At 39.4% G+C, this 144179-nt stretch overlaps 1 protein-coding gene across 1 annotated transcript; it reads right to left on the bottom strand.

Moving 5' to 3' along the window:
- Positions 1–72062: 72062 nt before the first annotated feature.
- On the bottom strand, positions 72063–143866 carry TMEM245 (transmembrane protein 245). Its single transcript, XM_065752432.1, has 18 exons — positions 143285–143866; positions 136313–136430; positions 135357–135458; positions 134304–134411; positions 129659–129871; positions 125896–126065; positions 121762–121785; positions 115517–115621; positions 114153–114235; positions 111858–111948; positions 111007–111105; positions 109065–109196; positions 103887–104009; positions 96124–96269; positions 79091–79191; positions 77239–77413; positions 73700–73894; positions 72063–72761 (listed from the first exon to the last, which is right to left on the bottom strand). Exons 1-18 carry the CDS (start codon positions 143864–143866, stop codon positions 72716–72718), a joined length of 2613 nt encoding a protein of 870 aa, XP_065608504.1. The 3' UTR covers positions 72063–72715.
- Between the last annotated feature and the right edge of the window lie 313 nt (positions 143867–144179).

Raw genomic sequence — 144179 nt, 5'->3', positions numbered from 1 at the left:
TTTCAGAATAAGAAGTTGCAAGCCCGACACCCATTTGTTTATCTGCCCCAATGCACATCCCTCCTAACCACATTTTCTCTGAACACTTTCAACTCAGTCGTAAGTAGTATTTCCACATTTTTTCAGAATGCTTTACTCAAACACCGTATTCCAGAAGCATCATAAAAGAAGAAATCAAAGTGTTGCTATTTTTTTTCCCTACAAGTATGATGATGTTTAGAGAATGAAATCCAGAGAACACCACTACCATCCTTTAGATGCCTCTGGGTCCTGTAGTCATCAATTACCTTGCTGGAGCGTGAGCAGAGAGCCATCCTCAAGTTTTCTTGCTGGGAAAATAATCATACTATTTGTGTCTATTTATATATATATGGCAGATGCAAAGACTGAAGTTCTTCTTTAACTGCTCCAAAGATCATCTAAGGTAATAAGGAAGGGGAACAGCATCTATGAATTTACAGTAAAAGAACGTTAAGAGAGTGAATTATTCTTTATGTTAAGAAGTGGATAGACTATGAAGAGCTGCCTCTAAGTCATGAGCAGGTTGAGATCGTGCACATTAAAATTAGAGACAAGACCAATAACAGGCAACTGATGGTTGGGATCCACTACAGGCCACCTGACTTGATCAAGGAGAACCTGTTGATAAGCTTTCCTACTACAGTTGCAAGAGGTGACACTCTCACAGGCTCTTATCTCGACCACCCAGATACCTGCTGGGAAAACAACGCAGCAAGATGCATGCGATCCAGAATTCCATTGACATAAACTTTCCGGTTCAGTTTTTGGACAGACCCACCAGAGGTGAAGCCTTGTTGGACCTAGTGCTGGTCAATGTAAAGTATTAAAGATTAAGGTTGCTGCCTAGGCCACAGCGACCACGCCCTGGGCATTATCTTGAGGAATGCAGGCCTGGAAAAGAGTAGAGGGAGTTTTAGGTTACATGTTAGTACTGGCACAGATAGCCCAGAGAAACTGTGAACGCTCTATCTCTGGAGTCATTCAAAGACAGATAGGATGGGGCCATGGGCAGCCTGATCTAGTGGGAGGCAATCCTGTCCACGGCAGAAAGTTGGGACTAGATGGCCTTTAAGATTCTCTCCAACCTAAGACATTCTATGGTTCAATGACTCTTTTTGAGGGAAGGTATGGCTGCAGGTTACACTTTTTGTGAAGATCACATCCCTAAGTTGAGAGCAACTTCAGAAACAACCAGAAGCTATGCAATGCATGACAGTTGCACACTGAAGGCCCAGAGTATTTGTTTTTTTCCATTCACTGTTTTGGAAGAAAGACTCATCTCATGCTGTAAAGACAAGCCCTAACAATCTGAAACATAACATACTGAACAGATATGCCACCTTTCCGCAGGACAGACACATTCAAAGAAGCAAAGAGGGTTACAGATGTTTGCTTACTGCAACTTTTCCTTCATCTAGCTACAATATAGTCAACCTGCTAATTGATATTCCTGACAGAATATGAAATAAACAAATTTGATAAAAACCTCAGTTTGTCAGTATTTTGTCACATTCGAGACTTCCTGGCATTAGTTACTGTCTGTATATCCTGAGGCACCAACAGATGTATGGTCCGATAAAAGCTGTTTCCTCGATTTCATGTCAAAGAATACCAATGTAGGCTTTTTATTCTGCACTGCATTCACAAGTGTTTTTTAAAGAAACTGCACATAATGAATTCCAGCTCCCCTTGCCCAGAAGGTATATAAACTCCCCCACCCACCTCCCATCTCTCCCAACCTACATAATCCTGGAAGAGTGGCTGCAAGGACATTTTCCTTTGATGCCATTTTTTTTTCTGTCAAAGATACTGGAAGAATCCAGCAATTTCTTAGCTCCACAAGGAGATAGTGTGAGAAGGAATTAGTCCAAGATAGACAGCTAGTGCTTAAGCTAGTGCAAAGTTGCTGCACTGAATAGCACTCCGAAGTCAGTTACGCTTAGTACACATGTACTTCAAACACTGAAGAACATCAGGATGAGCTCCAATACAGGAGGAAAAAAATCCATTTGGATGTAAATGCCACTGAAACAGTTGGCATTACAAAAACCCAGATAACAAGCAACCCACAAGAGCACAGCAAAAATTCACTAGTTGCCACACAAAATTAGAACTGCAACCAAATTCACTCCAGCTCAATAGCAGATTTCCTCAGGACCACCTTGAGATGCTAAGCAGTCAAGATAGGCATCCAGCAGTGTTTATGCCTCTGAGCGCTACAACTTCAGAATACAGATTCCCTCACTGCAGACAAAATTCAGAAGGTTCTGTGAGAGGTAGAATTCGAATGTTTAAGATGATTTCTTCATATATGTGACTCAAATTGTGATGTTCTGCCACCACTATTGACCTGTTAAAGCACAGAATACTTCAGTTTCTAACTAGGTTGCCCCTCTAGGGCACATGACAAAAGAGTGAAAAACAAATATCACAACTTTATGTCTAAACCTTACACAGAACTCATCTGAAATACTTTTCAATCCTCTGCTTTCAAATTCTCTCTGCTTTCTCAGCTCCCAGGGACACCTCTTTTATTGTATGTTGTGAACATAACAGCACTGAGCCATTTTATTATAATAAGCTCATTTTGTAACCAACCACAACAGCAACAACTGTTCATTCCAGAGTCGGCACAGAAATGCCGCACCCAGGAGGCATGCTGAGCACTGGCACTTAGCTACCTAAATCAAAAGCAATAATAAGACAAAGTATGTGTTGGAAAGATGCCAGAAATGCATATCCCATGATTCCGGGAGGCCCAGGATTGCAACAAACCTTACAACCCATGACTGTAACAATAAATGAGACAGGTCTTTACTCAAAATGTGCGCAGGAACTGTTTACGACAAAGGCATCTGTGAACCTTTCATACGCACTACTCAATATCTTTATTGTATGGCATAATTTCAACTTAAGGTACAATATAAAAAGTGTTTGCTCAAAATAACAGAAAAGCCATAAAACATGAAAGGACAAAAGCAAGCAAAATAAAATTACTGAAAAAGAACATGAAGAGTGCCTTGTAAGTAAACAAAATTAGCAATACGTAATTTCCTAGCTACACCAGAAGTTGGAAGCCAGCAGTGACTCCGGTAGGACTACTCAGTAACTGTTATAAAATATAAAGGATCAAGCCACAGCCAAGAAGCTCAATGGTCAGAACTACAGAAGGTATTCACACACCCTACACTTTCATCGCAACAAAGTAATCCAGCTCCTCTGACCTATGTAAAGCAAATACACAAATTATTAGACTGAATAGTCAAATAGAAGTTTCAAGATCAGTATAATGCCTCATACAAACAATGCCATTACAACTACAGAAGTTCTCCTCAGTGTCTTGCACAGCTGTGACTGAGGACATAATAACAGAACAAGGGGCCTCATTCTTTTCTTTCCAAGGAGATTTTTGCAGGCAGAAAAGGTGACTGATTATGTTTGGCAGTGCACATCTCTGTTAGGTTAGCACATAACCCACAGCACAGGGAACACAGGGAATGCTTACAGAGCTGCAAGTTTTCTTAGCCCTCTTTCAGAAAGCCATTACAATCCTTTCTACTATTCTCTGAAACACAGTTAATATAGCAATAAGAAAACTATCATAAAACCATAGGATAGAATACCTCAGCCTTAAGGGTTGAATTACATCTCAGCATTTTTATTTAGAAAGAAAAACAACACTGAGTCAAACCAAAGTTACACCATGGTTTCTGTAATGAGATTTCCTTAGCTATCAAAGCCATGAAGCAAAGGTCATCATGCTGATACTTCACAAAAGCCTGCAGCATTTAAGGCATTTTGAATACTATAAAAATACATCTGCATTTGTGAAAAAGTCTCCCCCAAAGCTCCTAATGACGTTGTCCACACGAGGTGGTCACTGCACAAATCTTAAAGATGTGGAAAGGTCAAAGCAAATAAAATACATTGGAGAGCTGAGCCCAGGGGCACTCTCTGAAATGTAGTTTCAATCCATCAATATGTACTTTTTCTGTACTACTACCCATATTATCACTAGCCCTTTTTCACTATAAACCTGTTGTTCAGAATTGTTCAAAAAATGCCACTGTACTGGTCTTCTGTGTCAGTTACCCAAGAGTGATTTATCAAAGCGTTCAGCTGATCAGGTCATCATCCAAATGGCACATAATAAATCAGAGCACTTAACACTGCTGTTACAATAGGCACGAGAATGCTGGTTTTGACAAATATGAAAGTTACCAAGCATTTACATAACAGTCCTGTTTTCAGTTACTTGCATCTTCGTCCAGCTGCCCACGATGAAGCTTCCATGCTAGTCAGTTCTGCACCAAATTTTAACAGTAAATTGCAGCCAAAACAACTCACCTGTTGAAAGAGCTGGCTTTTGTACAGTATGTTTTGTATCTGTTAGGAAGAATTATGAGAACACAGGCTGAGAAGCTAGCACGCGTGTTTTTGAGAAGCCTTCTTCACCTTCAGTGAAGAGGATAGTCTGTGCTTAAGGCTGCGATTCCAGCTTCACAGAACACATCCCTAGATTAGGTCAAGAGTACAGCTTCTGAAGTACTGTTAGTACTACTGTTCATTGGACATTATAAGCACAGAATGAGTACCTCCAGGAAGCAAATTATATACCCAAACAAACCTACAACAGCAGAAGTAACATCGCTAGGAAGCTTTTTTAATCATGTGCTTCAGCTAAAAGTGTTTAAGTCTACTAGCAGCACTGCCCAGGCACACATGCATTCCTTTCCCAATTGCACCAACATCAAATCTGCCATCCCTCATGCAACTACATGTGATGGTGATTGTGGATACCTCAGCTGCCATTAAAAACAAGCAAACATGAGGATGAGATGCAAAAAGGAGCCAACCTCATTCCTCTAGAAAAAGCTGTAGCCTAGATATTTAAAAATATTAAAACCATCTTAACATGCTGAATAGCCTCAAACAGCTTCCACACCAGCATATCAAGAAAAGCCAGTGAACTGTGGCAGGTCCAAATGATTAATGCCTGAAGACAGAACTAAACACAGGTTCTGACACTAAACAACATTCACGCTGTCATTCAGGTGCTTAGAGAGCTGGTTACAAAAAGCCCTCTCTGCTTAAAATAAACAAACATTAACACAAAAGATGTGCAACCAGGGAAACATACTCCAAATACACTGGACAAACAATTTGTTACACTTAAGGAAGGCAGAAACATGCAATAGCTTAAAGAGCATCTTAAATAATGGCAGCTGAGAGGGTGCAGAGACTTGGAAGGCAGTGAGTCCAACACCAGTGGAAAGGCAGATTCCCAAAATAATAATTAAAACAAAAAACAAAAAAAACAACAGAGCGCCACAGCAGATCCTAGCTCCTAAAGTTGACTTTAAATAAGGAATTTTGACCAAAAATCTTCTCCCATCCATTCTCTCTATGGAAAACACGAGCGAGCTCATGTTTTGGAACAATTAAATGTGCTTTTCCACATCTAGTAAGAGCACAGTTAATTTACAGCAAAAGAGCTAAGAGAAAATTCTATACCAGCAGTGAACATGCTTTGGGATTTTCTTCTCCCAGGAAAAGAAAAACAACAGAAAATAAATCTTCAGCATCTTTTTTGCCTGAAACCATTTTGAGTCATATTCTCTGTAGAACACTGTGCATGTCTTAAACAGGCAGTGCTTTTTTTGTTGGCTTGACTCTCAGCAACTGCTGAGCTGTTGCTCAAGCTCGTTTCTTTTCACTCACCAGAAACATGGAGAAACCTATACCAAAGATAGTACTCCACAAGAACCCACTACCTAACCATAACTGTGTCAACAAGTCAGCAAGCACAAACAGTTATTTAAATACCAAGTACTGCAATTCACACAGGTCTATACTTCATCTACATAAAAAAATATTAAGCTTCGTTCTACTTATTGTGATGTATTTCTAATAGTTAGAGGATAACTTATGGGCATATAGCAGAGTAGCACAGTTCGACATGTACCTCAAGTCTCAGACATTTATCAGAACTATATCCCAACAATTTAATTTCAACATCCATTTTGAGTTACGTATGTGGGTATGCACCAAAAAAAACCACTCCCCTCCAACAAACACCACAAAGGATTTCTCCAAGCTATGAAGCCAGGAGAACTGCATTAGCACATAATTTGTTTCTAAAATCATATGGGTTTCATCATAACCATCATCCCTAACTAAAAATAGTAATTACAAATTGTTACCACTTATTTTCCTGTGAACGCATTAATATCTAACAGACTAATTTGTCTTAAGAATTAATATTGCTATCAGGACCTGTTTGTGGGATCATCTTGGACAGTCAACACTTCCGATGTTCTTGTTGATGTTCCAGTCAAAAGCACTTTAGAAAATGATGCTGCAATTAAACTTTAAGAAAAAGATACTTTCAAGGTAAAATTGCATGTTTGAATAGGTAGTGAAGCATCTAGCAGCAGCTATCCAACAAGCACCATCCTGAGTTTCACAGTTCTTCAATTATTTTATGCCAGACTCTTCCCCACTCCACTGGAATCATGCTCGAAGTTCAACAACTAGGCTATCTTGAACTACAACAGCTAACTTCCAACTGAAGAAATAAAAAAAAGTGACATTACACAGCATTGCCTTTCTACAGAGTACAGTAGCAGCATTTGGAAACTATTTACATGTCTAAAAGGATATCAGGCTGTCTCTGGCACAAAAAGATAGTCTTACCTACACTTTCAGCCAAGCATTATTTTGGGACTGCAGACTTATATTTTTAGTACTAAAGACATGAGTGTTAATTCACACTAAGAAAACAGCCATCTCATTATAGAGTATTCCTCCCAGTACATAAAGTTTTTCCAAGCATCTGGAGGGATAAGCTTATTTTTCCCATTTATTATGTTTCTCACAGCAGAGATTTTCAACCTAGTTTGAAAAAGAAACAGATCTTACAGACTGCCCTGTGCAAGCAGGAGATAAATAACTCTTCTATTATTCCTTAATATGGAACTAAAGAATAAACAATGACTCCAAAGGAAAAAAAAAAATCAATTTGTAAAAAGACAGCATCTCCCATTAACTGTTCTATTAGCATCACCTGCCCCAGGGTATCTTCCACTACAGTTTTTTTTTTAATAAGTTCTTCCTGTAAAAGGAAAATGTCCTGCAAAGGCGACAAAAGTCATGAAATAAAAACATCTTTATTAAATTCCACAGCAGAGGCAAAGTAATTCTCTGTGAATTTAGATGTATTGAGGGACATGGTTTAGTGGGAGAGTATAGGTGATAGGTGGACAGTTGGACAGGATGATCTTGGAAGTCTTTTCCAACTGTGGTGATTCTATGAAAATCAAATGCTGATTAAGAAAACTATCAGCAACCTGATCATGACAGAATAGATTACCCACAAGGGAGAAGTAAATCCTGCATTCTTTCTCAAGCTTTTTCAGATAGCCTTCTGCAGAAAATATTTATTACAACTGAATTCAAAGTCTTATATTAACTGAACATTAAGGCAGGACTTCATATTCCAGAGCTGCAAAAACTAAGGTTAACACTATAAACTATTTCTTTGAACGCATACATTACAAGGCAGAATAACCATATGACACTGTAGGAAAACACATCATCGTTGGTTCTATAGAAATAGAAAACAGCTTCCCCTAGACCTAGGCTAATGTTGCAGTCAGCAATCCCAAGTGTCTGTCAACTCCTGTCATTCTGCCATGCCTCAGTAATGCCAGCTATGGAGTTCAGCTCTTGCTTTCTAGATTCTCAAACAGATGTACAGATAATGGCATTCATTTTCTCCTAGCTTCTAGTCTGACACACTCACTTTACCTTTTGTGCTTTGACATTTTACCCCTGTAATCTCCATCTGTTCCTCCCCTAGCTCAGCTATCTAAGCCTGTCCTCTTTCTCACTAGGCTGAGAAGCATCTCTGTTTTATTAATGTATACACCTAACTTAAATGCTCCTCAACACCTGTCTGCCTTTTTCAGCTCCTAAATTAAACAACTCTTGACTAACAGTATGTTTCCTCTGCCAGAAGTTGCACCTTGTCTAATAAGTATTTGTCTGAATTTGAAAGAAGCAGCACCCTGAAGCTTTGTCATTTGAAACCAATGCAGTTATGTTTTAAAATTACAAGTATTCATACATTATTTCTGCTGCTGTTTGTATCTTCAACCCCAAGTAGTATTTTAAGAAGAAAAAAGATACTTTAGAGTTCAGCATAAAACAGGTATAGTGATTTCAAGCTGAGTTCATAATGCAAAGAGTAATTGTCAATTAAAACTAAAGGGCTTGGAAAATCATCAGTCCTAACAAGAATAAAATTCTGATCAAACAAGTTTAGATAAGATGTACTAAGTTGGCATTAGGTCATCTCTTCATTGATTTCTATCTTTGGAAGTGTCCCATTATATAAATCCATCTCTACAAACTATATACACTTTTTCCTCCCTGCTTTTCCATTTTGAAGCAGGTCCTACTGAAGCATCAAGCTGTTAAATGCTTCTGTATCATATATTATAAGTTGGATAGCTCTCTGAAACAAGAAAAATCAGAGGAAACTTGGTAAAGAAGCTAGTAATGCAGGGAGCAATAACATTTCCACGTACAGTCATAAGTAACAGCAGTGAAAGACATAGGGCAAAAAGCTGAATTCCAAACGTGCAAGACACTTCCCACTAAATACAATGTCAAAGCATAAAAAAAATTGTACTGAAGTGCTAAGCACAGAAGCAGCAAATACTTCCTTAATGACTTAATAGAAATGTGTTATTGTATTGTCAGTGACAAAAATTGGGAATTTACTGTTTAGTGAATAAAAAAATTGTGAACTGCATGTGATTATTTTTACAACTGACAAATGGGTTGGAAAAGGGGACTATTCACTCATCCCACAAAAGACTAATGGACAAGCAAAAATAAAATGGTTCTGAAGTCATTCCTAACAGAAGAAAACACTATGAAAAAGCTACAGAAATTGCAATCACTGATGAGAATAATTCAGATATTTCATAGAAATACATGAAAACTCAGACTAACATCAAACAGAAAGTCAGGCAAGAGTTTTATAAGAGCTTGAAAAGCCCTGTCCAATAGAGACAAATCATCTGCAACCACTTACATTATAGTCAAGCAATCACAGAACGGCTTAAGTTGGAAGGGACAGTAAGGCCCATCCAGTCCCAGCCCCCTGCCACAGGCAGGGCTACCCCCCCACCAGCTCAGGCTGCCCGGGGCCCCATCCAACATGGCCTTGAGCACCTCCACCAGCTTCTCTGGGCAGCCGTGCCAGGGCCTCACCACCCTCTGAGTAAAGAGTTCCCTCCTAACATCCAATTTAAATCCTCCCTCCTTTAGGTTAACACAGTAACAGAACAAGGGAGGAACTATCTGCCCAGGATTTTCCTGGCCGGCAAACACTGCTACTTTTTCTTCATCTGTACTCAGCACTCTCACACACTCAGTGATATCACCCTAGGTGCTAGCAGATATCTCCTGGAAAATCATCTTAAGGTAAACAAATACTTGTCTTGCTTGTACACCGTGCCTGGGTGTTTGATATCAGCAGTAAAAGAAACATAACCGTATAGCAGCACTTCCAAATGCGGTATGCTAATTTCAAGCAGAAGGTCTGAGGGACAATTAGAAGTTGCAACATTTTTAATCAGTCCTTTTCAAAAATTGACTAAACATTAATATCCCTTGATCTTCACTATCCTTTGGGTTTTGCAACCTTAGGTCTTAAACAGCGCAGCCTATAATATGCTCATACCCCTCCATTAAATGCAGAAAGTCCTGGATACAAGGCTCTCAAATATACTTGAAATGTCCCATGAGCTACAAAAAAAGAAAAACCTCCATGCAGATGCCATAACCTGCCTCCCTCTAACAAGCTCCCAGCACATTAATTCACTGTGGCCAAGCTATAACAGTGGAAGTCAATGAGGTTTCCAAAGCAAGACAAACTTTTCCCACAGAACTGCATAAGATATGGGAGGAGCTGACAGAGCATCCTTCCCAAACTGTAGCAGAGACTGGAGGTGGCAAAGAGCTCTTAAGGAAAATTGTAGCTACAAGGTAAATGCAACTGAATATCCCTAGCTGTTAGAGCAGGTGAGACAGCAGAAGATGAGATGACAACACAGAGGTGGTACATACTTTTAGATGAAAATGCCTAATAAAACAAAATACTCATTTTCCTGTTGTTGTATTACCACAGGAACCAGTGCGTGGACAAGTATTTGCTTCTAACAGCCACCTCTTTGGTAGAAAATCCTAGGACTCAAAGTATATTAACTTCCATTATTAAACTAATCAGCAACTCCAGAATCACTTTGACCTCTTAAGCACGATGGGCTTCTGCACATTTAAACAGATCTGTGGACAAAGATAAATAAATACCTTTTAGCCTGTAATCCTCAATATACTCAGGAGGGTCAGCCAGACATTTGGAATTGTGAATCCACAGTGCCCCAGAACACCAGCCATCTTTAAAAAAATACTGGCAGGTACAAAATAAAACACTTTTAAAAGAGAGCCATAACTTCTCATTATATAACACTCCCGTGGTCCTCAGCTGAATAAGTACTCTGAATGTTAGGCATTATTATATATGACCTGTGTAGATGTTGCTCTTGTATTAATTATGCTACACTAGTAGTACAGATATCTGCATTAATAGCAACTCAGAGACCATGAAAATTAATCAGTTCACTGCTTTATCAAAGGCAATTAGCTCTGCTGAGAGGCAAAGATATTAGCTCAGAGCAATGCTGTGCTAACAACATCATATAGCTTTCAAGACCTGATGCGTTATCTCTGCAGAGAACAGCAAAGAGCTGTGTGAATGTATAAACACACCCAGGAAGTACTGTACAGTACCACAGCATTTAGGCAGACATTCTGAGGATACTTATGACTGTAACTCCCTTCAAACCAACCACCTGTGCAAAGACACTGAGAAGAAGAACAGAGCTTGCTGTAGACTGAAGAAATGGTAAGGAGCTACCAGCAGATAGACTTTAAGGGAATAATGTTTTGTTCAGCCTTAATTTTCCCTTAAAGTCCTTACATGCCTATATACACACACGCCGTCCAATGCTCAGATCGATAAATACTTAAACCCAGTTCACAGATAACAGCTGCCTATTATTGGAAAACTTCTCAGCTTTTCTCTGTACTCCATCAATTAAGAGAAAGATATGAATATGTAATTTTCTCCTCCCTTCACCTATTGGTCAATAGAATAATAGAATCCTCAGTGTTGGAAAAGACATCACCCAGTCCAACTGTCCACCTGGCACCAATACGTTCCACTAAACCATGTTCCACAGTACAACCTCTAGATGTTTCTTGAACACCTCCAGGGATGGTGACTGCATCACCTCCCTGGGCAGCCTGTTCCAGCACCTGACCACTCCCTCGGCGAAGTGTTTCTGAAGACCAACCTGAATCTCCCCAGCACAACTCAAGACCATTCCCTCTAGTACTACTGCTAGTTATGCAGAAGAAAATACTGACTCCCACCTCTTCACAACCCCCCTTCAGGCCATTGTAGAGAGCAAGAACATCACCTGTGAGCCTCCTCTTCTCCAGACTGAACAATCTCAGTTCCCTCAGCCACTTCCCATAAGACCTGCATTCCATAACTGTCACAGCTTCGTTACCCTTCTCTGGACACGCTCCAAGGTGTCAGTGTCTTTCTTGTAGTGAGAAACTCAAAACTGAGCACAGTACTCATGGTGTGGCCTCTCCAGGGCTGAGTACAGAGGAGCACTTCTCTGCTCCTGCTGGCAGCACTTTCAATATTTAGCATTCAAAGACCTAAACTACCTGGATCTATTTCTTCTAACTGTGATTGCTAGACTGTATTAATGATGAGGCCTTTTACTGACTTACTGTAGCTTTAAATAAATAAAACAAAACAGAATGAATGTACTGCACAGGAATCTGCCCAGAACAGAAGCTGGGATTCAAAACAAATCTAGAACACTTTTTAAGAGATGGAAAGACAAACGGACAGGAAAGCGTAAAAACCAAGTCTAAGAAGTCATTGCTTATTAACTAACTGCTAATTCTTATTTCAAAAGCAAAAAAAAGTTGACATCTACTCCACAATAAAAAAATATCAGACAGTAGGCTATTTCCCTTAGCCTTGTTTTTTTGTTTATTTGTTTTCGTTTTTTAATTAAACCAGAAATACAAGAAAAGAGCATTTCCTTCAGTCCTCATTCTGCATTCTCCACAGGCCAGAGTGCCAGTTGGCATTGCCTGTTGGGTCAGCAGAAGGGAGCTACAAGCATTTCTCAGACTTCAGTAAGGCAAACGTGATTTGATGCCATATGTTGATCCCAAAACAGCTTTCTGACTTCAGTATTAAATATCTTCTCATAGCCTCAAATTTCAATGATAAAAATGTTGGGTGACCCAGAGCTTTAAATAAACAATCTATCACTCTGATATGTATATCCATGCATACATGTGACTGAATACCTTGACTCACCACTGTGCTCGTTTCTTTTCCTTTACCTCCAGCTGCTCTGTGATGCTCTTTTGAACTTTATGCATCCTCTTGTTTCTGAAAGTGGAACAAGTGCCCTTGGAAATAAAACCCAAAGACAAAACTTGGCAACTTTATGCAGTGTTGCAGATTTCTTTAAATAATATGTAAAGAAGGAAGGAATGTCAGTCACTTTTGTATTTCTAAAGGCATCACCTAAAGACCCAAAGCCTCAAGCAGGAGCCAGGAATCATTCTCCCCTTAATTGTTCACTCTGATTATGGCCAAGTAACTTCTGTAGCTTGAAAGAAGAAGGGAAAAAAAAAGGAAAGCTTCTTCCTCACAGAAGCACAGAGAACACTCTTGCTACTGCTCCAATTATGTTCACACTCATACTGACTCACCAAGAACCTCTGGTATTAACTACTCTGTATTTAAATGGGAACACACCACATATCTCCTAAAATTTGTTATTCATCTGCACCGGTTCAAAAACCTCTGCTCCAGATACAAAGCATGCAACTACCCTGATCCATATCACACCAGACACGACAGCTGACACTGTTCATTCCAGAGGTTTCTGCCTACACAGATCTTTTACCTTTGATTACAAGAATCTGGTTGAATATTTTATTTTATTCAGACTCAGAAACATCTTCAGCTGCTCCCATAAAAGCGACCTGGCCTGTATTAGAAATAGTGTAGCCAGCAGGAGCAGGGAGGTGATCATCCCCCTGTACTCAGCTCTGGTACGGCCGCACCTCGAGTACTGTGTTCAGTTTTGGGCCCCTCACTACAAGAAGGACATTGAGGCCCTGGAGCGTGTTCAGAGAAGGGCAACAAAACTGGTGAGGGGCCTGGAGCACAAGTCTTATGAGGAGCGGCTGAGGGAGCTGGGATTGTTTAGTCTGGAGAAGAGGAGGCTCAGAGGAGACCTTATAGCACTCTACCACTTCCTGAAGGGGGGTTGTGGTGAGGAGGGGGTGGGCCTCTTCTCCCTGATAAGTAATGACAGGACGAGAGGGAATGGCCACAAGTTGCGCCAGGGAAGATTTAGATTAGACCTCAGGAAGCATTTCTTTTCTGAAAGAGTGGTCAGGCACTGGAATGGCCTGCCTAGGGAGGTGGTTGAGGCACCATCCCTAGCGCTGTTCAAGAAGCGTTTAGATGAGGTGCTAAAGGACTTAATTTAGTAGTTGGGTAGAGATAGTGATAGGAGGATGGTTGGACTAGATGATCTTATAGGTCCTTTCCAACCTTATGAACTTATGAACTTAACAATTTATTCGACTGCATCTGTCAGCCATACAGTACTAGAACTACCATATTTCCACATCCAGCCTTGCATTCACATCTGCTGGAAACAGCTGGCTGAACTGAAATCCATGGCTTGGTTTCTGAAGACCACCTAAGGAGTTTTCAAATCCACTCAAGAGAGCTATGAGCATGTGCGTGCACACAGAGGAGTAGTGGTTATGATGATTAACATCTGTCCCACTGCCTGTTGTAAGATTTCCACCATTGTCATTCCCACTGCCACTATCCCAGCTGACAAACCAGTGGAAGATTCCTTCATCAGAGCCTTCCAGCATAACCTCTGCAGATCAGATATACACAGGAGTACATAAACATCCTCACACCAAGACCTTATACACATAAGACTCAGATGCAAAATTACATGCTTTTAATATAATGCAAGCAAGCCATCTCCTATGCCAGGAACACCAATGCAAGTGCTGCAGCTTGCTATAGCAAGTTTTTTGTTAGTTACTGAATACAAGGCATATTACATAAAGATTTTAAGATTAAACACTGAGAATATTTTCAGATCCCTTCCACTCAATTAGTTGAAAAGCAAATAAAGAAGCTGCAGTGCTGTGGCACACCATGAGACACTGAACCCTGCTAGGAAGCTCAACCAGTGATCGCACGACACTAATATTACCTTGAAAATTGATTCTGAAACAGCAATGCTGCACTAGCAATGCTAGTGCCACTTCTGTCAAGAAGTAAGGAAGGAATTCCAAACCCAGATTGTCTTACCTACCAGGTTTCAGAAAGCTCGGCACATGTAGTAATAGATTACATGGAACAAGAAAGATATATGATAAGTTACCTTGTTTTGGGAGGGAAAGAAGGAATTTATTTATTTTAAATAAAATTCTTTTAATCCTTCTGAGAGTTGACTCATCACACAATAGAAGAGCACAGAGGGCCTGAGATCTAAGCCAATGGATCCTTTGACCTCCAGCAGAGGATCTATTAAGACTAGAAGAAAAAGCTAAAGAGTCTCCTGATGCTGATAGTAAATGACTTGAACACTAATTAATCCCTTTAAAAAAATAAAAAAAATCAATAGAGATGCAAAATACAGCAGCTATTCTAGGAAATAGCACTACATTTACAGATAGTATGTACTTGTGCTTTAAGAAACATCCCACAGCCTAGGAAGAAGTCAGGAGTACAGTAAGATACTTCACTACTAAGACAAAAGCATAAACACTGGTCCTAAAGACATGAAGATCTTCAAACCCTGCTTCACTTGTGGAGCTGGGCTCCAGCTGCTATGAGACTATCTTCAGGCAATTGACTGCTTTTCTGCACCAGTGACCAAGGGATAAGTAATCTCAACTTCAGTTAAACTCGTGGTACTGGCAAGACCCATGTTCCCAGGATAGCAACTCATTCCCAACTTCCTGAACCTCATAATTCTGCTGTATAAGCTTAGGGGAACTCAAGCCATAGTGCTGCCCTAGAGACTTGAGAATGGCACATATGAGGAAGAATGACAAATACCTATGCCCTAGCCTACCAAAGTTACAAAGCTATTCTTCAGTCAGCACACAAACAACAGCAGTTTGACTTTCCATTACATCTAGCCAACAGGCAGGGAGCCTTAGAACCAGATCCATATTGCTCTTGGGATGCTACAGGTACACTCCAGATTAGAAATGCATTATCTGCACATGCACTGGACCACCACTCAGCTTGCATCCCATATGCAGATAGGCATGTGCATGGCTCCAAACAACACCTTCTCAATAGTGCTTGGTTGAAGTTGTGCAAAGTTACAGCTTCTCTATTTGTACATTCATAAGAAGTTTTTATCTCCTCCTTAGAGGAATCAAAGATTGCCAGCCCTCATACTAGTAAATAACTTCTCAAAAACATGACCCAGGTATGTCTCAATGTTCAAAATAAAAAGGCAAATAAGACGAACTTGATGTTATTAAAGTTGTCTGATTTTTAGTGTGGTGTATTGTGAATATGTTTTCTGTATACTGTGTTAATTGAGATTTCCAACATAATAATAATCAACTCTTTATCACTTCCAGAGACAGCAACAATCCCCATGCCGACCTCAAAAAAGACAGCTTGCATCACAAATACATATATTGTTTTAGGATACACTGGCGATTATATCATTCCAGTGATGCTGCATGGCATTCTTGAGGCAGGAAGTATTTTCTCCTTTACTAGGTACCACCAGAAATTTTCCACAAGAAGAGTCCACTAGCACAGTCATAGTTCCTTCAACACTGTACAACATATACCATTAAACACTCTGTCACCATTTCTGCACATGAATAAGATTAAAGTAAGCAGTTCCTCTGGTCCCTCCATCCTCACATCATCCTTTCATTTCCCTGTGACCCTCCATTTTTCCCAATCAAATGATAAGTTCCCAGAGAAGGTTTTTTTTTTTTAGGTGGCCTAAATATCAAGCAGAACACGAGTAGAAAAATCATATGATAAGCAGTTATACTATCTGCAAATTTCCTATTTTATAGAGGAATGTGCTGAAATGCATCTAGTAATATAAGTTAGAGGCTCTGACTAGCAAAAAACAATGGAATCAGCATTTTAGCTTGTTGGTGAGTGTTGTTTTTACTTTCTTTTTGCAGTTTTCAACCTATTTCTAAGAGGAAACTCTACCAACTGGGGACAAGCTACATATCAAAATTAGCAAATATTATAACAAACAGCTCTGAGTACATCTGACTACTTAACAATGCCTATTTGCCAGTGGGCAGACAGGAAGAAGTAGAGGATAAATGATAGCTTATTTGCTGCTTCCTTATCTTTCTCATCCTTCCTTATCTTTCTCTGTGCGTGTTGAGGACTGCTCAGCAACTGCCCCAGACATAACGCTGCTGTGATTCCATGAATCTCACAAACGAGGACGTGCAGACAGTGTTGCATAGCAGCAGTGTCAGAGCTCCATTCTCCTCTCTCCCACAGAGGATGAACACATCAATCCTCTAACCTACTTTGCTTTTGCTGGTCTAGCAGCTTGTCAGTTGGTGTGCTCCCAGCAGGCATTACAGCAGCACAGGACTTGTTGAATAACCAGAGAATAATAGGGAAAAAAAGGCTGGGAACTCACCCAACCCTCCTACCCCTGCCTCAGGGAAGACCAGCTAGATATAAACCACTCATGACAAGATATGTCTTACCTGTTCTCATCAGTCTCCAATAGCAGATTCATGGCTTCCCCAGGCAACTAATCCAGCACTGAGCTATCTTTCTGGGTATTTTTTCCCACCTAAGCCTAGAGAAATCTCTCATGCTAGAGTGATCCCTTTCTCCTTTTCTCTCCCTGTCCACCACAGTTATAGAGGAAAAGAACAGGCTGCTTTCTTCTCACATTCCAGTCTTCTCCACACTAAACTGAACAAAACCTCTCAAGTATTCCTTGCTGGTTATGTTCTGGACTCTCCACATTCTTATTTGGGCTCAGGGACCCAAAAAGGTCAGCATGCTGCACAGAAGTCTTACCAGTGCTGATTTGTGAGGTTATTATTCATGCATTTAAGAAAAGAGGTAGAAAACTTAAGTTGTACCAGAGGAGATACAGGATGGATATTAGGAACAATTTATTCTCAGAAAAAGCAGTGAGGCAGTGGTACAGGCTGCCCATGGAAGGGGTGGAATCACCATCTCTTGGAGGTATTCAAGATCTGTGTGGATGTAGCATCGAGGCATATAATTAGTGGACATGGTGGGAGTGCATTGACAGTTGAACATGGTGACTTCAGAGGTCTTTTCCAATCTTAATGATTCAATGATTCATAAGGTGCATCCTATCCCTCCTATCCACATGCTTAGAGACTGAAGTAGCAGAGCTTAAAGCTACAAAAAAAAATCTGATTTAAGTAGGTTTGGGATAACTTAGAACCACCAAATATATTATTTTTCCTCAGCAGCTATAAATACAGCCATCATGCTGAGCATATTAATCCAGCATTCCAGTCTGATCCCTCCCTACACTGATGGATGAATTTCTGATGCCTCAGTTGACACTTATGTAAATGGACAACACAGATTTGTTGTGTAAGCTCAGTGCCAAGCCCCACACTATTACCAGCTCTTCTCAAGATGGTAAAAATATGGTCAAGCTGTATATGAGCAGCTCCCAGTTTCCATAGCTCTCCCAAAACACATGCCACACTGCAGGACAACTCAGTCAAGCAGCAAGGAGACCAATTACACACAGTGCACTTATCAGGATTATTTGCAAGGGTAACTGCTGTTACGCATTACCAGCAAAAGAAGGCAAAGAAGCCATAATGTTAATCAAGATCTATGTTTTGTCTGAGTATTTACTGGATGAGATGCACAACATTTGCCTGTTAGGCAAATTTGCCTCCTGTAATCTTAAGGGTAACTACAATTTTTTAAAACATTTGCACACCTGTGAAACTACTGTACACACAGCTACTTAAGTTAGCTACTCAAAGGAAAAAAGAAGTGAAAGGCTGAACAATAAAGGGAGATGAAAAACCTCCTATATTAAAGATTACTTAACATTTTCTATCATCATCAGGATGCCCCAAGTCCCTCTCCACAGAGCTCGCTCTCAATGAGTAGTTCTTCCATTTTGTACTCATATGTGGGATTGCCTCAACCCAAGCACACCAGTCACATGGATGGAGTCAGGCTCTTCCAGCAGTGCCCAGTGGCAGGCAACGGGCATAGCTCACAACACAGAGTTGCATATTAAAGTGAGAAAAAACTACTTTGAGAGTAACTGAGCCCTAGAACAGATTACCCAGAGAGATGGTGGAATCTCCTTCTCCGGAAGGACACAAGACCTGTCTGGACCCTTTCCTGCACAGCCTACTGTGGGGAACTTGCTTTAGTAGAGGGATAGACTTGATCTCCAGAGGTGCCTTTCAATCCCTATAGTTCTGTGATTATATCTCTGCACAGAATTATACATAAACACAAGTATCTGAATATGTGAATGTAAACATATAGGCAGATACACATACGCAACATACTTAAATTTTAAGTGGACAAAAGCCAGAAATAAAAAGTCAGGGATAGAAACAGAGGAGATCAGCTCTCTAACAGAGTCAGTACTGTCATAACATAATAAATATCAGGCCACAGCTAACACTGATAACCAAGGGGTTATCAGTAAGCCACTGTAACGTGTAAACTCTCGTCATACCAAGCAGTCCAACCCCAACATCAAATCCCAAGCAAAGGGCACCGCATGAGCTTTAGCAAAACTTCCTGATTTCTTCCTGTTGGCAGTGGGAATAGCTGAAGAGCAAAGTCCCCAACAGGAGGAGCTGAGCAGGAAGCAGAGCCTGCAGCCCACTGCTTCCTGCAGTGAGCAAGCTTAAAGAACTTGCACAGAAACAGCTCATAGCTCTTCCAGCAGCTGCTGCTGCTTATACAGCAATTAAAGAAGAATTCTAGGGATAAAAATAGGGAAAGAACATTCTCAGGCAATGAAAGAAACACTGCAGCAAGGACACTGTTCTGTTCAGTCACAACCAGCCAGAACAGGCCAGCATAAACAACACAGAACGGATTTTCAGATACAGGATTTGAAAATGGACCTTCCAATTTTCAGCTAGTCTCAATTCACTGTTGTATGGCAACAGCATACATCAGCTATTTGCTTTGAAGAGACAAACAGACAGTATTTAAGATAAGAGACTTAGAGCATAGGGAAGTTCTGTACCTAAAAGCATTAAAGCATGTGGCCAAACTGAGATATAACAGAACCAAACTGGATGCAGATTTAAATTTTAAATTTTTATGTTGTAATCCTGCCCAACTCTAGGTAAACATTTTTACAAGTGAAACTCTTGAAAGAGGTTTTCAGAACCTTCATGAAGCAATAAGACATAGGGTGCAGTTTAATGAGGATCTAAGCAATAAAATGAAAGATTATCAACACCAAGAAAAGACTCACACTTGATTTTAACTGCAGCATGATGAACAAGCTTTCAAAACTCAGTCATTCAAAGGCTAATTGTCTCATTTGACTCAACAAAAGATATCTCAAAGCTCTCAAAAATACTAAGCTGCTTAAGTAGGTCTTCCAACAACTTTTATGTAATGGAAAAGTGCTTTGTACTTTTCAGTCAACACAGTATTTTCAGCTCTGAAACAAGGAAAATTAAAAATTGAAAAAATAAATGGTAAATACTAATACACATTTTGCACGCCAATTTCATCCCTTGAACTTCACCACTGACCACTACAGAAGTGACAGACATTGTTCTGTTTTTAAGACAGCTGTGTGAATGAAGAGAAACTAGGGCAGAAGGGGGGAAAAAGAAAGACTAATAATACTGTTATAACACAGGCCAAGTTTTAGTTCCAATTACATTCCAGAAGATGTTTCTCAGTAACTGAAAAGAACTATGGCCTTTTTAAGGTCAGTTCTCCTCCTCTAGAATTAATCCTAATTTCCATCCTGTGAAAAACCATCAGGAAGAAAGTCATTTCCAAACACTTAAGTATATTTATTACTCTCATTTCCACACTAATTATGTAGATTAAGGACTAGATAAAGCAATTTGGTACATATTCTAAGATGAGTGCTGTTATTTGCAACCTACTTCAACTGGAAGATTTATACTGGCATCTTGCCTGCAAACTGCAGCAAATTTGTACACAACAACAACAAAAAACAGGAAATGGTTTGCTGTCACCTTTCTAGGGCAAGGGCACAGCTTATAGAAGGCCCCCGCCCCAGTGCACATGCCCTAAGATCCAAGTTTGCATGCAAACCTGTGGGCCAGGCCTGGCCTGCCAAATATGTGAGAACCTCCAAGTTCATCCAACACAGTAAATGCTCACAGCAAATGAGCAAGGAGTTTGACTGCTGCAAGAGGTGGGACTTGGTGGGCTGACAAGGGAATTAGACGTTGCACTATAATTGAAGCAGCAAAGATCTCAGAACCATCATTATTACTGCAGATGGAGAGGAAATGAAGTGATTTGGTTTATGCCTGTGGGAAAACAATAATTAACCAGTGCAGTACAGGGAAAAAAAGTGGAAAGATCAAATTCAGTTTAGGTGAGATTTACTACTTAGGGTAATTACCGTTTCAAGAGCTGAATTCCTGTACAACGAAGCATTCGAAGGAACCTAATGGAGAACTGAGAAAGAAGTTCACATTTCTCCTCTAGAATGATGCAAGAGAAGCGACACACAAAAATAAAGCAAACAGTGAAATATCTTGTACACCAACAGCTTCTGCCTTAGAAACTATGAGTTTTTGCCAGTTATGCAGTTAGCATAATACCCTCAAAAGTCAGCAAATAGCTAAATAATTCATGTTAGCATAAGCAATTGCCTCTGTGTCATTGAGAAGGTTACACAATTGCAAGGAGGCAGGATGGACACCTTGAATACACATTGTGATTGCAAGAATCAAGCTAAAACAAATCAGGGAAATGGAAAGCCACTTCAAAGCTAAACCTCAGAGGAAGTGTTCCTGGAAAAAAATAAAATAAAATTCTACCATACATCATGGCAATACAGCCAAGGAAAAAGCAACCAAAGGTCTACAATTTGTTTGTTCCTGTATGTAGTTGGAGAGAAAAAAAATATTGCACATTTAACACACAGTTCACTTTGAGAATAATCATTTGAGAAAGTGTTAATCAGATCTCTTTCTAGGCACATGCAAGCTATCTAACATGTCATGCTCAATTAACACATTCTAAAAGCCAGGAAGCTCAATAGCAGCTGCACTATTTTAAATCTGCAACCCTTCCCCTCCTTCACCTTACAGCATTTCAAAGTTGTGCCAGTGTTGAGTACACAAAAACACAGTGACCATCAGCAGCAGCTTTCTACAAGCAACTGAAAAACAAACAGACTGACAGATTTTAAAGTCTGAAAGGGACCATTACCATCCACTGGCCTTACCATGTGCACCTTCATGTGATAAAAACCAAGATGGTTCAGGGTATTAAATAATCCCTAATTTGAAGGCATGACTGTGGAGGAATTACATTCCGCTATAATTAAAGAAGCAGATATCTGGAGAATTTATTGCATCACAAATAAAAGCTACACTAAACTGAAAATAAAACAACAGATGGTACGTAGGACATTAAGAAAGCTGCCTCCTTCAACTAATGGATTTCACTGGAGATTATCAAAATAAGTGGAGCAGAGAGCGTGTCAGCACGTCAGAAACTAGTAATAAATCCAGAGTAAAGACTGACAGTAGGAACCCTGCTTCAACACAACCTCAGCTGAATGAGTGCAATCTTTCATGCATGAAAGAAAAAAAATATAACAAATGATCTAAAACAGAAACTGACAGTAAACCCATTTCCCACCATAATCCAAACAGTGTTTAAAAACAAGAGAAGTAAAAGGAAGGAGAAATCAGTTGAGAAAGTGAAATCTACACTGGTCCCCATTTGGCCACAAACACTACATGCATGCTCCAGATCCTCCCCCCCCCCCATGCAACCTGCATGATGATGATTTGCTGTTATCTAGAAGCAAACCTCCATTTACAGGGTATCCACTTGGCAGGCCAAAGACCTCCATCTACAAGTCAACTAGTTTGGGTCCCATTATTAGTGGGAAAATCTTCTGCCAATAAAGTCAAAATGTTGAAAATAGAAACAGAACACAAAAACAAGCACCAAATTAAATCCAACTAAAACCACATTAGTAGTAATCCCTGAGCATTTCACATTGTGTATGACAGTCATTCACTTGCTGAAGTACATCTCACAACCTCGCATGTCTTCACTACTCCTCTTCGTACCTCAAAAGATCATATCATCATACCCATGTCCATGCCTGTGCGTAGCTTATCCTGGGTAGCAACTGCTGAACTGCTAACCAACTCAGAAGGGAACTGTTCACATCAAATAGTACCTTTTCCTTAGATAACCTTCACTCACAGCAAATGTGGAAATAAATCTCTGCTTAGAAGAGCCAAAATTCACAGAGAGGAATGAATAATCCAATAGATTCACATCCTTACATTCTCCTGAAAGCAAACCTCTGGCTGAACATTAGCAGGAGGATGAGGTGGTGTTTAGCAGTGCACAAGCATAGTGACACTGCACTTCAAGGACTGTTTTGTATTGCTAAGTTGAAACTCATTTCCTACCTTGCATGTAAGTTGCCCAGTTTCTGTAACCTGAGCCTTGTTAAAGGAGCAGGTTAGGTTTTGTCCCTGCTGCCAAAGCAGAAGGATTTCAATGCAACATATTTTTCATTCCTGGCATTTCAGGGAGGTTAGAAAGACTTTTAATGTTCATCAAGGAATGATGAATGACATTACTCAGAGGCAGCACAGTGATATAAATTGGCCCAATCTATGATCTAGAAGCCAGACTGTTTCAAATTAGAAATTGTGATTGTTCATATCACAGCTGTGAATGTCTTACAAGCAGGGAATTACACTCCTCTCAGCTATTTCTGATCCCATCCTTGCTGGGAGGTAATGGTGAACTTCCTTAGCAACAAGTAACTGCACCTGGGGAGTATTTCAGCTCTTCCTGAGGCACAAAGAGGAATTCACTCAATCTCACCCAGGCAGCTAAAAGGCGCATAAGCTATTTCCAAGCTTCTCTTTACAGCAAAAGGAGACAGGAAAAACAAAACAAAAAAAACCTACACCATAAAACTTCCAAGAACTATCACTGAATCACATTACATTCAATTTTATTACATTACATTAGTGATGACACCACCCAGAAACAGTCTGTAAAGATTTCTTCTTGCAAATGCTGCCACTTCAGAGAACCTCAGAGGTTACCAAAGCATTTCTTCCAACTTCACTTCAAGGATTCCACTATTATGACAGCAGCCAGTTGTTCAAAGCAAGTTCTACTTAATTTATCATGCTGTAATTAATCAGATCATGTGTGTGTGCACACATGCGTGTGAAGCACATCACAGTCCCACAGACCAAGAGAATGAGGAAAATAGTGTTTTCATCTGAAAGCACTTAAACAACTTGATACTTTTAAATAGAAACTTGAACAGTTAAGGAAACTGCCCTTTAATTCCTATCACTGGATTACATACTCCTACTCACTAGGTGACAAGTCCAAGCATATTCTTGTATCAAAGGTAAAAAATTATGCCAGTGGAGGTTTAGGTTGGATATTAGGAACATTGTTTGCTCTGTAAGAATGGTAATGCATTGGAACAAACTGCCTAGGGAGGTGGCAGAGATACCGTCCCTGGAGGTGCTCAAGAACAGGGTAGGTGTGGCATGGAGGGACATGGTCTGAGTGGTCACAGGTATGGGTTGTTGGTTGGACTAGATGACCTTAGTGGTCTTTCCAACCTTAGTGATTTTAACCATCAGTATTATGTGCAATTCCTTTGAAATGTTTATTCTGCTATTGTTCCTCCACAACACATTCACTGTTCACTTTACTAGATCTTAACAGTGCAGTCTCCTTCCTGAGCCAACCTCTAACTGTGAGGTGGAAAAATAAATCACAGACTAAATATCTTGGATTTCAGAGAAGCAAAGCAGAATACTTTGTTACCAGAGACCTTTGAGAACAAAACATATTTAATTCTGCCACAATCTTCTTGAGACTAAGCAGGCTCCAGACAACTTCTGCTACGATTTCTCCACTTAAACTTTACTTTATCTGTACCACTCCCATTCTTCAGCTAAAGAAGTTAAGAATCAAACTTTCGTGATGCTTTGCAGGTATTTTTTAAACCACACTCCCTACTAGCTTCCATATTCTGGCAACTACATGAGAATTACTTCTCACTTCATGCCAAGAGAGGGCTGAAAAACGTAGCTTAAAGGTTATGCATTTGTGAATATACACCAAAAAAACCCCACAAACCTACAGAAGTTGGTTACAGATTATGACAAGCATTAAGTAAAAACAATAAAATGAATTATCCAAAAGTCATACCAGATAGATGTACGAAGTCCCCAGAGCAACCAGCTCTGTTTCATTCTGTTCTATAAAAATCTGTCCCAGGTCTGGGACCTGAACCCTGCTAATTGGGAAAATTTGAAGTCTCAGTTAAGAAACCAACAGAAAGAATAGCCTAAAACATGGCATGTTTCAGAGGCAACGCCTTGAAGAAATTATTATAGCTCTGTTCTTTCCCCTGCACTTACAGATCATTTAAGAAGTTGCAATTCAAGCTATTATACCACCCACTGGCATAGTTCTACAACACAATGAGGACTATACACAACAGTTTTGCTTACAGGCACCTCAACCGATTTATAATTGCTACTTCAAACAGCATGTAGCAGGACAGCACAGCTATTATGGCTGTATCTTTGAAAAGTTAAAAAAATATATTGTGGAATCAATCAGGCATAGCGTCGTGAAGGTGTCACACTAGAACCAAACGTTTCCCAGTTATAAGAATCGGTTGGAACTGACTGATGAAAAATGTTTATTTCACAGATTCCCCACTCCTTTCCCTGTCTATTTTTGCTTCTCCACAAGCTGCAGTAAGACTTCAAGGAAACAAAAACACTCAAACCTACCACAGCCACCAGCAACTGAACGTTCACTATACTGATTCAGGACAACTTCTGTTCTGACAGTGCTATGTTTAAGCAGCTAAACACACAAGTGTGAAAGCAGCTTTGTCCTCTCAGATCTTCCTCTCTGTAATAGTGATCAGCAAGCACTGCCTGCACAAATAGTTCTCATAGTCACTACCTGTTCAGCCTAGAGAAGAGAAGGCTCTGGGAAGACCTGATAGTGGTCTTCCAGTATGTAAAGGGGGGCTCTAAGAAAGAAGGTGACAGTCTCCTTAGTGGTGTGTGTTCCGATTGCACAAGGGGAAGTGGTTTCAAACAGAAGGAGTGATTTAGTTTGAACATAAGGAAGTTCTTTATAAGGGTCTCTCCTGTTGGAGAGATTGATAAACAGGGATTATTGCAGTAAAGGAATTAAGTTCTAACATACCAGTGTAATTGCAAAAAACCCAAGCTACATTCGAATATTCATCTCTGGTCTGATAAAAAACACATTTAGGGATTATGGTTTTCAAAACTAGTTTACTATATTCTGCATATCTCTTGATGTTGCAGCAAAGTTGACAGAATACCAGCTCTGTAAGCCCTAAAACTTTACAGCATTTAAGCAGCAGGCTTACACCGGGAATGTCTATTTGTTGTAACAATTTTGACAATAACTGCAAACAGCTACTGAAACCGGTCAACTGATTCCCCAATACACAACATCAATATCCTTTCATAAACCCAAACAAAGTCAGGGGATTAGGTATGAGGAAATGCAATTCAATCTTCTGCCACCACTTTATTAAACAGCTTCAAAAATGAACAGTGGAACATGGCAAACAAAAACAATTAACCAGTCCACTGTTTCTGAAAAATGAAGTGTTAGTGGAGACACTGCTCACAGCACTTTCAGGTTTTTTTTTTCCTCAGTACAAGTACTAACATCACATAAGGATGGTGAGGGTAAAGCATTCTGCATGCTACTGCACAAAGCAAAAACAGATTTCCTCAAATCACGCAACATATTTGAGCTAGACAAAGTCTAGCACAACCACTAAAGGAGGGAGAGGGAACACAAGCATATCTTTGAAGGAGATGAATCACACCCTGAAAGCTGTCTTTTATTACCATTTGGTATAAGAAGAGATGTGACTGAACAGCTCCAGCTTATGTGTTTAACTTCGAAAATCATCTTTCTCTACCTTGGCAAATGAACATACAATGGAACGATATATCTCTTCTCACAGTATCCGTGCTTTGTTCTGCTTCTCACTCACACTTCAAATAATTTTACGTAGGATCCATCTGTCTCTGTTATAAGATTCCCAGGTTAACCAAAAGTTAAGCACGTGACCAATTAAAAACTTGCATATATCATTTAAGCTGTTCACCTTTAGGTCCTTCATAGAGAGGGAGGAAAAAAATATTCAAGCAGTGTATTTCTTAAAACAAAGGCTGTCATAATACAAAAATGAAAATTCATCACAGGCCCAAGAATCAAAGATCAATTTGCTAGATACTGCTTGGTTCTGGCACGTAGGAAGTAGAAGTCCTAGCCAGACACGCAGAGAAGTGGATGTGAATTGTGATGCAGGCATATTTTCTTCCTTCATGAAGGACGTAAACACTGAAATATTTAATAGACTGTGGGAAAACCTAACACTAAAAGTAATGGATGTTGGCACCAGGAATCCTCCCTGGCTATAGAAGGTTAAATAAAACTGAATTTGGCTCAGTAGTAGGTGTGAATCATGACTGAGAAAGGCCAGAGAGCAACATATCAGGTTAAATGGAGTGGGGGATTTACACAGCTCCAGTACAGGTGAGGCAGCTAGAACAGCTGGAAATTATCAGTAAAATTCTCAAAAGCACTTTTGAGCAGACACAGGTTCTTCAGTTACTTGCATGCTTCCATGGCCTCAGTATGAAGCAGCAGTTTTAGATAGACAGGAGGAGCACAACACAAAGATGTTCCATATCAGGCATAACGCAGGTGACACAAAGTACAATTCGTTTTTTCTGTAGATTAGGCAGATTTTTTAGGAGACACTCTTAAGGAATTGCTGCTGGACCTGAATTAACCCAGTGCTAGAAAGTTTCCAATCACTGAGATAGTTTACCCTCTTTGAATCTTCCAAAAATAAACTGCAGCAACTCATTCTAATGCATTCATCTGACATATCAAAGAGAAGAGGAGCCCTAGAGAATTTTAAATTGAGTAAGTGTGAAGTTACACAAGCCAGGGAAATAAAGCAGAGAATCCCCTCCTAGAACTTGGAAAACCTCTACAAAACAGAAGTGATTGCTGAATATTGGGAGCAAGACCAAGACAGCAACTAAGCCTGTGGTGTCTCACTGTCTACCCAAGGGACAGAAACACTTCAGCACAGCAGGATTTCTGTGGGCTGAGCAACAATGGGGTGCTTGCAGAGGTACAGTAATAGCTATGAGCAAGCGTACCTCAACTGGTCATAACCAGATTCTTGGAGTGCTGGCAGAAGACTGGTGTTGATGGAAAGGATCTGGAAGTTGAGACAGCAAAGTCATATACATTGGCAGTCAGAGGGCTAGATCTGATAGCCGGGTGCAAACAGATTGGAGGTTGGCTTCCAAAGCAGGGATGCAAGCAGGATGCAGTTTGAGAAGGGACTCGGAGCAATTCCAGATCACAGTGCTGCACAACATGCTGCTCTTATACTATGCTTCCAGAGGCCTCTCCTCCACACAGTCACGTATTCATCAGCCATAGACCATCTTACAACAGAATTAGCAAACCTGTGATTACAGTCACATGAAAATTCACTCCCACCACCATCTGCTATTTGATTTTTAGTCAAAACAGGGAGATAATTCTGCACACAGTAACATCACTGACACCATTCTTATAAGGGAGACCAATGCAGTGTGGGGAGCAGTAGTAGTCTGCTGCTCTCAGGAAAGGTGAGCCAAGGGTGACCTCAGTGCAGGCAGTAACCTTGTCAAGCCAGGCAGCAGGCCCAAAGCATCTCAGTACAATAGGCAGACCCAGATACTAGCAACAGGTTCCACCAAAAAGGCCCCAGCACAGCCAAAGAGCAAACCAAGCACACTACCTGTTTGTCTCATCTTCGGCTGGGCTGCCAAACTAGCTGTACCTTCAACATAGCTCAGAAGAGAAGTGACTTAGCTTGAGCACATCAGGTGAAGCTCCTGAGTGGAGGCCCCAGTTGGGGCTGGTTAAGGCAATTAATACCTTGTGGTACCTGAGGGCCCTGACAAGGACTTCTGCAACAAGACAAGTTCTGGCTTAATATTTGGCTTCGTTTCTCACTAACCAGTTCTATTTTTGTTAGAAATAAATTAATTCCTTTTCACTCAAGATGAGTGTTTTCCCTATGAAAGTGATCTTCCTATCTTTACTTTAGCCCACAAGTTTTCCCATCCTATCTTCTCCCCTTGTTCTGTTGAGAAGGAGAAGGGAGCAGTGGGGCAGGCATTTGGCTGCTAAACAAGGCAGGCCTACCGCAGCACCAAAAAAATCAGCCACATAACCACCCCCAAATGCTCTCAAATTTACCAGCCCTCTTCCCCCAGTCCTACAGTTTGTACAAAGGAAAGCTAAAGAGAGTTAGTTTATAGATAATGGTAATCAAAACCATGATTCTTACTTCCCATTCCCTTGGAAAATGGAAATTAAGTGAAACAAATGCAATTAATATTTCAGTAAGAATAAATAGTTAATATAATTTAATGAATATATTAATTAGAATAAAATGAGACAATAGAATACTATCTGCTAGCAAACATCTTTCCTCTCAATCTGGAGTTCCATCCTGCAAATAAGATACACCCACTAAGGAAAAAAAAAAGGAAAAGAAAACTGAGCTAGAAACACTGTTCTGAAAAAGGAGAATAAAAGGTGTTGCAGTGTGCTACCTTTAAATCGCACTCTTTTCAGAAACAGTAAACCAGCAAATAGGAGAGATGAGGTCTGAACTGAGCCTGAATAGATTCAAATAACAATAATTATTTTTTTACTTCAAGAGAAACCTTAATCACTTGCTAAGCATGGCTAAATGGGGGAAGTTTCCAGGCACTCTGGGCCGCAGCACAGAGTAGAACAATCAATCTGTTAAGCCCTCACTGAGTTCAGTTTCTTCCTCTTCTAAGAGGAACTGAAACAAACAGAATAGTCCAAAGCACAGAGTTTAGAAATTTTTTTTTTGCCAGCTGAAGGTCTCAATCACTACAGTAAGTCTCTGTCTCATTTTAATCAAAGACTCTTGCATTCTTAGCCGTACACTAAGAAAGCAGCATGATTCAGGCTGGAAAAACAGCTTCCACTCAGCACTTACTCGGGTATGGTAGATTGGAAAGAACAGTTGAAATCCCTTCAGGCTGCAGAAGGAATTTATCCTGGTCTCACACACTCTCAGTATGTGTTCGAGCCAATTAGGCTGTAATACAAAAGATATGTATAGGTAGACTGTCACACTACTCCCACTGCTTTAAAAAGGATGTGGTTAAACCTGCTTCTTGTGAACGATTCTCTGTAAGCAAGCATTAGCTGAAATCTATTTAATCTGATTAAGCTCCTGGAAGTTGGAAGGATGAATGCACACTTTCTGAACCCTTACGACACTCAGGGGACATCAGTGCTAACAGACCCAGTTTGGGGAGAGCAAAGTTCAAATACAACTCCAAGTCCTTGAAACTGCAACATCAATAGGGAACTACACACATGGAATGATGCTTGAACTAGTTCTGATGGACTGCGCTTCCTTTTGAAAAGGAATTGACCTTCATAATTAATGCTTCTCTACCGAATGATCCAGGCCAATTTTCAAGCTGAAAAACACAGTTTCACTTCTTTGTGTGGTTTATTAACCAACCTCATTCACAGTTTTACTCAAGTATGGTGATTGTTTATCAGCTTTCTTATCTGTCATGTACTCATCTTTCTCCTAGACAGTTTGACTTCTACCATTCTTTTAAAGAAAATACAGAGTCCTCAGTCAGAAATTAAATTACACCATGTGAGCATTCACGATAAGCTGTACTCCCACCTGCATGCAAGAAATCCCAGGGTTAAACAAACAGCTCTGAAAGAAAAGAAGCAACAATGAAAACTTGGCAAGGCCAAAAAATAAATCAGATACTTCAGCAGCAGGACTGACCCCATCCTTTCTCTAAACATCTGTAAGTTGCTGCTAAGCTAGCACTCTTTCCTCTTAATTACATCCTATTAACCAGGCTTGAAAAAGTCTAATTGCAGGTAGATCTGTCTCTCCACTTAAGGGAGCCCCACATTTTTAAGTACTCCCTATTTCAGAAGAATCAATCACAGCTCTGACACTGAGCAATAAGGGCCTTGTCTGCAGGGCCTTAGTGATGCCAGTAAAGGCAGCAGGCTCAGGACTCCAAAGTAACTCCAGTCCCCTCATGTCATCCTCTACTTTAAGCCTTTAAGTTACACTTCAGCTTGTCATCCACAAAAAAACACCTTCTTTAGGGTCCCAGGCTTTCAGGTATGCAGAACCATCATTGACTTCCAACTGAGTACCCCTAAATTGAGGAAGAGGTGCACTTTTTGGTATGCCCAGCAGACAGAACAGGACAGTACATCTAATGTGTTTAATGGCTTAGAAAGAAAACATCCCATACTTCAGCCGAGGGCAAGTGAGGAGAGCCCTCCTCTTCGGTACGTACAGAAATGACAGAGTTGTACCAACCTCATTTTCTGAGTGAAATAAAGTTTCAGCAGGACCGTACCCAACTCTACCAGAATCCTGAAGGGGATCTGGTGCATCCACTCTGTTTCTAAGGCTGCTCCTTCAAGTCCATGTTCATCCAGGATTCCCACTTGCCCTTGCCCATATTCACAACTAAGTCTCAAGCCATGTTACTGGTGAACTAAACTTTCCTTTTCTTGATCAGAACAGAGATGCACGAATGTTTCTATCTTTGCATTTCCATGCGAGTGTAATCAGCTTCTCATCAGTTCACAAAGTTGTATATGGAAATGAAGATAGAAACACCTGGAGATCCTGGGTAACACAAGACACAGAAAAACATGGTGCAGGCACTGTAGTGTTAGTACATATGTCAGCAAGTTTACCAGCCTGAGCTATATGACAAATTCTCTCTCAGATCTAGACAATCCAGGGCTGTCTGTGCCATAGACTAATTCAGCTCTCCAGTTTCTAGCAAGATTTTCAGCTTATACATGGTACCAGAAGAGGCCCTAAGCTAAAATGCCAATCAAACAGCCCACTCAAAGAGAACGAAGAGCTGCCTTAAGTGTTGGTAGGGAAGCAGCTCTGGTAACTGAACAGTTAACCTGAACAGTAACTAACTAACTAAAATTTGGGGTGACACCAACATGGCTGAAGATGAGTATCTCCAATTTTTCCTTTTTTACCCTGAGCTTCATATTAAAAAAAAAAATCACCATTTGAGCAGTGTTCAGCAGAAATCAGTCTCTGTCTTTAATTAAAATTTAACAAAATACATTCCTCATGCTGTTTGGCTGTGCTTCCCAAAACAGTCTCATTATCCTTCCTAATGAAGTAAACAGCACAGCTACAATTTTTAGGAACAACTGAATATTTTTGTTTTTTATCACTGAGCATGCCTTCACATTCATTTCCTAGGTTGGAATCAATGCCTGCACCAGGAAGACAACACAACATTCCTGTAATAAGGTTAGTTATGCCTGTGATTAATTACTTTCAGCACTTAACGACTTTCAGCATGAGGTTTCTTTTCCTCCTGCTTCACTGCCTGAAAAATTTGAAATTTTTTCTTGTTCACCTTATGTCAGAAATCACCAGTTTGGTTCTTAATTAAAGCATTCAATTTTTAAGCTGATTTTGTTCCTTGTTAAGGTGGCACAGGAGACTGCTGGACTGTTACTGTACCTTTATATTCTTTACATCTTACACCTTCTAAAAAAGAACTTTCTCATTGCAGACCTTTATACTGGGACATTTTTGTAGTAGGGGTGGTTTCCTCATTTTATCACTTGCTCGTTTACTTATTCCAAGTATGTTGGCTAATCTGCTACCTGACATAACTCAATCCTCTATTCCAATCACTTCAAAAAAGATTCCAAGCAGACTATTCAATAAGCATGACATGACTGAAAAATAAAAAATGAAATTTTCATGAACTAGTTATACTCTATGGCTACCTCTGCTGTATTATCTCCAGTTCTGATTTCATCAGAAAAATCTGTTGCTTTCATCTCTCTATTAGTTAACGATATATGTAATAAAAAAATAGATATAATGTATTACTATATAAAGAAGATGAAAAAAATCTGATTGCTGAACAGACAAGAAGCTGTCCAAGACAAGAAGCAGCACAGCCAGTTGTGAGAAATGGCAATGACATAGGGAAGGGGACTTCACATCGATCAGTGTTTATGAGACAAACGAGAGTTAATTCCTCACTTTTCACTGTACTGGCTCTTTTAAATCAGCACAAATGAATCGCTCAATAGTCCCTGTCCTAGCCCATGACTTAAGAGTCACTGCTTGGCTTCTAGCTACCCTTAAGAACGCAAGGGACTAAAACACTGCTTGCCAAAATTCAAACAGACGGGCATCATCTCACAAATCATTTCCTTTTTGCAATCAGCAGCCTCAGAAGATGTAGCACACAGACAACCCTGACCTGCTTATCACACAGACAGCTGATTTTCATCTTTCAGAGATGTTATGATGATCTACCAGATTACAATCTGGCATGGAACCGGAATGCGAAGCTTTACACCTACGCAGCAACACAGGTTGCAATAGAATCACTAGGAAGAATAAAAGCATGCAGAAATAAAAAAGGAAAACTTGCTCCCAGGACTATCTGAATTTCTTACAAATATCTAGCTATCATTAGAAGATATAAACATGATTACTCAACACAAAAGCAGAAGGGCTCAATACAAAACAAGAGAAAAAATTTCTGTTAGATACATTGGCTCTTTAGAGAGCAGAGCCAATGAAAAAATATACATGAAATGAGTGAGAGTTCATTAAATGCCTGAGACAGGCAAGTCATCAAGTCCGTACTACGTTTCTGAGGTTTCGTGTATAAGGTGGAAAAAAATCTCAGTTAAAATAAAGTACTGCCAGGGCCTTTTGCCAAATACAACAAACAGTGAAGGCAACAGCGGGAAAATCACTTCGCAACAACAGGATATGTGCAAAATGTCCAGGGCATGGTACCAAAAGTGCTATATGTGACCAGGAAAACCACAGGAAGTAAAACAATCTACCTTGCTAGATGATGTTAAATATCAGCCTTGGCAGAAAGCGAGGGAGAATGGTTATCACTTACGGACACAAGAAATCACCTGACACCGGCTTTCCCCCAGTACAGAGACTCTACATTGCCTAGGGACACTACCTAGCCTTGTGTGTTTCTCCATTTATTCACACTGGTAATCCACAGCAAGCTGGCAAAAATGTTGCTTAAGGCATCAAAAAAGATTAGGATTAAAGGGATCCAATATGCATGCCAAGTCCAAACCACCAGTGCTTTTTCTAGAATAGGTGAGGGACCACGCTGAGGAGCACTGAAGGTAGTGAGAAAGTAGAAATATACAACATCACTTTGTTGATACAACAACAGTGATGTGATGAACTTACTTAAAACACTTATTTGAATGCTCATACAAGAACAAAACCAGCTACATCAAGAAAGTCAGAGAGAGGAAAGAAACAATTTGAAGACTTCTGCCATTCACAAACATGATGGAGTAAAGCTATGGAAAACACAGCAATTATAGCAGAGTTGCAAAGTCCAAGAATGCAACAAATTAGGATATGCTCAAATGCAGAAGCCATAGACGCACAAACAAAGGAAAATATCTGCTTACTCTTAGAAGGCCTCAAATAGGTAAGGATCTCCAAGAAAACATTCTTGCCTTCACTGCCAACCCTTAAATGAGGTCTGGGAAGGGGTGGATCCTGGCTCCACCCCTTCCATCACTCAGGTGCATTGTATGCATTGCATGCACCTGAGCTCCCCTGGGTTGGCCCTGCCTTCCCACCAGGTGTTCAATCACTGTTTCAGGCCATGGCTTAGCATTTCCACTAAACGTGAAAAAATTCAGTTTGAATTAACTAGGTGTTTCACCCAGAGTATGTTTTCTCCATGTTTCTGACAATATAGAAATGTGTACCATCTGATCCTACAGCCGTACACTGACTGGGACAGTTCACCAGCAGTTTGGGGATGCAACAGTGTACATTCATTTTTTTTGCTAGACTGTTTTTTGTCCTCTTGGGTTTCTGAACCACGAAACACTACTTAGAAGGCAAGGATGGCAAAATGTTTTTCAAAAGCTCCTGCTGAATATGGGAAGTAATTTTGGCAGGATGAGGGGGAGAAGTAGCTCATTCTGAGCTCAGTTTCTGCAGCAACTTCAAGAAATCACACTGCAGACGAAACCTGGCTCAGAATAATCCTTGTTTTCCCTCACAGTATGGTTTTATGGTTTCTATGTTACTGACACCCTGAAGTCAGTAAGGCTGTCAGAGATGAGCTGTTAATGTGTTAAAAACTAGGCTAGTACTGTATCTGCTAAACAACAGAATTTGAAATACACATTTGACTTGTCCAGCTGTAATACTATTGTTGGAATCTTTCTCCACATTGCTGCAAAGCCCAGGGAGCACTAAGACATTGGTGAAATACCTCCGATTTTACTAATACTTGCATTCAGAGGGGAGAGGTCACTCCATAATGATAAAAATGAGCTATCACCTAGGAAGCCAGCTATGCTAGAATTAAATTAGAATTCATGCTCATCCTCTCTGGAACAATCTGATGGCTTTTCTTCTCCTTCATTAGTAGAGAGAGGCTGAGAATGTAAGTATGCAACAGTAAAATTTAAACAAATCTGAAGAAGAAGGAGGGTGATAAATAGAAGTAACCATTATGAAAAATGACTGCAAGGAAAATGCCAGCATATAGTCCTTTCACTCTTACATATTACCCTGAAGGAAAACAATACAAAAATTAATGTTGAAAGAATCTGCAGTTACAGAAGGAAAAAAAAAGTGTCTTTTGGAGTAGTTGCTTCTGCACCTAAGGGAGACCTGGGAAAATAACAGTAGACTTCTTCCCATATAAATCACTTACTTAGAAACCAGCACAAGGTGCCTAGATAGCAGCCACAACAATATTTAGATTCCACCTCTCTTTTTAATGAGAGCTTTTCCACAGGAAACAAAGACACATTTCTGAATTAGGTTTTACTGTGAACTTGAGACATCTCTAATCCCTTTCATTGTATAACAGGCTGCTTACAAGGAATAAAAAAGATTGCTTGAAAATGGAGAAAAAAAGAACAGTCTGCAAGCAGATCTGAACATAAAACGTTGAAGTCCAACAAGAAACATAATAAATTCTTGAGAGTCTATGAAGGAGTCAGTGCACCTGGTGTCCTCAAGCCCTGCTCCTTGATACTGACAGGGTGCTCAGATGCTGCTGGCTCCTGTACGGTCTTCTGACATTTGTAAGTCTCAAGGTCAGCTATGGGGTTCTCACAGAGCTGTTAGAATTTGGCACGGAGCTTGCTAAGCACTGCACCAAAGGCCATCCGTCAGCTGTCTTATCAGCAAATGGGTCACAGAGGCTTCTCATTTTGGAAAGAATAGAATAAAAGTGAATTTAAAATGTGATCTGCCACAAGGCTTTCAAGGAAACATTTCTGATCTGCAAATCGGAACTAGGATAGGCCTTAAGAGGGCTTCTCCTGCTCTACTTGTTCCCTGTACCTGTAATGTAACATTGGCATGTTCCCATCCGTAACTAATTTTCAACAGCAGCGGTCCAGGTTAACTAAAAGGTGACCTTCTAAGGGTTATTTGCATACACACTTCAGGTGTGAGTATGTGTCATTTTCCCACTGGAAGAATGGCTACTTCCTTCAAAAATACCACGGATAGGGTGAACTGAAACATCTACTGTAAGAGTTGAATAGCAATATTTATATATATATGTACATTTTTAACATAAACGTGGATATCAGTGTTGTGGTGTCATTTAATAGCTACAGCCTTTTCAACTTCATAGTCCTTCCTGGACAAGGAACAGGATCATTGTCTGTATTTCACATGCAAAGAGTTATAGATAAGCATTTGCCCAAGGTCATGCACAAAGCCTGTGTCAGAGCTGAGAACTGAACTCTGGGCACAAAAATATCTTTTGTCCATTGAGAGAAAACTCAGAACATTCCTTTTTCTAACTCTCAGTGAAAAACAGGTGTTTCGCTGATGTAGATTTGATAGCCCAGTCTATGCCAGGAATTACAATAAGATTCGGATCCAAGCCAGGACAAATCATGTTCTGCCTCCGGTTGTCAAGGTAACAGCAGCCCGGGGTGTTCTAGCTACAGAGAAGCTCAGTAGCTCCAAATCTCTCCCTTCAGGAAGCGCTTCTACGCTGCTTTATGGCCACTCTGACATACCGACTAATCCTGCTGTGAAGAGACTAGATATGCTCAATTTGCCAAAGAATGGCAGTGTTGCTTGAAAATAATTCACAGAACTTACAACACAGCTCAAATACCTGGCATGCTGAAGCCAGGAGTTATGCATCCATTTGAGCGGCAACACAAAGGACTGCAGTTCTTGGCCAAAATAGCCCTTGGCAAGGCCCTGGGTCCCTTATATGTATGCAATGCCGTGGAAGGTTTGTGGAGCTGACAGAAAAACTTATGTTTTAAGGCTAGTCCTCTCTCAAGTCAAGAGGGATCAGAAACAGATTTCTTTAGAGTATCATTCAGAGGTGAAGGCAGACTAATGAAATGGAGGAATCAAACAGCAGGTAATGGCACCAGGATACCAACAACTGCCATTGCCTGCAGTGACAGTACAGTTCTAATACTGTTACCAAATCTTTCAGTACTTTGAAACTGGGCTCTGTAGCCCTGGTGTACTTTAAAGTTTTACTTACCTAAAAGACATGGGACAATTTGTTACAGTAGGAGACCTTCAGGTAAGGGTGAGGTCATAAGTTGGTAGAAGGACCACATCACTAGGTGGTGACTGAGGCACTTGCTGGAGCCTCCATGGCTTTCTGTTGCACCTGGATCTCTCTGGTGCTAGTGCTACCTGCTCTGACACATACTTCAACATAGCTGCTCAGGAGAACAAGCAGCAGCAAGCACAGATCTGGGCCACAGCACTGTGCTCACGTGGCAGCAGGATGAAACAAGACCAGGGCCGACTGTGGGATGACACAGAACTTGCCCCATCCAAACTATATGGGGCATCAATACCACTGACTGGACAGTTGGCACCCATACAGTAAGACAGGATGCAGTGGTTCTCAAGGTACATTATTCCTCTGAAGGGAGTATTGTTGTTTCTTTTGGATGTTTTTTTGTTGTTGGACTTCGTTGTTGCTTTGTTTCTTTTTATTTCCTTCCAGCACAAGCAGCATTTAAGAAAAACACAAATCAAAAAACATCTTTCAGTTCCTTTTACACTTACTGTCAAGATAGAGTCAGTCCTCTGAGAATATGGGTTTTCACATAGTCCAGGAAAATGTCTCTGTATTCTGTTTATTTTGAAAAGAAATGATTTTTTTTCTATCAGGTTTATTATTTGTACAACCTATTTATGTAAGATGTTAACAATGGGTGAGATTTAAGCTGACAATGTCTCCTTAAGTTAAGACTAGTTAATTCTACAGTCTAATAAACCTAAACATTCCTGTAAATATATAAACTTCTCCTTTACATCTGGACTATCTTAACGTTGCTCTCTTTGAGAGAAGGTCATCAGGTCCCTTTACAAAGATGATACAGGAATGGAGAACCATCCAAAAGCTGGACCACACTCTGAATCTCACTACTATGATGGAAAGGAACTGGCTTTCCAGTCAGCATAGTACAAATATACGTACATATGTCTCTTACTCTGTTGCGAGAACAATGGCACTAATATTAGTAATAAAATTCTTAAAATGCAGATACTGCAGGAGGTCAACAGACAGGCAAGCCTAAGAAACATGGCTTACAATATACGGTGAGGACATGACCAATTAGGCTAAAACAAAGCAATTAAAATCAGCCTGAAGAGAAACTTTCTCTTTCATAAAGGAGAATACCTTTCTGCAGCTTTAATGTTAACGAATTCTTCTAGTTGACTTCCATCATCACTAGCAATGACATTCATCTTTCTTTCACAGATATTTTGAAGGGAATCAGTGCCACTTTTCACAGAGAAAGAAATGGAAAGATTGGTCATGTGAGGCCAGCATCAATGTGTAAAGATAACCCAAGCACCTAGTGACCTCGCTCAGAGCTCTGTCTGCCCGGTGCACCCCATGCAAGAAAAAAGGGAGCCAGAATTAGTCAGAGGGGCCATCATCATTCTCTGTATTCTGTCTCAGTGAGCAGAAAAGCTACCTTGCCTATTACTTCTTGCCAGGTAAATTTTGAGATACTATCTTTTGTTGTTTAGGCATGAATTGTTCAGGTGACAGTGCCCTTTGGCTGAGTCCTAGTGTTTTTGCATTCAGAACTTCCATTCCAGTCTAAATCTTTCACACAGCTGCCTACATCAGATTGAGAGGCCTATTTTAACTTTCCAAAATAAGAATTCACATCCTTTAAAAACATTTAGATTATTTGCACTGCCAAGGTCTTTCTCTGCCTCCTTGACACCTCTTCCTGCATTGGGTGGTAAGATGAAATTCCCCACTCTTTTGAAAGGACTGGAAACAGTTATAATATACAAGGAGAGGAAGGGGAGTTGCTTCTTGCGGCTCTAAAGGAGCGTTCTCCAAATGTCTGTAATTTGTCCTCAGAACTGTCCTTGCTCTTTGCTTCCAGTCCCCTCTGGCTTTAGCAGAGCTTTGCTGGAGAGCCTCCAGTCATTTACAGGAACAAAAAGTTTAAAAATAAAATAGGAGCTTTGATCAAGTAAGAAGTTCAGTGAGGAAGGAAAAAGGGAAACACAAGCAATGACAACTCAGGCAGAAAGCGAGGCAAAAAGCAGGTTCATTATGAGCTGACAGACATTTCTATGCCTGTTTGCAAAGCCAAAACCCTCCCTGGTGCTCTTTCTACTCCCAAAATGTCCTGCACTAGCAGTGAAAAATATGTTTTATTTTCACCTCTGGCTCTCCTCCAAGTGTATGTATTCTTTGCTTTTTCAATTGCAAAATATTTTTGGGTGGGTTTTTTTCTTTCTTTTTCCAGGAGCTTTCAACTGTACTGAACTGTTTTTCTGCACAGATTCACATCAGAAGAGAAGTATCAATTCTTCAATTTCCGTTTACTGTCACCCAGTTCTCTCTCTCTCTCTCTCTCTGGCCATACATTTACTTATGTGTTCTACTGCAGTAGCCATACCAGCTGCTGCTAATGGAGAGACACTTTATTATTTTTCTATTATTGAGGAGATAAGTAGGCTGATGTGAAAAGTCAAGAGTGCCAGCCTCAGCAAGTTGGGTTGTTTTTTTTTGGGGGGATGCACCCAACTTTGCATATTTTGGGTGACATACAATTGTAAAACCTCTCCTAGATTCTGATCATTTACCTTTGTGAAAAAGAAAACGTCTACTCCATACATGTGGTCTGCATCATTCAAGGCATCCAAATATATCAGTGCTCAGGGTATGCCCTAAAATATACACAGAGCAAAGACCACAGTGGCTCTGGAGAGAGCTCTTCATCCAGCAGTCTGGGTATTCATAAAGCCTTCAGTGTGCGGGGACTGCTTGAGCCAAAAAATCTGCAAATGAGCTCCAATCACCCCATTTTGAGCTGTTCACTAAATTCATAAAAAGTAACTCTGTAAAACCACTGCTACATCAATGGCAAGTAGAACTGTACAGGAGGAAGATTTCCCTCTAGAACTTACAGAACTACAAGGCTGGTGTGACTAATTCTTTTGTTTGATAAACTTTCAGGTCGTGTTTCACTACTGAAAGGAAAGAAAAGCACAAATAATCCAAAACAAACACAAGGGCCTGAAAAGGACCCAGGGAGGATGCCCTTTTTTCAGGTTCAAATATATGATTTGACCTGTGGTGATTGTGGGAAAGCAAAATTGTGGAAAAAATATCAATGAAAGCAAATGCAGATGGTGGAAACATAGGTGTTCTTGAGCAATACTATTTCCATTTTGACAATTACCTTGAGAGCAAACTCTTTTTTATACATATGCCAGTTAAAGCAAGAGAAACTACATGTCTGCTTGCTATTATGTATTTTACAAAAATGTTCAGCAAAATGTTTTTTTTTACTGTGGAACTACAATCAAGTGACATAGTTTAATGCTCTTTAAAAATTACTGCATATGTATGTATATACGGATGAAGAAATCTGTTACATCTGTAGAGTTATGTTTTATAAAACCAGAAATGACTACCAGATCATTTACTTTAATCTGCAATGCCATAAAAGTCTGTCAAGCCTGCTTCAACCTGGCAGCTTACATTTTGCTATGGCACACCTTCCAGCAAGGCATCACAGTCTTTACCTGCAAACTTCAAGAATCTGTCAGCTTATCCCAATAGCAAATCACTCTCCCTGTTTAAAACACATGCACTGTTTCTCTTATGAGTTTATCTAGCTTTTGGTTCCAGCCTTTGCTTCTTGTTATGCTTCCCTCTGTAAGATAAAAGGGCCTTTTTCAGAATCCATCATTTTCTTCCTGTAAAGTCACCTGTGAACTTCACTCACCTGGTTACCTCTCTGCAGTAAAACTAAGTAAATTGAGTTCTGGAAGTCTCCCATTGGAAGATGTATACTTCTGGTTTTTGCTCTTGTTTGGAAACCCTTTTTCTATGTTTTCAACATCGTTCTTAAGTGTACACAGGAGAATCATGTACACCATAACAAACATCTGAGTAATGTTCCATATGTCAACTAACTCCCATTTACCTTACAAGTCACAAAACCAAGGCACTTAACTTGGATTAGCCCAAAGAGCAAGTACTTGCATCAGGATATGAGTACATGAATATTTTGCCCACAGGCTTAATTTTCATGCCTTGTATATGGCTAAAACTCATGACTCTGTTACAGCAGCAACCAGGTAATCTGGTACAAAAATTCTTTCCAGCATTTGATGGCTTTGTGTAATGGACAGTAGCAAAGGAGTGAGGGAACTAGAGTGCATGACTTTCTTCCTTGCTAAGCTTCCAACAGAAAAGTGCTGTTATTAGTGAGAGACCAGTTACAGTGGGCTGAAGTTCAGAATCAGATTAAAAAGAGCAGCTGCTCATTCCAACGTCCAGTGGGTTACTCACTCACAGCCTTCCCCCTCGAGCACTGCAGTTCCCCAGCACTGCCACCTTCCTACCATTCAGAGCAGCAAGAAACACACTATCCCTTCACTTTCATCCTCAGACCTTGCCAGTGTTACTCATCTCTATCAACAGACAACTTCAACATGCAATGGGAACAGACAATTTTCAAGTAGACTTCAGTGTCACTGATTCAAATCTCACCCTTACCTGGATTTACATGCAGTACAGATAAAGTCTTCTGAATTAAAAACAAAACAGACAAAGAAACATCTTAAGCTTGACTTCAAACTCAAATGTCAGAAAAATTTCAAGTTTAAGCAATGAAACAGTCAATGGGAAAACCCTGAATTTTCCACTATATATAAAAGTAAGGTAGCCACAAAATGTCTCACTGACTGCCATCATAACATTCAAGTTTAAGGATATAAGGGAAATGTATCGATACCAGTGGGTTGTATGCAATCCTTTTTACTGCCTGCATGTGCCCACCTAAGATGTGGTTATATTCACATACTATTTCTATTCAGATCTGGTGGCTTTCACAGAAAACTGGAGAGCTGCTGAAGGACACTCTCAAAAGTGAGAGGCATCACCAAGTTCCTGCACAGTGACACTTAGAGGCTTTCAGATGTTGCTGCTTTATGCTGCACTTCAGAATCCTCAGGCAATCACCTCAGAAAACCACACTGCAAATAACAGTGCTCTACTGCTGGAACAGCCAGTATGTCCACTCACAACAATGTTGCTCTCTAGTTATAGAAATACCATACTGAACCAAAATCTGTTGGCAGCTAAGAACCTGCATGCCATTTACAACACATTAAGTCCTCAAGCTGAGCAACTCTTAACTCAGTTTTTTAAAAGCTTGACCAAGATTTCATTCCATAGCCTACAAAACAAGAATGTACATAGGCATTAGTTTCTCACTACCTTCTTGCTACAGGCACTCACATCTTGCATTGGTCTTGTTGGCTGCCTTCCAGGAATTGCTCCTACTGCATAACAACCATACAACTCCATGGAGGGTTGATATTCAATTTTCTTTCAGCCCACTCTGTTGGATTCTTTACTCACAGCTATGCTAATTGCTGTGCAAAATCTGGAACGGCTCTCTGCTTCCCTGGATGTCTACCCCCTGCATCTCTCCTGAGTACACACACAGAATGTGGCTGAATCCTGCAATTTAGAAAAGGTTATAAAATGGGTTGTGGTTTGGGGATCTTTTGTACATTTGGTCTTGGTTTTGTAGAAGTGCGCGTAGCAGTGGTGTGAAAGACATTTGTAGCATTGTTAGCTTCCTCTTCCCTTTAAAGTCACAGGGTAATAGCAAAGAACTTCAGGAGTTCACTACCTGTAACCCAGGGATGGGAAGAGCACTGTGGCACCATGACACAATTCATCATATGGGTGAAGAACTCAAGGCAATTCAACCCTCTGTCAAATATGACAAATATTTCCTCATAGGAATTCAGAGAGGAAGAGAAAGCACGGAGTAAAAAAAAAATTGTCACTGAAACATGCTGATGAGCCTCTAAGAATCAGAAGAGCAGTTAAAAAGGTAATGTCCTAACAGTAATGATGTGCTAGAATGCCTCACTTTCAGTTGCAAGTTTCCTATTAAGACGTCTCTCCGGGATGTTCTGGCTTCATTGGTACTTGTCTACTGTCTGGATTTGGTATCATTTCTACATGTCTAAAGGGCTCAGAAATCATAATGTTTGGTGGAAGAAAGCAACACTTTTCAGAAATGTGTTTTAAACTGTCTTCCCAAATCACTGCTTACAGCTTACGGAGGAAGCCACATCCTCTTGCCCAGCTTACACTGCAGACATATGAAGATCTCTGCTATGAGAATGTCTATAAAGACATATATCTCTATAAAGACATTCTCATGGAATTTACATGAATAAGAGCTTACATCACATTCTCCAGTAGTGTCTCGCTGATTTTTCCACTCTGCTGAGATGTTTTACAGAAACACTCCAAGTGTACTTGGAACAGAAAAGACTTCTGTCTCACAGGTTTTACCATATTTCTTTTGTAACATGCCAAGTGCTCTGTGTGTAGATGCAGCACTAGATACCACACTACACCTTTCCAAGAGAAGCTGCTGTTTATGACACTGATGCTGGTTACCAGAATCTCTGTCACTTTGAGCCAAGTTATGAGAGATCTGCCCTCTACAAGTCCTCACACATCAGCAGGAAAACGTTTTTTGTTACCGTGATTAAGTTAGCTCAATAGATAGAAACCATGGACAGCTACCCCAGGAAAAAAGTGCCATGATCTCCTACAAATACAGGCTATGATTATTCAAGTCAGTTCACAACTGAACGAGGAAAGCAAGCTTTCCTCTTGAATTTGCAGTTCTTGACTGCATAATTTCCATGTTCTTCAAGAAGTTACTGTTTTTGTCCCAAAGGCACAGCTAATCAGCTCAAAATCAACAGTTAGTGTTTGAACTGTTGGCCAGGATTAAATTCTATTTCTGCTTAGGCCATGGGGTGTCATGTGGGTGCAATATATTTTCTGTCTCCTAGATTAGCTCATCATTGCACTTTTCAGTAATTAGCAGACTAAGCGGAACAGGCCAGGCCTACGTAGATCATGGAGATTAATCTAATTACAGCTACTAAGAAAATTCCTTAAACTTTCCTCTCTCAAGAGGGTATGATTGTGCAGTTATGTATGGGAGTTGCTTACTCCAGTTAACCTTCCACAGAGTTATCAAGAAGAGATCTCTTGCCAGTATTACATCCGCACTGTTCTTTAAAGAGGGGTGGATCACCGCACTTGTGAGCATTATGGTTAGTGCAAGATGGATATTCTGATCTGTGTACATTTTTCACCTTTATACAGACCTACACAGTAACTAGATGCCATATCATCCCAGCAGTATTATTTGGAAACTGTGGTTAGAGAAGTCATAAATAGTTCTAGAGGGCCCCCTAAGCGGCTTTGGAGAAGTTCCTATGAGACCTAATCAACCAGAAACAAAACAGAAAGTTTGTTTGCCTGACTCCTCCAATAACAGTTATCACTATACTACCCAAACTTAAGAAGGCAAAGACAGGAACTGGCATAATGAACTGCCCACTGTAGGAGAATATCAGGTTTGAGGCCATGTAAAGTGTAAGTTCATGGGACCTGACATAGATTCACAGAACCATAGGATGGCTTGGGTCGGAAGGGACACTACGATCATCTAGCTCCAACTCCCTGCCTTGGACAGGACTGCCACTCTCCAGATCAGGCTTCCCAGGGCCCCATCCTACTCAGCCTTGAACACCTCCAGGAACGTGGCACACTCAACTTCTCTGGGCAGCCTGTTCCTGTGCCTTATCCCAGGAACAGAGATGCATCCAAGGATCCTAAGGGAGATAGCAGATTAAGTTGCTAAGTCGCATCAATCTGTTGAAGTTCCAACTAACTGGAAACAGGGAAGTTTAAGCCCTCATTTTTTAAAATCAGAAGAAGGAAGATTCAGGGAACTACATGCCAGTCAGTCTCACCTCTGCACCAGGCAAGATCGTGGAACAGATTGTTCTGGAAATTATGCTAAACCACACAGAAAACAAAAAAGGTTATTGGTGATAGCCAACAACGTGGCTTCACTAGGCGCAAATTGTGTCTGAAAAAGTTGACAGTCTGTGACAGGGTCTTTGAGGCTTGCACTGGCGGATAAGGGAATAGCAACAGATGTCATCTACCTGGACTTGAGCAAAGCGTTTGATGCTGATCTGGAAGACATCCTTGTCTTCAAATTGAAGACAAAAGGACTTGACAGAAGGACCACCTGGTGGATAAAGAACTGTCTGGATGGTGGCACTCTGAGAACTGCAGCCAAAGGCATGATGTCCAGGTGGAAATCAGTGATAACTGGCATTCCTTAGGGGTCAGTATTGCCACCAGCATTACTTAACAGCTCTCTTTGTGTGTGAATAGCAACAACACCAAACTAAGTAGCGCATTTGGCCCACTGGGGCAAAGGGATGACAACCAGAGGGACCTTGACAGGATTGAGATGTGGGCGCATATGAACCTAACAACACAGCCAAGTGCAAGGCCCTGCACCTTATTTGGGGCAAACCCAAACATGAATACAGGCAGGAAATGAATGGAACAGCCTTGCAGAGAAGGATTTATGGGGTTCTGGTAGATGAAAAGCTGGATATGAGCCAACAGTGTGTACTTGTAGCCCAGAAGACCAGAAGTATCCTGGGTTGTGTTCAAAGAAGCACGGAGGTGGAGATACTCCCCATCTACTTTGCTTTCATGTGACCCTACCTGGGGTACTGTGTTTAGCTTTGAGGCTTGCATCATTAGAAAGACCTGGAACTTTTGGAATGTGTCCAAAGGAAGGTAATCACAATGCTAAAGCATCTTTCTTATAAATAAAGTCTGAGAAATTTGGGGTTCTTCAGCCTAGAGGAGGCTTTGGGGAGACCTTGTTGCAGTATTTCTGTACTTAAATTAGGCCTGTAGGAAAGCAGGAGAGGGACTCTTGTCAGGGATTGCACTGACAGGTCAAAGGGTAATTGTTTTCAACTAAGAGAGAGTATAGTTAGATTAGATATTAAGGAGAATTTTTTTTACTCAAATGGTGGTGAGACACTGGGGCAGGTTGCCAAGATAACTTGTTGATGCCCCTTCCCTGGTGTCTCAAGGCTAGGTTGGTTGGGGATATGAGTAACCTGGCCATGGCAGGGGTTGATCTTTAAGATTCCTTTCAAGCCAAAATATTCCATGATACTATGATACGGCAATCATAAAATACATTGCCTGGTAAAGGTAAGCATGGGTATGGCAGGTTCACTTTTCTGTAAATTCACTGCAAATAGCCAGAGCCATATCTTTATTTTTTCTCATAGGATCAATAGGAGACATATCTCAGCACTGCAAATATATTCATCCTTCTCTCCAGAAAGTCAGATGTTATTAGGAAAAAAAATTTCAAGAACTGTCACTGTTTTGCCCAATTATTTTTCATCATCCTTAACCATGAGTTAGACTATCTGCTATCTTATCAGTGATCTTTATTCAGACTGAAGTATTCTAAGGACTCCAGGAATATATGATTGTTGTTTTGTATTGAGTTCGTCTTTTATCATTTAAGCGATACAGTATCTTGAAAACAGAGAAGTTCTATTTCGACTTAGAGGTACCATTTGCTTAGAAATGTTGCAACATGTCAAATACATTTCTGGCTGCTCTCAGGTGGACATGATTTAGAAGTAAAATTAGGTTTACTCTCTCACTTCCCTTCTTCAACTAAACATAAGTACACAAGAAAAATTAACATATTTCAATGACTGGTTGGCAAGTGGTTTGCTAAGAGTTGTAATTTAACTGCAAAAGCTCAAAATTAACTCAAATTCACACACAATAATTGAGAAAGTAAACAGTATTGATTTTAGCTCAGTATCTTCTTTCCATCAAGGGCGGAGAGAATCGAGTCTTGAAACTTTCTGACTGAATCAATTTAGTGGAACTAGCCTTGGAAGACCTCTTTTCCATCATGATCATATCGTGTTAGTGGGAAAAAAACAAAGCATAGTATAGAAGATGGCCATGTAACATACGTATTTTCATCACAAATACATATATCGCTCATGTGTGCACTTTTTTTAATAGTCACATAGTTAATTCAATCTATCTGTCAGTCCTCTTCAGAAGCGTGACACAAATATCTCTAGGAGTAGCGCAAAAGTATTGGCAGAAACTGTTCCACAGAACTGATGTCTCACATGTGAAATCTGCAAGTCTCAAGAACAATCTCTTTAATCCAAATACATACCTCTAAATACAGGAGGCGATAATTTATATCTAATTGTGCCCTTGGGAGAAGGCTAGTAGTGTCACAGAACATTATTTTTATGGCAACCAAGGCTTACAGGAAAGTATGTGAGCAATTTTCTTTTTTAAAAATGAAAAGGATTTGATCACTAAGGAAAATTACAAATCTTTCAAGCTGAACTTCTCAGAAGCAAATCAAAACAAATGGACCCTGATCTTCCCAAAGCTTTTGTTTAAATAAAATCCTTCTCTAATCCTAATCCAAAAAAATCTGCAAATTAATGTTTAAACAGCTTCTGAGTTATCCACTATATAAAAAACAAAAAAAGGTAAATCTGATAAAGGTGGCACGGAAGAGGAATTATTTGGAATTTCTGAAAACTTTACATAATGATCCTCAGAGAAGGTTTATTTGGAAAAGTCAGTCAAACTTCTTGTTAGCTCATCAAGAACCAAAAACTGAAAAGTAACAGAAGCCAAAGAGATGAACAGCCAACTTCTTCAAGTTGAGCAAAAATCAATGGCAGGTCACACCAGGATGTTTGCAGAGACAAGCAGCAGCTCATAAGCTTATTAGCCAATCACAAAGAACATTAAATCAAACTTCCAGACAACATCAGTCTTTTGTTCCTAGTTGTTATAAATTACAAGAAGTTTTGAGAAAATAAAAAGCACAGACTATATTAGGGAATCAAGCAGCAAAATGGCAAAAAAAGATATATATTTTTATCATTCTTTTTGGTTGTGTTTTGTTGTTGCTGTTGCTGATTTCATTTAAAGTAATTTGAGCATCATAAAAAAAATCAGCACTATCCTCACATGTGCCTAGATTTTTATTTTTTTATTTATTTTTTATTTGTTTTAGTATCTCCAAGATGAGACTATGATGACAATGGTAAGAGGATCTCAGTGGGAAGGTTCTGTGGCAGTAGATGAAGACATCAGCCTGGAAACAACCGGATAGCTCCAGGTGGACAAGTGCAGAACCAATGCAGTGACAGAACCAATGACATAAGCAATGAAAGGGATGCCACAAAATGTACCTATAGGCTTGGTAATAGTGAACTGTTCTTCACTGGAACAGTGAGACAAACATTCTATTAAATAGCACAGGGGGACAAATACTGTTTTTAACACTTCTGCACTTACTGGATTAGAACATAAAGAGGGGCAGTGAATGAAGAAATGAAAGCCTGACGAATTCTCTCAGCAGAAAGAGAAGCCTCAGACAGAGCATGACACAAGTCTGAATAGCAGTACCTCACCGGTATCTGCCTTACGAGCTGCTGGCATTTCATTCAACAGGAAATAAGGATGGGTTGCGAGAAACATGTCAGGGTTCTACAGATAGTCAAGCCAGAGACCAGCAAGACAAAGGCAAATCACTACAATCTGGAGTCCTCTGAGCTGCCACCAAGTCAGGCAAGTAACATTGAACATGACTTGGAAAGGAAGCAGCAGTTACACAAATGAACAAGACAACTGAACCACCCTGCAGAGGTATCATCAAAAATGCCTGGTGAATCAGGTGACAACAGCCCTAAGACTCAGAGAGGTCACAAACAGCAACAGTCAGATCTCCTGAACATGTAAACAAAGAGGAGCAATGCTGCAGTCGCAGGAAAACCTACATGGGACACAGAGAAGCGTGTGAGTCATACACAGATTGTAGTACACTGATTAAGTTGAGGACTTGCACTGTTGCTTGTTAAATCCCATTAGTATCACTGTTTGCTTGGGAAGAGAATTCACAGGGCAGTGCTTAAAGATCCTCTTTGAAGTGACCTGGAAGACGCTATTATATTATGCATATTACCCCAGATGTATGTAGGTTGCTCCAAAAGCAATGCCTCCTGTTTACTTCCATGGAAACTACAACAGACATAAAGAGCACAATAATACTGATTGACAGAGCAAATTCTCAGCTACAGAACACTGGTTTTCAACACAGCCACCACCTTTAGCTCTGCATTTTCACCAGCGATGAAGAAAATACATATACCTCACATCAAATGCTATTTTCTCAGACTGCCCCTCTGCTGCTATTTGTCACATGATAACAAAATATAACAGAATATTAGCAGTAAGGTTCAGCTTCTACTGCCATACTACCAATATCCACCTCTGATGCTGTGGACCAACATAATAAAACAGGAGGCATTACTTTCACAGCAGCCCTCTTAGATCAAACATGTGAAAGGCAAAAGTAGATGGAATTATGTATCTGTAAAAACAGAGGAGATGCTCATCACCTAACAGTCACCTAAATTCTCCAGGTTCAACCAGTCATTGTTACATACATGCTCAGTATTTACATAGTGTCTTACCAAAAACTGAAGGAGATTTATATGTTAGCAGGGATTCAGGCTACCTCTATACCTGTGGAAAAGTCAGAACCAATACTCATTTCATTTTCCACCCTCACACGTAGATGCTTTTTCATCAGTGGGACACAGGGAATTCCCAAGCTAGCTAAGTATCATTATTCTCATTTTCCAGATGAAAACAAACAAACCCTACACACAAAATTATTTCACCAGCATCGCATAAAAAGGCAATGGCAGAAATGGAAATTAAATTCAGGTTGGAGGAATCATAGGAAAACAACACTGTGGCTACAGAGCTATATGCCACACTGCCAACTTAAGTGCTTTAAATCATCATCAAACAAGTGTTGAATGGTTCCCCATCCCATGCACCATAAAGTTGGATTCCGCTTACAACTGCCATTACCCAGGTTTCCTAGATCCCTTAAAATGTACTTCCAAACTTTTTTTCTCCAGCTGCTGATGTTTTCTAAGAAACAACCACTGCAACACAGCAACCACAAGAATGGGTAGCAATACCTTCCATAGTAACAGAAGAAACACAATTGCTTTGGTTGGATCTTTCATTATTGTTTTTTAGCTTGGATCTGTTCTATTCTGTTTCCATGACTGTCTGTATTTCTGTCAACTCTATTACAGGGATTTGTATCTATCAGATATTTTTCATTTTAAGGTCACACATTCAATCTGTTTCTGTGAACTCAAAGAGCAGTTCAAAAACTGTCAAAGGACTCACCCGTTCTGAGCTGCTGCTGCTGCTGCCTTTGAAAAGGTGTATCAAGACACATTTCATAACATTCCTCAAGGCATCCAAGCCCTCCCCTTGCTCAGAAGTGGAAGGCTCAGGCACTGACCACTCTCTGCTGCAAGCTACAATCTTGCAGGCAAGGACTAACCCAAACTCCCACCTCCTCCCTACTCCGTTAGCACATCTTATACATTCTGAGTTGTAGGATACAGTAGCTTTTTGATGGGTCTAAAGCATCTGCCTTTCTCTCCCCAGCAGCAAGGTAGCTGCACTCTTCCCTTACTGAAATATCACAGTTCATGACTATTTTTGCTTGGGGCTCAGTATCTCCTGTAGTCTATAACTAAGAAAACCTTTTAATCTACCACATAAAACAGAGAACTGCAAAATACAAGGTTGTTTTTTTTTTAGTAAGGTGTGTTCTAGGTAATTGTCAGGTTATGCTGTTCCCTAAGATATAAAGCAGCTGCTTTCCTAACAACGGCACTTACAATTATCCCAGACACAGTCTGTAAACTATTCATGCTCAACTCTATTTTTATTTAAAGTTCTTGGACATTTCTTCTTTCCCTCTCTCTTTAAACCACAGAGATATATCCTCCCCTCTTCCCTGAGGAATTCAGACACCTTACATTCAGAAAGCTTACCTTAACCATCTTGAAACTTGCTGCATACAAAACCTAAATTTCACTTTACTTATATATCTGTATATCACATGCATTTAAAATATATTTATTATGAAGAATATAAAGCACTTGTACAAATTTTGCCTCAGAAGATAACTCACAAAATTATCTGGTATGACATTTTTCCATTTATACCTCCTCAATTTGTCTCTTGCCCTGCATCTGCCTCCTTTCCGATCCCCACACCTGTTCACCTTCTCTCCCATCTGCCTCATGAGCTCAAAATAATCACATACTGTCTCCTGCCACTGCTGCCAACATATCACTTCATCCTTTGAATTCCCTTATCTAACTGCTTTTGCAACATGCCCAGCATTAGCTGCTCCTTCAAGGCTCTCGAGCTGCACTGGATCAAAACTCACATCCCAGAAATCTTCTTACCCTCCACTGCATTCAGATGTTGCTCACCTCTTTCAGCTGTGACTCCATATCTCCCTGCTGCACTCTCGTGCAGTGCTCCTACTAAACTCCAGTCCATCTTCTCTCAGATCCTACATACTCAGGCTCTTCAGTCATTTCGATCTGAGTAGGTGAGATCACCACACCTGAACACACAATCTGTTTGGAATGCAAAGCAAAGCGAAAACATATCAAACACCACAGCACACATGTTCAAGTGTAAATGACAGCCAAAGAACAACACAGGAGAATGAGCTGAAGAAATCCTTCTGCATTTTCCTCTGTCCCTACTATACAGACAAGTCTAAATGAATGTGAATGTTAAGCTGAGAAGCCACTCCCCTTCATCAGAAAACCTGTTACTGATCACAGTCCTGGGCCCAAAACTGCACACAGCTTTTAAAGTGTGGCCTCACCAGGGCTGAGTACAGAGAGACATCTCCCTGCTCCTGCTGGCTGTGCTATTCCTGACACAAGCCAGGACGCCATTGGCCTTCTCGGCCACCTGGGCACACTGCTGGCTCACGTTCAGCCAGTCAACAACTATCACCCCAGATCCTTTCTCCCCACACAGCTTTCCAACTGCTCTGCCCCAAGCCTGTCACACTGCATGGGGTCACTGTGGCCAAAATGCAGGACTCGTCACTTGGCCTTCAAGCTCATATGCTTGGATTCAGCCCATTGATCCAGCTTGCCCAGATCCCTCTGTAGGAGTCCCTAAGTCACTCTGCAGTGACTCCCTAAGAGTCACCCTTAGAGAAGCATTTGCATACTGCAGGAGAGGCTTATGGTGCCTCTTACTGAAACACTTCAGGTGCTGCAGCATAAGAAATTAGAAACACAGCTGATGATACAATTTGCTTTCTGGTTAAACATTCTCTTTCTTCACAGTTGCTTCATGCTCAGCTACTTCTCTTTGCCTTAAGTTCTTTTATCAAGTGCTTCCATACGGAAATATTTTTATTATCCAAATCAATATCCACTGCAGTGGATTTAGGAATTTTAAAAGCCTTGGTGTTTGCTATTAATATCAGCTTGGGTTGCTTAATGCATGAGTTTCCAATGGTGATTCACTTGCAAGAGTCTGTGTGCCCTGGCTGGTGAATTTGTTTTCCATTCATTGCCAGTTTCTAGTAGGCCATGCATTTTGGCAAAGAATTGTCTTACTAGTAACAAGAGTGTGTGCCTGAAAGCGCTGGGCTTCTTCTACCCACCCTATACCATGGGCCTGCTGTCTGCTTTTAAGATACTAAAGTGCCTCAGCCACACAGCTGCTTTGATCACCACCAACCATTCAGATGTATAATAACAAAGTCACAAACACATCGCACGAAGTAAGTGTCACATTTTCAAATTAAGAAACACCTCATCAGACTTTTACGACAGTGTATGCTTCTTTGTAAGCTTCTGTTCCTCTAACAAACTGGATTTGTGCCTGATTTCTCAAAAACCACACAGTTTTACCTAAAACATTACAACTGCTCCCAATATTAGTACAGCTATCAACTCTGCACACTTCTACTGTTAAGACACAAAACACACACTACTAAAACTGAAAGTATACGTCAAGTTCTTCCACCTTGTCTCCTAAACTCCAAGGCACAGAAGCAGTCTGGAGGACAGGGCAGTGTGTCAGCATTTTAGTGTTAGAGAAGTTGAGATTCATATGGCTCCAGGAACTGAGACTTAGATCACTAAATGTCATAAAAAAGGAATTGAATTGCAGACGTTGTCAGCATTAACGCGCATTACAGACATACAGACAAGATTTAGATGCATTTCTCCCTGATCGTTTCAAAAGTAAATGTCAGTACGTTAACAGCTAGATGCCTTCTTGCTTTCTCTCCCTTTACCCCTCCTTCCCTCTCTCAATGGACAAAGCACAGCCAGATTTCTGAAATTTCACAGAATCACAGAATTGCAGGGGTTGGAAGGGACCTCTAGAGATTATCAAGTCCAACCCCCAGATATGATGGATTTTGACTGGTATCTGTTTTTAATCTTCTCAAATTCACGTTGCTTTTAAGTGATGACTGAACTACTCAATTCCATCCTTACAAAAATTTCTGTTTGACAATTATTTTCATTGAAGAAACCAAAGTTCTAAAAGCCAAATAATCTGATAATCCATCCCTTATGAAACACTCAAACTGTGGAATATATTCACTGTAGATAGAGAATGCAGACTTTCAAACTCAGCTAAAATTTTCAGAATTTAGTATTATTATGTTTCATAGTTTAAATAATTTCTTCTCATGTTACTTAAATCTTTATTCCATATTTAAACTTTATTGAACAATTTAAAGTCAAATATGTAATTAGGCACAATCCACCAACATCTATTACATTAATTTTTTTATTCAACTAAAAGATTAGGCACAATGTATTGATAGCCTTAGCTATGTTCTGCATTTGTATTAAATTGACCTGTAAAGAAAAAAAAACCTCAAAAACTTCTCATGAAAGACATACTGAGCAGTGATTTGCTTTTCTTCCAGAGTACCTCATAAAAAGTCCATTTAATCCATTCACAAAAGGGTACTATGAAATGCTTTGGGATAATGTTTCTTCCCACGCTCCCTCTCAGTACCAGGATGGCACAATTCTTTAGAGCAGGAGGGAAGCTGAGAGAAGTCTATTTGTGTACCTGAAGAGCTACTGCACTTCATGGGCTCAGGACCACGGTTTGTTAGCTTTATTTCCCTCATGAGCACGATTTGTCTTGAGAAATCAATACCAACTCCATCTACCATGCTCCTTGAATTAGAACATCAGTGCAGTCAGCATTTACATAGCAGCTAGCCAGCACAGTAACTTTTAACATCAGGCAATAATTAGTATTTCATCTCTAACCAAAAACTTTTTAAATTCATTAATTGCACCTTGGATTCCACCCTCTCCTCGAAACTGCTGAAAGCTGCTGACCCTCGTTTGGAAATACAGTAAGTTTGGTTGTAAAGCAATGCTGCTAAATTATTGTGAAAGGATCACTTATATCACTGCAAGATGACAGGCAGCTTTGGGCTCAACAGCTTGTGTTAAGGAACTCAAAGCAGCTGAGGGAAAAGAGACCTCAGACTTATATGTGTTATAATAGTTTTCAAAACTTACAGCAGTAGAAAAAAAAATAAAGCAAGAGAATACAGACCACAGGAAATACTAGCATTTTATCCTCTCTCCACCAGCCCCATTGTATAATATCTAATGAATATCTAATTTATGAATCAGCCATGAAATTTTCTCAAAGAATTAACACTGAAAATCTCAACACAAATTTCATTATAGAGACGCACCATCAACAACTTGAAACCAGGAACAAAACATTTTCCTTTAAATGCATTGATGTACTTCCTTACTTCAGAACTCTTCTAAATACAAATTCAGGTTACGTAGTGAATAGATGAAGAGAAAATAAAAACAACCCCTTCAACTGCAAAAAAAAAAAAAAACCCAAAACCAACAGCCCACAAAAGTGATCGTAAACGTATCATGAAAACCAAGGGTGATTTTTTTAATGAAGGAGGAAAAAAAAAATATGGAGCGCCTGTGAGACCATTTCCCCCTGCAGAGAAAGAGCAGAGCTGAAGTAGTTCCACTGTGGCAACCTTCATTCCTACACTGTAAAACATCCAGAGCCCTCATTACAGTGATTCAGAGAAAAGATTACAAATAGGCAGTTGCATGCACCAGCTTTATTCACCAAAATGGAAAAATTGGCAGACGTTGGATCAACATAAAGATGCAATTACCACTTCAGATTTTTCAGCTACAGATGAAGAAATGATTGCACACCCCACAGTGCTTGCAGAGACAAAAACACAATACCTCCAAAACTCACTGGACATTGCCCTTCAGCTCTTTGCTCATCCAATAAAGATGACTTTATTATTTTGGATAAATATCCTTTATATTAAAAACAAACAAAAATGTTTTCTTATTCATTTCACTGCAAAGAATGCATACATCATCAAAACCTTGTTGTCCTTAAGTCTTTAGCTGTAGTGTAAGAAGGCAACTGGAAACCAAGACAAAATAATATATGTCACATTGGTTCCCACTTCTCCTGCACCTCAGAGCTAAAATACAGGCTGAATTCCATCCTTCCTGCAAGCATTACTGAAATCTCAAGGTGATCACAGACTTACATGGTAGCAACTCCGAGTCTCTCCTACTACACAATTTCTAAGCAGCGCTGCCTCCTGGCTTCACAGGGCACGCTGCAAGTATGATTTAGAAAAGTGAGAATGACTTCTAAAACACAGCAAAGTAAACCCAGTGGTTTCTTAACTTTTCCTCTTTTCTGCTGTTTAAACAAGGGTTATGATGGAAAGTTACAGCATACAATATTTATACCTCTGTGCTTTACCACGCGTGCAAAAAATTCCCTATCTTTTCCAGAGGTGACACCTTAGGGCTCAGACATGCAACCAAGTTACACAGATGAGATGAGCACTAAAAATTGCTGGTGGGCACGCTCTAATAGTAGGGTGCAAGTTTAAGGCCACTCTGCTGAAGCAGCCTTTATTAAATCAACATCCTTTGCATTTGCCCTAGGCTAAGAGTACACAGAGAGACATGCCTCAGTTTTGACAGTGTGACTGTCAGACAACTGCTTGCTAACTGGAGTCAGAGGTTGAGGAAAAAGGCAAATATCTACAAACCTTCCACTCCCCCTGAGCAAAGCCATCCAAAGGTTAGTAGTTGTAGACCACTCAAAAAGACTTCTTCCTATACTGTATCAGCTACTAAAGCAGCTCATGTCTTCTGTCCTTTGGGTCTCTTCCATTCTTTTGGCCAAAGACAATTAAGACGGTATAAGAGAAAGCAGTAACAAGTTACAGAAACATCTGAAAATCCAATGAAAATGTGAACAGTTCTGTCTGACCCATTTTAAGCAAAAGACATAGATTAGATTTTCATAATAAGATATTTACAAAGTCCAGAAATAAAAAATGAATCAAATGCATGCCAGCTCTGTTAGATGCTGAAGTAAAGCTTTCAAGTGACCTTTACTTTTAAATGTTAATTATTATGCGTCAGACAACCTATTCTTGCAAGTTCTCAATTTCTAGTGAGATCAAACAAATCGATATAGATACTTTCCCCAAGAAATAACAGCCTCACTTCACAACCAGATCACATAGTGAATACTGAAATAATCCACTGGAAGAAGTAGTATATCCACTAATGTTGGTTTAGGAGTTAACAAATAATTGCACCTGATTAGCACACTGCTCCCAGAATGAAATTGTTTGCTCACACTGAAGATCATTAGATTATTATTATTTATCAAGTGTCAATGAAATATAACTGTAATAGATGCATACAGTATACACGTGTCCCAAGGGATTTATGGTACCCTTCAGAAAGATAATATTTTATCACAGTACAGTGAGTAATCAGACAAACTCAGTGCAAATCAGAGATTTTTCTTGGAGTCACTATTTGTTCTAATGAGGCAGAGAGACCAGTTTCACAAAGCTTGCTTCTCCTCAACTGAAAGAATTACCTTTATTTTCCAAGGTCATCAGCGGACCCCTATTTTACAAAAGCTTTTAGGATAAAGAAGGATGTTAAATATATAGGAGAGTTGAAAACTCCTAGCTTGTTTAAACTAATACAATAGCATATTTAAATCCACTCCTTCTTCCAAATCATCTGATTTACAGCTAAAGATAGGATTTGTCGCAATGTCTTTATATTAAAATACATCAAGGTCTATTTGTTGCTTTGCTGGTATAGTGCATTTTTGATTCCAAGATGTTGGTTTCCCTGGCAGCACCGTTCTGTTCAGGAAAAACATACTGCACACCAAGGGTAGCCTTTGGTTAAGATTATCAGCAAGTGGTTGTATTGGCTGGTAGTGCATGTTAAACACAGTTCTTAAGAGAATTCTTATGACATCACCTTCGTATGTTTTAATTTGTTGAAACTGCACATACTTCTCAAATATGCACTTCTGTAAACTAATGATGTTCATGCAAAATAACACTTGTTAGTACTAACCTTCACACTAGTCATAACCCGAGCCTACTTGTGCTCACAAATCCATCACATAACTATTCATATTTAATTTCTAATTTATTTTATTTTAGCACAGTTTTCCCAAACACTTATTTTAGTCACTATTCCAGACTGCTTTGAAAAGAAAGGTAGTCTTGAATGGATCTTTGGGTCCTTAATAGGCAGGCATTCCTCCTTTCCTTTCACCACATTCCAGAATACCACATTTAACTCTTCCTTTACGTGATGACACAGTATAATCCTAGTCAAAATTAGTAAGGTGTATATAGAAAGCTTAGAGTCTTGAAATTGCTACAAAGTTTGCTTTAGACTGTTTTTAAAGATGAAACTGTATTCACTCCTGCAGTCAACAGCCTCTACAGCAGCATCTGATAAAACTGCCTGAGCTGGCATCAGTACTGTTCCCTAGGCTTACAAAAACAGTTGTCTGATGGCATCATCATAAAGACACACAAAGAGCAACAGATCCAAAATAATCCTTAAGATCTTCCTTACCAGGAAGGATTTTTCAGAGAAGAATCAATGTCTGTTTTGACTTTCTGCTTTCTGAAACAAGAATACCACTAAGCAACATATTTCCACATTTCACTTTTGTCTATTACTGAAGGTAAGTCAAAACTTGTATTTTAATCTAACAAACCCTATGGCATGCTAGTAATACATTCTGTTTGCTGGACTTCTTTGGTTCTTTCTCATTTTCCTGTGAACTGAGAGCTTACCAATTCTATCATCATCAAAGGGACAACACAAAACTTTTTGTAAGAAACTTCTGAGAGAATTTCCTAACTGATTTTATTTTTTGCTTAGGGAGGTGAAAACTCCTAGCCAACATTTCAGGTAACTGATGAGAAATACTCAAGTGAAAATTACTGGTTTGATATGAACATTGATTATTTTCTGAAATGACAAAGTTCTCTGTGAGACGATCACCTTTCCTAAAGAACTCCAGCTCCTGGAAAGAACATTAGCATCACACTCCTTTAAGTACTGAAATGCCTTTTTAGGGTCACTACAAAGCCTTCTCTTCTCCAGGCTGAAAAATCTCAACATTCTTCAGCTCTTGGATGGCAAGTTAAACTGAAAACTCCTACAAAAATTAGGAGTATACCCTTGTTTTTTCTCTTATTTTCTTCCAGTATACAGACAGGCATTCTCTGAGCACAACCCAACAGATATATCTGGTGAAGATATGCTTTACATCCATTTTTTCCAATGCTTAAGGAAGTTTGCTTGGCAGCAGTGAGAAAACATAATTTGGCTTAGAATAAAAGCTTAGGACTCTGTCCTTGACCTGGGTTTCTGATGGAGGCCATAAGAAAAGAGGAAACTCTTTTCTTACCAATCAAACAAATAAGAGGGCTGCATCCAGCCCAGATCCAGGATGGCAATATCTGCTTCCCAGACGCTGCTCTCCCCTCAGTGCCCACAGCAACAAGTCCAAGGAGAAACATGGTGGTCAGGGAGGGCAAGGCAGGACCTTGCTATCTTTCTACTGATGGCCTCATCCCTCTTACAACACACAGCACTGCCTTGGACTCTCGTTGGCTTGCTCTGTCCAGTTAATTCAGGAGACAGAACCTGCTGGGAGGTCCTTGCCAGCCTGCTCTGGTCCCTTCAGATTGTATGTTGCTGGGTTTCTCAGCCTTCAGGGAACTGCGCAGAGCTTTCCTTTGGCTCTGGTGCCACTAAAGTACCTGATCAAACTCCCACCCTTGTTAGAAAAGCAAACGATAAACATGCTGTTTATCCACACAGATTTTCCCCCGTCTCTGTGAGTAACAGTAGTCAGTGGTCTCCCACTTTGTATCAGTAGCTGAGAAGTGTTGTTAATGAGCTACCCAAATGTCATCTGGAAAGACATAAAAGACAGAAAAGAAATTGTCTGGCAGTAGGAATATCCATCTATTCCCAAAGGACTCCATGCAGCAGCAAAAACGTTTGATGACTTCATGGTAGATAAATTATAATGTCTTGATTCAAAAATGTGCAGAGTTCATGAAATGAGTCAACCTCTTTTGAAAAGCAGCACCAGTGCCTCTGTATCACTTCACTGTGATAAGGATGCCACAGCCAGCAACAGTTTACCCCGTTCTTCTTGTGAACCAGATTTCACGGGGAGAAAAAGAAAAGCCAACAGTTCCAGAAAACTTCCCCACACATTAATTAAAACATCAATAAATTAAGTTGGCAAAGATACAAGGTCATTCCCATGCACCCTACGAAGCTATAGATGAGACTAGTCCTTCACTAATGAGCATTTTTTACCTGGAGGAAAGGTGGACACTACGTGTCACTGCAGAAAGCATTCTGACTCTGGAAGGAAACGAAGGAGCACCTTAGCATGCCAGAAAACTTGACAGCATTTTCCAGAACCACAAGTGACAAATGTTCCTGTTAAGGGAGATCAGGGCATGGCATTTCTTAAAAACAAGACAAAAAAAGTAGAATGTTTTGCACTCAACATCACAGATACTTATTTGGAAGACATAAAAGTCAACAAGCTAACATCAAAGTGAAGCCACGCAAAGCTGAAAAATATATCTTGCTTCAGCATGACTCATGAACCCATTTCCACTCCTAAATCCTAAGCAAAATGCCTTTTTGCAACCACTATTTTTATGTTACAATAAAAACATACAATAAAGGACAAAAACCAGTACGATGCAAGGAACTATTATGAAATCAAAGGTGCTGATCTCACAGTTCCCAAGACAGAAGGCTTTTTTTTTTTTATCTTTGCAGGCAACTACAGATGCTTTTAAGTATATGACAAAGTTTAACTGAACAAAATTACAATTTTTCAGCAAACATTCCCTGTACTGGAACACTCACAGAATTCTGTGCTAAAGGGATTGCTCTAGCTCCTCTTTTCCATCCCATATAAGCTGCAGGTATTTTTCATTCAGGAACTCAGTTGTCCTGGACCCAGACTTTAGTTCCTCTCTGATAATTAATACCTTCATCAGTGCAACTTTTGCATTTGTTAATTAGTGTTAAAACTTGTGACATAATTGAAGTCCAAATTTATGTAGAAACAAATTCCAGCCCTTTGATATTGCCATTTTTATACTACTTGAAAGGAAGACTCTTTGTTTTTTAAATTTAATTTGTTTTCCCTTAGAACATTACTGATCTACTACCAACAACTCTCCTTCCACTTTTTTATTTTTGCTAAACTCCAAAGACAGTGTTTTGTGATCACACATTAGAAGGAAAAATTGTCAAGCCTGAATCATTCACTACCTTTGCTTCAGAACCTTTTCTACCAGCTAACATCCTTTCCAATGCATAAACCTCAGGTCTAGCTCAATTTTCTCAATTCTCTTGTTATTGTCAGAGACACACACAGGGTACCCTCCTTTTTATACATCCAAAGATTGCACTTATTTTAACTGTCATCCAACACCAGTTGAACCACAAACTCTTTAAAGAGGCACTGGTCTGCAAACATAATCCTCATTCATATACAGAAACCTGAATATATATCACCTTGCATTTGGAACAGATAACACAGCTATCATATTTAGCCTTCAAATAATTAAAGTTTTTCTTCCTGACTTGATAAACATCAACAAAATTGTGATAGAACAAGATCCATTTTTCAAAGGAACATGCTGCAATGTTTTGTAAGTACTGTCACTTACAATTTCTACAGTCATTTAACTTACAATTGAATCACTTCTCCTTTTTTATATTTTGATATTATTTTGACCTGGTGTTTGTCAGCTTTCAAGAGAGTCTATCAGGTCAACAAAATTCTTTACAGTCAGTCAAAATGGAAGTATTTCCTGAGACAAGACTTCTCATGTGCATGACAGTTCAGACTACAGGAATACCCTCGAATGAAATAAACATTTCAGTTTAACCAAAGATGTATTACTTATATTTTATCTAATATAATCATGTACAACCCATCTAGAATATAACTGTAGAAATGAGTTGATTTATCTTGGAAGAAAAGAGCATCTCTGTCCCATGAACACGCTTACATTGGATTTTTCCCAGCTTGGAGAACTTAACGCCAGAGCCCTCTCTTCAAATATTTGTTCCTGAGAAATGAAGAAAACAATGGCATTTGAAAATGCAAAGGCAACCCCAATGTTCTTGTGATGGTACTGAGAAATCTCCATTTAGCTACTTAATAAAGGCAGCTCCTTCTGACCCCCAAGTTAAATATACTGGAAGCTTCAGTTGCTACTGGACACTCACTTGCTCTCATAAGAGAGCAGAAATCAAAGCAGAACTTTGAAGGCAAGTTTTTTGCTGCCTGCAAGACAGGGGAGATGGCAAGCAGAGAGATGAAATTCACTGCTGTCTTTGTAGTTTTATTAGGAAATTCATAAGCATCAGATTCACAATTCCTCAGATAAATGTCTAGGAAAACATACAAGACTTCATCAGTTTGCAATAATTGGTAATAATCTGACGAGAAAATTAAAGTTATTTCATCCTTGAGAAAAAGATTTTTAAGAATTTGAATCTCCACAAAGGAATTGGCTTTACAGCATACAGGCAGCTCCCTGTTGGGATGTATGGAAAAATGGGAGCACAATAACCACAGCAATCATACAGCAATGGCAGCCTCCCTATAGCTATCTACTGCTTTTATTTTAAGAAGAAATATGTTCTTAACTCTTCTTACATGTCAGTTACAGGCCACTGAGAAACACACAACAAAATATTTCACATTGCTAATGTGCATGATGCTGTCTCAGTTCTTGAAAGTCTACTGCTAAGCCTCACTTGATGAGAGCCAGCAGTTTGGCTTCTCACACAACAGAATTTATTTGAGGAAAAAAATACCAAAAACCCCTATTACCTAAAAGATTAAATCTATCTACAGAAAACATGACACTGTTGCCTCCTGATGGGGCTACATACATGTTATGGCCTTTTTGTTCAGTATGAGCAGGAAGCAACAATTCCTGGGTGAACTGAAATGAGCAGAATTGAACTGCCATGACAAAGAAAAACATCTGGAATGCGTAATGGAAAGATGGTCTTCTGAGCACTTTTCTTTGAGAGGACTCTCACTAATTACTACTTCATTTGATGCAAATCAGATGAACATCGATGGAGACCACGCAGTGGATGTGAGCACAATGAGGTGCTGAGTGGTGTGCTGCAGCAGTGGTGACAGTGAGCTGACTCCACTGGTGTGGATTTTCACAAGCACAGCACGCAGGTTCCTGTTCATTACTGGTGAAAATGCAGAGCTAATGGTGGCAACTATGTTGAAAAACAGCGTTGAGCTCTCAGGGAACAGAGATAGAGCGAACTCTCAGTGCTGAGTATATGCTCTATCAAACAGTGTTTTTGTGACTGCTGTAGAAAGAAATAGGAGGCCATCCCTTTGGAGCAACATACATATTTTTTGCCCAATCATTTATGAAAAATCTTACACCAGAATTCCACATGGTGCTTCAAGAGGACTACGCGGTACTCTTCTCCTCCCAAGACCAATATCTCATTGTCACCAAATACTGCAGCATACCCCCAATCCCTATCAGCAAACAAAATAACAGTGATCCTTTAATCATCCATCAATTATTCAGCCACTTTTTTGAAGACCTACAGAGATACAACCTGTATGTGGACACTTTAGGGACCTGCTATGCCTTGCTGCCCACTAGATCCCTGTTATCTTGACATGTAGCCTATGAAACCTTCACATCATCATTCCAGTGTAAAAATCATATTACAGTTGAGGCCAGCACCCAACTCTGCCAGCATTAAGTTGACCTCTAGAGCTATCAGAGGTATCTCTTCTACTGAAAGTCACTCTAGTTAGATACACCTGGATCAAGTCTCCCTTAGGTAATGATCATAAATCTGATTCTTTGACTGCGGCATCTTAGAGAAGATGAACTACTATAACTGCAACAGCTCAGTTTCCCCTGCTGGTAAAGCAGAGAAAAAAAGAGAATTACAAAGAAATACTTCTTTATTACGATGTTACTTGTTAATCTGGTGATCAGTTACTTACTCACACCCAAATTTCTATAGGAAATGCCCTTAGCCTTTCAACCTGTAGTCTCAGATCAGGAACAACAAATTTAACTCAACAGCACGAAGCTGAAAGCCACAAGATACTGCTGAAGTTCCAACAAGCCAAAATTACCAAAGGATGTCTTTTCTGAGCAAAGTTCAACTACATTCACATCCTAAGAACAGCAACTTGTTTCGAGAACTGAGAAACACAAAGATGCAAAATCTGCATCCTCACCTCTTCCCAGTTCTTAGAGTTGTCAGCAATAGTGGTGCACCGTCAGCAACAGCAGTGACGCAAAGAGGATGTGCTCAGTAGGGTTATGTCAAGGTTTTCAAACTAATGCTTTTCTTCCTCATAAAAAAAATGAAACAATAGCCTTATGTCAGCGCAGCCAAAACTAAACGGGAGTTTCCCTAAAATCTGTCAGACAGCTTCATTTGTAGGATGCATACCAACCAAATCAGGAAGGGTTTTTAAAGCTTTATTATTTTTTTTATGGTTGTTTTTTTTTTCTCTCTGCACAGGAGGCCTGATGCAGCACCCCTGTCAGGCGGGCCACAGCTCACAAACTGGGAGAGCAACATCTTCAGATGCAGCTGCCTCCTGCAGTGACAAACTCATTTTCTGTGTCTTCCTCAAATCATCTTGCACTCACCAACCCGCCCAGGACACTCCTGCATACACATAATCAGAGCTTAAGGGAACAACATCCTCAAACATTTTGGGCCCTGTCATGGTTTTGATTAATGAGTTAATGCTGTGGTGTAGTGGTTAGGAGCCGGTGCTTGCATGGCCGCGGCCCGGGTTCGATTCCTGGTCAGGTATACCCAGAACAGAGCTAGAGCATTAACTCTTTAACTCTAAATGCACTACATGATGTTATGATGTGGAATACCAGTACCAAAAATCATAAAACCATGACAGGCCCTCACCACACGCATAACAGCAGCATTACATTTTCAAAGATTATCTCCCACGCAGAAACAAAGAACCAGTTGCTGTGACACGCAGTGTGAACTTCCTCGTGAATTTACGTAGAAAAATAGTGAGCGTGGAGTTCTATTCTGATTCAGATGGCAGAAGAGAGCTATTAACTTCTGCCACAAAGCTACATCAAAGGAATTAAACATCCTTCAATCAAAGGGAAGAACAAACTTTAAATTAATATGCAAGCTCAATTCTTTTTACAAGTGATGTTAGGATTACAGTACATATTTCAGTCAGCGTGTGAAATTCTAAATGGCAGCATGAAATAGCAGTTCAGTGGTTTTCAGAACTGATTTCATTCTTCGTACAATCTTCTTTATTATCATTCTCTGTGTGCTTGGATTTATGTCAACCAGACATAAATACTTGAGTCTCTGGGGTATTTTTTCTCAGAATGGTAATTGCTATTTTTACGAGTGGTAAAGCCAGAAGACTGCAATTGCGTTGTGAACAAGGGACTTTATTCTCAAGATGGAGAAATAATCGTACCGACTATTAGCTGTTCAATTGAAAAACAAAATTTAACTGTGCAGTTCATATCACTGAAGTCTTCTAAAGAGGCAAGGGTGAAAACAGTTGAAAGAAATCTTTAGAAAAAAATTACCAACATTCAGGAAAACTTGTTCAACAAAACAATCTTGTGGTTGGGCTTCGCTCGGCACAGAGAGATAATTCATATGCTACCGGTCAACTTGTGAAGTTTTGGGGCATGAGTCAGGAACCAACTGTGTGGTAAAAGCAGCTCTTCCAGCTTTAGTTCCTATCAGCCTGATCTGCTGTAGGTGTCCCTGTACACGGCAGGGGAATTGGACTAGAAGACCTTTAAGCTTCCCATCCAACTCAAACCATTCTATGAGACTCAGAGAGAGAACAGCTCCATCTTTGCTAGTAGCAGCCAGCTGCCTGACACAGCCTCCTCCGTACCAGAGGAGTCGTTAGGAACACTGCGAAGGCAAAGCTGACTCTGTCCTGAAAAGACCAATTGAAAAAAAAACCAAAAAACAATCAATACGGGCCAAATTAACTACAGTATAAATGACTGTACCAGAGAGCCTTTACTTGCATTAACAGATTCCTTTCAGCACAGTTTCAGCTCTTCCATCTACCTGCCCATTCTTTCATACCGTCTCGCCTCCCGCACCACTCTGCTAGCAAACTGCACTGCACTTACACTGCCTGACGTGCTCTGAGGGGAACAGCCGAGACTGAGCAAATAGGACCCTGCACCAGTGCCAAAGCATTCTGCTGTGGTTGTTGAGCACAACAAGAATCAGCCACTTGCTCTTCATCTGTGCATTAAAACTATTTAAAAAACAGAGAAAAGAGAAAGAGCAAAAACAAAGGCGTTATTTCAGAAGAGCATTAGCTTTGCATGGTGGGCTACGGGTTTGCAGGTCCATCTTAAAAGGAATTCTGATCATCTTGGAAGCCCTGATTTTCAAACATTATAAAGTAACATTATAATAGTGCTAACAAAAATTGCAAAAAATCCCTGCCCACACTGAAATAAATAAGGTTTGATTCCTTCTGAGAGCTAAGTATCATTCATTCTTCTTTAAAGAGACATCAGCTAAAATGGACTGTGCTATGTGAATGACTTCAGGGCAGTGAGTCTGGCCACAGCACATCAGCTCTACCTCTTTCTAAACAAAGCGAGCAGTCATGCAAAAAGGATTTGATCACTTTTGTTTTATAGTCAACAGAACGAGCTAGAATTATGCTTAGACACCAAACCATCATTTCCATTTCACAGAGTAAGCCATAATGAAAGTAACTTGAATTACCTTCAGCTGCCGAATGTAAGCTCTCGTAGGGTCCAGGCACACGGTCACGCCACTGCAGGCAGCTGAGCAGGTTGCCACATGTCAGCTAAACCATAGTTACTGCTGAGGCACACGCCTCACAGTGGGAAAAGTGAAGAAAAAAGGGAAGTATGGAAGTGAAGGAAGCTGGGCTCAGAGACCCACTGCCATGGTCACTGCTCTGCCTAAAGTGAGCCTCAGATTTCACCAGATTAACTGCTTCTGAGGATCAAAGATTTCATCATTCAAATCCAACTCAGTTTTCTCAAATAGTATTTTATTTCAAAATATATTAAACATTTTGTGCTTACAAAGGACTGCAGTGTGAATACAATATTAAGTTAAAAGCTTTTTATACCCACCACAAAAAAAAAAACAACCCCCCCCAAAAAAAACAACAACCTTTATTAGGAAGAGGACTGGTGCATACCATCAAAATGAATGAAATACCTCTACAGTCTATACAAATACTTCTCAACCTTAAACCACGCTCTCTGTTACTCCACCAATGGGCACAGAGATTATTTCTCCAATACTATACATGCAAAAACAGGCACTGTACCAAACCAACTATGGTAACATTAATCTTGAACACAGTTCCATTCTGAAATTGTATCACGTGTACATTTACAGACGAATCTGAGTCAACAGACAGAAGTTATTGCTCCAAATCCCCCAAAAGTTCTGGTTAGAAATGCACACATTAGAACAACCTGTAATACAACAGATCTGCTTATAGATTGTAGTAGGATCTAGCCACTCTTTGCACACAAGGTCAAAAGTTTCTTTGGATTTGGTTTGGTGAAATTTATCAAAGAGAAAAAACAAAACTTTGCTACTCTTCTGATCAAAACATCAAACACTAGTTAACTAATGTATAGGTAAGCATCCTGCATTAGTAAAGAAAGCTTTTTTTCCAGCCATCACTGAAACATAGCCTTTTAATGGCAACAATCTGAACAACTCGTCTGCTTGCAGAATCTATCAGCAACGTCAGTGGAAACTGAAAACACTAAGCTACACAGCCAGAAAGTTATGAAAACACGAAGTTGGTTTTCTTTTTTCAGGGATACTTCTTCACAAAGCATCAGTCTGTGACTAAGATTGGCAGAAAGGAGGCCAAAAACCTGGATGACGTTTCTCCAAAAGCACTGTCTGGATGACAGTTCTTAAGCTTAACGAAATTATGTACTGCAGCTTCTTTTTAGATTTGTGATGCCTCTTATGCTTAATCCACTACAAACCACAAGAAGATACTCTGACTTCAGGTTCCCATTCAAAGCCCAGAGGCAAAAAGCGAGGCTAGGAAAATAAAGCAGTATTTTTATTCTAAAGTCATCACACTGAAAAATTTTCAGATAGGTATGCATATGCTTCAGCACTGAAGCTGCATTAACTAGCTAGCAAATGCATCCTGCTGCAAGCAAACATGCCCTGCTTCTGACTCAAACCTAGCTCTGGAATTGTGATACAATTCTATATTCAAAAAACAACCCCTAATTCAATAAAACATCAATTATGTTTGTCTGAGCTCATCCATACGCAGAGCACAATAAGGATGCACTTACTTGCCAACTAGCATTTCCTTCCTGAATTGGACATGCTATTTCAGTATGGACATGCAGAGCATACCCTTCAGGGAATCTACCCCAAAACAGAAAGAAATAATGCTTGTGTACTAAACCAGATTCAAAGGGAGGTATCAGACGAGGTGTAGAAGAGCTTAGGAGGCTGGGGATCAGAAAACATATTTCATGACTTATTAACTTTGCCTCTAGTAAGTGCATGCATATTCTTCCAGGGCCAGTGATCTCTTGGCAAAGGCTCTCCAGATGGAAGAGCAGCCTTTCCCAACTTCACATCAACTGCAGCTAAACAGTTGTGGCCAGCCCATATTTGCCTGGCTCCTCTCCAACTTCCCTGAACTAAACTAGAACTAAACTGTTCTAGAAAATGGTGCTTGTTTTCACTGTATGTAGGCACTATTTTGTTCTCAGGTGTCTTAAAAAAGACAAATTTCAGTTGAAGTCTGAATATGAGAAACACTGTCATGTTTGTATGATGGTGCATATAAATATATACATTTTCAAAGCCCAAGTGGAATCCCTGAATACGATCAACAGTTCTGGCACTGCTTCTGGTTTCAAAATATCAAGCTCATCTTCCACATTCCAATTGTTTTAAATTTCCAATTTCATTGTTTAGAAGCGATTTTGGAGATTTTTTTTTTATCATAAACCATTAAGGACTTTTACTACAAAGGGCATATAAACAGCAACAGGTCAAAGATCAAACCTCCATAAGGTCTGTTATTAGGTAAATCTAGCTTTGTAGTAGCGTAAGCTAGAAATAAGAAGGGAACTGGTTTGCTCCATCGAAAGTGTAAGAAATAGTAATAAAATCCTCAAAATACAAGCCCACATGGAAATTATACAGACGATCTGTCCATGTGATTAAGAGATGCCAGGTTTCAATGAAGAGTATTTAATTGGAAAACCAATCTTTCCACGCCAAGTTGCAAACTGCAATGAAGACAACTGCATTTCTAGATTGCCACCTCCGTTATGAAATCTAATGAATGCTAACTCCAATTCCAACAGCTTTCAGCACAGTTTACAGAAAGCTTAGCTATTTCCAGAGGTGATTTCCATAAAGGCAGCAATATACGTAGTGAGAAAATTAAGCTGATTTAACTGAAACACAATCTCTGAATAAAAGCAGTTGTGGAAGCTTCTTCTACCACTGATGCAAAACCACAGGGTATTTGTAGAATGCTATTTTCCCATCCTACGTATGGGTCCAGAGGGAAGGCAACACTCTATTCAGAATTCTGCCACTAGTATTTGCCATTACTAATTTAGTTCTGCTACTGCTTTTCCAGGGGTTCTGGGGTTTTGTATACTCAGGCTTTCTGGAAAACATTGCACATGACAGCCAAACACCTATTTCAGAAGTTACACTATACCCACAATGCTTAATTCTGGAAACAGCACCCCATCTTCCATTCACGATCAATGTTCTTCTTTGTATTTTATTCAGTTGAACAGATTTTGGATTTCCTAATTCAATAACCACTGCTGGAATACACGAAAGAACATCTTCCTCCCCAGTCTTGAAACAAAGGCTATATTCCTTGAAATCAGGCATGCTTCATGGTATCTCAGTTGACCTGAATGTCTATACTACTGTGTATACAAAAATCAGACTCATCTCAATTATTAGACACATGAGTATCAATTTGATTTCTAGAAAGGGTGTACTGTATGTCTGTATTGTATATTGTATGGCTATAATAACAAATTTTGGGTTTTGTGTGTTTTTGTTTTTTTTTTAAGTAGTATTTCAAAATAAGCCATTACTGCTCCCAGCTGGTCACAGTGCACAGTGTTGAAAGTCCCTGTTGTAGTACAGCTGGCAAAATGAGCATGTGCCAGATTCTCATCCTTTGCAACTTGCTGTGTTGTGTTCAATTAAGCCAGTACCTACAGTGACCTGAAGCTAACAATCTGGGCTGTCAGTGGGCACACACGGACTTCTGCAAGTGATGCTGCAGTACAGCAACGTTCAGCTAAGGTAAAGGAAGGAGGAAAAGGGCTAACTTCGGCTCTGTGAACAACTGTTAAGCAATTATCACAGCCCTCCTTGACACGATATGCACTTGCAATGAGCCCGGTTAGGTGGTAGAGAATGATAATAAACATTATCATTGAACTTTACAATATCACAACACAGTATCACCTAGGTTTACTACTACAAGCATTCCCTTCTGAACTCTGAATCGTTGTTTTTCTCCTAAATTCGATTCAAAATGTACCAAACACAAGTAAGTACCTGCCCCTGGAATGACTGCTTAGTAAAGCTGAAGACCATCAACTTCTCACCTACAAGCATTAAGAAAGAGACTGTCACATCTAAGGTATAATTTTATATATATTTCATATCCTAAAAAGGTCTCTCATTGGAGATTTTGGTTTTATTTTCATCTTCTTTACTTTCTGGCAGCATACTGTTGCTGTATCATCAACCCACAAAACTTATTTCTAAATCACACGTGGCACATAGCACGAAGTCCTTAAGCTACATTTCCTGAGAAAGACTATACTACAGAAAGTTCTCCTTGGCAATTACTTGTTGAATTTGAAACAGGAAGCATTAAGTATGAAGATCCATTTCAAAGGAGGACAAACTAATAGATTATCCGAGAATTTAATTCTCCATACAAAATGATTTCCCTTCAGAATGGGAAAGGAACGTTTCAAAACTGCAGTGTACATTCTCAGCTGATTTCATTAATTTGCCATTACTGAAGATAACTGTCTGAAATACAGTTTTAATCTTTGTAGTAGAGACCCTTCTTTGATCTAAGGCAGTCACACAAAGGGGGAGGGAGAAAAGGAAAGCTTAAAAACGAGCAAACAAAAGAATGCTTTATGATGGCTCTCTAAAATGATCATGTTACCTTCGGATTTCTAAGACAGTGTTTTTGAATAACTGGGATAAAAAATGTTGACAATTTAAATGTCTTGACCGGTGAGCAAAGAGAAGCAACAGAAAACTGGAAATACATTAAAATATGTCTTTCTCGCTAGTAATCTTTAAATGCTGACTAGATAAAGCTAGAATGTAAAGAAAATATTTCAGTGCAAAATTCTTAATAATAACAACAAGAATAAAGAAATTTCCCAGGAATCATTGTTAAAATGCTGCGGGACTATTTAGGGGCATCATCCTCCTCCTTACCAGCAACAATTACAAAAATGGGTCTTATTAAAGATGAAGTGATCCACAAACCCAAGGAAATTAACACATGGGGTGGTTATATAATTCAAACAATACATTCTTCATGTTCAGTTACTTGAAACTGCTGTGTAGGTCACTCAATTTAAAATGTTATATAGGATGCTTCTATACTTTGAAGAACCACCAAACCACTTGTCAAACCCATCCTCCAAACACGTACCTGGAAGCCCCAAAGCAGCATATGTGAAACCCCACAGTTTGGCACAACATTTCATCAGTAAAACCACAGCAGCTAAGTTAGAGAATTATGCAGTGGACAGTTGCATTATGGTAAACAGTAAATAGAAGGCATGCCTGGATTCTGCATAAATCAACCTTGTCAATTAAACTGAAATAAACTCAAGATAAGTTACTAGAAACAGAAAGTGGTTCTTTGGTTTAGTATGTGCAACTGCTACTTTGTACGAAGGGTCTCAGTGTATCAGTGGAAGCTTCAACTAAAAAAACACTTTGTCTTTGCAAAGGTATAAAGATCCACTGTGTCAAAACATTTCGACCAACCATACAAAATGCCTTAAAAGTCAAACTTGCAACTTCAGCAGAATTACATATGAAAGGAAAACACAGAAGTAGTTTGTCTCTGTGATAGAGGCAATATACCATTTCAAGAATTTAAGAACTCTGCATAAATCACAAAGATATTTGGCCAGAGGCTTACAAGGAAAAAAAGACAAAAGCAGTAACAAAACAAAACAAAAACAAACAACCACCCTACAGAACAAAACTTCTACTCTTTTCCTTTCCTCTTTTGAGATAAACTTGTATTTGTTTGAAAAGTAAATGCAACTTGGTCACAGCATTTGAAAACTGACATAAAATAATCCCATTCAAGCTCTTGTTATTATTAGTAGTAGATGTGATAACTGTGCATTACCTTAAAGTATTTAAGACCTTTAATCACAATTAGTTGATACTATGACTCCACTGGGGTCAGTGAACAGACATCAGAGTGCCATCCAATTTCACCATAAATGGGGGCAAGATTTAAACTATTTAAACAAGTCCTATTTCTAAATGAAGAGAATTCACATTTTTCAGTTTGTACGTCTATTCATTTCAGGAAGATGCCAGAAACACTTGTCTTCAACACTAAATTTCAGTGCTTATAAAAAGATATCTGTTTGTTCTTATGAGTTAGAGATGATGGTCAAAACCTCTAAGAAAATACTTAAAGGAGCAGCAAACAATTGTATTCAATCTTCATTTAACAATGAGTGGTTTACAACTCTATTGCCATCAGATTAATATTTTGGACTTAGCTTTCTTTAAAGATACTACAACTGAATACACAAATAACCCAATAAATAAAAGCCAAGTAAGTCATTTCAGCAGATAACAACTCCAGTGGATGTATCTGTCCACTCAGCCATTCTTTTAAGAAGACAGAAGGTCTGCAAAGGTGGCTATGAAACCGTGTGCTAGTATGCAAAGCCATGGGAAGTTGACATTCTCTCTCAAAGAGGCAAAGTGCACAGTAATGTAAGGCCAGCAGATGTTCAAGAAGTAGTGCCTCCTAACACTCAAACTATGCATCCCTACAAACTGTCCCAGCAGAGCTGCAATGGGACAGAAGGCCATGGCTGTTGTGAAATCAAGAAAGACCAAGTGACTCTCTCATCTTGAACAGGTGCAGCATAGCTCCTTCATCATTCAGCAGCTGTTTTTGTCTCCTCTGGACTTTCTGTAGATGACCTGCAAAAAACCAAAAAGACTCACATTTGCTGAGTGTCTGTTTCCCCATGAATTAAACTGGAAAAAAACAGATATAAAATCTTGTGCATACTGCACAAAGTTCTGTGTACAGTGTATGCAGAAAGTCTAGGAACATAATATCCACAAGTCAGACACTACAGACAGGTTTCATTAGTGTTTTTTCCCTAAATTACCCATATGAAAGATGACAACATTATTCACGTGAATGAAGAAAAGGATTATTGCTCACAAGCATATCATCTCTAAGATATATGTATAATGAGCTAACCTATGTAATTAAACAAGGCAGTAGAGACATTAAAATGCCTACTGTCATTAATAATTTTACAGTATGATTTCCAACTCTAGTTAAATATTCAATTAGGAATTTATTCATCCCATCCCTTAACTGTACAGTTTAAAAATACACTTCTATACTACACATTTGGTAACTTCAGAGATTAATCATGACCACACTTTAGAGATTAATCATGACCATACTTCTAATGGAATAATGGCATCCTTTGTAGTATTCTACAAGTCACACAAAATACAGTATCTGCAGACAGGTCCCCTTTTCAGACCAATAAACGCTGTCTGATATCCATGAATAACTATAAAATGGGGAACTGTTCGATTATTTTCTAACACAAAGGCAGCATATGTAACATAAGATACAAAGGTACTGTCCATGTATTCTCTAAAAGTGCCTTCTGTAAGAAGCTGAGAGATATTAAACAAACATTTCAAGTTTACAGTTTTGCAGTAGATATTTTTCTAGAACAAAAGATAGCTGAAAATTGTCTGAATATTTCAATCCACGTGTAGGTGTACAGAAGTACACATATACAGGAACTCATGCACACATTCTCTCCACCTACGTGGACACTGATCCACTTGAAAACTGCAATAAGTAACGTATGACATATAAAGCTTACTGGTAAATCTGTAGTGGACACGTTGCTTGTGATGGAGTGGGCACTGAATTTGTTGGACTAACCAACATGGCACTATATATGTTGGAGGCAACCACAAGTATACAAAGTAGAATTGGTCCTATGATGGCTCCTTCCAGTCCCAGGTAATATGCTCCACCAGCCACTGCAAGACCTGTCAGGTAAGGATGGCCACCTCTGGAATTACAGCACAAAAAGAATAAAATAAGAACGACCAACAGCAATGCTACTGATTATGAAATGCAGATTAATCCCACAGTTTCATTAAGCTTCTAAAATGATCTACTTATAGATACCCATATTCAGAATAAACTACTGTTTGAATGACAGAATATATGTCCTAAACTGCATCTTGTTCTACATTTGCACAAGATATCACACAATATTTTATAGCACATAATGGTAGTAATATCTAAAAAGCATCTATTATGGCTAACTGCTGGAAAAACACAGAACAGTTAGGGTTGGAAGTGACCTTTAAAGTCATATAGTTCCAACCCACTTCCCATGGGCAAAGACAACTTCCACTAGATCAGGTTGCCCCAGGCACCATCCAGTCTGGTTTTGAACACCTCCAGGGATCTGAAGGAGTTAACATTCAGAAAATGAAAAGATGCTTCCTTATGAAGACTATTCATGCTCCATGGTCAAAAACTGCTAAATTTCAAGACAACTAGCAATACTTACTACGAGCATTCCTCAGCAGGGATGTTAATTTACACAATGATAGGAATATTTAGTCTTTAGAACAAGAGGTAGGATACATCATTTATGAATCACAGAATGGTTTGGGTTGGAAGGGACCATAAAGATCATCTGCCATGAACAGGGTTGCAACCCACAAGATCAGGCACTGAACCTGGCTGCCCAGGGCCTCATCCAACTTGGTCTTGAACATATCCAGGGATGGGGCATTCACAGCATCTCTGGTCAACCTGTTCCAGCATCTCACCAAGATCTGAGTGAAAAATTTCTCCCCTAATATCTAATCTCTATTTCCCATGTCTTAGTTTAAAACCATTTCCCCTTTTCCTATCACTATCTGTCCATGTAAAAAGGGTGGCTAAGGTACAAGGATCACCTGAACTCTAGTACTAGAGTTCAGAGAAACCTGAAACTGCACAGGACTGCTAGCAAATCAAGCTCATTGTTTGTTGCTTGCAACCAGAAGAATTCAGGGTATTCATGTTTATAGAATTATATTACAGAGCCTAAACAGCTGAAGCTTAGCACCCAATTATTAGAAAGTTGCCCTAAATTGTGAGTGTCATGCAATGAAGATGCTATCTGGTCTGTTTAGAACTTCAGCAGTTTCTGCCAGGTTTCTAACACTGTCTTGACTTCTCACATTGGCAGTCCTAATGCGCATTACAACTGTGTGCAGGGTAAGATCATGAAATCACAGAATCTGAGCTGGGAGGGACCTTTAAAGGTCATCTAGTCCAACTCCCCTGCAGTGAACAGGGACACCTACAGCAGATCAGGTTGCTGAGAGCTCTGTCCAGCCTGACCTCATATGTCTCCATGGACCAGGCATCCACACCTCCCCAGGGCAACCTGCTGTGCCAGTGCTTCACTATCCTTACTGTAAAATAATTCTTCCTTACATTCAGTCTAAATCTACCCCATATTAATTTGAAACCATTTCCCATTATCCTATCACAACAGATCCTGCTGAAGAATCTATCCCCCTTCTTACAGGGCTCCTTCAGATAGTGAAAAGCCACTGTCAGGTCTTAAAAAGTGACTCAGTACATCATACATACCTATTAATCATGACTTGGATCAAATTTAACATACTAGAAGGGTCAAGTAGATCACTTTTTGAGAAGATAGACTCAACATTTTGTACTTCTCCAACAGAAGACACTATTAGTTTCTAAACGTTTAAGAACTTACAATAATGTTCTCAAATACTTGCATTGGTTCTACGTTTTTTTCTGGCTAGTTTGCCAATTCAAACCACATATCACCTGATGAAGTAGGACTGCAATATAAATTTAATACATTTGGAAAACCTTGCATAACTTAATTATAGTGATTTCAAATAGAATTAACCTAATTTGCAAGACAGCAGATTTATGTGATGGTAAAAATACAATTTTTCTCCACTGCTAGAAAATCTATTCTTGCCACATATATTTTCTGGATGGTGAACAGAGCCTGCAACCCTGCAGTCAAAAAATTTATTTCAATAAGTAGAAGAAACATTGGCTAGTTAAGTACCTATTGGCCTTAAATTTATCCGTGATTTGTTGCTGAAAACAAATGTAATTTGATTATACTTCACCTGTTAGCTTTAGCTCCTGGAAAATAACTATTGCTACAGTCTATGAAAGATTCTTAATATTGATCTTATTATCATGAGGTTCTCTGTTCAGTTTAACTATAAAGTTATAGGACAAAAAAAAAGCTTCTAACTTAATGCTGAACTTTTAATGTTCTTATTCTACGTTAATTTACTACAATACAAATTCACACAAACTTGTTCCAGCACATAACCATATCTGGAGCATTAGGGCAAAGACTGGCTGAGCACTCAGTCTGTCATTAGAAGTTCTCAATTCCAACAGTTTACTACTAGGCTTACTTCTAATAGCAAAGACTGTAGCAGTAATTAGAAAGAGCACAATTCTTTATCCATACTGTGCGTGGTTGTGAATACATCTTGCATATATAAACTCTGATAGTTCATATCTTTGACAGCTCTGTTAAACTTCAACTTTTTCTCATTCAGATTTCATGAAGGGATTCATGAGGTATTTCAGCAGCATTACATGTCAGTCAACATTTCAGCAACATTTCTAGTACTCTAGATACAACTGCAGCCATTGACACTCTGTCTCCACGATTAGCTTTTCTTTACTCAAGGCTGAAATCAGGAAACTATTTTAAGTCAATTCACACAGCCAGACACCTAGTAAGATTTTTCCAGAAATCTGTGCTCATCTCTCGCAGCAGGAAAGCAAAACCAACTGCTGTCTCACTAGAAGCCTCTCCCTAGTTTTACATTTTCAGCTGTCTCAACACATTTAAAGATAAATTGATAATCAACAGATTTTTACACAGGCGTACAGCGGCACGATGTGAAAGCTGGCTTCAAAACAGCTCTCAGAATTTTCTTAGCCTATTCTAAAGAATTATAGGATTTTTTTTCAGGTCCGTAACTGGCTCATAGATTTCCCATTTGCTCTGCAGGATCACCTGATGTTACGTGATGTGAAGGAAAACACGAGACAGAGTTAGTCAACAGTCAGAAAAAAAGCGTAAGTTTACTTCACTTAAGCAGTTGATTTTGTTGACTCAGAACAAGCTCAAGACATTTGAAACAACAAATTTAACAGAAAAGAGCCCTGCAAAAGTAATGGCACTGAGGCCAGTCTTACTATGAGATGGTACCACTGCGTGTCCTTCTGTGCTTCAAGACATTGCTAGGCATGCATCACAGAAGTTAAGTTTAAAGGCATCATTGTTAAGCATTTTTGCAACATGCAAACTAGAGAAGTTTTCAACGTACTTACCCTGATATATCTGAATAAATTGCTGTATCTACAAAATAGGTTGGCAACAGGTGAAAAACCAAGAGCAAAATGGCTTTGCATCCTTCTCCTTGCACAAGCCACAAGTCTAGGACTGCAGGGACAGCTGCCCAGTATGTCCCCAGGAATGGAACCGCTCCAAGGATTGCTGCTAATGCTGAAGCACACAGAAGCAGGGGTGAGAAAAAGACCAGAGAAACACACTCCACAAAAATTCTGACAAATTGCCACACCAGTAGTCTCACTTCTGTCAGCTGTTGTAAAGAAGATACTGAAAAGATGGCACACAAGGCTCTTGTTGTTTTATAACTGCGATTAAGGAAAAAGAGAACTACATTCAAGAAAATTGAACTATTCCCCATTCAGAAAAGCCTTACCAGCTGTCAGTCAGAGTTACTTCCAATTAAGAAAAAAATAAAGTTATACCAATCATTCACACTTCAAGCTTTTATGTAACCACAGAAATAGCAAATGTACACAAGAAAGTATACAAACATAAGTTTTCAGTGAAGCAGTGTAACTTACCAGATCTCACGCAGACAACCATCACAAAGTAGGTCGTATTGTGAGAAACCAAGCAAGTGTAAAACCCCTGACTTCATATATTTGTCTGCACATATTTGTGCATGCATACAAGTCTCTACCCATGCACACTGCCTTCTGCTTATACAAATGCTCCTTGTAATCTCAAATAATGTAGTACTGCTGTCATTCTAATTTAATCCAATATGAATTAGTAAAGAAAAAAATAATAAGGTTTTTCTTCCTTTTTAGCCTCAATAGCCAGAATACAAACAAGATTCTGCAAGCTGCCAAAATAAAAGTAACAATTACGTAGAATGTCTAACAGCAACTGTTTTCTTTAGGGTAGCTGGAATTTGTGATACAGCTATTTGCTGCTTTGTTTTCTGTTACTTTGTAGGTCCCCTTTTTGTGGCCTTGTACATGAAGGTGCAAGTGCTTTGCTGTTTTGAGGTTGTTGTTTTTTAGGGGAATGAAGGGAGAAGAGTAACAGAGATTCTTCAGTGAAAACTGTGCAACTATTTCCATAGCTAAAATTTGAAGAGTAACAGAGAAACAGAGGCTTGTTATGCTGTCAGGAAACAGCACTGAGAATAGAAAGCATGCTTCTTTTGATAATTGCCATGATACCATGACTTCATACATTTAGGCATCCCAAAAAAATTGCACGTGTAAATTATGGGAAGATTTGGACTAAACAGAAAGAAAAAAAAATTACAGCCACCAAACAAATAGAAGTAAAGTATTTGGCTGAGGATATGCTGAGAAGACAGAAAAGAGTATGGATAAGAGGTAAGACAACAATCAGTGACTGATTAATTTGATCTGTAGTAGTTCAAACTAAACTTGGAGGAATCAATTAATGGTATGAAGCTCTACAGAATCTCACAAAAGTATTAAACTTGTCACAGTACTTTCTACGTCTGGTTTGAATAATAAACAGGAAATAAAAATGAAGTTACTTACTGAATGGAGAATAAAGAAAAAAATCCTGAGCAGCTACTCACTAAGTTCCTATCATATGCTAAGTCCACTAACTCAACTGTCTTGATTAAGCAAAAAAAAAAAAAAAAAAAAAAAAAAAAAGCAACCCAATCCTGTAGTCAGAAACAATATTAAGACATTAGCACAAATCAGTAATGTTAAGGTTGCATCCACAACTCCAATTCTGATAGCTGCCAGTTTCTGATACAGTGTTCTCTAAAAATAACTTCAGGACTAATCCCATCAGCAACATTTAACCCTACCGCCCTTGTACAATAATATTCCATAATGCTATATATGAATAGATTATAATTGTTCAAATTCTTACCAGATGGTATGAAGACTATGTTAATTCCAAATATAGTGTGAGTCAGCCAAGTGTAGAGTCCATAGAACCCAGCCATTTTGAGGGAAGCATCAAATACACCTCTAAAACAATCACAGAAACTCTGTTAAATTTTATTGGCAGTATGATTCTGGGAATGATGAAGGTATCTTCACATGTCTCTTTAACTATAAGGTGCTTTGATAAACTGCAAAGCCATTAATGCCATAAATCATACAACTCAAAGTGAACACCTTAGGTTTGTCCTACGAAAAGGACAAATGTTCATCACATTTATCACTTATGTCATCTACAGGAGAAAATAAACAAAAAAACAATGCACCAGACACTGGTTTTTTTCACTATACAGTGGGTTCCTGGGATAAATTCCTTGAAAGAAGTTGCTCAGGAATCAGAGCACATTCTCTAGAAAAAGAGATCTTTTATCTATGAGAAACAGTACAGTTCTATTTATGAGCTACTTTTTCTTTGTCCTTTTCCATTTCTACCGCTCTATTCATTTTCTTTATCTTCTTAAATTTCCATATCTGCTCACTCCTGCTGGATTAAAACAAAGGGCCCAGAAGTGAAATAGGCTGCCTACACTCCCACTTTCCTACACACTCATACAGTTTTCTACTTGAAAATAACCGTGTGCTTTACATTTATTACCTGACTTGAGCCTCAATATCTTTATATTCCTAGATTTTAGGCTGCTTATTAGGTCACACTACCGAAAAGAAAATAAAAAGCCTTGTGATGCAATTAACTCCTGGTGAACTTACAGCTAACTTGCTGGCCACAAAACAAAGTATTTCTCTGTTAAGTGTCAACACAGTTTCATGAGACAGCAAGCAGGCAGCTCAGTGCTGCGTCAGTTTTACAGCACTAACACGTCCACAGAAGTGAAATATCCTGCAACTGAAAACTCATATCTCACCACTATATTATGCTCATTTTTCACTCTTATTGAGAAAGACACTGACTTTCTTGAAACCACGTGCATCCAGCTTGGATCTATGTAATTAAAGTATCTCTGTCATCTAAGTTCCTCTTCTCAAAGAAGTCATAAAAATTACATCACTGCACTAGTGGTGTCACACATATCCTTCCTAGCAGCCATATGTGTGGTTTGCTGATGTTAAGTTCCCATTTTACATTTAACACAACAGAAGTGATGAAGTCTAATCATAGGCTGGAAGACTGTCACTGTGCCTTGAGGAAGAACAATCTGCTTAGGAAACAGCCCTTACTGGAACAGCACTCCCTAAGAACACCAATTTCAATCCTTTGTTGAGTTGATAAAACCTAGGAGAGGAACGTTCCCGGCTATCCAGACATTTCTGCTATCCAGAATTTTCTCTTTTAGCCATCAGCAAGAACTCCAATACTCCTAGCTTTGGCTTCTTTGGGCTCTATTTTCATTATTAGCCCCAAGAAAATAGCTTATTTTTTGCAACTTTTTCCCACCTGAAGGCAGGCATTGATTCCCAAGTGACTGCTGAACCAAATTACCTTGTTTAAAATTCATCCACTGGAATTTAGGAGTGCATAATAAGTCTTGCAAAATAAGCTTTGTACCATGTTAAAATGCGAGACTTTGTTGATAAACCAACTAGAAACAGCTGCTGTCAGCCATTTTCCCAGCAAAAAAATTACAGAGGAAAAAGAATAGAGAAAGAAAGCCTTAAGCAGTGGCTTGAAATAAGACACAGTACTTGAAGACAGAGAGGAGGAGTGCCTCTGTGTATGTGGGGCCTCAGCAAAGACAGCCAGAATACCTCACGATTTTAAAAAGCTTCAATAATATTACAATGGGAAGTCACATCTATACGATCTGCATATTGTGACTAGTGAAATACTTCATCACATTTTTGTCATACACAAAGCAAGCTTCTGGTGTAGTAAGAACTGTCAAGGAGGAGAGAAGATCCCAAAACCACAGCAAGAATGCTCAGTGTAAGTTTGCACTAAAAATTCAATATATGTTCATACTTTAACTGCTCAGAAGTCTGATTTTTCTGTATTTTCTGTGACATTTATCCTCCTCTGTAGGATAAAAGAAATGTGATGTTTTTGTAACAAGAACCTGTTTACTGAAACAGATTCTGCTAACTATCATATAAAAGCAGAAAAAAAAACAATCTTCCAACATAACTTATGGATACTTTATAGGAAAAGAAAAAAAGATGGCTAAATGCTAGTTTAATCCATGTCTGAAATCATCTGTGGCTGGATTTAAGAGCTTACAAGATGAACAGTTACAATGGAGTTTTTTTTACAATGGAAACCTCTAAGCAGGGTAGGATGAAGCGCAAGCTGTGCTGCACTGAACACACTGAACACAAGGCTGCAGCAAAAACACTTCTCCTAGCTGCAGTAAGGATACATTTGTTCCCTTATGCTTTTTTCAAGCCACCCACCACAGTTTTGCTGGTCTTTTAAATCTTATGTCTGTCCCACAGGAACATCTATCCTCTACAAAGAAGCTGTTATTCAGTCACTGAAACCCCTCACTGGGGATGCAAAAGTGCATTTTCTTAATACAGTTTGTCACACTCTTCCAAAAGCAAATCAAGCAAACAAAAAGACAAAAAAAAAAAAAAAAAAGGACAAAAATAAACAAAGCCAGAACAATTTGGATTGTTAGAAGAAAATGTTAAATCTAAATATTTAATAGCACTGATAAGAACTCAGATTTCAGCTTGCTATAATTAAATCCTCAAGCAAATCCTTTTCCTTTCAAACAGGAGCTGTGGCACAAATACATTCAGTTGTCGAAAATGTTTCAGGGCTGCCCTTGAAGTACCTCCTTATTTTGCCTTTAAAAACATTTCCTGTAAGGTAGTAGAAGAAACCAGGTCTTAACCTCTAGGAGCATGCCTCCAGAATGTATTTCACTATATAGGAGGCAACGTGAAGGCCTGGCAGATATCTGAAATACCTTGAAACAAGCAGCCATTCTAGGTTTTCCTCCACAGACTAACAATTTTACTTAGCAACACCCAGGCACCAGCTGTGAGGCTGCTGTCCTGACTGACTTATTAAGCTTCAAGAAAAATGCATGGATGCAATCCACAGTGAAAACCACTAAGAACAATGGGCAGACCAGAACAGGTGATCTCTGAGCAAAGATGCCATCAGAGGAGAAAATCTGAGGAAAATATAAAAGATACCAAAGACAGCTGCAAAGATGAAGTAAATGCTGCTTCTTCCCCACCATGGGTTGGACAAGAAGGAGGATATCTGAACTAAGAAAAGAAGGGTTGAGGTTAGATGCTGTTTTAAACTTCTTCGTGTATAGGTCAGGGCTGTCTACCACTGAGCTTTTAAGACTACTTTATAGATGCAGGGTGCCAGCTGTTGTGGCTGAAGCACAAATCCACATGCCCCATGTAATACGTCACAGCAGGTCTTGCAATGCATGCTGAGGCTGGCAAGAAGCATATAGCTCTAAATGGCTGCATAGCATGGCAACTCTCAGGCTCCTTGCATCTACTGTTGAACTAGTAAGCTCAAAGGAGAAGGCATCACACACTGCAGGAGACCTGTGAGGTGCCAATGGTGAAGTGCAAAGCGAGAAGAGACTGCATCCGATTTCATTCTCCTCTGCCATTTCTTTATGTCCATATCCTCCCTCAAAAACAAACAAACCAAACCAAAACAACAACAACAAAAAAAAACTGAACAAAAAACCCCAGAAAACCAGACCAGATCCTACCCTGAGGCTCAGGAGAACTCCAAAGTCTCTTCAACACTCATGTTCCTTGCTTCTCACAGAAACACTAAGAATTTTATTTTGAAGACTCTTGAAATTCATATTAATTTGATCTCATGGTTATGGCAGCTTACAGCATGGACAAGAACATTCACAAACAGTGTACTACTTGTGGCACGTGAGCACAGAATGCTGAATTAATTTATTAGCATCTGTACAAAGCACAACAAAGCACAACTTCCCGACAAAACTATGACAGTAAATAGATTTCAGTTCTCAGCATCTTCTGGGCATACACACATATTCCTTGCATCCACAAGAATAATTCTATGTTTCAGAAATCAGAAAATCCAATTATAGTTCACATCTCACACAGGTACTATATTTGGATGAGCCACTTCATCTACACGAGTTGTCACCTGTAAACATGTGACTTGCAAGTGCTTCAGGCATTTTGGTGTAAGACACACTCAGGCATATGTATTTCTTACAGAGTTTTGAAAAGTAGGTAAAATTGGAAGAAAAAAATCAGACAAACATGCTCACATCACTGAGGTAACAAATGAAGTAACTTCTGTGAAGCTGTCAAATGCTTCTGCATAATTGGCCTAAAGTTTTCAGTTACTTCACTGAAAAAACTAAGGAATTGCTTTTAAATTTCACAAGGAAAAGCGAAACCTTTTCATTTTATGGGCTTAGGGGGACAGGTGTAGAAGTTTTTAGGTAACTTATTTGTTCATTTTTACTGATTTATTAAGAGCCTACAGCTTTTCCCTTTGCTCCTACCGCCATTTACACTAGATGTATGCTGGCCACTTAAATATACTGGTGCATTCTGGTGTACTTCACAGGGCCTACAGGTAAGGTGTGCTCACCATTAGTTACATGTGAACTGGCTCCCATATGAACATCTCCAAAAATTTCAAACTTCTGCTGCAACAATGCCAGTTTAAAGGAAACAAGCAGAAGAGTGAAGGCCTCTGAGATGCAGAGCATGCCTCAAGCATCAACTCAGAGCAGTCACATTTTTTGACCTCTGAATTCCCTTCGTTTTCTTCATCTTCCCACAGCATCAGAGGAAACAATAACGTGCTGGCTGAAAGGATGAAGTTTCTAAAAAGGTGAAAAATAAATTTGGTAACCTCAGAAGAGAGCTACAGGGGCTAAAAACTGGACAGAAGTGGCATCTGTCTTAGAAACATGTTTGCAAGAGTTAACATTTCTCTAAGTACCTTATAAAACACCTTGCAAGCCATAAAATGGTTTACAGTGATAAGAACACCCCAAGTCAGGAATATTATTAGAAAAAGTCAATTTCATTCCTGAGTGCTACAACAGAAAGAAGTCCTTTCAGAAAATACTCTTAAGCCCTTTATTTGTTTATTTAATCTCTTTTTAAGAGTTCTGTTCTCTTGGGGGAATCAAAAAGATCCTCAGTATTTTTCAGCTTCAAAATTGCACATGAAAACAAGTGGCAAGATATACTCCAGCTGCAAATAAAGCAGAAGTGGCAGTAAGTTGTTTTTTTGACATAGCTTCATCTCTGGAGCAATATAAATGTGCAAATGATTTTCAGTGATGACTCTATGATTTTAACAATTCTGCTATTGAAATAAATTTCACTGTAGGAATAATGCAATGTAAAATTAAGAAAAGAAAGGGACTCACTCTAACACATGGGGTCTAGAAATCCCACTAATTAGTTAAAGCAATAGAGTCTTGAACAAAGCATAGACCTTTCAGATTAAGTCATGAACTATGGATGAGAAGTATCAAGGGGATTCCTTGTTTTGCTTTGCTTAAGCATGAAGCTTCTGTTCACCTTGAAAACAATCTCAAATCATGAATTCTCACCTTTCCTGAATGGAAAGGTGGACCTTTCATGAATGCTCATCTTTCCTCTTACTCAATCCCCACCTCCAGGGAGAGGGTGCAGCTGTGTTTTACTGAGCCACCTGCTGGGGTTAAACCGCAACAATCCTGGTGGCACTGATGGCCAACTTCTGTCTGTACTTCCTTGGTTCCCCTTTTTAATTCCACCTTCCAGCTTTCTGTGCTGCGTACCACACTTTCTTAGCAATTTGCTATTTCTCATTTAGCTCACTTTTGTCACAACACCTTCTACAGCCACCTTAATTTCTGAGAGGCTCTGCTGCTGCTCCCACCTAGGAATGGTTTTACAAGGTGAATACCTTTTCTTAACTTCACAGCAAAGAACAATTCAGCATCACCCAACCTCACCTCTACAAAAGCCCACAGAAATCTTTTTATTGCTGTTTACCCCTCACCAACCCTCACTGGTACTGCACATTCAACACTCAACGTACAACTTGGAAGAATTTAATTATTTCAGACACCTCTTTTAGCTTATAAAGTTTAATGCCAGCTGAAATAGCCAGCTGGACTCAGTATAAAAAAAAACAAAAAACCAACAAGATCAGCTCCAGTCTCATATTAAAATAGTTCCTTCTAATCTGCTCTGATTATTACTATTGTAAACTTCTGAATCACAAGCATCAAAAAGAGTATTTTGATTACTTATGCAGAGAATAAATGACAGATTAACCTGGTAATTCAACCTTAAATGATAATAAAGCAGAAAACTAAAAGTTCTGATGTTAGATCTTTGAAACATCAGGAAGTCCTGGGCTTTTATACCAGTCCTAATGCTTTCTTCTTGTATTACAATAAATTCTTCAAACAACAGAAATCTGTCCTAGGTTACAATAATACATACTGCAGCCTTAAATACAAAGATAAAGAACTATTAAATATGCAAGCATGGAAACTTGCAATATGCTATGCTAAGAAAATAATTATCATAGTATCATTTCACTCATAGAAATGCCTAGTAAAAGATTATACATGCAAATAGATGGGTTTTTTTTGTTTGTTTTTCATTTCTGGTGTGGTAGGAACTAAAAGCAGTGTACATGCATAATTCTATTAAAATTAAAAATATGATTATTAAAATATTTAAACATGTTAAGTTAAAATATGATTACTTGGTGCAAGACAAAATTAAAGGATTAATACCTAAGATGCTATGCAGTTATATTGTTCTTAAATGTTGTGTGCAAACGCTCATGAGTTTTAACACGCACAGGCACACAGTAACTGATTCCCTCTGTGTGCTTACAGATATCTTCAGTCTTAAATAGACTGCACAGTCACAGAAAATACATTAAAATAAATATGTCTGGAGCATTCAGAGTACACCATCTGGAAAATGGAAAACGCAAATGTCAGAATGATGACACTGCCCAATACAGAGAAGGAAGCTCCTCAATAGCTAGTCAATATGTTCAGAAATACACTATCCCCATCTGCTTCGTTTAGAAAAAGAAGTGTTTTCTTTCTAGTATCAGACTGTGTGTTCCAACAATCTCATGAACTACACATAGTACGCTGTAATATTCTTACAGACTCGGTGATATGTTTGACTCAAATTATGCATGCAAAATCATTTTTCTACAGTTTTGGATGTTTTTTGGAAATAAAACAAGTAATGGTTAAGCAGGAGCAAATCGATTCCTTTATCTTTTCCTTTGTGCTTTTCCTTGAGTAATTATTCAAAGTCACGTATGTAAAATAATAAACAGACTGCTGTATTTAATTAGAACAAGTATTTGGAATATATAAAGAGCAAATGCAAGAAAAGACACGTAATGTATTTGTATTTTTTGTTTCTAGGACAATATTTAAGACTATTCAAAATTATGGTACGAGCGAGTTAAAACTTTCAGCAGATAAGAACTGCCATCTATCCCAATGGGATAATCAGATCACAATAACTGTCAGCTTGGTTCTACAAACATACAGAAACAGAATGGTATCTCTTCTGAATTTACAGACCATGCTTTTCTTTTTTTTAGAAACTCAGTTGAAGGTTTCCCTTCCTCCATTACATTTTAATAAAATCCGTTATTCCCAGATTCAGACTAGGAAATTAATTTGATTAAAGCAGAATCATTTTTATTTCAGGAAGATCCTTTTAATGACAGAACTTTTTTTTTTTTTTTTTTTTTTGCAAGAGATACTCCTGTTACTAAGGAACACAATGCATGCAGAAATTCAGTCAAAACATAATCAGTTAACAGTTGGCTTTGAAAAATTGCTCTGAAAGACATTATTAATGTTGCAGTAAAATAAACATATCTTAGTTTTTCTAAGCATTAGCATAACATGCTGGAAGATTGTTTTCTGTGGGAATTGTATCACCATTTCATTTTCTTCATCATTACTGCCGGATGCCACAGTAAATAAGCCATGTGGTTTTAAACACTATTTTTTTTCTCACTTCTGATCACTCCAGATGTTAAGAATTAGAAGCTTAAAAACCACTAGGACCCTATTCCAGCTATCCAGGTACACACGTTCTCTTCATATCAAATCTCTTTGGCTTTTTGGCAAATTCCAATTAAGAATGAGATTACTTTTGGACTGAAATACTTCCTTTTTTAGAAATGCCCGAGATTTTAAAAAAATAAATATAGTCAATGAAAAATCTGATCAAATTTGAAGCATACATGACAAATGAAGAAAATGAAGCAAGTAATGATAACCCTTCTCAAACTGAAAACAGTGCTCATCTTCCTAGGAGTACAAACCAAACTTCTACTAACAAGTATTTCAAGACATCACTCAAAATACTGATCTGAGTTTTAGATCATTTTACAGAGTAATTTAGGCCCCACCAAAATTCAAAGCTGCAGTAACTTTAAGCCACAGCCATACCCGTGTGCATGCACTCATGTGAAAGTATCGCACACACTAAATTGCACTGAGGCCGTGACAACATGCAACTTAGTAATGTGCAATATCTCCACCAGAGCAAGCAGAATGGGAGCTTCAGGGAAGAAGGGTATGGTACATTCAGGAAGAGAACGACATGCTGCTCAGGGAAAGGAAAATGGTTCAGGCAAAGGTGTGCATGCTACTACTTAGGAGACCTGTGAATTGGAGAGTTACTACTTCATCCATTCAGAAAAAAAAAAAAATCCAGACAGAAGCACCATCACCTTCTTTCGGGGCTGAAGTCCGAAGGACATAGATTTCCTGTTTACATGGGGAGGTCGGTGACTAACAAAGTAACTTAATTTTACAGAAGCATTTTGAGTAAACTAAATCACAATACATTACGCGCAGGTAATTTTCTCTAAGCCTCAACACATTCCACTGTCAAATACTGAAAACAAAAATATCTAAATCCAATCAACTGGGTTTTTTTGGTTCTCACATTTCTGAAGTAAATCATGTTTCTAACTCACACTGAAAGTGTTGCCAAAAGAAACGGTGCACAGCACCGCAGAGAAGGTGCTCCCCTCCCCCTCAGGGCTCAGGACGCAAGGCATGGCACATTCATGCTCCAAGGAGATCAGTAGGAGTGGGGGACAGCAACAAATTGCTCAGCAATACCTGAACATCAGCAACGCCTTTACAGACTGACAGAAGACCTTGCTCAGGCCAGCTGTGCCTCTCTTTCCTGCCTATGGGTCATCTGGGTGCTTCATCCTCTCTTAACACCTGTCAAATAGAAGGAGCTGCACCACTGCAGGGAGCCAGGTCAGTGGCAGCAGGGTAATGGCAGAAATCTGACAACCCCAGAAACATTGTTGCTACCATCTTGTGGTACACAGAGCCCAAACATGGGATGACGAAAGGGATGGAGGACAGGGCACAGGAGCAGCAGCAGCAGGCTGCCCCTGACCCTGATGGGCAGCCTTTTTCTATGGCAAGCCAAATGACATGGATGAGCCATCTTGGGAAAAGGACCCTCAGCCCTCCAACCACATTCTTCCTCAGGCAAAAGGCATCTTTCAGACTACCCAACACCACTCCCACCATTACAGTGGATATCACAGAGTCTTCCTAATGTCATAGTAGTCATCACCATTCCATCCGTTTTTCTGGATCCTACAAAAACCCTGTATCTGTCCCACCATTCACTGAGTTTCCAGGCCTCTGGCAATAGCCAATGACGGTTGGAATGAAAAGGGCTTGGGGTAGGTAACACCCCGTTTTACGTGGGAACAGAGAGAAGAGGTTCTTAGAACCAAAGCAATGGTGGAGGCCCATGAGGAAGAAGAAAAGGAGGAGGAACATCTCATGCAGACTTTGACAAATGGCAAATCCTGTGACCACTGCTGTGGAGTCCGTGGAGGTGGATCCAACTCCAGATGAAGAACCAGTGGAGGTGGATTAAGCTCCAAGTAAAAAAAAAAAAAAAAAAAAAAAAGCAATACAGGTGAATTCACCTCAAAAGCAGCAGACCTGACACAATGCCAGCATGCCAGGGCTCCCTTTGCTGTGCTCACAGCAGCATCATTAAAAGTTTCAGGTGCCCACAACTATACCATCTGTGTGCAGTCTCCAGGCAAACTAGCTGGGCCATCCACTAACATCTGCAGGCTTGCCTGCAGGATAGACTCCTTTCTCACCCCTGTTAATTGTGAAGAGGTGGCATCTCTTCTGCATGGATTCCCAAGAAGGCAGGCAAATGTGAACTTGGCCTCCTTTTGGCAGCTGCGTTTGGGAGACAGGAAGGCCCCTCAGAAGGCCGTTATAGACCTCAGATCCTGGAGATGGGGGTGGCCCAGACTGAAGATTACAAGGATACTCAGTGGGCGCTTGAAGACAAAGCCACACTCTGTGCAGTTACAGAAAGAGCAGCAGTAGATCAATTTAAAAATGAAGAGAGAACTGTTCCTCTGCAGAGGCAGAAGACTTCAAGTCCACCAGGAAGATGTGCTGGAGCGCAGCATTAAGGTCCGTTCAAGATGATTCATTACAAGTTCTTCCAATGATCAGGTAAATAGAACAGAGAATATGCTCTCTCCTTTTGGTACTTTCATAACTACACCTGGACTCCTGCATCTCCTTTTGTCTCCTCAGTTCAGGAAAGATACTGCTGCATGTGGTGTGATGACCTTCCAGATGGTGAAAGGCTGGGTACATGGCACATAGGGAATGCTTTCAGTCAGCATGAACATGAGGCTTAGGAGAGGACCTGACTGGTGACTACAGCTGCCTACTGGAAGCATGCAGAGAAGATGAAGCCCAAATCTTCTAAGAGGTGCTCTGCTCTGTACAGATGAGCAGAGCCAGGATCATGCCGGTATGGCAGATGAAGATTCCCAGCTAAATAAAAGGAAAATTGTCACCATGGGCTTGCTCAAACACACAACAGGTGCCCAGAGAGGCGGTAGAGTCTCTGTCCTTGAAAGTTTTCCAACTGGACTGAACAAGTCCTCAAGGAATCTGATTTGACGAGTTGCTTTGAGCAGGAGGCTGTGTACTGGAGACCTCCAAGAGTGTCTCCAACTGCACTTCTGTGGTTCTTAGAATGGCAGCTTTCCTGCCTCCCTCAGATTGGAAGGAAAGCCCATAGTCTTGTGAAAGGTGGCCGCCACCACTCAGGTCCTTGCTACAGATAATCATCAGCATTGACTCTACCACCAACCTGAGGCATATCTAGCTGCAGCTAGACTGCAACTGGCCTGTGGGTGGACTTTATCCTGCAGATTATGAAGCGGTGTTTGCCTTACCTTGTAGACCCCCTCTCTCCATACCTCATCCTGGACGTTGCTGGAAACTGCATCACTAGCCAGTGAGTCAGTAAATTACATTCACTGATCTCCACTCATTCTATTTGGACAGTAAGTCAACTTTTCAGGCTAGGCTTTAATACGACCTATGCTTAGCAAATCCCTGCTTGCACCCATCACCTGACATGTTCCTGGCATCTTGTCTCCCTTCTCAGATAAATAGATATCATACCAGAAGGAGAGAGAATTTTATTCTCACAGACCTCCTCTAACTTCAAAACTTGCCAAACTCAGAGATGCATCTTTTTGTCCTACTACTTCCACTACTCAAGTTGGAATTTACCACTTGAGGCACTGGGACAGAAACAGATTCATCATCTGGCTCAAAATAGGGAGGAAAGCTGCTCTTATCCAAATGCAACTCAGTTCAATCTGTGCAAATAGACAATTATTACTGTTTTTGTAAATTCAAAACCAAAGGAACTAGAAAAATAGTTCTAAAATCTACAGGTACTTAGTAGTCAGAAGATAAAAGCATAATGCAACTCTGAAGAGACAAACTGCCATGGAAAATATCTTGGTTTGATCAGGTTCGGTAACCACTCAAAGCTCAGTGATATCTCAAGCTATAGAAATTATTTGCTGATTAGCCACCTTTTCTCTAACCTTATATCAGAGACAAGGTGGGAAACATCACAAAGCAACAGAATTTCCAGGAGTATTCCTACTCCCTCCACAGTAGACTAGCACTTCTATCTCTGTGTATGTGCTATGTCCTGCTGGATAGTGATGGAGCTGAAGAGTTGACTTTCAATCCGATCCTCCTGTATTTTCAGTCAAACACAAGTATTTTGAGACTGTATTCATATTTCTGTAATGTTATCAGAGTCTGATGATGAAAGCAACTACAAAGCTTTGTTCCATAATTCATAATACAAATGCAGCCCCTTGTTCCCATCCTACTATGCATTACATATTCAACTCATGCATAAAAGTCAAGCAAATGTGTAAGTCATTACTAGGGTCCTATACCTCTACCAATATGTAGTCTTCAAAACTAAGAAAGGATAGCTGCTGCATTCCAACAAAAGAAAAGGCTGACAGTGACAACTATTTTTCGTAGGGCAAACAAATCATACCTGCAAAAAGGACTCCAGAGTTCTGGTGGATGAATGCGGCCCTACGATTCTGAATTCTGCATGCATCAACACAGAAAACTGCTGAGTATAACCTTAATTTACATACTGAAAATAATGTTAAGTATTGAGTGGAATACATGCTAATCTGGAAGAATTATGAGAAATGATTTGGTAAAACTAAGCAAAAGAGATGAAAAACTGAAACTCTTGGAAGCTCTTTAAATAATTAATGTAAGATATCAAGCACAGGCTACTCCAAATGAAAAAATATGAAAGACTGATTCAAGCTATGTTAACAAGCACACACTTAGCTCCCTCTCAATTTATTTTAAATTAAAACATATGAAAAGTCGCCTCATATCCCACATTCTGCAGACCTTACCTTTTCGCCCATTACATTATCAATTACTAATGCACACTCTTCCTTGCTCTTTTTCTGTTTCACTAACGTTATTTTCTTTCTTTCCACCAATTCTTAGCACTGACAAATACCTTGAGTAATCTGTGTAACAGACCCATAACCTTAAATTCCCTCTAATATCATCTTCTTTGCAGAATACCCTTGCCTAGTGAAGTTACAATCTATTTTTTGACACTGTTCCCATCCACCCAGGGACGCAGTAAAGAGAACAATTTGTGAGACAAGGAAGTTTCAGTTTATAAATCTGCCAACGCCTTTCAGAACAACTGAGATATTAACACCACATGATCAATGAAAACTCAACAGCAGTTTCTCAAGAGAAGGGATAATTTTTTTGCAGAATTCTGACTTGTTTCTTTCTATGGAGGTCTCTCCAAAGGTAATGCCTCCCATTTATTTCCACGGAAACTACAATGAAGAGCACAGTAACACTATTTGCTAGAGCAAATTCTCACAGCTACAAAACAATATTTTTCGAGACAGCCACGGTGCATTTTTTGAGTGATGAACAAGAGCCTACATGCCACGCTCATAAAAATCTGCACAGCCATCTGGAACACGACTTGGCTTTCCTGTCACTGTCACCACTGCTGAAACACTCCACCCACCATCTCACTGTGCTCACATTCACTGTATGGTTTCCATCAACAGTCAGTAAAGCACTGGTGAACGTCAATGGGTACAATTTTTTTCCACAGAAAGGAATTCAATGACACACCTTTGCTTCATATGCACTTCCGTGTCAGACACTATGTTGTCAGGTTGGCCCTCTGCTGCCATCTGTCACACAGCAACAAAATATAACAATACTGGCAGAAGGTTCAACCTCTACTGGCTACCATACCACCACCATTTGCCTCTGACATTGCTTTTGGAGTAGCCCCAGTATATGACCTCCTCCTTCATTTCAAACTGCCACAACAGTATCATTAGGTAGATTCATAGGTTCATAGATACATTAGGTTGGAAAGGACCTACAAGGTCATTTAAGTCCAACCATCCTCCTATCACCATCCCTACCCACTAAGCTACTAAATCAAATCCCTCAGCACCTCATCTAAACGCTTCTTGAACAGCGCTAGGGACGGTGCCTCAACCACCTCCCTAGGCAGGCCATTCCAGTGCCTGACCACTCTTTCAGGGAAAAAATGTTTCCTCAAATCTAATCTAAATCTTCCCCGGCGCAACTTGTGGCCATTCCCTCTCGTCCTGTCATTATTTATCAGAGAGAAGAGGCTGAACCCCTCCTCACCACAGCCCCCCTTCAGGAAGTGATAGAGCATGATAAGGTCTCCTCTGAGCCTCCTCTTCTCCAGACTAAACAATCCCAGCTCCCTCAGCCGCTCCTCATAAGACTTGTGCTCCAGACCCCTCACCAGTTTTGTTGCCCTTCTCTGAACACGCTCCAGGGCCTCAATGTCCTTCTTGTAGTGAGGGGCCCAAAACCGAACACAGTACTCGAGGTGTGGCCGTACCAGAGCTGAGTACAGGGGGATGATCACCTCCCTGCTCCTGCTGGCTACACTATTTCTAATACAGGCCAGGATGCTGTTGGCCTTCTTGGCCACCTGGGCACACTAACGGCTCACGTTAAGCCGAGCATCAACCAACACCCCCAGGTCCTTTTCCTCTCTACATTTTTCAAGCCATTCTGCCCCAAGCCTATAGCACTGCATGGGGTTATGGTGGCCAAAGTGCAGGACCCGGCACTCAACCTTATTGAACCTCATCCCATTGACCTCAGCTCAGCTATTCAGCCTATCCAGATCCCTCTGAAGGGCCTTCCCTACCCTCCGGCAGATCGACACATCCTCCCAACTCGCAAACTTACTGAGGGTACACTCAATCCCCTCGTCTAGGTCATCAATAAAGATATTAAACAAGATGGGCCCCAATATCGACCCTTGGGGGACACCACTCATAATGGGACACCAGCTGGACTTAACTCCATTAACCTCCAACTACCCTTTTGGGCACAGCCCTCCAGCCAGTTCTCCACCCAGAGAAGAGTGAACCTGTCCACACCACGGGCTGCCAGTTTCCCCAGGAGAATACTGTGGGAGACCGTGTCAAAGGCCTTGCTGAAGTCCAGGTAGGCTACATCAACAGCCTTTCCCTCATCTACCTGTCTGGTCACCCAGTCATAGAAGGAGATGAGGTTGGACAAGCAGGACCTGCCCTTTGTGAACCCGTGCTGGCTGGGTCTGATCCCCTGGTTGCCATGCACGTGCTGTGTGATCTCCCTCAAGACCATCTGCTCCATAACCTTCCCTGATACCGAGGTCAGGCTGACAGGCCTGTAGTTCCCCGGGTCTTTCTTACAGCCTTTCTTGTAGGTGGGAGTCACATCAGCAAGCCTCCAATCTTGTGGGACCTCTCCAGATAACCAGGAATGCTGATAGATGGTAGAAAGCGGCTTGGCAATCACCTCTGCTAGCTCCTTCAGCACCCTTGGGTGGATCTCATCTGGTCCCATGGACTTGTGGCAGTTCAGATGGAGGAGCAGGTCTCTTACCATCTCTGCTTGGATCACAGGGGGTGCATTATGCGCTCCATCCCAGACTTCAGGGCAAAAAGTACCCTGTGGATAACTGCTCTGTCTATTAAAGACAGATGTGAAGAAGGCATTGAGAACCTCAGCCTTTTCCTTATCCTCCGTGGTTACATTCCCTGTCACATCAAGTAAGGGAGAGAAATTCTCCTTAGTTTTTCTCTTGCTGTTAATATATTTGTAAAAGGATTTTGTGTTCTCCTTTACTGCAGTAGCCAGTCTAAGTTTGGGCTGGGCTTTTGCATTTCTAACTTCCCGCCTGCAAATCTTGGCCAGTTCTCTGCAGTCTCCCCAAGCAGCCTGTCCCATCTTCCAGAGGACATAGACTCTTCTCTCGGAGCCTCAACAGAAGTTCCTGGTTCATCCACTCTGGTCTTTTTCTCCTCCAGCTCGACTTACGGGACTCTGGGACAGCCTGCTCCTGTGCCTTTAAGATTTCCATCCTGAGGAGCATCCAGGCTTCCTGGACCCCTTTACCCCTCAAGAGAGAGTCCCAAGGGACCCTTGCAACAAGTGTCCTGGAACAAGTCAAACGTTGTTCATCATCTTACATGATCTAACCTTCTAATTGCACAGCATACCCAGGGATAGCTTAATTCCACTCACTTGTATGGTACATGGAAGAACAACAACAGACACCTGGCAGTGAGTTTAATATATCAGTGGTTTAAATTCCATTCATCCTTTGCATATGTAACGCTATAAGAGACAGTAGATCTTAAAACAGAGACTGTTGGCTCTGTCCAGTCCATCAATGTTTTGAAAAATGGAGCTATGATGTAATAAATGGATTTACAAAAAGCATTTATGCTACTGATGCTGGAGTTTCACATGGTTAACAGGTGAAGACTGGCAACTTCAGTCATCTCTGATGAATAGAATACATTACTGTATCAATTTCAAAATTGCCTCCTTGGCAAAATCTCACTGAAGGATATAAAACCTCAAAAATTTTCTTCAGTAGTCTGTAGTAGTAATTTATATCAGTAGTAATGTAAGAAGGGAACTAAGCATGAAACAATGTGGATGCAATCCACAGGTACAGCAGAATAGCGTTTCAAGTGGGATAAGGCTCCCCACTTTTCCCCTGTGCTACTGCAGTCTGACACATACAGTGGAGAAGTATTGGAGACTATGAACTAGGTTTATCTCCGATGAAACTGAACTGGAGAATGCACACCAGGAGCCAATCTAACCCAGTCCAGCTGTTAATGGGTACTTAGTCCCCAAGATTAGACTGAAAATAGTTCTAAGTAACACTAAAATGCATACAGCACTGATGCCAAGTCCTCTACTTCAACTGTTTTACTGTGTGAATCTGCTCATACAGAGCTGCACTAGCTGTTAACACCATGATAGCTGCTGACACCATGCTCACTGATGCGTCTGGGCTGAGATGAGTGAATTAGCTTGCTTTACAAAACACTAGCATTCACTACAGCATCAATCTCTACATTTTTGATTCAGGTAAATCCAATCAAACTGCTCTTAACCATCAAGGTGGGAAAAATCATCAATGCTAGATTACTGAAAATACAGGAGATTTGTAACTTGTGTCTTTGAAAAATGAACTGCTGTAAGTACTAAGTCTTTGCAGTTGAACACCTTTTTTTTTTTTCTTAAAGAATTATCCAGAAAGGGCAACAGATCAGTAACATACCTTATTGCTTCCTCCACAGATTGGCCAACTATGTTTGACGAAGGACCTGGCTGAGATAGAGGCGTCAGGCTTATCACCCACTTCACTGGCTTGTAGTACTCATCACTAGAACTCAATAGGTAGAACAGTGTTGTCAGGAAAATCACCTACAAAACAAACAGGAGTTTTAAATCAAAAGAATAAATAGTTTAGTTTAAGAACTACAATATGCAGTTATTCTTCAGATCACTGAACTTGACTGAGAAGGTACAAAGTACCATCCCACAAGCTTGGAACACAAAGAACTAGAGGAGTAATTTCCAAACCTGCTCCAGAAAGGACTTAACTGAACAGTAAACATCTTTTTGTTCTTTTCAGCCTCTTCACATAGTCAAGGTCTAGATTGAACAAGCAGGCATTGATCTATGTTGACCAATGGTCTACACTGTTTTTGTTTTTCCAGCAGAGACCTATTTAGCAGATCAGAATATTACTAAACAGTAACATCTATTCTTAAAAACAAACAAAACCAAATAAACAGAGTTGTCTGGAAAATTATTGTGTGGCTGGTTATAGGATATAAATTAACCACAAACACATAAGTAGACAACATGTAGTTTTTATTAGGCTGATTCAGTATCCCCTTCTGTAAGTCTGAAGATCAATTACAGCAGAAGCCACGGCAGTTGTATTGTTTCAATTTAAAATACCAAACTATACAATGAGATCATATTAGCTCCTGGTATCCTGCAGCTCACTGTTTTACTTATTTTCTGGTCAGTGGGCTCAGCAACTTCTTCAGCTAAAGAACATAAAAATGTAACCAGCTTGAAATAGAATGAATTTTCTTTGTCTGAGGTTTCCTATTCCATGCCTATGGTAAAGTATGACTTATATTTGCTTTATCTGCAAGCCTTACTTCTTTTGCCCCTCTTCCCAAGATTAAAAGAAAAAAAAAAAAACCTCTCACTTTTCTTATTTTCAGCTTACTGGTATGCTGGAATAAATAATATCCTAATCTTCTCATAAACCAAATTGTCTGACGTACAGAAATCTCTTTCTTTGAAGCATTTTATTCAGTCTGCAGACATTTCATACATTTTTTCTGCATATTCTTTGAACACATTCAGTAAAAAAAATGCAAATGGTGTAACTTGCAGTATTAAGTTACTAGTCCCAACAAATCCATCCATTTATCATCTCTGTTCCTAATTCGTTTCTACTCAGTAAAATTTTACAAATTTTACTTTTTTTTTCCTCTCACAGCAGCCTTTAACTTGGAAGTCACATTCAACTGTTCACCTAATTTAACCCCCTTCCAAGGCGTCATGTACAGACAGGGACTGTATCTATCTTCCTGAGAGTTTAACTTTGGCCTTGAGTGATAAATCAATCTATCAACTAAAGCAAGTCACTACCATAGCCCACTTGATCAGCATACTGCTAACATTCATTTTGGGATCATAAAAAACAAATGAAATCAGGCCTTGATTTAGTGGGAAATAGGTAACGTTGCTACTAGTTATCAGTTATGTTTTCTTAAAACTTTTATGTAAAACCTAAAACCTGAATCACGATTTAGCACCCACTCTAATGCTGTAGACGTGGCTGCTTTCTCCCTGGTAAGACCTGCCACTTCTCCTGAGCTACTACAATGTTTTCGCTGTTTAGTCTTCCTTCCAGTGGGACCAGGCAACAGATCCTCATTGAAATGAAACTTGCAACACAAAAATCAGTGTATTTCTGTACGTACAATATCCCCTCACCTTGATATTCACAAAAAGTAAGCTGAAAAACACTTCAACTAAATCTTGTTTTATTAGTACAGCTACAGTTGAATTGTTAGAATGCTACCCCCTGAATAGCTTAGTGCAATCAGAAAGTGAGGAAGTTCACAGCAGCAATTAGACAGTGCTTGATTATCTGTGATATGAGAAGAAAACCCGATTTAATGCAGGCTATGAACAACAGCTGGTGATTAGTTAGTGTCAACAAGCACGGCACCAGAACTGACAGGAAAAAGCTATTTTTCCCCCACTGTCCACAAAAGAACCTTGCTTCCTTAAGGAGCAATGGATACACTAATACAGACGTACCCACTTAACTGCAGAAAGCGAAGAAGACAGCTGAGATAAACAGCAGTGGAATAAAATAGCATTAAAGCAGACTAAAAGCTATGAAAAGATAAGAAAACCTAACTCAAATCTTGTTAAGACAAGATGCATGTAAAAGCACCGTACAAAATATAATTAATTTTAGATCAGCTACATTTTGAGAAATTGATGTATTTGCTTTAGCGCAGAAGGCACAGAAATGAGAAGGAGGAGCAGTCACAAAATATAATTTGACATAAGTAGCTTACTGACTCTTAAAATAGCTTCAATAGCACATTCAGCAGCAAAAAAGTATGTCCATCCTCTATCTCTACTGGCATTTGAAAACTTTCATATCTCTTTGACAGGGTATCTAATATTTTGGACATTGCCCAAATTGTTTCCTATCCAGACATTCAAGATCTTGCTGATGACTCTGAGAAAGTAGTCACAGAAAATAAAATAATAAGCACTTTCCATTAATAATTGACAAACTGCACCTTCTTGCTTCTTATCCTAGAGCCATCAAGTTCTAAAACTTCAAATACTATGATCTGAGGGTGAAGAGACTGAATTCAATGAGAATGCACTGGTAAACAGTGTATGCTGAAAATGGCCATTTCCTCACGTATCAAGAAACGCATGGCATAATTGCTCATGTGCTGCCTCCAGAGACTTGGGAAGTATTTCTGTAATTGTTTTTCAAGCTCAGTTTTCTGTCCAAAGGCTTTTTTCTGTCTTTGTTGTTGCTATTAAGAAGCATCAGAAAGTTGTGTACTCCCTACAGGAAAGCAGCTATCTGTCTGCCAAATTGAATTTTTCCTCTTCCAATCTTTAACAGTGTTTATACACTCAATCACATTAAGATATATATATACCCATACACCAGGACTTTGGCTTATTATGCTATGGAACAAGCTTTAAAATATACTGTCTCCTGGGGTCAAATGAGGTTCATCTTTCAGAGAAGGGAAAAACCATCCTTGACAACAAGCTTCCAATCTCATCAGGAAGGCTTTAAACCAGTCACTGAGGAAAGGGATCCATACCCATCCCACTTCAAGGCTGCTGATGGTAACAGATGTCCTAGGCCAGAAGTCTGATCACAGGCCAGGAAGACAGCACCTAAAGCACAGGATAAGGAAACTCCAACTGGTAAATCAGCCTCAACTGGAGCCCAACTCAAATGCCTGTAAAATAATTCATATAGCATGGGGTACAAGCAAGAAGTTACAGTCGTGGGCATACCTACAGGGCTATGATGTCATTGGCATCACTGAGATACAGTAGGATGGCTGGCTCTCACAATTGGAATAAGTACAAACTCTTTAGGAAAGACAAACAGGGTAGAAGAGGAGGTGATGCTGCCCTGTACATCAACAACCAGCTGCCGTCCATGGTGCTCCATCTGAAGATGGATGAGGAGCTGACAGAGAACCTCCAGCTTAGGGTTAAAGGGAATGAGACATCATAGCAGGGGTCAGCTAGAGGCCACCCAACTAGGAAGAATGAGTGAATGAGGTCCTCTATAAACAGATAGGACCATGTTGACAAAACATGGTCTTCATGGGAGACTTCCACTGCTTCAGTATCTGTTGGAAGGACAACACAGCAGGATACCAGCAACCAAAGAGATTCCTGGAATGCACTGAAAACTTCCTCTTTCAAGTGGTACAAGAACCCATGAGAAAAGGTACCATGCTGGATCATGCCCTCACTAACGAAGAGAGGCTGGTAAGCAGCCTGAAGCTCAAGGGCAGCTTTGGCTGCAGTGACCACGAAATGGTGGAGTTCAAAATCCTTAGGGCAAAGATGATGCGCAGCAAGCTTGTTACTCCAGACTTCAGAAGACCAAACTTTGACCTCTTTGGGGAACTGCTTGGCCGAGTGATGAGGGATAACTCCCTGGAGGGATGAGGGGCATAAGAAAGATGAGATCCATCCATGAGGTTCTGAGGGAACTGGTCAAGTTGCCAATTTGCTATCCAACATATTTGAAAGGCCACAGCAGTCTGGTAAAGTTCTGACTGGAAAAGGAGAAACCTAAACCCTTTTTCAAATGGGGAGGGGGGGGGAAAGCTCCAGGGAACTACAGGCCATTCAGTCTCACCTCTGTGCCTTTCACATCAAAAATAAAGATGAGTTTTTCTTGGACGCATTAAAAAGAGCATGGCCAGCAGGTCAAGGGAGGTGATCCTCCTGCTCCACTCTGCCCTGGTGAGGTCACATTTAGACTACAGCGTCCAGTTCTGGGCTCCCCAGTTCAAAAAAGACAGATCTCCTAGCAAAAAGAAGACTGAGAGGGAAATCTGATAAATATTTATAAATATCTAAAGGGAGTTGGGAGGCAAATGGATGAGGCCAGGCTCCTCTCAGCAGTGTGCAGCAATAGGACAAGGAGTAATCACCTAAAATTTGAACATAGGAAGTTCTGCGCTAACATGTAATATTTTTATATGCAACCAAGTCCATCCTCAGCAAGTTTGCAAACAACAAGCTGAGTGGTGCAGGTGACACACTAAGAGGGAAAGGATGCCATCCAGAGGGATCTGGTCAGGCTTGAGAGGTGGTCCTGAACTGGGGTCAGGGCAATCCCAAGCACAAATACAGGCTGGGCAGAGACTGGCTTGAGAGTAGCCCTGAAAAGAAGGATTTGGGGGTACAGGTTGATGAAAGACTCAGTATGAGCTGTTAGTGTGCACCTGCAGCCCCAGAAGGCCAACCATAGCCAGAGCTGCATCACGAGAAGTTGATTTTGCCCCCCTCCTCTGCTTTTGTGAGACCCCACCTGGAGTATTACATCCAGTTCTGGGCCCCCTAACATAAGAATGACATTGAGCTACTGGAGAGGGTAAATTCAGACTAGACATTACACAGAAATTCTTTACTGCATGAGTGGTGAGACACTGGAATGGGCTGCTCAAAGATGCTGTGGATGCCCCCCCGGTCTAGTGGGAGATGTCCCTACTTATAGCAGGGGGGTAAGAACTAGATGACCTTAAAGGTCCCTTCCAACCCAAATAATTCTGACGATATGCCCACGTGTGCAGATAAGAACTTGAACTCAAAACATAATTGAAATTTAAATGGCATTCCTGTAAAGAATGTTCAGTTTTCAAATGTGTGTTAAGAATCTGAACACAGTCTCACTGAATTGTAGATGGATAAGCTACACACACAGACTGCTTCACACATGTTTTGAAAGAGAATGTATTCTTAATTCAGAGACTCCAAAACAGTAGAATTAAATTACACTAAGTACTTTAAAGCCAGAAAAATCTTTTCAGCTAAATAACCACAGAGCAGAGGGGCACAACTGATCTCTTCTCTCCCATGATAACAACAGGACTCAAGGGAACAGCATGGGACCATGTCAGGGGAGGGTCAGGTTGGAAATTAGGAAAAGGTTCTTCAAAAGAGTGGTCATACACTACAACAAGTTCTCCAGGGCAGTGGTCACGACTTCAAGCTGCAAGTTGAGTTCAAGAAGCATTTGGACACTGCTCTCAGACATAGGGTTTGATTTTTGAGTGGTCCTATGTAGAGCCAGGAGTTGGATTGGATAACTTTTGTGAGTTCCTTCCAACTCCAGATGTTCTGTGATTCAATGACCCCTTTACCCTGGCACATTCAGTACAGTTAATGGGATGTTAAGTCTTTAGGTGCTTTTTTGGTCTTCTTAAAAACTGAAGCATTTCTAATTTATCATCTCAGTTGATGGGATTTCTAAGTCTTCAAGAATCTACAGAAAGAACTTAACATCTATATTAAACCAAACCTTTTCTATGTATGTAAGATAATAAGGCGCACAAAATAGAAACTCGTGGACAAAGCCAAGAGTGCAGTACTGATATATATGGATGGGCATATCTCTATACAACCACTTTAAAGTGAGCGAGTTCTAATTGTTTAATTCAACTCCCTCTGAGAGCTTGGCTAACACACAGCTTGTGCCAAGACCTGATGTACACTGAGCGCACAGCAGCTGGGTCAAAGCAAAAGTCATATGCTGGCAGGGATGATGGTCATGAAGGGCTAACATTCACTATTATTACCTGCAGCTTGCTATCTCCTCAGCCATAACCCTCACACATTGTTCTATGACAGCTTCCTCAGAAGCAGCAGACTCATGGAAATGGGCCAAACTTCCAAACTGGAAGGTACAGTACATCAACTGAGACAACAAGTTTTTGAAGCAGAACCAACAGCAGTGGACTGCTAAGGCTTTCAGTCTTCCTGGTGTGACAGAGGGGACACCTGCACCATGACAGAGGAGGAAGGATGACCACTCACTGTTGGCTAGATAACTATATTGTTCACAGACACGTGTTACTAGCTACAGTAGATGTGAGTAGTCTGTTGCAATTTATGAAGCCAAAAATTTATCAATTAGAAACCTTGTGAGTAAAAGGAGAAAACAGTGAAATTACATGTTAAGACTGCTCTCTGTATAGGGGATTGCGTGTTTATTTCCTAATAAGCTCATAAAATGAAGCTTGTCAATTTGAGAGATCCAAAAGGGACCGTTACACAGATTCAGCCTACAACACAAGTAAAGGAAATTGAGTGGCCTTTAGAGCATCCAGTCTTCAAAAGAGCTCCAAGGCACCAAGTAGCCCAGCTAGCTCTGCTAAGCTGGCTGACAATTCAGTGCCCCAGCAAGAGGCATTACTCTGATGACAAACAAAAAATAAGAAGCATGGCATCACAAGAGCAGCATGTAATGAATATGATTTACGCCCACTGGACAGCTAAAGCTAAATTTGGTGCTTGAGCAATGGCTGCATTAGGGTGATCCACAATTATCATTTGAATATGTCCTCTGTCTAAGATACTGTTTCCAATGTGTTACCACGGATGAAGCCATGTATTAAGGACACTGCCATGGAATTCTGCTGTTTCCCTCACTAGCTAAAAAAAAAAAAAGTTAATTAGAAAACAACAAAATTCAATTTTAGTGATTTTCTTCAGTTTCAGTCAGTCACCAAATTCAAGTCTTGCTGATACTTGTTCTTTCTTAAATATTGAAGAGAGCTCACACAATTGCTTTGAAATACCATTAAACAGTACTTCAATTTTGCAACTTTGTCTAGAAGGGCCTGCTTCCCTGAACAAGCATCAATGAGAGAGTAAAGTTAAACTGGCAAAACATCTATTTTTCTAACAAATGTTTTCCAGTGTTGAAATAGTAACTAAGATATGGACTTCACAGAAGTCTCTAAGATATGTATTTATTTAGTGACAACAAGAAAAAGTCCTAGGTCAGAGTTCTTAATATCACACACTGACTAAGATAAAGTTTTCAGTAAAGCTCCAGCTAACACATTTTTTCCCTCTTCTAAAGGCATTAATTTATTTAAGGATATGCTTACAAGAATATGCGATAAGATTTCAGCAGTTAATTTTGGTATCACAAATTATAACTCAATATCTATGTGGCTAGAAACAGAGTTTTCAATGAATAGAATGATGTGAAGACTGCCAGCTCCTCAACATGGAAAGTACAGTGTGGATTTTGGGCTCCTTTGCTTAGAATGTCCCCCAAACAACTGATCTGAAAGTTGCAACATCTCAGTGCGGTAATGTTAGAGAATGTTTTCAATGCTTTAGGTTTGATTTTCAATGTTACAATATGTGCCATTAGGTTCCTTGAGGAAAGCTAATCACTTAAACACATAGCATACTACTTACCACTGAAAGCACAAAATTGAGAAGAGCTGTCCCACTATGGAAAAGGATTGTCACCAATGTTGTAACTGTAGTAAACAAAAGGCTCACATTCCGACTCATCACTATCCACAGAGACTCCAGGATCTAGAAAAGAGAAACGAATGCAAAAATCAAGCACCAGATTGCATTAGTTAAAACACAGAACTGCATTCAGTCATTCTCCAACATCAAGTCACACACACAAAAAATTATACATTAAAAAGAAGAAAGAAATTCAGTCATCTTTCCTTACCCCTAAATTGCAACAAGTAATATTTAATTTGCCAAAGATGAGCCTCTAGGTAGATATTTACAAAGTTTTTGTGAGTTCTTCCAGAGCTCAAAATAATTTCATCATGTAAAGCTGCATAAAAACTAGATGATGTGATATTATTTATTGTGATCTATGTCACCATCAATCTAAAGCAAATCTCATCTTGGGAGAGAAAACTCATTTCTTCAACAGCAGAAATGCCAAAGCACAAAGAATATCACGAAGTAGAAACAAAGCTGAAGGCAGCTTCAAATCAAGTAATACAACCACTACTTTCATATATTTGTTTTAAACACTCTATGTAAATAAGTTGCATAACTTTCATAATGTCTGTAGACAGCTATACAAGAGGTGATCTTGCACAGGGATGCAGTAATCAGTCAAGCAGTTACGGACTACCTATTACATTCTGCAGTGGCTTGAGAAACTGTTTATTAATTACACAGTAGTTTTGAGATACGCCTTTAAATAAGGAATACCCAGTACAGTCAAATTAGTTGATGTCTGGATGGAGATGCAATAATCTAATTAAGGCAGTAACTTCAGGAGACAGATATCTAGAGGAGCCTGAGAGAGTTTCTTTCAGAATAGTAAGTTCCTTCAGAATAGGCTGTAGCTGTGGAAGTTTCCCTGCAAATTTTAGGCTAAGGTGCTGATAACCTGGAGTAAACAACTGCAGTTGGTTCAAGTGCAGGTATCAGGTGGTTCCAATCAATACTGAGAACATTCCTCCTGTAAGAACTTCCTTGTTACAGAGTCACTTATCAGAACTGCTAAGCTAGGTTAACACTAGCATTTACTATGAAGGATGCACAAACAGTGCCTTTCAGCAATCTTCAGTATGACCTATGAAAGCAAGGGAATGTTCTGTGACTGGTATTCAGCTGCAGAGTAAGTTCCTCCTAACGTAAATTTATAATTACCTATTTCAAGATGTCTCGTCACTGGGAGGAGACAACAGACACTGCAGACACTAGTCATCACTGAATACGCTATCAAAAAGCTCTCAAACACTCCACTAACAGTCACAAAAGCAAAAGGCAAGTCCTTAGGAGTTCACGGTGATGCCTGATTTCTAGACTTCCCTTACTAAAAGGAATGCATGGGAGTGGAACCATTACAAAGAACAGGCTGTATTAGCTATATACTTGCATAATTACTTGAAATTCTCAGGCACAGAAAAAAAACATTGAAATATGAGGACTACAATACAAAATTCAGCAACAGAAATTGGATATCAGTCCAACTTGACTTGAAACATGCGTTTATCAGTCACTGCTAAAGGAACAGACAGAAACCTAACTAAGTTAAAGCTTACTGTGTACATTTTAAGGGAAGGTCTTCTGTCTTCCTGTCTGAAAAATCTCTGAATGAGAAAACAACTGCTGGTAGAATGATGAATACTCTTGTGGAAGAAGCAAGAAGATCAATTTGAGCAGACATGAGCAATTTCTCATAAAACATCGAGGGAGTTTTAAGTGATCATTCACGGATCTGGTCAGCAGCAATTTGCTTTTTCAATATTTCAAATATTACAGAAATTGAGTAAAGGGTACAAATGGTAAAACAGGCAACTGAGAAAGGAATTAAGGTTTGATGCCTAAACAATGAAAACTAATAGCCCAGGTAAACTTACACGTTTCATTCACAAGAAAAAACCTTAAGATACACTGTGAGGTAAAAATTTGAGGCAGACATGAGGGCTTACTCTAGTTCTCTCCTTAAACTGAGAATAGGATGGAAAAATCCACCTTGGAAATGTATCACTGGAAAAACAGTTTAGCAACACTACTGCTTCCACTGAATACCAAAAAAAAAAATCAGAGAGGAAACACACCAGGGCTGCTAACACCAAAGCTATTAAGAAAAGGAAAAAGACAAGTTTGAAAAGCTCATCTTTACATTAAATCTTGAGGTAATTTACATGTTTATATCATTTTGAAACAATTTGCTATAAGATCTACCTACATCAAACTAAAGCTGCTTGAGCTACTATAACAAAAAGCACATTTTGAGGGAAGCACAGAAGTCTTCCATGCTTTATCTGACAATCATAGTTCAGCTCCTGAATTGGTGCTCATTGTTACAGGCGAAACGAATGCCACTAATTATCCTGCACAGGTATCCTAGTGATTTAATTATATGCTTTCAACTCTAATATGAAAGTTTCTTCCAATATGGGAAGTTAAACCATTTTTTCAAGTTTTTCACCTAGCAAACACGAGGAAGAACACTTGCTATTATTTCCATAAATGGGAAAGACCTTATCTGCTTATAATTACAAAATGACATGGTCTAACAGCTGTACTTTAAAAGAATATGCAACGATCTGTACTATTCTCAAGTACTCCAGGAAGTCAAGGGACTAGCATGAGTTATTCTATGGCAATAGTTACAATAGTACAGTTACAATATAGTTACAATATATGTATAGGTATTTATTACATGCAAGTAGCATAAACTTTTTAAAAGAGAAGGAAATCTCACTACAGCTGCATATTCTTCACAATTTCTCTTTCAATAACCTGTGTTTAAAAGCAACGTTGAAGCACTTTCAGAACTTTACCACGTCTTGCTCTATGCTTAACAATTACAGGTTAACCCTGATTTTAAGTGTTCAAAAGCAGCCATTCTACAGTTTCAATTATAGCCAAGGTATTTTGAAACCCCTCCAGCCTGTACAGCATAACCGAAACCTAAAAGAAACAAACGAAAAACCCTACTAAACAACAAAACCCACAAAAGTGGGAGCAAAAACCTATGCAAAGAAAAAAAAAAACAAACCAAAAATAACCCCCCCAAACTATCTTCCAAAAAAAACCACCCACATCATTTACAATATTGATCCTTCCCAGTTCAGTATGCTATTCTACACATTCACTGTTCCTTTCAAAGGACAAAGAGAAATACTGTCACACTCTCATAAAACATAAATCTGGGAAGCAGTAAGCTTCCATTGTATCCAAGGACAGGTGAAGCAACTTGCTTACAAATACCAGACTTCAGTTAGAACTATGATTATTTTTACCACAGCCAAGCCCTAATGGTCTAAGACAAATACACATCAGATCTTTATTGATTCTAATTTGAAACAATGGGATTAATATTTATGTAACATTTTTATGAGCTAGCCAGTAAAGAAAGTGCTAGCCAATAAGGAGTGAAGTTGGGATTCAGAATTATATACTACTGCTGACTGGTTTACAGTCTGTCATGAAGGAAGATGATCCCCTACATGGATGGAGAAAAATGATAGGTGTTTCCCCAGGGACGGTAAGCAATGAGTTCGTGGACATAGATGGAAAAGCAAGCCAACTGCTGGCATTTTTCCTGCATCTCCAAAGCAGACTTCAGAGAATGTAAAGAATGATAGATCAATATTAAAAAATTTAATCTATTGCAAACTTAAATATTTATTCTCTTTTCACTATTTCCTCCATTATTTTAGCCTGCTTAGATTACTGAAGCACACACATCATGGTTTCTGAGCATGATGTAGCAACATAGAAAAGGAAATGGCTACCAAGTATTGAGTAGTTCTGTTTCACTTACTCTTCCCTTTCTGACCTAGAAGCGATATTGATTTTAAATGATGATTTGCTACACATTTTTGTAATGTTGCCTCAGGCTTACACAGTCAACTTTGAGAGAGAATTAAGCAAATTTTCTGTATTAGCTGAAAAGGTTTTGTTACAGTAAAAAGTTCCTCTCAAATTCCTGACTCACTTTTTATTTTTTAACTGATAGAAATTGTAACCATTTAAACAGCAGTTGAGGGAAAACTTGCCCACCAGTCAAGACCAAGAACTGCCACTGGCAAATAACAGCTTAAACTGCATCCACAAAAGATTCAAGTTAGGTATAATTAACACTCTTTCAAAATGGAAAAATATTAACCCAAAGATAACTCTTGAATCTGACAACAGCTCAAATCAAAGATGAGCTGTACCGGGGGCTGACTGTATGTTACATGCTTCAGATTCAACATCATTTGTTAGATAAATGTAGTTGCTCCTGTTTTTGCTTTCAATGCTTTTTCATTTTTCTCTTCAAAAAGGTGAAAAGGTCCAGAGCATTAACTCAGGAACTCATAGCATGTAAAATATTAATTATTTCTCTTTTATGTAAGTTCTGTGGAGAAGGAAAAGTTGCTATCAACTAAATGAATAGTAATTTCAGGGGAAAAAAAAGAGCGAGTCTATGAAACACACACATTTACATACACACTTTACATAAAAGTGCATGCATGTCACAACCTCCTGGTCAAGATATTTAATTTCTAATTTAGACAAATAAGGTATTTAAAGCAAATTAAAAAGCCACCAATTCTGCACTTGTCATACACTTTACATAAAAATAACACTGAAGCAAATTAATATTTGGCACACAACACAATTTCTAGAAGAGACAGATGAAGAACAATTCCAAATGAATGACCTCCAAGAAACAGAAAAGTAAACTACAGAATATGAAGAACTCAAGCCAGCTTGCAGATGACACAGATAATCCTACATCAACCTCACTCAGGAGGATGTTTGGCAAGCTCCTATTATAGAATCACAGAACCACAGAATCACAGGAGTTAATGATCTCCAGAGGTCCCTTCCAAGTCCAACCCCTACGCTAAAAACAAGCTGCCTACAGTAGGTAGAGAAGGAAAACGTCTGGGCAGGTCTCGAATAACTCTAGAGAAGGTGATAGCAATGAAGATGTCGAAATGAGGAGCTTTCTCATCACAACTGGTTCTCTGAATACACCCAAAGGAGATTTACAGTTATTGCACAGGCAATTATAAACACCACTCCTGGAGTTTCCATATACTTGCATACCATACCCTTAGCAATTAAAAAGAGACCAATCTGGCAAAAAGGGCAAACAATACATACCGAAAGAAATGTTTCAATGTTATCGTGAACAAATGAAGCAACATCTTGCCAGTCCAGAATATCACCAAGCCAGCTGTTCTGACGGTTTATGTGCCATTTGTGTCCTTTGTGTCTTCCAGAATGTGTTACGTTCTTGAAGAGTGAGACAAAGATATGAAGATACCATATATTTGAATAACTAAGACAAACATGAAAAGTCAAAGACTAAGATTTCTTTAGAACATATCCTACGTGTACCAAAACAGTTGGGTCTGCTTTAACTGATGTCTTCAAAAATAACTGGAAGCAAGAAAGTACTTTTCTGTACAACTGGAAAGCTAAAAGCAGACAAAAAACAGTAGTTAATTATCTGATGTAATTATTGTTATATACTGTATTAATGCACCTCAGTTAAACACTAGTGTTACAACTTGACGAAGACAATGGTATCTATTTTGCTCTTTAGGAAAGCACAGAACAAAGAGGTAACAATTTCATTTACTGATGGCATCACAACTTCTTCCAGTACAATCCACATAAAAGAAGCCACAAAAATAACTACTTTTCTCATAATCACTGTCATCTTTTCCACTGGCAACATTCACTGATTGAAAAGCTAAAAACTAAACTGGAAGTACGTAGGATTCCTGTTGACTACACAGCTTTGCAACTGCAAAACAAGACAACAGGAGCTGATCCTAACAGTCAAAAATGTAACAAATAGTTAGATGGCTACACCCTAATTATGAAGTTGTCCACTAAGCAACAGAATCAAACAAAAACCCTCACAACTGAATGGGATAAAAGGAGAGCCTCTCCCTGAAATGACACTTTAATTGCAGTTTTGCCATCATCTTCCAATTGATTTATTTCGTTATTATACTTCATTGAGTACATACGCTCAATTGCAATTAATCTCTTACAACATCTCTGGAATCTTTTAAAATATACACCATTTGCTATCTAGAGATCTTTTCTCAAAGTAGAAGTTAATGACTGAATATACATTTTGCTGGCAATTCCTCCTCAACTCTACAGCTTTCACGTAAGAATATTACCTTACAGCCTAGAACAACACTACTCCTATATTCTTTCTTCCAGCAAAATCTCTCGTAACATATAACAGCTTAGGTAAGAAGAGACTTTAAAACCCATTTGGTTGCAAACTCACTGCCGTGGGCAGGGTTGCTACCTACTAGATCACATTGTTCAGGGCCCCATCCAACCTGGCCTCGAATCCCACCAGGGATGGGCATCCACAGCTTCTGTGGGCAAACTGTGCCAGCGCCTCGCTGACCTCCAACCCCCCAAAGCATGATTTTGCTTTCTCTTCTCCCTGCATCTGCCCATTCTTCCCCACAGTGGGCAAAGAAGAGACTGGGAATAAAAGAACAGCTTTCTACTTTCAGTTCTCCTGTAGAAATAGTTTTTTCTCTTTTACATTTTGCTATTTCAATTGCATCACGGAAAAATATATTGCTTTCTTTTTCCTTTACAGGCAAACAGCAATGACAACACAAAAATGATTTAATCATTATAAACTTTTCAAGATTCAGGGAGCAGAAACCATTATTGGAATTCACAAAAAAATGCATTTAAAGAACAACTTTTTCATAAAAATTTCAAATCAATAGAAGTTACACAAATCACACAGGACACCAGCTTTTTCCCAACCCCTCAGTGTTCTAAATTCAAAAGAGAGCTCTGAACTAGGAAAGACTAAACATGAATAATGAACAAAGAACGTATTAAAATGCATACATAAGAACACATTGAAGGATATAGTTCTGGATATACTCAACCTTAAGCACTTGGGATTTGCTTTGCTTCTTTGTAAAAATCAATGTTGTATCATGATGGTATTTACTCAGCAGTTCAAGCTCCTTGCTAATCTCACAAATGTATGTTCAGCATAATTATCTCAAAAGAGTTAAGTGATAGTTTATAAATATAATTTACCCACCTTCACAAACCAAGAGTGATAAAGTCTGTCCCAAAGCTCTAGCACTTGTTTTTCAATCACAGCAGTGTTGTTCACTTTTTCTCCTAAAATTTTATGAAGCTGAAACATATACAACTCTTATTACACAGGACAGAATGTAACTGGCATCTACTGACAAAGTCAGAGGTAGACGAATCACTCAGAATTATCAGTAAAGGAATAATCCACACTCAAATAATTAGAAAACCCGAGTATCAGTATGGAAGATACTCTTCAAACCAATAAGGTTCAAAACAATTTTTTTTTTTTAAATCTGATATAACATCCTGCTATACTAAGCTGAAGGCTTCTTTCTACACTGAAAAACTAATGCTGTCTTTTAAACGTTTAATCCAATATCCATGTTCTTATTCAGAGTAAAGACCTCAAATTATGTGAGATGCATGTTAACTTGGCAAATCCTCCTGAAGAATGTTAACTTATAAATAAATAAATAAAATATAAATTTACCACAAGCAGCCCACATAGAAACTAGAATGTAGGTGGATCAAAAAAGTGCATTTTCTAAAATTGGACAGTTAAATGAAAAATTAGTCATCTTCATTTGATGTATTTTTCACTGGCAATCTTACTAAAATGATGATTGATTTTTCAGCTCTTATAAACAGAGACTCCTCTAAACAGAAAATCTATGGAAATCACTCCCACCCTTCATTCATAGACTGAAATAGGAAAGAACAGATCTGCTAACAAAACAGAAAATCACATGAAAAATAGTGTCACAGAGAAAACTCCTCTATTTCATTTTTACTTATATGAAATACAGGAATCCAAATATTACTTAAAAAAATACAAGGGGAACTGTTTCTCACCTTGTGTGTAATCCACTCTCGTCCATATTGGTACACATTATTCGCTGCTGAGTTGAGTGCCTTCTGAAAAACCTGGGCTTCTGGAAGCCAGCTGTTGTATTACAGTTGTTTTGTTTTTTTTTTTTAAAGAAAAAAACAGTTATCTGCTACGTATTTTAACCATTTTGTTATGCTTGAAACATGCTACAAATTAACAGATAGAAACAACAAAAAATACCTAAGATTAAATAAACATATTACAGTTCAAGCACTTTGTTCTTATATGTCAAAGAGATAACTTTTTGTTAAGTGCAGCACAATTCAACAGAGCCTATGCCATTACATTCGTACCTCGCTCTGGTACCTGAAACCTTAGTTCAACTGCTACCTCAACTTTTTCAAGAGAGCCTTATTGATATTACATTCTCATACATTTTTCTACTGTTTTGTTTTCTGAAAGTATTACATGAAGCGGTCTTTTCTAGTTACAAAGACATCCTTCTGAATCATGAGCTGAATGCAAATTGTTAGTTAATGCTGCTTCTTTGCATAAGAAACAGGTTAGAGTACCACTTATTTCTAAGCCTCTACCAGGTTATCTACTTAAAAGTATCTTCATGTCACTTTCATGTCATGTCACAAATCATGACATGATTCATGTCACTTTCAAATAATGGATGTACTGAGCTGCCAACAATTCAATAACTGTGAATACAGGGCATACATTCCCTGACTTTTTTTCCCTACGTCTTCAATCAATGACTAATGTTGGGGCCCTTCAAATAAGAAAAAACAGTAATAAAAGAAAACATTTGGGAACCAAAACCGCTGCATTTCTTGAGTTAACTCAATATGGAAACCTTCCTGTGCATAAAGCTCCTCAGAAATTTTCGGCGCTGGAATTTGAAGACATTTTAATAACCCATTTCTAAGCATAATCTAAGTACTAAGTATCAAGCTGTGAAATCTAAGCTTGTTAGGTTTGACAGAAGGTACACTTATTCCTAATGCACTAAAATATGGTGTTTTGAATACAACAAATTTGGAGGCAAAAAACTAGAAGTAAACATTCTAACAAAAAAATTCTGCTAATTACTCATCTAATACTCCAGTATTCTCAGTACATGAATAAGCTTTGGACTTTAAAACTTCCATTTTCATTACTCCTACTTATTTTCATCCTACGGCAAAACAGGAAGGTTAAATGATAGAAGAAAAGCCACAAAGGAATAAGCAAATGCATTTAAGTGGTCTCTCAACAGAGATTACTTCAGTATTGCTCAAACACATTATTATAGCATTTATCAACAATACCATTTTAGTTCTATTTCCAAAAACTTTCCTTGCTCTTATAATACAATACACAGTTTCTTTCAATCTTTCAATCTAAACCATTGTCACTTCTGTTGAGAAGGTGCCGTTGACAAATGTCAACAATTCTCATCTAAGAGACGATCCTTTTTTCCCCATGAAGTGCCCTGACTTACTTTTACTCAAGGTCTGTTTAGCTGAAGCAGAACAAAAGCAAATCTGAATAATCTTCCTTTGTTACCTATTCCCACTCTGCTGTTAACACAATCAGTTTGCATACCACTGCACTCTTATCATTCATCTACTTCATAATTTTCTCCCTTCCTCAATATTTACCTAGCTTTTGCTGTAATCATTACATCTAACATATCTAGAGTCTACCCTGTGTACATAATATCTACTCTAAATAGGAATATCCTTTACTAAATGATTCACACCAAACTTTAACCATTCTTTCTATCCCTGAACTCTTCTTTGGTTTTACCCAGAAACATTTCTAATTCAACTGTCAAAGGCATTTTGTAGTCAGCTCTCTACAAGGAAAATGTAATTCAGCTTTCAGCTCACAGTCTTTTAGAGCATTCTTCACCATTATTTTTCTTTTCCAGATGAAAGTGGAAGAAATATAACCACTATTCTCTGCCTTACACAAGTTTTTTTTCCTTCAAAATTGTAACAAGAGAAGTTTATACAGCCGTCCTTCTCCACCAAAGTTCAGATTTCAAAGTATCACACGCCTCTCCTGCACAATAATGGATAAGCACTGCAACTTCCTGACACTTCAGCTTTCACATCAGCCTGCAACAGTCACTCTCAATTCTGTTCACCTAGGGAATTATTTGAGCTACAAAAAAAGAAAAAAAAACAAACAGAAGGAAAACAAAGGAAAAAAACAACCCCCTCAAAAAAAAAAAACAAACAAACAGAACAACCAAACTATCTGTAAGAGCACCTGGAAGCTTGTTCATCCACCCTATACTATTCGCTTTACTTCAGCATTCTTACTTTGCCCATTCTGGGTGACTGGCTACTGTCTCATTGATCAAGCTGCTCGTGACTTGAATCATGTGAACGCTTTCTTGATGTACCTAAATTAAACAGAGAGAGAATAAACGTCACGTAATGCAAACTAGAACTCTACCTACATTGCAATACTTTATTTTGGACTGGGTGGGAACTGGGTTGGCGCCCAGTTTTTGACAGATTTAAGAATAATTCTAACTCAGAAGACCCACTATGAGTAATGAAGTGCCATTAACCCAGAAAATAAACCAGTGTAATATAGACAGTCTGTTCTGACAATTTTGGTCATGCACAGTCTAATTAACAATAGCAAATAGAAATTTAAACCTCAACTCATCAATTGGTAAAAATATAATACCTGGAGATATTATAGCAAAGTAATATCCAACTGCAGCTGTGCTGTCAGAGAAGTACTAAAATACAAAGCATTCAAGCTTCAGATATGACATGGATCAAAGAAGCGTAAAAATTAATAAATGCTCAGTTTTAATATGATCAGCCACACTAAGAAGCGCCTCACCAAATTAACTCTTCAATAAGAAAAGAAATGACACAATATAAAAATATCTTAATGTTTCTTTTCTGACTGTTAGGAAGCTTTAGGCTGGAATGTTACCACAGCTTTCAATTTTAAGTACTCAACATTATGCAAGTTTATATTTTGGAGAAATTAGACTGACATCAGAATCAATCTGATATTTGTTCCACAGCTCTACTTGAGCAAACCATTCAGTCTCCATTGACTGTGCCAAGTAAGAATACAGCCCCATTAAAAAAAAAGATAAATAAAACAGAACAAAAAATAAGGGTGAGCTCTTCTGGTGGAAAAAAAAAAAAACAACCACAAATTAAAAATCAATTGCAACGAGCATCTGAATCTCAGTACATTTAAAATCCAAATGGGATACCATGAGGTTCTGACCACACAAGCAAACAGACAACCACACAAGCAAATAGACAAACATAGCTTAATCATTTCATAAATACCTTTATGATGCAAGGTAAATTAAAACAAAAAAAACGGAATTCTAACTCTACTATTGAAATGAAAACAGCAACCAGATGCAAAACAGAACTGTTGCATTAATACATAAGCTAGCAGCTGTACTACTGGAATAAATTTCCAATCTCCAAATGTCTATAGATTGGTTGTTATATATAAGCAAACAAACACATAGGCACTTATCCTCAAAAATCTTGGAACAGTAATAAATTTGACTACAGAACACGTAATCGCTAAATACTTCAAAGGGTTCTTTAAGTGACACAATTTTGCATAAATATCAGTAAATTGCATTCAGCTTTTAAACATGAGCTCTGTGACAACATTCTTCAGTGCACCGTACCTTTGCAGTAAGGAGGAGGGCAAGCAGAAGGGTTCCTACCACTAGCAAAAATATTATGAAAATGCTGATTATTTTATCTAGCATTTTCTCCAACCACACGATCATCTGTGCAGAAAGAAAAAATAATAATCATGGCATATAAAACAAACTGTAATTAAAGCAATGTTAGATGCTATCTGACAGCACTGTTATCTTTATTTACAACTAGAGTGCAAAATTAGGCTCCAATCAAACAGCATTAATGCCCAAGCTTTGAGATGGACAATTAACAAGCAATGTTAGCATGATTACGGCCATGGTATGACATGTGGTTTTGCAAACGACATTTACACATTACCACAACACAGCAAGCTCTCTGCAAAGCAAATAATAATTCAACATTTACTTAACAGACCTAAAGAGGCTAGCATTCATTTCAACTACCAACCTAGATACTGACTTTGTTTCCTCTCCTTCCCCAGCTTGGAAACTTAGAGATGCTATCTGCACAGAACTTGCAAGTTAACAAGGCATGCTGTAATGTATGACCATGACTTTGGAACTCAAATAGGTATTAGCCACCGAAATGACTATGGAAATATTTCTACAAATAACCAAATGCTTAAAGCTGCTTATCACCTTATGAACTTAAGCTGAAGGCTTTTTAAATCATTGAAGACCTGATCAATAATTCTACACCGAGTACTTACGACTGATTTCAATCTGGAAAGGATTCTCTGCATTATACGTGAATCAGCTAAACCTACTCACACAGGGAACAGGCATGTCTGTTGCACTGTTGGTTTATGGAAAAGCACATTCTGTACATGTCTATGGGTAACAGTGATACCACTACAGATTAGAGAAATTCTGCTAATGTCATTCAAAACATGAAAACTGCTCAACTACTTGACTATTCACCACATAAGCTGAGCTTTCTCATACACTGACTGTTCACACAAAGAGTTGTGAAAGCTCATGGAAGTATGTTCAAGCACACCTTTCTAGCTTCTATATAGTTCAAGTGCTAAGTTCTATTTCTATTCTATGTGGTATTAAAAAATACAGTTGTGAAATCTGAGCTTCAAGAGAAATAAGATAAGGTCAATGATAACGTGCAGGAGAAGTATTTCCAAGAGAGTACAAGTATCCAGAGATTAGGATGATAACTCTTTGTATAGAGTTCTTTCAAACTACTGAGCTTACTGATGGTTTACATTAGTTCTTTCCTCACAATATGCCCCACCCCTACATAGGAAGCCAACAACTAATAACTAACTACTATGGACTGCTGCATAACTGATTGTTGAATTGCTGAACACAGAACTTTATCTCCTATTTGAAAAGAAAACAGGAGCTCATCCTGTAACATCTAAGCAGTTAATAGACATCAAGCTTTTTTTTTTTTCCCCCTCCAAGCTTCAAGTTCTTACAACCAATTCCTTGTTAGATCTGGATCATGACAAAGATTATGTTCAGCATTTTTGAATGGCTGTTTGAAATACTGAAAAAAAGCTGGAAGAAATAAAAATCCTCCTAACAGAAACTAACGCTGAGCCAGCAAGTTTCTGTAGCAACATCTACATGGCCTGCAGAAAGGAATTCTGCAGAACTGGAAGGAGGCTGCAGAAGTATACATAGTGGGTATTTCTAACATTTTCCCTCATTGTTACAAAAATAAAGAAAATAAATCAGGATGAGGACTGTCTAAACATCACCAGAAAGGATCTCTTCTTGATGCTTCTCACTGCAGGTTGGAGTACTGAAGTGCAGCAGCAACACTATGAAGCTTTAATTACCTTTAATCTAATTAGCAAAGTAATGGCAGCACTGATGCTGCACTAGCACAGGCAGCAACCTCAGCCATGCAAGCCCACTTCATATTTATTTTCTTGGGCAGGCAGCCCATGCAATCTACATGTAATCCAAGCGCAGTATGCCTACGGGTATCTCAATCACACCTCTCACCACAGCCTTAAGGAGATCAACATTACACAACTTGCGCAAACAAATCAGAGAAGAGATCTGAATTAGATTCAGTATTCTCATAATAAAAGCAGAAGCACAACATTAACTTAGGGTTATATTTACTGTGCCTCCTTTAATTTGCTTGCTTTCTATTAAGTTCCCCTCCCTTCCTCCACATTTACCCACAATACTTCAGCAGGAAGCACTCACCCTGGCACACACACATTAAATAATTCATAGGTACTAGCTTAGTAGTGCATGTTAGTTAGAATGCTAAATCCCTGTGTGCTTGTACTTACCACCGAATCAGGTCGTCCCTTTACATCTCTTCTGTATATCATGGACATGCTCACAAATACAAACATTCTGACTAAACGCTAGCCATCAGCCAGAGATACCAAGTCTTAAATTCAGTTCTGAGCTTCTTCATCTAAAAATTAGTTAACAACAGGAAGCTGATGCTGCCACAACATCCAAAATTACGCAAAGGTAAGGAAAGCCAGGCTCCTAAGCTACAGAAGGTCACACTTGTAAAAACATACAGAAACGTTAAAAAGTTGTGATAGACTGACTATCTTAAATTTTCAAGGTATAAAGGAAAAGGCATCAACTTTAAAAAAAAATTTAGAATTTATCTCAAGGTAGAAATAAGTTTCTAAGCCAAGCAGCATTCTTTTAAAATGCTTCTCAATTATTTTTAAGTACTATCTGCTTACAACTTTCATATAGTGATACAAACCCTATTACACTGAGCTGCAAGATGAGTTCTGGTCATGTTTAACAATCAGAAATCATGCTCTCCAGACAGTTATGCAGTAAGAGACATCATTTATCAATTCATATTTTTGTGTCCACAAACCGTACAACCATCAAAGCATCTTTAAAAATCATTTTATGAACAGCACTTCACACACAGTGAAGAACATCTGGATATCTGTTCTATTTTCATTGAATGTACATGAAATTACCAACAAGGGCAATTTCTTTCTAAACACTGTTTTACCATCTATCAGGATTTTTTTCCCCCATATCATTTTAGACAACTGACTTGGTAACATTTTCCTTTAGTACCATTAATATTTGATATCATCTTACTAATATCATCTGGTGAGAATAAGGGGAAGCCTGTAATTTTAACACAACTCATTCTATGCTGAAATTAATCAAATGAATAGCCAAGTTAACACTGGAGAACGATCTAGATGAAGTTTCAAGCCCACTCATATTTGAGTCCTTCCAGCAACAGTATTTAGTAATGCTGAAGACTCCTGCCATGTACAATGACAGAACAAATCATGATAACCCAGCAGAACCTATTCTCCACTTCAGGCCATATATAGAATCACAGAAATGCTCAATTGGAAAAGGTCTAACCATACTACCCTAACTCTAACAACCCAACACTAAGTCATGTTCCTGAGCACCACATCCAGATGGCTTTTGAACACAATCAGGGATGGTGACTCAACACCTCCCTGGGGAGCCGATTCCAGTGCTTAACAACCCTTTCTGTAAAACATTTCTCCCTGATATCCATCCTAAACCTCCTCTGGCAAAACTTAAGGCCGTTTCCCTTTGTCCTGTCACCTGTCACCAGTGAGCAGAGACCAACCCTGCTCTTGCTGCAATTACCTTTCAGGTATTTGAAGAGAGCAATAAGGCCTCCCCTCAGCCTCCTCTTCCCCAGAGGAAACAGCCCCAACTCCTTCAAATGCTCCTCATAGGACGTATTCTCCAGGCCCATCTCCAGCCTTGCTTCCCTTCTCTGGATCTGCTCCAGCACTTCCATATTGAGGTGCCCAAAACTGAAGACAGTACTCGAGGTGGGGCCTTGCCAGTGCCGAGTACAGGGGGAGGATTACTTCACTAGTCCTGCTCACCACAACATTCCTGATACAGGCCAGGATGCCATTGGTCTTCTTGGCCACCCAGGCACACTGCTGGCTTATACTCAGCTGACCGCTAAGGTTTATCACTAGCAGTGAAAGTTGATCATCACTTCAGACTCTGTCATCTCTGTGATTCTCAGTGGATTATCAGGAACTTATGTTAGCATTCCAAAATGTACTTCCCAACAGAGTGAAAGGCCCAAAGGAAGATACTTTTTAACTGACTCCCATGTTCTACATTACAAGTCTCCTCCATTCTTTGCCTTTGGTATACTTTTTAAACTTAAGGAAAAATAAATAAATTAAGCCGTCAAAAACCTGATACAGTAATGCTATTATTTCTTGCTCATCACAGAAGTCAACGCCACAGCTAATACTACAAGACTTTCATGTTCTATTCCTATAAAAATATCAAGTCAAACATCGGTTTCAAAATCAGCTCCAAGGATCTAAATAACCCTCTTCTAAGAGGCTGTATTCATAGGTTTTTGACCAATAATTTACTTCTGTAATATAAGAGCACCAAAAAGTAAGAATTCAAAGTAACAGCAACTAAATTGTTGTTACAGCATAATGGTATTTCTTGAAAAAATATTGTACCATATAATTGAGTCTTCAAAAAAGCAAGCAGATTCAGAGACAAAAGTAGTTGAGATGAGCTTGTACTTGTGACTCACTGAACTTTAACAGCTCACCTCAAGCATGCAAACAAACCAATCACTTATCCAAACTTTTATGAAGGGTTATAGTTGCATGTATTTATCAATCACAAACCACCTAGAGAGCAGAAACATTTCAAATTCCAGAAATCAAAGTACAACTTTCAAGTAGACAAATTATATTCAGAGGCAAAAGAAAATCTAAAGTTTGCCCTTTTAGTGGACAAATTATAACTTTATAACAAATTATAAAGCATAAGACAGCAACTCTATTCTCTTGTTTACAAACATAGAAACCCTCCTAAATAGGCAATCCTGGCTCATGATTAAGTACTTGCGATTAAACAACTAAATTAACGTACTTAATTAATTGTAACTCTCAGCCTACGCATTTATTGTAGAATCACTCCTCATCTTTCATTTCAGTCAGAAGATGTCAAACCTAGCTACCCACACTTTAATTGTTTAAAAAGAACCTTGTGGAGGGTTGTGCAAGTGCCCTTCATGGCCTGCGTGCTCTACTATTCTGCTCTGTTTGTCTTCAGCATCACTCACAACAATGATATTTCAGGTATCTTTCACAACATGCAAGGCCGATCTACAGTTTCTACTTCAATTGTTAATGAATAGAGAAGATAGATGGTTGATCAAAAATTAAAGCTGTTTATAAATCAAGAAAGTACTCTGATTAGCCCAGTAGTACTGAAGCGATAAGCAAGGACAAAAGTTGCTGCTGAAAGCGTGGCCCATTTCTACATATGGTACTCAACTTTTTTCCCCTCCCTATCAGCTACCTAGTTTTCACATATTTGATAACATCCCAAGTTTTCCTTGTCAAAGCTCTGAGGTTCTTCAACGTACACATCCAACAATGACACTGCCCAGGTCTCAGACATATCTGGAAAACTCAACACTGTGATTTCAGTCACACCTGAGGCCAAACACAGACTGATTCAGTTTCAACTTTTCTTGGAATTACAGTTCCCCAAAGAGATATAGCCCCCTGAGACTGATGAACCACGTCAACTGAGGAGTACATTTCATATATAACACACCACATATTTTATAACCCAGACACACACAATTATTTTAGCTATACTAACATTTTGAGGTTTTTTTTTTTGTTTGTTTGTTTGTTTTTTTTTTACTATCTAGCAATCACTTCTCTTCAGAGTGTCACAGGATTCAAGGGGTCTCAGATCATGCAGGTACTCTTACTTCACTCCTGCTACACTATCACTGAATATACAGGCCAATTTGACCCTTCAAAGTGGGCCAGTAATGGCACAGACCAAAACCAGGCAGCGCACTATGTGAAAGCATCAATGTTCCTAGCTCCAAGCCCTAACCATCACCACTCCCACATTAATTCACATAACTGATGCTTTCCCTGAGCAGAGAACAGCTGTCTAGTCAGGGAATTAACTCATTTTGTCAAGCATACAAGTGGGGAGCAGGAGGAGATCAACCATTTTGAAATACAAGTGCTACTAAATCAAACTCCCACTTGAAAAGCTAATGCAATATTCTGCTGTACAAAACATGTTACTATATGCATTTATTTTAGTAGAAGACAAGAAATCAGGTAGAATTATATGACCTTCCGTAGCTTATGTCAAGAGCTAGAAAAGAAACACTTGGGGGAGAAAACTAAGAAGCAAGGCATGTTAAGGAGTGTTCATGCTGCAAAAAAACCTCCCCAGAACCGCAGAATCAATTAGTTGGAATCACAATTTTGCTATTTATTTACCTTCTTATTAAGCCAGTGCCACAGCTTGTCAGTGGCAGAGGGAGATGGAAGAAAAGGGAAAAAGAGACAAGAACACAGTGGAAAATTATTGAAAAATGCAGTAATAGAGGGAGGGGAAAGCAATGAGAGGCATGCAGTCACCCATAAAACGAAAATGAAATTGTTTCAGACAAAATTAACTTGTAATAGGAAGAAAAGAGCATAAAAACTTTGACAGTAAAATATAGATCCTCGCATTTAACATGAATTTTTTAAACAAAGGAAGATATAACAAGTGAAAACAAACAATGACATTAACAGAGCAATCAGCATAATCTGGTCATTATTCCAAGTGCCAACATTTCAGATTTCAGAATACGATTTGTACTTCAAGAAGGACACGTTACTGAAACACCAAAACTTAACATGAGATACTTAATGACTGCATTTATATTACCACCCAGACAGTTTCATCTGTAATAACAGTAGATATAATAGGGTTGTTTAGAATTTATTTTTTTAGTTCCACACTCATATTATTACAACATTCACACTCAATGTCACAACATGGGAAGAAATCTGATATACACACAAAAACAAACTGTAGATCAAATAACAGTACAGACTTCATTTAATTCCATCAGCTGCACAGAAGGCTCTGCATTTCTCCACAGACCATTTTCTCTCTTGTACAACTGCGTTGTTCTAATTGGTTTTACCTTTTAGAAATTCTCACACAAAGCACTCAAGCACACTCATGGTCTAGTTTCTACAGGACTATTAACGCTTATAATCAGTTAGAAGCGTAACAACAGTAAAAAGCTTAAATGTTATTACTCATCTGTGTGAGAAGTTACAATCAAGTAAGTAAAGTCTGCTCCTCCCTGAACACATGAAAGATCATTCAAGTCTTAATTATCTAGGAAGAGTTTTCACTAACTGCCTCAGCTCATATTAGCTCCCAATGAAAACAAAACTTAAGAACATTAAAAAAAAGAAAAACAACACAAAACAACACTCAAAGTTAATTAATTTTTTATCAGAAGCGAGATTTGCAAGGGAATATGAACACCAGGAAATCTGAAAACAAAAGACATCACAAAGCACCCAGTGCTCTTACATAGTTGGTTTAGTACACTCATGGAAAGAAACAGTTGTGGAAAGAGGGACAACAAAGCTTCAAAAGCTTCAAACTGATATTGCACGATTTCCTTCTCTCATAATTCCTTCTTCACCTATGGAATAATTTATCACCAGAAAAAGGTGAAAATATTTGCAGATTCAACAACGTGCTTTTGCCTCTAATACTACTTTTGCATGTATTGCTATTAAAATCTGCTGTAAATGAGGCCTTCTGGGGGGCAAAGAAAAGTTGATCTCATTGATATATTTCTCCACCTGCAACCACAATATAACAAAGGTTAGAGTTTCAGTTTCAGCCTGAGCTTTTAGCAGAATGTGAAATACTGGTAATTTCTGCCTCCTGTAATTAGATGATAAATAAAATACTAAGCATGCTAAAAATAACAATAATTTTATTATTAATGATTAAGAGAAAATCTGAGGGGCTGTACCTGACTATTAACTCACCAGTATCTATATTTAAGTAGTTTTATAAATAGGATCACTCTACATTTAAAAATAGGTTATTAAGCTTAAAACTAACATTTCAGTCGTCTAAAATGAATAAGGCTACACCAGATCTTCCAGTTAATTACTGGAAAACCATTTATGCAATATCTTACATGTCTTTGAAAGTAATTCATAGAATAGCAAATGCACAGGTAGAGATTCTATCTGCTCCTAGTTTTAACTATATGGATTAGGCTGGCACCCAAAGAACCAAACCTTCATTTCATTTGAAGTCCAATCACTCTACTAAAGTCCCCCAGTTATAAAATTCGAGTCCGCTCTATCTAGAAGCAACATGTACTAAACACGTGATTTGCTCAAGTCCATCAGAAAGCATGCACATGATAACGTATCAAAATAGACAAGCCTAGTGCATGGAGATTCACTGACTATGCTGCCACACTACCTAGAGAATTCAATGAAGTGAAACGACAGCCATTGTGTTAAAAGTCAAAGGTGTCATTTGTAAATTCTGTCAGACTGCAGCAAGTCATTAGCTCTTGACTGCTGATGAGAAAAAGCACGATTTTGCCGAGTTTTAAGATGAGCAGATGAAAGAAAACAGAAACCCTTTCTCCTTCTCCTTTCTCCAGCAAACCCCCATGTTTGAATCGCTGAGTCCATCAGCTCTAGGGGGCAAATCTACAACTAGGGACTAACAAATGCAGTAACGACACTGTTTTGGTAGTCCATATTTAAACCAGACCTGCACACAGGGCCACATCTTGACCTATTGTTTATAATGAAAATGAAAAGCAACACCCTACTTTCTTTCCTTTTGATAACATCTTCGATTCCAATTTGTCCACATCTGTCATAAGATAATCAGATGCTGATAAGCAATGAAAAAGAACAGCAGGTCTTTTTGTTTATTTATTTATTTAAAACTAATTTTAGTTAAGAAATGGATATAACCCTACTGGTATAGCTTCCCAAACTCTTGGAGAAAGGACGCGCTCTTGATCCTACATGGTACAGAATAAGCCTATCCAGTAGAACTTAAAAGATCATGAAAGCATTAGTGTGACAAACACTGGAAGCCTACACACAATTCCAGTCACCCATGAGAATGGTAGTTTACAATAGGCACAAATAAGGACAGTAATATCAAACATTTATTTTAACAGCTAAAAGAGCTTGGATTGTTTTAACGCACAGCACAAATACAGGAGTATGACCGTTAGCTAAAAAGAGGGGAGGGAAGATGGAGAAATGTACTGTGCCCAAACTTTGGTTAGACAAAAACAGTATGAGTAGAAACTGACCTTCAGTATATTTAAGCTGAGGAGTGGGAAGTTCTGGTGCACATTAGGACAAAAATCCTACCTTTTTCAATGAAAAGAGAAAGCTTAATGGAATTAGGAAAGATCCTTTATCATGTAGTTCTGTGATACAAGAACACTAAACAACACAGGAAATACAATACAGATACTACGCTGTCTAGAGATCCTTCGTACTTTCAACTCAAAAGCTTTTAGTAAAAATCTCTGTATATTGTAATCTTTTTTCCTCTTGTTAAATTTTACCATTGCCTTTTGAAAACCCATTCAACTTATTCATAGCTGTATTCTGAATAGGCTTTTTCAGTTTCTTCCTCAATTAAGTCAGTAGAACTGTTACTTATTTCCCACACTCATTAAATCTTTCTAGATCTTTCGGCACCCATTTACCCATTAGATCTGGGCTCAAAAATCTTCTTTTCCTGCAGAAATTCAGAGGTATTATCTGCAGATATCAGCCCAGGTGTAAACGCTTTGACTAATTTACTTACAGGATGCAGACCTTATGTTACTGAAACTCTGAAGTAACAGCTTTTTCTAAAGCAAGAATAATTCAAAGAAATTGTTCTTACACGTTGGCAAAACTATTACGAACAAAATAACCCAACAGGTTAAGTCAAAACTTGTAATTCTGAATGGAGGAGCCTTCAGAAATTTCACACAGCTTTTCAACTCTGCAATAAACAATGCACAGGGGGGTGCATTTTGAAGTGGCTAGGCTAACAGCAGCCTACAGGTCTTCCCAAATACTTCATTCCTCATATTTCTTCTCTTACAGAAGAAAGCCTCTATTCTGTACTATGCACTGTGTTCAACGACTGCTTGTCCGCATAGTATAAACAAATACATTCAAGCTAGACCCGTAAGTCTGAACCACAGAAGTTAACATTTCATCTTTCACATTCAAGCTCAATAAGTTTAACTTCAAAATCTCTGCAATCAGATAAGGAGACTAAGAAGTTTACATGACTCAGATAAGAAATCTTCTAGAGCTAACTCAACTTTTCTAAGTGACTTCTGTCAGGCTCTGCATGTAGTTACCTAATAAAAGTTAAGTTGCAGTTCAGTGTAAGTGGTGACAGAAGAGACGAGGTCTAAGTTACACCATGAGACAGAAATACTTTTACATGACAGACATGTCTGTTAGTGACAGACATTCATCTTGGAGTTAAAGCATCTCAGCAAACAGTCAACACAGAACAAAACCAATTTTTTCGTTGCTTAAGAAAGTAAGCAGAAATACCTTACTGTCAAGCTTCATCATGACTCTTCCAAGTCCTCTGATGGGACGTGGTGCAAGAGCCTCCTGACGTTCTTTCACGAAGTTTTCAACAAGTTGCCACCAACTTTTGCAATGGTTTGCCATGAAATTCACAACTCCAAAGTGAACCACGAGTTTTTTCAGTGCCCAAACTGCAACCACAAGAAGGATATAAAGGATTAGTGATTTTCAGAGAAGCACAACAAAACTATGCTAGTATGAAACATCTATGAAAAAGAAAGTTTCATTTGTGATTAGAAATCACCTTCAGAATTTGGAGCAATTTTACTGCTAATCTCCTCATTCGCTTTACAGACATGCTTATCCACATGGTATTCTAATTGCTCAAGAACAGAAGAGCCCATGCACTGCACACTTAGATACCTAAGAATTCAGCAAGTCCTGAGATAAGCAGGAGCCATATCGTGTTCCAGCCCTCTGGTCACCTTTGTAGCCCTTCTCTGGACCCAACATGAAGGACAACTGTTTTCTTTCCTTCCTGAAAAGGAAGCATTTTGCTACCACAAAGAGCTTCTCTCTGACATTCCTAATGTACATCCACTGTACTTAACAACACCAGAAAAGACTACCACTACAGTTAAAGAAAAAAAGCCCACAGGCATCTGTTTACCTCCAGTAAGATATTGCCTAGAGACTTCTACAAAACTTTTCTAAGACATCTCTGTTCTCCTTCACTTAGGCTGAGTATACACTCAAAACTTGTGAAGAATCACAATAAGGAATGTGAAAGCAAAAGAAGTGTGCTACATACAAAACTTTCCTCAGAAGCTAAAGAGCCTTTAACAGTCCTGATATTTTTGCCATATTATTTTTTATTCCACCTTTTTACTACAACTGATTTTATTGAAGACTTTTTATTGAAAGATTTATTAATGAAAACATGAGTCACACAAACATGACATGATCCTATATATCATATTTACTGCAATATTAGATACTGAACTCCCCATAACTATAATCAAACAGTTTAAAGATTTTTTTCTCCAAATTAAATACATTACTGCTACATTTCCATACCATTACAATTCTCCCATCCTCCAAAACACTTTTCATGCTTCTATTTGGAGATATCCAAAATGACATCCAAGGTCCAAAAGGCTAACTTCTAACACCCACAGTGCGTTTACCAAGGTTCCACAAAAGCTTATTATTTTAAAGCAACTCCTGTATATGAAGAGCTCACCCAATTCACTGAGATTTGGTTTACTTGCCTCTGGCACCATCGTGTGGCAAATACAGGATTTATTCTCTTAAATTAAGTCACCCAGTAAGCTTTCTAAAAGAGATCATCTGGTAAACAAACAGGAGAAAGCAGTGTCTGTGCCAACTTACAGCACCTAACTTGTAGACTGAAGCTTTGTACGATAGAACACAACTGATGGTAAAAGCACTGGTGGCAAAACAGGACAAGTTTGCAATTTACAAAAAGTGAACAACACATTTGAAATGAAGTTCTCAACTTTTGCTACCATTTAAATACAAACATTAATAGTTATCTTCTGAAGTAACTGACTGTTCACTCACTGCAAATGTGATGCAAAGAAGTCCTACAGTGAATCATACAGCTGAAATTATAATAGAATGAAGAGCCAAAAGAAAAAGTGAAATATATATTTGATAGAACAAGCAAGAAAGTAAGGGAAAAATCTTAAAACAAGACAATACCAGGCTCGTACCACTGAAACGAAAAGAACAACACTGCAGTGTTCCACAATTTGGTTTATTGCTTAGCTTTTGAATTCAAAATTCATCTTTACACCTTTTCACTTTATGGAAGTATTACTTCCTATCCTCTACATCAATCCATTTCAAAAGACCATCTCGTTCCACTGAATGAAAAATTACTTCAAGGAAAAATGTTAACAGCACCAAGATACTAGTAATAATCTAAATCCTGTTTTGCATCCTTCCACTCTACCAGTGTGCTATGCTGCATTCATTTATGCTTCAACCTCTTCACACTTTAAGATTTTTTGCTGTTATTTTTGTTGTGATTAGTTTTAAAACATACTAGAAGCACTCCTTCACGTCACTGAATTTAAGTACATTTGTCAGTCTCAAACTTAGAAAGTTGCAAGAAAACTTGCTTTATCTGCCCTGCTGTTTTCCACTCCTATGTATTCTTAATACCACCTTAACAAACTAGGTTTACCTTCACTTGCTTTCTCGCACTTGATGCGATACACTGGGATCACTTTGGCCGTGTTCATCATTATACTGCCTTATGGCAATATTCTTGTGGTGATTGAGTTACGTACATCAGTTGTGGCCAAGGAAAAGAAAGCACACTTTTTTCTGCTAAGATATAGGCTGCAAACATTCTCAAAATTAATTTCTATTTTGGCTTGAGTTTATTGCTTAGGTAGTTGATCTAAACTTAAGGACTGGCAACAGAAGTATTCATACATTTCAGTTAGAGATGCATGCTCAGATCTAGATTTGTTTGGATCAAGCTTACAACCAATTGCCATTGTCTGCCTAACTGCAAAATTATTGTGCCCAACTTTCCCTCCCACCCAAGCAGGTATTTCCAAACAGTGATTACATCATACTTGACATTTATAGAAGAGTGGAGAGTCTATAATGTCTTTGTGTACCAGGTAGCAGAGCAGCCACCAGAAAAGAGCTCCAGATATAGCTGGTTCCAGCTAGCTCCTCAGTGGCCCCACAGCAAGCCACAGCTGAGCCCATCAGCCACACTTGCTGCCTCCATGGAAGTGTATTCAAGAAAGAGCAGAAAACACTAGAGAAGGAAGGAACATAGAAGAGAACAGGGAGGAAAGGAGCAGAGAAGTGGAGCGAACAAAAAGCCAGAAGAAGGGACTACTACTGTAGGTGTCTCCACGGGGGCAATGCAGCCTAGGGATAAGCCTATACTGAAGCACAGAGAAAAGAGTAAGCAGCTTTGTGGTACTTCTGCTGCTCATTGGGGCTCAGCCACCAAACTTGGAAAAGGGGTAATAATTTAAGATACATAAAAAATGCTGGAAGTTGGTATTTAGAGAAAAATCCAAAGAAATCAGGGAACTCACTTTGTTTACAGCTGAAGGAACAGAGAATTCAGATTTACAGCAGGTCAGGCTTACTTCTTAAGTTCCTATCTTCCCTATCCACCCTTCAAGAAAAGACAGTGGACTGACATTCAGCTTTTAAATCATTTCATCAGACAGCTATCAAACATTCAATTTCTTGATATGTAAGAGAACAGAGGCACAGACATGAAGTGACAAAGCCAATTATCCCGAGAGCTAGAATTAGAATCAAATTTATCTTGCAATTCATCCACAAACCTAGCAACATATTTTTGATGGGAATTAAAGCAGATGTATGAGTCGTACTTCAACAGTAAATAAAAAATATTTTCTATCAATACATTCAGAAACATGAAAGACAAGGCATCAAGAGGAAGAAAGACTTAAGTACTCCAAACCAAAAGCATTCTTACACTCTAAGGTGTGGCACTAAATTATTTCAAGTAAACATACATAGTAACGACTATCAACAGACTTACAATGACACTTGTCCACATTAATCCTATCTGAAGCTGCAGCTCATTGAAAACATTTTTGAACTTTGAACACTTAGAGAGTCATTAAAAAGCTTTAAATAAGAAAAAAAACTCAGTAGGCCTACAGGCCCTTTGTTTTACTTCACTTTACACAAAGCCTATAGCTATCCAGAGTCACTGTTTAAAACAAAACATTTATAGTAATCGTATGACTACCTGCAAAAGGCACTGGCAGTAGCTGCACAATCCAGAAATTTAGCCAGATCTGGACAATGACAATTGCCCACACAAGTGTAACAAAGTAAACATCACTAGTTTTCTTCTTTTTAAGAAAAGAACCAATCTCAGGTCTTTGTCTGTTCCCCGAAGAGGACGTAGAGGAGGAGAAAGATGAAGAAGCTTGTGGAGGTGGATCACCTTCTGTTGCACCTGAAACAAACAAAAGCAAACAAAGAGGAGGAAGTTATCACATTAACCTTCACCACATAATGGAATATTGCTCCCTACATCCAACTTATCCTGCTGGCTTTTTTTGTTTTCTTCTCTTTGTAATTTCATTAGATTACAGGGACAGCTTTGACACTGATCTGTGATTTGAAAAGCTAGAACAGGGCTGTATAGGCTTTCCCACATCATGCAACACCACTTAGGCACTACAGGGAGGATGACAGAAGAGACACTACAGCCTCTAAGAGGCCTCCTATTGCCACACATTAATTGTGAGCTAAATGTACTTCAGCAAACAACCACAGAACTGTGGAAACCATAGAGTACGTTTCACTTCCAGCAGGAAAGCAAAAAATTTGTGTCTTAAATCTTTTCAAGGATTCAAAAAGAAACATACATTTGCTCAAAACTCATTTAAACAAAGAGCATAAACTGAAGAGGATACTTAAATCCTACACACTTCTTACTACACTCTTTTGAATGCTCACATTACAAACATAGCACCCACTGTGATCCTAAACTATTTGTCTAAAGCAAACACAGATTAGTGGATAAAGAATGTTGTCATTCATTTATTTAATTTAATAATTTAACCATTAAAGATAAGTTTGGTTTAAAAACGTGTGCTGATAGGTTAAAAACAAATGTACATCATAATAAACACAAAATAGTAACTTCAGGCAGAAATACTATGTCCAAAATAAAGTTCAGTATCAACATTTTCTTAGTCCCCATGCTTGGCCCACTAAGGTACGATGGGGAAGCAAAAATACCTGGAAAACATTTATAGCCATAAACGAAGAACGGAGACACAAGGAAAGCTGAAAAGTTACTCTGTGCTAAAGAACAAAAGGCAATTTGCTGGCATTGCACGCACAGCAGCAGGTAAACAATCAACAGCAATCACTTCTACCCCACACAAAGAAAAACTGCTTGAGAAACTGTTACAGTATACTACATACACTTAAGAAAAATAAAAATAAACACCACACTTCTCACAAGCAATTCCAGCTTTGATGCACCTTTACTATTCTAGACTGAAGTGTTAACTGCTAGAGTGTAGAAAAGACAGATTTGTCATAAGTGGACAGTAAATAACAGATTCTGCTACCCCACACACTTAACGAATGCTCTTCTTTTGCTTCAGAAATCTGCACTGGTTTTTCTACATTTAAGGGGAATTACTTTTAGAGCTTGTAAGCACTTTCCAACCTCACAAATACTACAGTGCAGACGTACTGATTCAACTGACAGACACTGGAAGATGACACAAACGTCAGCTGGTTGCAGGTAACATAACTGGTGAAACTGCAGAATATTCCCAAAGGGATTACAGAAGACCACCTGAAAGAAGGAGCTCAGCAAGCAGCCAAATTCAGCAGATGGCTCAGGTGGAGTGTTTCTTAGCAAATCAGTTCACATCTCAAACAGATGAAGGCCAACTCCCTCATATATGAACTAAACTTTGCATAAAAAGACTATATTAATTTTTCATTATGGGAAAAGAAGTTACCTGAGAACAGAAGCTCTCCTAAAAAGACAAAGTGTTACTGCCATGAGAAATAAGGAGGTTTATCTTTCCCCAGTACCTTGCAGTTTAAAGATGAAAAAAAGCACAAAGACAAATAGTTCCAGCTTATAACACACCAAAGAAAGCAGTATGTTGCAATATCTTTCTCCCCTATCTATTTAACTTAATCAACACCTTTCTTTCTACTCTTTTTCTCCAAAATCACTCTAATAAATATAAGAAGTAATATGACAACAAGCAGAAACTCAAAGGGAATAAAATTCTAAAAGCCAAAATAGAAAACAAAGGAATTTAATACAGTGAAGCCTCCATCTCAAAATGAAAACCATCTGACACTTTTTGCCCCAAAAGCACTTAGTGTCACTTTTGTGGAAGAAAAATAAGAATATGGCAATGAAAAGTGTGCTGGAATGTATTTCTGCTATAAATAAAACTAAGTAACAGCAACAGTAATGTTGAGTAGTACCAATTAAACTCAATCACTCTCTTACAGTTTCTCTATGAACATAAGCAGACTACACAGAATGCAAAACACAGATGGGAATAAGCCAACAAGAAAAAAAAAAAGGCAGGGAGCAGAAAAAAAAAAAAAAGACTACAAAAATCCTTGTGAATCCTAGGACACAACAGCTTTTTCAGAAGGTAGTTTTAGAATATTGTAAAAAAAAAAAAACAGTACTGGCACTGCCAATGACCTCGTAGTATTCTTCCCATGCCAAATACAGAACTGCTGTTCAGGTGACTGTATCACAGAATGCCCTGTGTTGAAAAGGACTTCAAAGACCATCCAGTTTCAACCTCCCTGCCATGGGCAGAGTCACCAAATGCTAGACCAGCCTTGCCTTGAATGCCTCCAGGGATGGCACAACCACAAGCTCTCCAAGAACCTGTTCCAGTACATCAACACCTCTGAGTGAAAAACTTCCTCCTAACATCTAAACTAAATTTCCCGTCTTAGTTTAAAATCATTCCCCCTTGTCCTGTCACCATCGACCCATGTTAAACAGTCGTTCCAGCTCCTGTTTATGCTGGAAGTACTGGAAGGCCACAACGAGGTCTCCCCAGAGTCTTCTCTTCTCCAAGCCCAGTTCCCACAACCTTTCCTCATAGGAGAGGTGCTCCAGCCCTCTGATCATTTTAGTGACCCTCCTTCAAACCCATCCCAAGAGTTCTGTGTCCGTCAAGTCACGTCACAGAAATTGATCTAGTAAACACTGCAAATGAAACAAGTCAGATGACAAGATAAGCTCTGCAAACCAAGATATGGATGCCTCTTTAACACAAATGGAGGACTATTCGAATCTTAACAGTATCTTCAGGTTCTATAAAACCTTATAGAATGCAGTCCATAATGTCTTTGCAGATGAGAAGTAGACAGGAAAACTTCTGTATTTTATCTTTACAGCAGGAAAAGGACAGCAGCATTCACAAGCCAAAAAATACAAAACTGGTTAATTGACTCAAAAAAAAAGTCAAAACCACTCAGTAAAACACACATTTTTGTAAGACAGCTGTAGTCTGCTTCCAACCAAGACATGACAAGTTGAAAACAGAAGTCTTAAAAAGAGATTAAGACTAGTGTGTATGTTAAAAAAAGAAAAAAATAAGAACAAAGAAAACAACAGCCAGTTACACTATACATCTGTGGGATGTGCCATCTCTTAACTGTATGTTCAAAATCCAGGAAAAAATGCCTCTAATTTCCAAAATTAAATATAAGAAACAGCAATTAAAAAAAAAAAGAACCTGCCACCATACTCCATTCTCAAACTTCAGGATGTCTATGGTGTTGTGTTGTGTATTTATTTCATGATCGTCTTGTAAAACGTAGAAACAAAGATGACAAAAGAGCCCACAGTTGTCCTTTTTATATTAAAAAAAAAAGTTTGTTCTCAAGTACAGCTTACATTGACATATTTAAAATTTGGAAGCGTGGTTGTTTCAACAAAAGATTTCTGAAGAGATGGTTCTACATCAACTGCTTTTTACCCAACAGCTGAAGTAACTTTTTAGTTTCACAAAAGCCATTCTTTAAACAGATGCTTTTAACACTGCTTGCTCGAAGAATTCTCACTTGCACACTCACTATGTTTCCTCCTCTTTGCAATTCCCTCATTACAGAGGATATAAAGAACAACCTGTCTTCAAGTAGACCACTCCGACAGCCAATTTCAACTTGATGGAACCTTATATTCTGTCAAGCTGAATGATCTGTTTCACAGGAAATTGATGAAACCTTTCAACTGTCAGGTTTCTGTAAGAACTTATTTTTCAAGTATCCCACACCATTCCATAAAGGCCTACTCAGAAAAATGATGGTAAAGCTCAAAACCAGTGATGGATATCTAAACATCCTCTTTGCAACATTTTGAAGCCATTTCTTACAGAAATCTGTTGGTGCAAGTGAAATATCATGACTCAAGCTACATTCTCAAGTAAGCTCACTAAAGGAAAGACATTCATCATGCCAGTTGAAAAAGAGAGAGAAGTTTTTTTTTTGTCACTGTGATGTACAGAAATTTTATTCTTGTCTGTCTGTACTTGCTCCAGTTATATACTGTAACAAACAAGAAATCAAGAGAAGAGTAAATTGAATAAATAAAATAATGACTAGAAGAAAAATGGTCCTCATTCTGAAAATAAAAATCTGCTAGTTGGGTTGTCTAAATGCAGTCAGTCACATACTATAACTTGAAAGTTGATTTTTATATATTGCCTTCTTAGCATTTTTTGAAAACAGACAAATCACTCTGATAAAGCACAAATGTGCTACCTTGTTAGGAATGAAAAACAAAGGGCCTATTTTGAAGTTTGTTTTTTATTCTCTCTCATTTCACACCATCAGAACAAACATAAATGTTTTCTTACAGAGAATTCAGTCACCTGAGGGTTGTGAGGAACGTTCATTACTGGATTCATCTTCTGTCACAGAAATAGCCATGGCAATTGTTGAAGCAGCAATGGAAATCATCTGCCCAGGAAGTTCTGTCCCTGTAAAATATATGTGTTCAAAAACTTAAAAAAAAAACAACAACAACAAAACATCTTAAGAGCCTTTTGTTGTTGTTATGTATTTCCTGATATCCACTTTTGCTGTCAAACAAAAACTATATGAATAGATACTGTTAGTTTTTAATGTGTCTTATCCATAGTCAGTGTTATCAAATACAAATCAGTGCTATTATTTAGTACTATAATACAACTGGAAGCAAAACATAAAAGCAGTTATTTACACTTCCCTTGCTAGTGAGCTGCTACTGATAAAGTCATCCACAGATGGTGATAGTTCAGTTAGTCAATTTTACTAACCAAGACGATGATGATGTTCAGGAAAGCAGTAACAGCAAAACAGGAAAGAAGTTTCCTAAAGTAACCATACAACTATTGCTAGATAGGAACAGATAACATTTATTTTTATCCAAAATTGATTTACAAGAGGAGGAATTTATTTTTCTCAAAGACTAAACACAAACTATAAAACATACATTAAGCAAAAGACAGGAGCAAGCCTGCTGGATGGAGCTGTTTCAATTTTTCCTCACACACAGCATTACAGGAGCTACTAAACCCATATCGATCCTTTTCTTTCAAAATTAGCCTTTGATTCCTGTGCTTTCTTTATGCTTGAGGCTACATATAGGATTCTCTAACCTTAATAATAGAAATATATTCTAAACTTTGTAGTTAAGGGGGGTGGGGCTTGATAATGAGTCACTACTGTGCTAAGAAAAGGAAACTATCAGTTTCAAAGATTTTCTGTAAAGAACCAAAAGATTCACCTCAGCACACACAAACCACTTTGAAACAACTGTACTGAAATCTTCTGGTAGTTTCTTCCAATCCACACGATGCTGAATTTACAGTAATACAATCCAGATTCTCATCTTCACAGTCCTGTTGCCTCCATTATGAAAGAAATAGAGATTCATTTCTTACCAGAAGACTCTTTTCCATTCTGCTGTTCATGCAACATGCCTACAGTCATCAGAACAACTATAACCAGGAACACGGGAATTCTCCACGAACCTGCTACAGAAGCTGAAAAATATGGTATTTTTAATAACAACAACAAAAAAATAAACTATTAATAACACTACACTTAGGAAAACCAAAATAGGCACCCTACCAACGAAGAACAATCTAGGCAGAAACTAAGTGACATAAAACAAACATGATTCCTATATTCCCATGAAAGAAGAATAGGAAAAGCAGGTGAGCAAGTTTCTCTATTGATAAGCCAAGCAACGTCAGTGACTCTAAACTATGCTGATACACTTAAAATTACATTAAGATATACATGAAGTAAAAACATTTTAGAAATCAGAAGCAAACCAAATTCCCCCTCCTAAAAAAAAAAAAAAAAGTGGATTTGTTTTAGATCTCTAGAGTGGTTATCAAGCAGTGCCTTCTTGGGTTTCAACTTTTCATCTCGTACTCCTGCAAAATACAAGACTAGAAAACATAATCTAATGTAAAATCACTATCTGCAGCTACAGACCTCAGCAAAATGTGTCCACACATTCATCACAATCCCCAAATCTTGTTGCTAAAGCAAAGTAAATCATGGCATGTTTTGAAATCCTTCATCATTGTAGCCTTTCGTTATCTGCATAATATCGTTACCATAAACTCCTCTGATAATGTATTCTGACATTCTTAAATATGTTAGCATCAATTGCTATGATCTTATGTTCTACTCCAATCTTATATAAACAGATCACTATAATCGTCTATTTACATTACAGATTATACAGATCACTGATAAATTTATTTGGTATTGTTGATACAGACTTGCTTAATGGCTGCTGACACAGATATGCTTTCTCAAATCTATTACTACTATTAAATGCATTTTACATACAGACCCTTTAGAAAAATGATTTGTTACCCACCTAAGTGGAAGAGCAGCATGATCCAGACGGGGACGGAGACCGCTTTCAGGTAACGTTCAGTGCTTACATTCCACTTGAACAAAACCATCAACAAATAACCAACTACTAAAGTCCATATCTGCAAGAAAAAGACACCCAGGTATGTATACATACATGCAATACAGCTGCAATTGTGTGCACACAGCCCAAGTCAGTCTAGTTAGGGGCTTGCTGTCAGGTTCCAGTTCTAAAACGTAGGCTTCTTAAATACATATCAAGCACAGGACTTAGGGCTGCACACGAGAGCGCAAAGTCGGTGCGAAGTGTAAGGAGATAAGGCCACACATGCCTTAAGCCTGACATCAGTATGGTTTGAACGTGAGGGGGAACACACTCACATGAAAGAAACCCTGGAGGAAGACTGTGTGGCAAAGACCAAGCACTTAATTTATAACTACTAGTGAAAGATCGGAGTCTAAATGACACAAGGCTGGCAGCAGCACCAGTGGGACTCTGGAGGACACAGCCACTCAGTCCAGCACAGCACAACTTGCCAGCTTCTGTGCTCCAGCTCGAAGAAATAACAGGGCTTTATACCAGAGATGGTCATTAGGAAGGACAAATAAATAAAATGCTGCTCCTCAGCAGTTTTTGTTCACAAAAGTCATGACTCGAAAATAACTTGTCACATGGAATTTTATCAAAGCTCGTTTAATTGAAGTACCAAAACGGTCCTGCAGTAACACATCAGGTAGCATCATCTCAGTTTTGCTGCTTGTAAAAAGAAGGTATAAATCTGATGACCAGATTAACAACAAGAGAGAAATCTATAATTAAGTCTGGAGATAAAGAACACTCGAAAATGCTGAAAAGAAGAAAGCAGAAACCGTAAAAGGCTGCAGGAGACAGCTGATATGCAGTAGAAGATGTGAAATATGAGGTACAAAAACCTTTAAAAAGTTTCAAGAGCGCATTCTTATTAAGTGTATCTCATACATATGAGGTACTTCTGCACCAACCTCAACAAACATTCCCTAACTCCCTATCCATAATCAGTTCAGAAAACCTTCAAATTCCCATTCATAAATTCACAAATCCCAACAAAGCTTAAACAGAGCTTCTATTAACCGTGCTTGCCAAATCAGACTTCACTGACAAAGCCAAGAAAAAGCTGTGGAGACAGAACAAGCAATTAGGCAGAACACACTGAAACAGCATTCACCTCTATTTGACTTTATTACACCACAGAGGCAGAGCCCCAGTGAAGGGGTTTGTGCAACTACTCCAGCGTAGACTGAATCCTACAACTTTTGTAACAAGTCCTAAGCATTAAGATTTAAAAATATATACACCAGTTCTGACCCACAGCAGCACACTGAAGGTAGGAAAGGGTTTTAATCAATTCATCCAGAAGTCATATTACAGCACAACTGCAAGAGATAACTCAGCTCCAAGATGCCGCCCTTACTCAACATCCACCACGCAACATCTGCGTGATACATATTTCACTGGAGATAATTTTTGATTTTTAGTCACAAATTACAAACAAGAGGCCTAGTAAGTTCAATTAAATACATTTTCCAGTGAAAAGTAAAATAACAGTAGAAGGCCAGACTTGAATCTGTGGTTAACAGCCACCAAAGCAAAATTGTTCTACTGCCTTTAGCCATGCATGTAGCTGAACTAAGAGCTTGCATGACTGTTTAGCTGTTGAATAATTATTCCTATCCCTTATTCCTATCCCGTACACCAATTCTCATTTCGAAAAGCTTTGCAAATGACCCAAGTATTTCTAACTACTACTGACTACAGAGAAAGATTATTTTAGAATACGAGTCGTTTAGTTTTAGAGACTGAACAGTAACAGTCCTCAATCCCTGTAAACAAACTGTGTGGGCACCTGGACAGTTCAAGAGTTTCACTTCAGTGATACCGTGGTGTGATCAACTCACCATCAGGTTACGTTGCAGCAAAGCAGCTCTCAAAACTCAGCACTGCTTCCCTACGCTGCAAGGGACACGCTGAATGGGAACTAGGGTAGCCTGCTTCCAACAATTCATGGCTGAAAGCAGCTGACAGAGCAAATTAACTTACGCTGACAAAGACTGGGATTTTATCCCTCCCTAACTTGGCAACAGCTTATTTCTGGTGTTTTTTTGTGGGAGCACTTTAACTCTTTAAGTGCCTGTTATGTAATTTTTCCCCATCTCTTCCTCCCTCCCCCCCTCTAAATGGTCTCCAAACATTTTGACTACAAGAGTGAGAATAGCCTCTTCATTATTACATGACCACTGCAAGCCTCCAAGGAAATGAAGAGTAAAAGATGCTGTACTTTCACTGAAATTAAGTTTAATTGTGGATACACAAGCCATGGTTCCCCACAACACATATAGATTTGATTTATGTTACCAGGTGACTAATGTTAGTGAAAGACTTTCCAGTTCCAGTTAAGGGTGGGAGAATTTGAAAATACAAGCAATGGTTTGTCTCTGGCATCATTTTTCAATGAAAATGAGCTCCCTCTTACTCCTCAACTCCTTAGAATAAATAAAAGCTTTTTATTTATACAGCTCATTCTTTCTATCGGCAGGTTAATCTTTTAGGGAGAGGCTTTACGACTGAGCTCATTTAATATTTCACTGCCAGTGAAAGCAGCACTTCCCTTCTCTGCTACTGATGGAGAAGCAGTCTCACCTCTCCTACACAGCATACTATAATCACTTACTTTCAAAATCAAATTACAGATCACCAGAACAAGGGGATGTTCCCAAGCAAGTCACCTCAAGCGTGTACATATCAAGGCCTCACACAAATCCCTATAAAAAAGGGGAATTACATCATTTTGGAATTTTGCAATCAGCAGCAGCCATCCCACACACAGTCTTCTCAGTCACCCTATGCCTGTTTCACAAACTTTTAAACCAGTGTTACAGCCAAAGAAGAGCTCTTGTGACATTATTTCTACCTCTCCCTCCTCCCTGGCAATGAAACGAGCAATGGCAAAAACTGGGCGGAACAGTACATTCTCAAAAGCCGAATCCATACAAGGTATTACATGCATCACTAAAAGCCAACTCTTTGCCATGACAAGGATCGCAGTGTTTTCTTCATCTAATTGAAAATGTTTTTCTAATCAAGAGAAAAAGATAATTGAGGAGTTGTGGAACCACCATTTTTATTCCAGTTTTCAGAACCAAAATTAATTTAACGAGGCTTTGCTGCTTTTTTCCACAGTACCCAAGACCCCATAAAATGCAGAGTTGAGCAGAATGAAGAAAGCATAACTTTCAGTTCACAGAAAGACAGTTTTTGTCAAAACAAAGACCAAAAAATGCAGCCAAACAAAAAACTAGCCACACAGGGAACGCCACTGACCACCTAAGTGCAAACTCATCTTTCTCTTCCCTTCACTAAGGGACTCTTCATTACTGATAATCTTCATTATTGAGAATTCCATTTGACATAAGTGGAAACGAGCTTCAAACTTCTGTACGCACAACACAAATTGTAAGTTTTATTATGCGAATCTTGCTTCACTGAAGAAATGAAGCTCTGAATACTCCAACAAAACCAAAGACACAGATCAGTTCTGTGGTACTTCAGAGCATTGGAAGTAGATTTAATAGCCGTGTTTACATGCACACTTCTCAGATGAGCGGACTCAGGGTTAGATTGGGTGATCTTTAAATGTCCCTTTCAACCCAAACCGTTCTATGATAACAATGGCTACTTTAAATATTACCTAAGCAAGTAAGTGACATTGTGATTTTTTTTTTCTAAGAAGTGTACACCTGGCCAAGTAGGAATAGAAATATAGGAATAGAATAGAAGGAATAGAAACTTACACCAGTTCTCCTTCTAGAACTCGCAGTTACGACATATAACCACTTAAATACCTTTGATTTTAAAAAGCCATGCCTACTAAATCAGATAAAGCAGAAGCTAGCTGTTCAGGCCTTAGGGACTGCTGACATCTAGTGCCAGCACAATGGCGTTAGTCCCGGTGGACAGCTTTGACAGTTCCCTGACAGGGAGAATTAGGCAGACAACAGGCTAAGACACTCTACTCCTTTTTAGGCAATGCTCCACCCGACGTTCTCTGGTCCCAGCAAATTTTATTTCCAGATTTGTCCAGCACTGTAGTCAGGAAAGGACCAATTAGGTCCACTTATGCATGCTACTAGCATAAAACAAGTCATCCCTAGTACACTCAGATACAGCTCAGCTAACAGTTTCAGAGACCTACAGTACCAAATACACAGAAAAAAAAACCAGACATTTCTGAACCTCATCAGTAACTTACAACAAGCCACAGAAGAAAGATTAGATATAGGGGAAAGATCTTGACAGCCCCATAACCAAGTTCACTCTGGAGAGTCCTGCCAATTATTACCACATTAGATTTAATTTACTCAGAAGATGAACTTCAGAGTCTACATGGAACAGCTGTATAATTCCTGGGATCTACAAACTAACCATTTTCTAAATAAACATGAGCATTTGACTCCTATTGAAAAATAAATAAATAAATAGAATCAAGAGCATTTCCTGTACAGTACTGCAACTGCAGAATGTCACGATAAGTAACTTGAACTTTTGACACAAAGCAGAAAAATTCACTGTTATCTTAGTATGGTGCTGGATACAAGATGCTTCCTAAAAAAGCTACAATGGACACAGAAGTCCAAGATTAGTCTTTAAAAGATGTGAGGACAGTGAGGGCAACTATGCAGAAATGGGTATAGTGTATAAATGGGTAAGGGCACCCCAAGTCTGCCATGGGACAAACTCCTCTCAGCTTCAAAAAAGACAGAGGAAAACTCTCCTCTTCCCTGTTAGGTTACCTGATGTTCATGGAGAGTGCATGCCCTCTACGTAACAGGCCTCCTATATTTCTCAAGTAAGCTTCTTCAAAGACAATACGTTAACTGTACAGCACAAAAGGAAATGGGATACTGTAGACTAGTCTAAGATTGGGGCTTATTCTCCAAATGCAGCATTTTAAAACTACTTAAACAACGGGCCTGTCATGGTGGGATCTAGGATTCCCAACTCAGACTGCATAAGTGACAAAGCAATCACAGCCATTTCTCAATCTTCGTTCATCAACACTGTGAATGGCTTTTCCAGATTTGAGGACAACAGCACTAGAAAGCTCTGAAGTGTACTAGTGCCAAGATGCAGTTTTCTGTGTCATTATCACATGCTATTCCTGCTTTTGGAGAACGAACACCGTTCTGGAAATAACAGGAGAATTTATCTCTGTATCACGGCTTAGTGGGTATCATAAAAATACTTACAGAACACCAAATTGGTACCCAACTAAACCATAATCTTCTCACTCAAATTCTAACAACAGACATCTCTCACTCCTCCAATAGATCAGAGGGAATCAGAAAGGGAGAAGACAACCGTGCACATTCATCCTTTCTGCAAGCAGCAGGGGCAGCCAAGTGGTGCAAAGCTCCCAGTGAAAATAACTTTACACCTTTGCTGGACAGAACTGTGTGTGCATGGAGCACAGATATTCATAGTTTGTAAGATTACAGCTGCCATAAACAACTGCACACTGCTACCCAGATGCTGCTCTCACTGTCTAAACCAGACACACTGCAACAAGCATTAGTTTTTTCAGGCTTTCACTAAATTACTTATACATTATGTTCCTCACAAGAAAGCGTTCCGTATTGCATAAGTTAAAAGAAAGTTGTTGTGTATTTAAGTATTTCCAAACACAGAAATCTAGACTGGCCTAGTAGGCTGCTAAAATTAAGGGCAAAAAATGAGACAACCGTCCCTTTTGCTTATCACAGAGTATCTACAAACAATTTTTTATGCACGATAATATAGAGGAAGAACCATCCAGAACACAGAACAATGGAGCAAACTAACTTGCAATATGCAAAATCCCTGTGTGGCTAGCAAGCCGGCCATACACATGCAAACACAGTCCTGCAATCCAACAAGGAAACAGAACAGCTTTTAAATGCTTAACTGAAGTCAAAGCAGATGCAGCTCAAGGCTCCTGAGCACCGTGGATAAAATTAAGTTACTCTGCTGCAGCTTTGAGATGATACAAGTCACACAGAAGACAAGTTTGTGAAACTGGAATAGGAAAACACTATAAAATGTAGGGAAGATAACTAGCTGAGCTGAGGAAATTTACAAAGGGGAGCACCTAGGTTCCTTGTACAACTTCTCAGGAAAAGACATCGCTGCTTGGACAGCGTCACATCTCCATGTTTCTCGAGCACCTCCAGGGACCGTTACTCCATCACCTCCCTGGGCAGCTTGAGCCAACACCCCACCACTCTTCTTGCCAACAAATGTTTGCTGATTACCCAACTTGAACCTCCTCTGGTGCAACTTAAAGCCATCACCTCGAGTCCAATCACTAGCTCACTTAGCTGGCTACTGGTTTGCTTAAGGAAGGCCACGGCAGCTGTTCTGACAGAAACCCTAAGCCTTCCCAAGGAACTTGAGTCTGAACAAGTTCTGGGAACGTTTTTCTTCCCAATTGAAATCTCACAGCACTTCATCAAACAGAAAGATTGCTTTAGAAGCATCAGAGCACAGAGAAGCATCAGACACAGCTGAACAAACCTGTGGTGAGCAGATGCACTACAGCCACAGTTACTAACAACTTCTGGTAGCTCTTTACTCACTGTAATGACGCCCTGTGTGATTAACCAAGTTTGAATAAGGGAACGGACTTACTTACCCAGCGTAGCAATACCACATCTGCATAACAAGTGTGCCAACCCAGAGGGAAGCCTGAAGCTTAGCAAGGAAATGGCACAGCAACTAAGCTAAACCTCCAGCCGCCACTGCCAAGTCACACTTGCGTTCCTCCACCACCTCACTGCAGGTAAATGGAAACGCTCCTAACTTGTCTCTCTGTAAGAGCAACAAGTCAGATGGCGCCGGGCCGCGCCCAGCCCCGCGCCGGCTCTCCCTCCCTCCTTCCCCCCGGCCCCTCACTCACTCACTCACCCAGTGGCTGCTGAAGTAGTCCAGCCCCTGGCAGATGAGGCGGGCGGCCTGGGCCAGCAGCAGCTGCACGCCGAGCGAGCTGCCCAGGCAGTAGAGCCCGTAGAGCAGCGGCCCGCCGGCGCCCAGCAGCAGCAGGAGCCGCCGGCGCCGCAGCACCTGCTCGCCCAGCGCTTCCACGCCGTAGTTGGCGAAGCAGAGGGGCAGCAGCAGCGCGGCCAGCAGCACGGGCGTGCGGGAGCGCTGCAGGCGGCCCAGCCAGCGGCGGCCCAGCGCCGTCAGCGAGCTCTTGAACGGGTGCAGGAAGGTGCCGCACAGCACGGCCCACAGCAGCGGCCGCAGGAAGGCCTCCAGGATGAAGTAGACCAGCACGGCGGCCCCGCAGCACAGCCCCGCGAACAGCAGCGCGCCCGTGTTGTAGAAGGCCTGCTTGATCGGCTTCTCCAGCCGCGGCAGCGACATCCCCGCCGGGCCGCCCAGCGCCGGACGCGGCACGGCCGCCGCGCCCTCCGCCCCGCCGGGGCATCCGCCCGCCCGCCGCCCCGCCGCCGGAGGGACCGCCGCGGACTCTCCGCCGTCGGCCATGGCGCCCGCCCCGCGGCTCCGCTCCGGCCGCCGGTGCCAGGGGGCGAGGCCGCCGCGGGAGGCGAGGGCGCGGCGAGGCGGCGGGGCCTCTAGTGCCGCCGGGCGGGGAAGGGAGTCACCGGCGGGGAGGGGTGCCGGGAAATGGAGTTTTCTTCCGTTTGCCTCCCGTTCCCGGCTCTTCGCTCTCTGGAAGCAGGTTGTCCGGAGAGGTCGTGGATGTCACGTCGCTGGAGGCATTCGAGGCTGGGTGTGGCTCCGGGCAGGCTGGTGTAGTGGTTGGCGACCCCGCCCACGGCGCGGGGGTTGAAAGTAG

The sequence above is a fragment of the Cyrtonyx montezumae genome, unplaced genomic scaffold (assembly GCF_038088225.1).
Source record: "Cyrtonyx montezumae isolate F1298 unplaced genomic scaffold, pur_monq_1.0 scaffold_8, whole genome shotgun sequence".
NCBI classification, from domain to species: Eukaryota; Metazoa; Chordata; class Aves; order Galliformes; family Odontophoridae; genus Cyrtonyx; species Cyrtonyx montezumae.
The sequence above is the reverse complement of the archived record's forward strand: the minus strand, read 5'-3'. Positions and strand labels throughout refer to the sequence as shown.

Bases quoted from the DNA above. Each gene is read 5' to 3' on its own strand.
- TMEM245 (XM_065752432.1), bottom strand. From the start codon at position 143,866: ATGGCCGACGGCGGAGAGTCCGCGGCGGTCCCTCCGGCGGCGGGGCGG. The intron at 126,066-129,658 runs GTAGTCATACGA...TTGTGGTTGCAG, and splicing joins ACTGCCAGTGCCTTTTGCAG to TTTGGGCACTGAAAAAACTC. The intron at 121,786-125,895 runs GTATTTCTGCTT...GCCACTGACAAG, and splicing joins TGATGAAGCTTGACAGTAAG to CTGTGGCACTGGCTTAATAA.